Genomic DNA, 140,300 nt, shown 5'->3' with positions numbered 1-140,300 from the left:
TCTTCTTCAAGATCCGAGGCTGGGTAAGTTGTTCAAATCTGTCTCCTGGAATGCCTTTCTACCATGTCTGATGCCAAGTATATTCCAAAAGAAGAGTCTTTAGAATTGTAGCTCAAGGGGTTTTCCCATTATCTTCCCTTCTCACCACTAGAAAACTCCTTTACAAGAAGTATGTTTATGTTCTTCCAAGGCTGCACTCCCAGTGCAATTTCATTTGCAGGATACTTGCCTCATTGGCAATCCAGGGCAGGGCTTCAGACTGGCACTGCACACAGGCTATTGAAAAGAAAGCCCCAGTGTCCCATGCACTGAAGAATCACAGTTATCATTTCTTGGAAGACAGACTCTGTGTTAAGCAGTATTTTACATGTATCATCTCATTGTTTGAAAGGAACATACCTGAAACAAGAACTCGGAAATCAGATCTTCTTGTAGGAGGCCCATTCCTCCCACCACGGGGCCACCCACCCCGACCTCCATAAGTCCTGGGGAACTCCACACGAAGCCGACACTGGCCATAATCATAACCATTTCTTCCATAAATAGCATCCTCTGCATCTCTGCAAAAAAAAAAAAAAAAAAAAAGTAAAGTTTGGAGTTAGTGCTGTTCAGGAGGCCAAGTGACTTTCCAATGAGGGGCATGAATAGTAAGCATAAAAGGGAAACTGAGAGTGAAGAAAAAAACACACAAATCAGGATCTTGATGCACTTCTGCTTCAGTCTGGAGACGTTTCATGATACTGGAATTAACCTTTACAGTTGTCACACACAGTTTTAGAGGTATGAAATTATAATGAATGAGCAAACAGATTACTTCTAAGAGGGCTAATTCAGAGAAAAAAAAAAAGAATCAACTGCTGACAGATTATTGATTTTGCCAATAAACCACCAGTGTTTTTCTAACCTTGGTGAGCATTTTCTCAAAAAGCACACCACACACTAACACCTTAATATTTTTCTACAAGGCCTAGTGCCATAAAGTCTATGGAAATAAAAAGTTGGCCGGGCGCGGTGGCTCAAGCCTGTAATCCCAGCACTTTGGGAGGCCGAGACGGACGGATCACGAGGTCAGGAGATCGAGACCACCCTGGCTAACACGGTGAAACCCCGTCTCTACTAAAAATACAAAAAACTAGCCGGGCGAGGTGGCGGCGCCTGTAGTCCCAGCTACTCGGGAGGCTGAGGCAGGAGAATGGCGTGAACCCGGGAGGCGGAGCTTGCAGTGAGCTGAAATCTGGCCACTGCACTCCAGCCTGGGTGACAGAGCGAGACTCCGTCTCGAGAAAAAAAAAAAAAAAAAAAGTAGCCAGTTAGCCAGGCATGGTGTTGTACGCCTGTAGTCCCAGCTACTTGAGAGGCTGAGATGGGAGTACAGAGCTGAGATCACACTACTGTACTCCAGCCTGGGTGACAGAGACCCTATCTCAAAAAAAAGAGAAAGTAGCCAGTTGGATAGCAGAGTATTTGAGAGTAAATAAAGTAGCTGGGCATGATGTTTGAGCCCAGGTCAAGGCCAGCCTGGGTAATACAGTGAGACCCTGTCTTTAAAAAAAATAAGGCTCGGCCGGGCGCGGTGGCTCAAGCCTGTAATCCCAGCACTTTGGGAGGCCGAGACGGGCGGATCACGAGGTCAGGAGATCGAGACCATCCTGGCTAACACGGTGAAACCCCGTCTCTACTAAAAACTACAAAAAACCAGCCGGGCGACGTGGCGGCGCCTGTAGTCCCAGCTACTCGGGAGGCTGAGACAGGAGAATGGCGTGAACCCGGGAGGCGGAGCTTGCAGTGAGCTGAGATCCGGCCACAGCACTCCAGCCTGGGTGACAGAGCGAGACTCCTTCTCAAAAAAAAAAAAAAAAAAAAAAAAAAAAAAAAAAAAAAAAAAAAGGCTCAAAGGACAAAAGACAAATGCAAATGAGTGTTTTGTGATGAATGTGGAACTCTTTTTTTTTTTTTTTGAAACAGGGTCTTTTTTTTTGAAACAGAGTAGTCACCAAGGCTGAGTGCAGTGGCTGGAGCATAACTCACTGCAGCTTCTAGCTCTTGGGCTCAAGCAATCCTCCCACCTCAGCCTCCTGAATAGCTAGGGCCACAGGCGTGTACCACTGCACCCAGCTAATTTTTGGATTTTTTTGTATAAAGAGGTCTCCCTATGTTGGCCAGCCTGGTCTTGAACTCATGGACTCAGGCGATCCTTCCCCTCAGTCTCCCAAAGCGCTAGGATTACAGGCATAAGCCACTGCACCTGGCCTTGGAACTCTAAAGTGTACCTTTTCAGCATGGTTTGGAGAACTATTTTGTCAAAAAACTCTCTGGATACAATTTTGCCAAAAGAGATAAATATTCAATAAAATTACTTTAAGTCTTTCCTAGGACTCTAGGAGAGTCAGGAATCCCACACTGATTCTCCAGTATTGGATGGTAGAAAGTATGACCTTGGAGCTTGGGCGGACAAGAGGAACTGAATGTGCTAATGAAGGCACTGTTCAGTGTCACAGGCACATAATCACTTGTAAGATTTTGGGACTAAAAGCAACAAGGACCACATCCAGTGCAACCTTGACTACATAAAATGCAGACTGGGAGAAGCAGAACTGCTAGGATGTCAGAACAGACTCTGAATAAAAATTGGCCTGCATTCAGGTTGGGCGTGGTGGCTCATGCCTGTAATCCCAGCACTTTGGGAGGTTGAGGCAGGCGGATCACTTGAGGTTAGGAGCTTGAGACCAGTCTGGGCAACATGGTGAAACCCCTTGTCTCTACTAAAAAGATAAAAATTAGCTGGGCATGGAGGTGCGCAGTTGTAATCCCAGCTACTCAGGAAGCTGAGGCAGGAGAATCACTTGAACCCAGGAGGCAAAGGTTGCAGTGAGCTGAGACTGTGCCACTACACTCCAGCCTGCGCCACAGAGCAAGACTCCATCTCAATAAATACAATAAATAAATAAAATTAGCCTGCATTCAAATCATTATTCTGCAAATTACTAGTAGTCATCTCTGGGTAAGGGTTTAATCAAGTTTTTACATCTCTAATGTGAATAGTATGCCTATCTCACAGGATTATTATAATGGTTAAATAAGATACTACATGAAATGCTTTGCTTGAATCTTCACATCCAGTGACACCAAAAGATAGTTTTTCTACTATGAAAGGAATGAGGGAAGATGACAATGTAGCATATCATGTAGTAAGTCTGCATTCAAAGAACAGAAAAGGGAGTTCAAGTCCATTGATCCCGGCCTGGCATGGTGGCTGAGGCCTGTAATCTCAGCACTTTGGGAGCCCAAAGCAGGTGGATCACTTGAGGTTAGGAGTTCAAGACAAACCTGGTCAACATGGAGAAACCCCATCTCTGCTGAACATACAAAAATCAGCCAGGCATGATGGAGGGCGCCTGTAATCCCAGCTACTGGGAAGCTGAGGCAGAAGAATCGCTTGAACCTGGGAGGTGGAGGATGCGGTGAGCTGAGATAGCAATATCGCACTCCAGCCTGGGCGACAAGAGCAAAATTCCGTCTCAAAAAAATAAAAAGAAAAAAATCCCTTGATCCCTTACTAGCTTTCTCTCTCTTTTTCTTTTTTTTGAGATGAGTCTTGCTCTGTCACCAGGCTGGAATGCAGTGGCGCCATCTCAGCTCACTGCAACCTCCGACTCCCCGGTTCAAGCGATTCTCCTGCTTCAGCCTCCCAAGTAGCTGGGACTACAGGTGCGCGCCATCACGCCCAGCTCATTTTTGTATTTTTAATAGAAACGGGGTTTCACCATGTTGGCTAGGGTGGTCTCGATCTCTTGACCTTGTGATCCGCCTGCCTCGGCCTCCCAATGCTGGGATTGCCACTAGCTTTCTCTTTTATCAGTAACTCTAAATCCTCGATATCCTGATCTGTAAAATCTGGTTAACCACACAGGACGGGTGAGGTGGCTCACGCCTGTAACCCCAGCACTCTGGGAGGCCGAGGCGGGCGGATCACCTGATGTCGTTCTGTCGTTCGAAACCAGCCTGACCAACATAGAGAAATCCCGTCTCTACTAAAAATACAAAAAAATTAGCCAGACGTGGTGGCGCATGCCTATAATCCCAGCTACTCGGGAGGCTGAGGCAGGAGAATCGCTTGAACCCAGGAGGCGGAGATTGCGGTGGGCAGAGATCGCACCACTGCATTTCAGCCCAGGGAACAAGAGTGAAACCCCATCTCAAAAAGAAAAGAAAAAAAAAGAAAAAACAAAAACAAAAACAAAAGAAACAGTACCTGCACCTCATGAATTGTTAAAAACACTAAATACAGGCTGGGCGGGTTGCTCACGCCTGTAATCCTAACACTTTGATTCGCTGAGATGGGTGGATCACCTGAGCTCAGGAGTTCGAGACCAGCCTGGGAAACAGGGTGAAACCCCCTATTTTATCAATCTAAAAAAAAATAAGGAAATAAAAAAAGTTAAATACACACCATGGCACTCCACCCATAGCAACTGTTGAAAAACCACAATTGCACGGTTACCAAATAAGCGAGGCATAGCCTTCTCCGGCTTAGGGGTTAAAATGCCCAGTTCCGGTTTTGAGGCAAATGAGGAGATACTAGGGACGAGCTGTCAGAGTCGACCCTTCAGCCATCAAAGCCTCGCGGTGCTTCCTGCCTGCCCTTCCTCAGGTGCTCTCCTTGCCCTATCAGTAAGTCCACCCCAGGTAGGCCGGACACCCTACGAACATTTCGTGTTCCCTGGGAGCAAATGATGCTAGGAAAACAGGGTGCGGGCTCTTATTTGGCCGGAGTGGAGTGACCAGGTCAGCGCCACAGCTGCTAACCACCACCAACCACAGTTTTGAAAGTTCCTCGGCTTTTTCCGGCCCTCACGCTGTTTGCAAAATCACAAACACTCCTTAGAGCCGGGTTAGGAATCTAGAGTTTCCAAATCCCTGGAACCTTCAGCATCTCGCCAAACCTCCCTCATTAAAGGAGGGAAGTGAAATCAGAGCCCCACTCCGGCTGTTTTAGAAGTTTTCCCAAATCCCTGATCCCTTGACAAAGTCCGGGCCCCGGCCTGGCGGGGCGGGGCGCGCGAACGGCGAGCTGTTCCACCAGAGACCCCTCCACGACCTCCAGCGGCATCCGCGACCCTGCAGCTTGCTCTCCAGTCACGGCGAGCTCCGGCCAGGGAAGGGGCGGCGGGAAGGGCGAACGGCGACCCCCGCGCTGCCCCGGGGCCGCTTCCCCCCACGGTGCCGCCCCAGGTGGGAGGCGGACAGGGCTCATTTGGACCCCCCGAGGCCGGTGCAGGGGGGCCTGGGCCCTCCAAAGGCTCAGCTTTTGGATTTCTAAATAAAATATTGGAATAATAAAAATAAAGGAAGTGACGACGGCGCGAAGGACGGCCCGGGCCTGCGAGGAGAGGCTGCCTCATCCTCCACCCGTGAGGGGGCGCCGTGGGGGTCTGCGCGGAGGCGGGGGGAGGGGAGCCCTGGGGGAGGGGACAGCAGGGAAGGCGGGGGCCTCAGGCACCGAGGGGGAGAGGGCGGGGGCCTCACCGGGGGTCTTCGAAGCGCACGAAAGCAAAGGGCACGAGGCCGTGCCGGTTCTTGAGCTCGATCTCGCGGATGCGGCCGTACTTGTAGAACAGGTCCTCGAGGTCCTTCTCGCGCACGTCGGTCGGAAGGTTCCCCACGTAGATGCGCCCGTCGCCCTCGCCGCCGCGCTCGTCCGCCCAGCCCGACATCCGCACCGCCCGACGCCGCGGGCCCGCCGCAGCCCACGTCGCCGCCGCCGCCGCCGCCTCAGCACGGGTCCCCCCGCAGCGTCCCCGCGGGCTCCGAGGCGCTCAGCCGCACTGCATTGTGGGAACGCGGAGCGGAAGCGAAGGGGTCGGCGGAGGCAAAAGGAGTTCTCTTAAAGGGGACGCGGCTGCGACCATTGCGCATGCGCGCAGGCCGGCGCCCCCTGGTGCGAAGGGCCTTCGGGCGCTGACAAGGAGAGCGTGGGGCCGGGCCATGTGGATACCATCCCCAAGCGCAGTTCACGCTCGGCTGAGGAGCTGGACAGGTGACTTGGGCTCCCGCGCCTCAGTTTCTCTCTGTGGCGCCGCCTACCTCACAGACCTGTGAGCACTCACTGACGTGGGTAGCGCCCAGGACCTGCGGGGCGCAGGAGAGCTAGAGTCAGGCGGAGACCGCAGGCTAACCCCGCAGCAGCCACAAGGAGCCCCAGCGGCTGGGCTGTCGCAGACCCCAGCCTCAGGTCAGTAGGCCCCTGGGCCACCCTGTCCCCATTTTACAGTTGCTCAGAACTGACGGTGTCAGCATGAGATGAACTCCATAGCTTGGCCTTGAGTTTGTCGGAATCGAGGAAGTAAGACTCATAATGACTATCACAGCGATCACTATAGAGTGCATCCGACTTGTGCTTTTCATCCTCTCCCGGGAGGAGACTGAGGCCACAGAGGGTCAGGAATGGAACCCAAAGCCATGCTCGCATCCTAAGTACCGAGTCCTTACGGAGCTCAGGTAGACACCCACCTTGGCACTTACTTTTCCACATTCACATCCCAGAACGCGGAGCATTGAACCCAGGGACCTTCCAGTGAGGCCTTGCACCAGAAGACTTTTTGTTTGTTTGTTTGTTTGTTTTTGATACAGGGTCTTACTCTGTTGCTCAGGCTGGAGTGCAGTGGCGCGAACACTGCAGTCTCAATCTCGCTGGACTCAGGTGATCCTCCCACCTTGGGGCACCGTGAGAGGTCTGCGTTGCCTCAGGCTAGTTTATTTTCTATTTTTTGTAGAGAGGCTGGTCTCGAACTCCTGGGCTCAAGCGATCCACCAGCCTTGGCCTCCCAAAGTGTTGGATTACCGGCTTGAGCCCTGTGTCCAGCTGGAATACTCCTAATCTAAAGACTTTTCAGGCTGGGTGCGATGGCTCACGCCTGTAATCCCAACACTTTGAGAGGCCAAGGTGGGCAGATCACTTGAGGTCAGGAGTTCGAGACTAGCCTGAGCAACATGGGGAAACCCCATCTCTACTAAAAATACAAAAATTAGCTGGGCGTGGTGGCGTGTTGCTATAATCCCCAGTTACGCGGGAGGCTGAGGCAGGAGAATTGCTTGAATCCGGGAGGCAGAGGTTGCAGTGAGCCGAGATCACGCCACTGCACTGCAGCCTGGGCGACGGAGTGATACTGTCTCAAAAATAAAGATTTTTCATATGAAAAATGAAACCTGGCCAGGCGTGGTGGCTCATGCCTGTAATCCCAGCACTTTAGGAGGCTGAGGTGGGTGGATCACTAGAGACCAGGAGTTCGAGACCAGCCTGGCCAACATGGCAAGACCCTCCTATCTCTACTAAAAATAAAATAAAATTAAAAAAAATTAGCCAGGCTTGGTGGCACACCTGTAGTCCCAGCTGCTTGGGAGGATGAGGCATGAGAATTGCTTGAATCTAGGAGGCAGAGGTTGCAGTGAGCCAAGGTTGTGCCACTGCACTCCAGCCTGGGTGACAGAAGGAGACTCAAAAACAAGACAAAACAAAGGGACTAAAACCAAACATTTAATTAGAAGGTAGTTCATTTCTCATTATATCATCTGAGCGTTTTAAAATCAAAACAAACCAAAAATTAGACACCCACATATACTATGGAGTGTATATAGTTTTTGGAATACAAGTTGATAGTATACATCAGGCTTTCATAATATACATATACCCTTTGATCTTGTAATTCTGCTTGTAGGATTTTTTGTTTCTTTGTTTTGAGACAGTCTTGCTCTGTCACCCAGGCTGGAGTGCAGTGGCGTGATCTCGGCTCACTGTAAGCTCTGCCTCCCGGGTTCACGCCATTCTCCTGCCTCAGCCTCCCAAGCAGCTGGGACTACAGGTGCCCGCCACCACGCCCGGTTAATTTATATATATATATATATATTTTTTTTTTTTTTGAGACGGAGTCTCGCTCTGTCACCCAGGCTGGAGTGCTGTGGCCGGATCTCAGCTCACTGCAAGCTCCGCCTCCCGGGTTCACGGCATTCTCCTGCCTCAGCCTCGCGAGTAGCTGGGACTACAGGCACCGCCACCTCGCCCGGCTAGTTTTTTGTATTTTTTAGTAGAGACGGGGTTTCACCGTGTCAGCCAGGATGGTCTCGATCTCCTGACCTCGTGACCCGCCCGTCTTGGCCTCCCAAAGTGCTGGGATTACAGGCTTGAGCCACCGCGCCCGGCGCCAATTTTTTTATATTTTTAATAGAGACAGGGTTTCACCGTGTTAGCCAGGATGATCTCGATCTCCTGACCTCGTGATCCGCCCACCTCAGCCTCCCAAAGTGCTGGGATTACAGGCATGAGCCACCACGCCCGGCTGCTTGTAGGATTTTTATCAAACGGAAATAAGCAAGAGATTCTCATAATAAATTACATGTGTATATTTATCATTACATTCTGTGCAATTAAAAAAATTAAACTTGATAATAAGGGAGTGGATCAACACATTAACAACTTTGAATGTTACACAATTATTAAGTCATATTTTTAATATGACAGGGATATTAAAGTCACACTAATTTACAGTTAAAGTGAATTGAAAGTGGTGTTTAATATATACACATAGATAGTATATTTGCTGCTTATAACAAAAAGAAAAGACTTTCCAAATGTTGTGAAGATACCTCTTGATGGCAGTGATTTCTATGTTTTTATTTATGCTTTTCTGTATTTCTCAAATTGTAATTAGCATGCACTACTTTTATAACTAGAATAAAACACAATAAATGATTCCTAAAATAAAACTATTATAACTGTCTGTTGTATTCTGGATTTTGTAAAGCGTCTAGCTGTTCTCTAGGCAAGCAGGAAAGAGCCCTAGCCAAATACGATCTTGAGTCTGAGTATACAGCCTTATAGGAGCTTACATATCCTAAAGGCATCCAAAAGTCCAGAAGCCTCCTCATTTTGGGTGGTGTGCTTAGGTGTATTAATACCATTCTCTGAGTCCTACCACTCCTACGTGATTGTTGCCTGGAAAGCCAAAAAAAAAAAAAAAAAAGTGCTGTTGCAGACAATTGGGCAGTCTCCTAGGGAGAGAGAAATAGAGTCAGCTAAGTGACTCAATAGGACTGTAGGTGGAAAACTGCTTGCAAATAATAGTAATTCAGCTTTAATTGTGCAAAGTCCTGCAGCATGCAATCTCCAAAGGAGTTCAGTTACCCAGCAGAAAATATAGGGATGTGGTTAGTACAGGCTTCTTGGATTAGACAGAGCACAGCTAAATCATTAGGAGGTATTTATGATCATCCATGAAACTGCCTTTATTCCTGTACTGACCTTTGCAGGTTAGAACACAAATGAGGCCACAATTATGACTTCATGCTCAAAGGGTTCATAGGTTCCATTCTCTGCTAAGGCCAGTGACTCTAGGCAGGGACACCTTTTAAACTTTTTGTTCATCTAGATATTCAACATTATTTATGATTTAGGTCCTGTATGAGGCCCAGGGCATGCAATAATACAGCTCCGTCCTTGAGTTGTGTATATAAGTTGCTATTCGGTCATGTAGAGTACAGTTGTAATAAGGATAAGCTGCTTGAAACTACATTGGAGGGCCACCCACCACAGTCTTAGAGATTCTAAGGAAGGCTTCTGGGAGGAGATGTTTAGATAGAGTCTTGAAGAACCTGTAGGAGTTAACTAGGGGGAAGAGGGAAGGGCATTTCAGACAAAAAGGAAGGCATGACTGCTGGGTGCAGTGGCAGTAATCCCAGCACTTTGGGAGGCTGAGGCAGGAGGATGGCTTGAGTCCAGGAGTTTGAGACCAGCCTAGGCAATGTAGTGAGACCCTTATCTCTACAAAAAATTTAAAAACTGCTAGACCTGGTGGCTCATGCCTGTAATCCCAGCACTTTGGGGAGGCCAAGGTGGGTGGATCACTTGAGGTCAGGAGTTTGAGACCAGCCTGGTCAACATGGCAAAACCTTGTCTCTACTAAAAACACAAAAATTAGTCGGGGGTGGCGGCGCACGCCTATAATCCCAGATACTTGGGAAACTGAGGCAGGAGAATTGCTTGAACCTGAGGGGCAGAGGTTGCAGTGAGCCGAGATTGCGCCACTGAACTCCAGCCTGGTCAACACTGAGACTCTGTCTCAAAAAAAAAGAAAAAAATTAAAAATTATCTAGGCGTGGTAACGTGCACCTGTGGTCCCAGCTACTTGATCTCGAACTCTTGAGCTCAAGTGGTCTGCCCATCTCGGCCTCCCAAAGTGCTGGGATTACAGGCATAAGCCACTGCACCCAACAGTCCCAGCTACTTAAGAGGCTGAGGTGGAATGATTGCTTGAGCCTGGGAGGTTGAAGCTGTAGTGAGCCGTGATTGCACCACTGCACTCCAGCCTGGGCAACGGAGTGAGACTGTCTCAAAACATAAAAAAAGGACACCATGAGAAATCACCCAAATAGGAGAGAATGTGGAGACCAGGGAAAATCCCTACTAGTGTGACTAGGGCAGGGAGTTCAAGTAGGGAAGAAGAGAGGAGCTGAGGCTTGGGCGAGTAAGGCATAGTGGACCATATTATGGAATTTGGACACTACTGAGGGCAGTGAGCAGCTGTTGAAGGGTTTTAGGAGTTATGATTCGAGAAGACCCTCTCAGCTGGAAATAGCAGAGGAGGTTGGAGAAATGGAGTAGGAGAGGAGACAGAGCTAATTTGACTAGAGGGCAGCTGCAGGATAAGGGAAGGAACTGGAGTAAGGGAGAGATATGGCAAAAGTTGCTATTATTGGGGGAACTTGGGGAAAGGGGTGCCTTAACTAAAGGGACAGTGTAAGAAATATCGCACGTAAAACATCACAGTGTAGTTGCCATGTAAGTGTCCTTCTGTGACTTCACAGATCCTTGTATTAAAATTTTACATTATCCATGAATGATTTTGGAGTTGGATTCTTACTGTTTCGAGGGAATGTGCCTGTGTGCTCAGATTAGTCTAAAAATGAGTATTGGCTGGGCACGGTGGCTCAAGCCTGTAATCCCAGAAGAATGGACCTGCAGGGGGATGGACGATGATGAGTTCAGATGCCTGTGGACATAAGAAGGAAGGATAAGATGTATGATGACCCTAGCTCTATGTGCCCTCTTCACTGAAAACAGAACTCCAGGTGCATGACCTGATGAGGCAGATGGGCACTGGAGTCCTCAGCTCCTTAGGACAGGCCTGCCTTGGCTACAAGGGGAAGCTTTCACTTAAAATATATAGAAGCTCAATAATATTCTTAATTCCTTATATGATTATAAGAAAGGCACCACCAAGCTGGGCAACATGTCAAAACCCCGTCTCTACAAAAAATACAAAAATTAGCTGGGTGTGGTGGCACACACCCGTAGTCCCAGCTACTCGGGAGGCTGAGGTGGGAGAATCACTTAAGCCTGGGAGGCAGAGGTTGCAGTGAGCCGATAATTACACCACTGAACTCCAGCCTGGGCTAAAGAATGAGATCCTGTCACAGAAATGGACTTGTCCTTCTTTTCACCAAACTGAAAAGAAGACTTTGATGTTGGCAGACTATTAAGAACTAATGCAGTTCCCAGGCCGGGCGCAGTGGCTCAAGCCTGTAATCCCAGCACTTTGGGAGGCCGAGACGGGCAGATCACGAGGTCAGGAGATCGAGACCATCCTGGCTAACACGGTGAAACCCCGTCTCTACTAAAAATACAAAAACTAGCCGGGCGAGGTGGCGGGTGCCTGTAGTCCCAGCTACTCGGGAGGCTGAGGCAGGAGAATGGCGTAAACCCGGGAGGCGGAGCTTGCAGTGAGCTGAGATCCGGCCACTGCACTCCAGTCCGCGCGACAGAGCGAGACTCCGCCTGAAAAAAAAAAAAAAAAAACTAATGCAGTTCCCACAGCAAGCCATTTATTCTCCATCAGAGTGTAGGGCAGTGCCCAACTGAAAAAAAACAATACCAAAAAAAATCCCAAAACCAACAACAGCTCGGGTGATGAGTGCACGAAAATCTCACAAATCACCACTAAAGAACTTAAAGAACTTATCCATATAACCAAACACCACCTGTTCCCCAAAAACCTATTGAAATAAAAATTTAAAACAAACAAAAAACCAACAACGCCAGGCATAAAACATGCTGCAAACCTGCCCATCTAGTTTTCTCCTTTTCTCTGTGACATCAGCAACCTCTGGCATCCCAGCAAAATATTTTCCTCTCTGTCAGGTTCAGTCATGAACTCCTCCCAGACCTTGGCCCTAGGTATCAGTGGGCAGAGAGGAAGTGATGGGGGAGTAGACCATCCGTGAGAAAATGAGGAACTGGTCCCGCCTGGCAGGAGAGCTGTAGAATGAGTCACTGGGAAACGTGTTCCTGGTCACAGCACCCTGGGAGCTTTCTCTGTCATTCTCTACCACTGTACTTGTGTGATGGAGTAAAATAAAACATATTCTGGAAAGCTACATAATAAAGAACTGAGCCATGCAGGGGAGGAAGGAGAGAAACAGCAGCAGAACTAGGATGTTTGGAAGAGAGTTTGGAATGGGGGTGAGCTTTAGGAAAGCAAGTGTCAAGTGTGGGAGGATTGGAAGAGAAAAATGGGAAAGATAATTCAAGATTTGCAGTATATTGTGAATATAATTCCCCTCTGGTGTTTTTTTCAGAGATTGCAAAAAATCTTTAACATTATTTTTCAATTATTTTTAGATAATGAACTGGTGTTTTCTTTGAATATAGCCAAACAGGTGGGAACACAAGGGCCTGCTTTTATATGAAGTCACTTAGAGTGAACATACTGTATTTGTAGCAGCTCGGTTGCTTTATATTTACTAACTTGTTCAATTCTGAGATGGAGTCCTCAAACAGCTTTTCATATCAGGGCTTCCTTTTCTTGGATTAATGGGCTTCTGGGATCAGTGAACTCCTGCCTCCCTGCACCCTCAACTTCCACCTCCTGACCCTGATCCTGCAAGTCATAAGAGTTGTATGCAAAATATTGTATATGGGCAGAAAAGTGTTTTTATTCTGGGGAGACTCTCCATGCAGCACTGTCCCACAGAACTTTCTAGGATGATGAAAACATTCTATATTTGAGTTATATATGGTAGCCATTGGTTACATGTAGCTATTGAGCAGTTAAAATGTGGTTATTACAACTGAGAAACCAACTTTTAAAATTATATTTAATAATAATTAATTTTAATTGTAATAGCCAAATGTGGCTAGTGGCTACCATACAGGACAGCGTAGGAGTCTATCATTCTCAAAGGTCTGTAAGCTGTACCCCCACCTTCCCCCCAAAAAGGCCAAGAATCACTGAGACCAATCACTTCCCTTTACAGCCCTACGGTACTGGCACATAGTACTTAGTAAACACCTGTTGATTTTATTAAGTAGTATATAAAGAAGAGTTACTCTAGCTCCAGAAAAGTGGAGCTGAGGTACGAAATGGCAAAGGAGCTCATCAGGTTCACCAGATTTCATTTCCTAGGCCCTAAATTCCTTACCCTCAACCCAGACCTTTTTCCCAATCATTTTCCACTGTAACAAACCTTGAAAACTTTCTTTACAGCAGAGTAAATCAGAAACACAAGCAAAGGGTAGGGGTGTGTGAAAAGATTCATAACAGTGCTAAGAATGCTTTTCAGTGCAACAGAAAAGGATGCATTTATTTAGTAGAATCCTAAATTTGTAGACCCAAGTCAGTTTTATATTAAGCAGATTTTTAATGAACTGTGCCAATATAATTCAGGAATGACATCTCCAAGGCAAATACATTCCTTAAAGGTAGAAAACAAGTATGGGAATTATCTGGAGTTTTTTTTTTTCTTTTTTAAGTTAAAAAAAAAAATTAACTGAAAGCCAGGAAGCTTCTAGGCTCCACATCCCCCCATGCTAACACACGTGCAGCGGCTGAACTTCCTTCTGTCTGCCTGAGGCTGACTCTCCCCCTCAGCCAGCACATGTGCAGGGCTTCTGTGAATGTCACATTGACAGACATTCCTTGCTAGGCAGCTGGGGACCAGTTTCTTTTGTAATTCCATCCTTCTCATGGGCTGCCAGTTTGTCTTGTTGTGGCACACTCCTTGAAGGTGCTATAAAGATAGCAGGTTTTGGGGGGGTTTTTTGTTTGGTTGGTTTTTGAGACAGAGTTTCGCTCTTGTCACCCAGGCTGCAGTGCAGTGGTGCAATCTCAGTTCACTGCAACCTCCACCTCCTGGGTTCAAGCGATTATCCTGCCTCCACCTCCCGAGTAGCTGGGACTACAGGCATGCACCACCACACCCAGCTAATTCTGTGTTTTTTAGTAGAGACAGGATTTCTCCATATTGGTCAGGCTGGTCTCGAACTCCCAACCTCAGGTGGTCCACCCGCCTTGGCCTCCCAAAGTGCTGGGATTACAGGCGTGAGCCACCGCACCCAGCCTTTGGGGTTTTTTTTTAAATGGAGCCTCGCTATGTTGCCCAGGCTGAAGTGCAGTGGCATGATCTTGGCTCACTGCAACCTCTGCCTCCCAGGTTCAAACCATTCTCCTGCCTCAACCTCCCAAGTAGCTGAGATTACAGGTGCCTGCCACCACACTCCAGTAATTTTGTATTTTTAGTAGAGATGGGGTTTCACCATGTTCGCCAGGCTGGTCTCAAATACCTGACCTCAAGAGATCCACCTGTCTTGGCTTCCCAAAGTGCTGGGATTACAGGTGTGAGTTACCACACCTGGTCAAGAGCAGGTTTTTTTTTTTTAATCTGGTGCTATGCTTGGACCCCAGCCTTAAGAGCCCAGGGTTATGTACATGGCATCTGGGACTTTAGTGGCTTCTTCACTCGTGTCTGCTCAACATTTGTTCATTTATTCAACCCACATTTATTGAGCCATAGAACATTGAGCCTGGCTCTGTGCTGGGGACTGGTGCTAGGGATACAACAGTAAGACTCGACCCTGCCCTCACACCATTCACAGACAACTAAAAAGGCAATTACAGCCAGGCATGGTGGCTCATGCCCGTAATCCCAGCATTTTGGGAGGCTCACTTGAGCCCAGGAGTTCCAAACCAGCCTAGGAAACCTAGTAGACCCCATCTCTACCAAAAAAAAAAAAAAAAAAAAAATAGCCAGGCATGATCATGTGCACCTGCAGTCCCAGCTACTCTGGAGGTGGAAGTGGGAGGATGACTTGAGCCCAGGAGTTGGAGGCTGCTCTGAGCTAGGATCTCGCCACTGTACTCCAACCTGGGTGACAGAGCAAGACCCTATCTCTGAAAAATAAAGTAAAAAAAAAAAATTTTTTTTTCTGAGACAGAGTTTTGCTCTTGTTGCCCAGGCTGGAGTGCAATAGTTCGATCTCAGCTTACTGCAGCCTCTGCCTCCTGGGTTCAAGTGATTCTCCTGCCTCAGTAGCTGGGATTACAGGCATGCGCCACCATGCCTGGCTAATTTTTTTTGTATTTTTAGTAGGGACAAGGTTAAGCCATGTTGGCTAAGCTGGTCTCAAACTCCTAGCCTCAGGTGATCTGCCTGTGTCAGCCTCCCAAAGTGCTGGGATTATAGGCTTGAGCCACTGCACCCGGCCAAAAGTTTTTTTTTTTTTTTTTTTTGAGAAGGAGTTTCGCTCTTGTTGCCCAGGCTGGAGTGCAATGGCATGATCTTGGCTCACGGCAATCTCCACCTCCCAGGTTCAAGCGATTCTCCTGCCTCAGCCTCCTGAGTAGCTGGGATTACAGGCATGTGCCACCACGCCCGGCTTATTTTGTATTTTTAGTAGAGATGAGATTTCTCCATGTTGGTCAGGCTGGTCTCGAACTCCCTACCTCAGGCGATCCACCTGCCTCCACCTCCCAAAGTGCTGGGATTACAGGCATGAGCTACCATGCCTGGCCCCCAATGCTTTTTTTTTTTTTTTTAATAGAAACAGGGTCTCACTACATTGCCCAGGCTGGTCTCAAACTCCTGCACTCAAGTGATCCTCCCACCTCAGCCTCCCAAAGTGCTAGTATTACAGGTATTAAGCCACCATGCCTGGCCTAAAAAATAAAAAGGCAATTACAGGCTGCAAACAGTGGCTCATGCCTGTAATCCCAGCACTTAGGGAGACTGAGGCGGGCAGATCACTTGAGGTGAGGAGTTCAAGACCAGCCTGGCCAACATGGTGAAACCGTGTTTGTTTTCTTTTCTTTTTTTTTTGAGACGGAGTCTCAATCTGTCATCCAGGCTGGAGCGCAATGGCACGATCTCGCTCACTGCAACCTCCACCTCCTGGGTTCAAGCAATTCTTCTGCCCCAGCCTCCTGAGTAGCTGGGATTACAGGCGCCTGCCACCATGCCCAGCTAATTTTTGTATTTTTAGTAAAGACAGGGTTTTGCCATGTTGGCCAGGCTGGTCTTGAACTCCTGACCCACCTCGGCCTCCCAAAGTGCTGGGATTACAGGTGTAAGCCACTGCGCCGGGCTGTGAAACGGTGTCTCTACTAAAAATACAAAAAGTAGCTGGGCATGGTGGCGGGCGCCTGTAATCCCAGCTACTCGGGAGGCTGAGACAGGAGAATCGCTTGAACCCGGGAGGCAGAGGTTGCACTGAGTCGAGATCACACCACTGCACAGCAGCCTGGGTGACAGAGCAAGACTCCGTCTAAAAAATAATAGTAATAGGCCGGGCGCAGTGGCTCACGCCTGTAATCCCAGCACTTTGGGAGGCTGAGGCAGGTGGATCACCTGAGGTCAGGAGTTTGAGACCAACATGGAGAAACCCCATCTCTACTAAAAATACAAAAAGTTAAACGGGCATGGTGGCACATGCCTATAATCCCAGCTACTTGGGAGGCTGAGGCAGGAGAATCGCTTGAACCAGGGAGGCAGAGGTTGTGATGAGCTGAGATCTCACCATCCAGCCTTGGCAACAAGAGTGAAACTCCGTCTCCAAAAATAATAATAATAAAATAAAATAAATTTAAAAAGGCAATTATAACAAAATGAGACATGTGCTACAAGAAATTCAGGGCACTCCTGCAGCTCTTAACCCAGGCTGAAGGGGAGTGTTCAGGGAAGACTTCCTGGAGGGAGTGGCTTCTAAACTGAGACCTGAAGAACCAGATGGTGCTAGGCAGGTAAATGAAAGGAGAGAAAAAGCATTCCAGACAGAAGGAAAGCACTGCAAAGAACGCTAGGAGGACAGAGGCAAGCTTGGGGCTTTTGGGAAGCTAAATAGTTCAGCACAGTTAGAGCACAGGGTGGAGGTGAGGGCTGTTCTTCCTTGCACTAGAGCCACAAGCTACTTACAGTGAGATGCCCTAATGTAAATCAGAGCCTGGCTGGGTTAGATTACACATGCCAGTCCTAAGTATTTCAGATGTTCACTGGCAATCAGTATGAGTTGCCTTTACCATACAAATGTTTATTGTATATCCCTGAATAGGATGATTGTAAAGGGGTGGCATGATCTGTCTGGGGGCAGGGGCCCTGAGGGGAGTATGGTCTCACAGTGTCCAAAGGAGAGCTGTGAATAGCAAAAGGATGTTTGTTTGGAAGGCAGAAGGACAGCAGAGTGGGACAAAGCAAAAATCCAATCATCCCTCCTCATGTGCGGAAGATGGGGCTCAGGGGGAGCAGAATTCAAAATGTGAGGATGTTTATTAAAACCTGTGATTTCCCCCCAAAATTAGAGGGTACCTCAATCTGCATCCAGAGGGGGCTGGTTAAGCAGGAAATATACAGTTCTAGTTCTGAATACTATGCAGACATTAAAAATACCACATTCATATGTGTGGATATGAAAAGATCTCCAAGATACTGACATCTACAGTGTGTACTGTGCTAGATGCTAGGGACACAGCAGAGGGGAGAAAGTATCTGCCCCCTGCAGACAACACCATCTCCACAACCTCACCTTGGCCTTCAGGATGTGCCTGTAGCAGCTTCTCCTCCTCTTCTGTTACTCCTAGCAGCTTCTCTGGGATCTGCTGTCTGGAAGCCTGTGTCCCTTTCCTTCCTCCAGGTCTTCGCATGGCCTGCCTCCTCTCCCTGGACAGTTTCGCTCCCTCCACCTCTGCCTCCCGAGTCTTTGCCTGGCCAAGCCCTCCTCAGCCTTCAGGTTCTAATAAGGGGCCCAGACCTGTGTGACCCAATCTAGAACTTTCCTTTGAGTTTATACCTCTGAAAGGCCTTGTTGTCTGCCATTACTCCTTTTGTTCCGCCTCAAAGCATTCAAAGCATTTTTTCTTTTTCTTTTTTGAGACGGAGTCTCGCTCTGTTGCCCAGGCTGGCGTCTAGTGGCTCCATCTCGGCTCACTGCAAGCTCCGCCTCCCGGGTTCATGCCGTTCTCCTGCCTCAGCCTCCCAAGTAGCTGAGACTAGAGGCGCCGCCACCTCACCTGGCTAATTTTTTTGCATTTTTAGTAGAGACGGGGTTTCACTGTGTTAGCCAGGATGGTCTCCATCTCCTGACTTCATGATCCGCCTGCCTCGGCCTCCCAAAGTGCTGGGATTACAGGCGTGAGCCACCGCGCCTGGTCGCATCTTTCTGTATTTCTCTAGAAACATTCTAGAATCATTTTATCAAGTCCTGTGCGGCGTCCTGTGGTGTTTTAATTGGAAGAGTGTCGCATCTCTAAATCTACGTGGGAAAAATTTTAAAAATCTTTTTTGCTATGTTTGGCCTTCCAATCCAGAAGCATGTCAGTTTCCATCTATTCACATATTTCTTAATTTATTTTTTCCTATTTGTAGTTTATGATTCTTATATTTATTGAAGTCTGTATAACACTGTGCTAATACCAGTGACTTCCTGTGATGTCTTATCTTTGACACTATTTATGACACCAAATGTGTGGTGTGGTCTTTATCTCTGGCACCAGATACATGTCATTTTTCCACATCAATTTTAGTCAATTATCTGAGCTCAATTGGACCTCTGAAAATTCCATTCAGTTCTGACACTAACTACCCAGAGTTAGCACAGACCCTGAACAAAGGTTAAGGGCTGAGTCCCGCAAGACCACCCCCACTTCAGATGCCTGCACAAATGAGGTACCCCAGCTACCCACATTTTTGTTGGGCCTACTACAAATTCAGAGGTTCCCACTCAACCCCTTCAGGTTCAATAATTTACTAGAGTGACTCACAGAACTCAGGACAGCACCTTATTTACATTTTCCAGTTTATTATAAAGGATACAACTAGGATCAGCCAAATGGAAGCGATGCATAGGGCAAGGCATGGGGCAGGGCACAGTGGGAGAAGGCAGGCACAGAGCTTCCATGTCCTCTCTAGGTGCACCACCCTCCCAGCACATCAGTGTGTTCATCATTCCAGACTCTTGGAACCTCCTGTTCAAGAGTGTTTGGAGCCCAGTCACTAGCCCCACTCACCTCCCTGGAGGTTGGCAGATGGAGCTGAAAGTTCCCATCTCTAATAATGTGGATGGTCTTTCTGGTGAACTCCCATATGTATGTTAATAAAATAAATGATTAAATTTTGTCTTCTTTTTGTTTGTTTTAGAGACAGGGGTCTTGCTCTGTTGCCCATGGGGCAGTGCAGTGTCATGATGCTAGCCCACTGCAGCCTCGACCTTCTGGACTCAAGTGATCCTCCTGCCTCAGGCTCCCGAAATGTTGGGATTATGGGTGTAAGCCACCATGCCTGGCCTTCTCTTGTAATATATCTTTCATCTGTTTAATTCACAGGCCCCCAAAAACTAAACCTGAGGGTGGATAAAAAGTTTTCCCTCCCAGGCCGGGCGCGGTGGCTCAAGCCTGTAATCCCAGCACTTTGGGAGGCCGAGACGGGTGGATCACGAGGTCAGGAGATCGAGACTATCCTGGCTAACATGGTGAAACCCCGTCTCTACTAAAAAAAATACAAAAAACTAGCCGGGCGAGGTGGCGGGCGCCTGTAGTCCCAGCTACTCCGGAGGCTGAGGCAGGAGAATGGCGTGAACCCGGGAGGCGGAGCTTGCAGTGAGCTGAAGTGAGCTGAGATCCGGCCACTGCACTCCAGCCCGGGCAGCAGAGCGAGACTCCATCTCAAAAAAAAAAAAAAAAAAGTTTTCCCTCCCAGACACTGTCTACAAACTGATTCTAAAATTTACACAGAAGCCAGGGCACTGTGTTCTGCACCTGTAGTCTCAGTTGCACACTTGGGAGCTACTTGGGAAGCTGAGACAGGAAGATCACAGGAGGCCAGGAGTTTGAGGCTATAATACACCACGATCATGCCTGTGAGTAGCCAATGCACTCCAGCCTGGGCAACATAGAAAGGCAAAGGTACTAGTTACGCCAAAATAATTTTTTTTTTTTGAGATGGAGTCTCGCTCTGTCACCCAGGCTGGAGTGCAGTGGCGCGATCTCGGCTCACTGCAAGCTCCACCTCCCAGGTTCACACCATTCTCCTGCCTCAGCTTCCTTAGTAGCTGGGACTACAGGCGCCTGCCACCATGCCCGGCTAATTTTTTGTATTTTTAGTGGAGATGGGGTTTCACTGTGTTAGCCAGGATGGTCTCAATCTCCTGACCTTGTGATCTGCCCGCCTCGGCCTCCCAAAGTGCTGGGATTACAGGCATGAGCCATCGTGCCCAGCCTCGCCAAAACAAATTTTTTACAGAGAAAGGCAAAGGTACTAGATTAGCCAAAACAATTCTGAAAAAAAATAGAGGACTCACATACTCACATTACCCAACTTCAAGACTCACTATAAAAGTTACAGTATTCAAAGTAGGGTGGGATCAGCAAAAAGATAAACACATAAAGCAATGGGACAGAATAGATAGCCCAGGCTGGACACGGTGGCTCACACCTGTAATCCCAGCACTTTGGGAAGCCGAGGCAGGAGGACTGCTTGAGTCCATGAATTTGAGACCAGCCTGGGCAAGATGGCGAGACCTCTATCTCTACAAAAAAAAAAAATTTAGCCAGGCATGGTGGCTCATGCCTGTGGTCCCAGCTACTCAAGAGGCTGAGGCAGCAGGATCCCTTAAGCCCAGGATCCAGCCTGGAAAACAGAGCAAGACCTCATCTCTTAAAGAAAAAAAAAAAAAGAATAGACAGCAGAGAGCCCAGCAATATATGATATATGCACAAAAATAGTCAATTCATTTTTTTTTTTTTGGAGATGGGGTCTTGCTTTGTTGTCCAGGCTGGAGTACAGTGTGTGATCATGGCTCCCTGCAGCCTCAACCTCCCAGGCTCAAGTGATTCACCTGCCTCAGCCTCCCAAGTAGCTAGGACCACAGTAGCTGAACCACAGGTGCACGCCACCATGCCTGGCTAATTTTTAAAATTTTTGTAGAGATGAGGTTTCCCTATGTTGCCCATGCAGGTCTTGAATTCCTGGGCTCAAGCAATCTACCTGCCTCGGCCTCCCAAACTGCTGAGATTACCATAAGCCACGTCTCCCAGCCTGATTTTTGACAGAGTTGCAAACAAAATTCAATGGAGAAAGGACAATCTTTTTAGGACCTGAATTGGGAACCAATTCAAAAGTTTTGAATAGAGAAGAGTCATATTATTCCTTGTTTTTTTGTTTTGTTTTGAGACAGTCTCGCTCTGTTGCACAGGCTGGAATGCAGTGGCACGATATCGGCTGACTGGAACTTCCACCTCCTGGGTTCAAGCGATTCTCGTGCCTCAGCCTCCCGGGTAGCTGGGATTATAGGCGCCTGCACCATGCTTAGCTAATGTTTTTTGTATTTTCAGTAGAGATGGGGTTTCACTATGTTGGCCAGGCTGGTCTCGAACTCCTGGCTTCTGGTGATCCACCCACCACGGCCTCCCAAAGTCCTGGGATTACAGGTGTGAGCCACCGCACCTGGCCTTGACTGGACTTTTAAAAGGCTCACTGTGGCCACTTGGAGAAGAATAGTCTGTGGCACAGCAAAGGTGGGCAGAGAAAGACCCACTGGATGCTACTGTAATTGTCTATATGGAAAATGACAATAGCTTGGACTAAAATCAGAAGAGTGTGGACTAAAATTAGAAGAGTGGCCAGGCGCAGTGACTCACGCCTGTAATCCCAACGCTTTGGGAGTCCAAAGCAGGTGGATCACTTGAGGTCAGGAGTTCGAGAACAGCCTGGTCAACATGGCAAAACCCTGTCTCTACTAAAAATACAAAAATTAGCTGGGTATGGTGGTGCACGCCTGTCACCCCAGCTACAAGGCAGGAGAATTGCTTGAACTTGGGAGATGGAGGCTGCAGTGAGCTGAGATTGTGCCACTGTACTCCAGCCTGGACGAGAGAGCAAAGCTCTGTTTCAAAAAACAAAGGTCAGAAGAGCGAAGGTGGTGAGATATATTTTCAAGATTGAGCTTAAAGAATTTGTTGATGGATTAGATATGAGGTGTGAGAAATATACACAAGTCAAGGAAAACATCTAGATCTCTCTCCTGAGAAGAATGCAGTGGCTATTTACAGTGATGAGGAACCCTTTAGGATAAGCAGGCAGGTTTGGGAGTAAAGCAGGTCTGTTGTGGATGTGTTAGGTTTGAGACAGATGCCTGTTATACATCCTAGAGCTATTTTAAATAGGACTTGAAGATATAGGATGGGCATTCAGGGGCAAAGTTTGGGGTGAAAATACAAATTTGAGAGTAGTGAGCCATGAAATTTAAAGCCATGAACATGGAGACTCCCAAGGGAGAGAGTTTAAATAGAGGTAGCCCAATAGAGAAGACCTAGGTCACTCCTTCCTTCAGATATCAGGAAGAAAAGGGGAAACAAACAAAGGAGCCTGAGGTGGCGCAGCCAGTGAGATGGGAGGACAGCTGAGAGAGTGTGGGGTCCTGGAAGCCAGGGGAGGACCCAGAGGAAGAGAGCAACTGTGACAAGTATGGCCATGAAGGGCACTGAGAATTGGCCACTGTGTTTAGCAGCATGGTGGTCACCGGTGACCACCACATTTGAGCTGTCTCGGTGCAGTGGATTAAAGAGAGAATGGGAGGCGAGGAATCGGGGACAGGGAGTACAGACAACTCTTGGAGGAGAGCCGAGATGGGGTGGTAGCTACAGGAGAATGTGTAGGCAAGGGAAGCATTTTTAAAAGAATATGACAGCATGTTTGCATGCTGGTGGGAATAATCCAGAAGACAGGGGAAACTGATGATGCAGGAGAGGGAGAAGAGACAATCACAGGAATGAGAGGAGATGGACCCAGCGCCAGGGAGATGGCCTTAGATAGGAGCATGAACAGTTCACGCAGGGTAACGGCAAGGGAGGCAGAATGTGTGTATACAGATGTGGGTGGGCGGGTGGGGACAGGTGGTGGAAACGTATGGAAGTTTATGAAAGGAATAAAGTAGATTTATATATCGTGACAGGGAACTCAGAATCATCCCATTTTGGTAAAAACTAAAAAAGCCTGTTATATGCAGGGAAAAAAAATCAAATTTTAACATTATCTTTGAGTTGTAAGATTACAAATCTTACAAAGGAACTTTCTGTTTCAGATTCTAAACTTCTACAGTGTTTCACTTTTATACAATGAGTATCTATTACTTCTGAAAGTAGAATTAAAAAGATTATTTTTGGCTGGGCATGGTGGCTCAAGCCTGTAATCCCAGCACTTTGGGAGGCCGAGACGGGCGGATCACGAGGTCAGGAGATCGAGACCATCCTGGCTAACACGGTGAAACCCCATCTCTACTGAAAGTACAAAAAACTAGCCGGGCGAGGTGGCGGGCGCCTGTGGTCCCAGCTACTCGGGAGGCTGAGGCAGGAGAATGGCGTAAACCCGGGAGGCGGAGCTTGCAGTGAGCTGAGATCCGGCCACTGCACTCCAGCCTGAGCGACAGAGCAAGACTCCGTCTCAAAAAAAAAAAAAGATTATTTTTATCTTTGAAAGATATTCATCAGAACACAGCACTGTAACAATACTGAAAAACTGGAAGCAACTTAAGTGTCCATTGATAAGTGACTGTTTCAAAAAGTTATGCATGGGCTATTTTTTTTTTTTTTTTTTTTTTTGAGACGGAGTCTCACTGTGACACCCAGGGTGGAGTGCAATAGCGCAATCTTGGCTCACTGCAACCTCTGCTTCGCTTCCTGGGTTCAAGCAATTCTCCTGCCTCAGCCTCCCAAGTAGCTGGGACTATAGGCACACACCACTATGCCTGGCTAATTTTTTATATTTTTAGTAGAGATGGGATTTCACCATATTGGCCAGACTGGTCTCGAACTTCTGACTACAAGTGATCCAACCACCTCGGCCTCCCAAAGTTCTGGGAGTACAGGCATGAGCCACCACCCCTGGCCACATGGACTATTAAGAAGCTATTAAAGGCCGGGCGCGGTGGCTCAAGCCTGTAATCCCAGCACTTTGGGAGGCCGAGACGGGCGGATCACGAGGTCAGGAGATCGAGACCATCCTGGCTAACACGGTGAAACCCCGTTTCTACTAAAAAATACAAAAAAAAAAAAAAACTAGCCGGGCGAGGTGGCGGGCGCTTGTGGTCCCAGCTTCTCGGGGGGCTGAGGCAGGAGAATGGCGTGAACCCGGGAGGCGGAGCTTGTAGTGAGCTGAGATCCGGCCACTGCACTCCAGCCTGGGCGACAGAGCGAGACTCCGTCTCAAAAAAAAATAAAAAAAGAAGCTATTAAAATTGGGCTGGGTGCAGTAGCTCACGCTTGTAATCCCAGCACTTTGGGAGGCCAAGGCAGGACGACTGCTTGAGCCCAGGAGTTTGAGGCTGCAGTGAGCTAGGATAGCTAGGATTGTACCATTGTACTCCAGCCTGGGTGACAGAGTGGGACCCCATCTTTAAAAATACATAAGTAGCCGGGCGCGGTGGCTCAAGCCTGTAATCCCAGCACTTTGGGAGGCCGAGACGGGCGGATCACGAGGTCAGGAGATCGAGACCATCCTGGCTAACACGGTGAAACCCCATCTCTACTAAAAAATACAAAAAAGTAGCCGGGCGACGCGGCAGGCGCCTGTAGTCCCAGCTACTCGGGAGACTGAGGCAGGAGAATGGCGTCAACCCGGGAGGCGGAGCTTGCAGTGAGCTGAGATCCGGCCACTGCACTCCAGCCTGGGCGACAGAGCGAGACTCCGTCTCAAAAAAAAATAAAAAATAAAAAAAATAAGTAAATAGTAATGTTGTCGAAGGTTTTGTTTTTTGTTTTTTTGTTTTGTTTTGTTTTTTGAGACGGAGTCTTGCTCTGTCGCCCAGACTGGAGTGCAGTGGCACAATCTCAGCTCACTGCAACCTCCGCCTCCTGGGTTCAAGCAATTCTCTGCCTCACCCTCCCAAGTAGCTGAGATTACAGGCGCCCACCACCACGCCTGACCAATTTTTGTATTTTTAGTAGAGACAGGGTTTTAACATCTTGGCCAGACTGGTCTTGAACTCCTGACCTCGTGATTCACCTGCCTTGGCCTCCCAAAGTGCTGAGATTACAAAAAGCAGGTAACAAAAATGATACATTGGCGAGGTTCAGTGGCTCATGCCTACAATAGCAGCACTTTCGGAGGCCAAGGTGGGAGGACTGCTTGAACCCAGGAGTTCGAGATAAGCCTGGGCAACATAGTGATATCTCATCTCTATTAAAAATCAAAAAAATAGCTGGGCGCGGTGGCTCAAGCCTGTAATCCCAGCACTTTGGGAGGCCGAGACGGGCGGATCACGAGGTCAGGAGATCGAGACCATCCTGGCTAACACGGTGAAACCCCATCTCTACTAAAAAATACAAAAAAGTAGCCGGGCGACGCGGCAGGCGCCTGTAGTCCCAGCTACTCGGGAGACTGAGGCAGGAGAATGGCGTCAACCCGGGAGGCGGAGCTTGCAGTGAGCTGAGATCCGGCCACTGCACTCCAGCCTGGGCGACAGAGCGAGACTCCGTCTCAAAAAAAAATAAAAAATAAAAAAAATAAGTAAATAGTAATGTTGTCGAAGGTTTTGTTTTTTGTTTTTTTGTTTTGTTTTGTTTTTTGAGACGGAGTCTTGCTCTGTCGCCCAGACTGGAGTGCAGTGGCACAATCTCAGCTCACTGCAACCTCCGCCTCCTGGGTTCAAGCAATTCTCTGCCTCACCCTCCCAAGTAGCTGAGATTACAGGCGCCCACCACCACGCCTGACCAATTTTTGTATTTTTAGTAGAGACAGGGTTTTAACATCTTGGCCAGACTGGTCTTGAACTCCTGACCTCGTGATTCACCTGCCTTGGCCTCCCAAAGTGCTGAGATTACAAAAAGCAGGTAACAAAAATGATACATTGGCGAGGTTCAGTGGCTCATGCCTACAATAGCAGCACTTTCGGAGGCCAAGGTGGGAGGACTGCTTGAACCCAGGAGTTCGAGATAAGCCTGGGCAACATAGTGATATCTCATCTCTATTAAAAATCAAAAAAATAGCTGGGCGCGGTGGCTCAAGCCTGTAATCCCAGCACTTTGGGAGGCCGAGACGGGCGGATCACGAGGTCAGGAGATCGAGACCATCCTGGCTAACATGGTGAAACCCCGTCTCTACTAAAAAAATACAAAAAACTAGCCGGGCGAGGTGGCGGGTGCCTGTAGTCCCAGCTACTCGGGAGGCTGAGGCAGGAGAATGGCGTAAACCCAGGAGGCGGAGCTTGCAGTGAGCTGAGATCCGGCCACTGCACTCCAGCCTGGGTGACAGAGCAAGACTCCGTCTCCAAAAAAAAAAAAATTAAAAAAATTAGCCAGGTGTGGTGGTGTGCACCTGTGATCCCAGCTACTTAGGAGGGAGGGGCAGTCAGATCCCTTGAGCCTGGGAGTTTGAGGCTGTAGTTTCAAACTCAGCCTATTTGATAGAGCAAGACCCTGTCTCAAAAAAAAAAATATATATATATATATATATATACACACACACACACACACACAGTGTGATAGGTAGTATATGATATGAATATGTATTTATGTGTAGACTAGATGTATTTAAGACAAAATATTGACAATGGTTATCTCTGTACAGTTAACATGTATAATTTATTCCTTGTGTTCTTCTGTATCTTCTACCATGTGCATTTATTATTTTTGTAATTTTTAATAAAAAATGAGTGTCAGGAAAGAAAATTGATTAAAACTCCTGTAAACATTTCCCATGTGTACTGGCCGTGACACTGAGTTTGAGGACAGCTGCAGCTGGCTGCACTAATTACATTATTTTACTTTATAGCTTTGCAGTAAAGGACCCATACATTCAGGCAGGTTGATTTATATGAGCTGAAATGGTAAATGGTCACAGAGAAGAGTCGCAGAGGCTCTGGCCAAAACCACTTGGCACCCTGCTAATGAAAGAATACTTTTGGAGCTTCTTGGGGGAAGTGGCTCCTAGAAGAATCAGATTTTTATATACAGCTTTAAGCTCTGACTTTGTGATCCTCAGATGATAAGTTTGGGGGTACCAAGGGTTCTGCTCTTACTGAGAGAAAAACAACTTCTTTGCATTCCCCTTTCTGTCCCCTGAGAGACCCAGGGCTTTGCAAACAGATGTTTCTGTTTTTGTTTTTGAGACAGGGTCTCGCTCTGTTGCCCAGGCTGGAGTGCAGTGGTGCAATCATATCTCACTGCAGCCTTGAACTCTTGCTCAAGCAATCCTCCCACCTTAGTCTCCTGAGTAGCTGGAACTACAGGCAAATCCCACTATACTAGCTAATTTTTTATTTTATTTTTTTGTAGAGATGGGGTCTTGCTATATTGCCCAGGCTGGTCTCCATCTCCTGGATAAGCCATCCTCCTGCCTTAGCCTCCCAAAGCACTGGGATTATAGGCATGAGCCATTGCACCTGGCATGCAAACAGATGTTTAAAATGGAGAAACCAAGAGCTTGAAGCAAAGACACAACAATCAATAACTTCCTCACTGGTGTCTTGGCTGCCCCACTAACCTGCCCTCCTCAGTGGCCGTCTGATCATATGAGTCCCTACCCACTACCTTTCAGTGGATTCAGGAGGATGAGAGAGAAACCTCAGGTTAAAACAGGAGAATCCTTGTTTTTTTGAGACGGAGTCTTGCTCTGTCGCCCAGGCTGGAGTGCAGTGGTGTGATCTCGGCTCACTGCAACCTCCGCCTCCTGGGTTCACACCATTCTCTTGCCTCAGCCTCCTGAGTAGCTGGGACTACAGGCGCCCGCCACCAAGCCTGGCTAAATTTTTTTGTATTTTTAGTAGAGACAGGGTTTCACCATGTTAGCCAGGATGGTCTTGATCTCCCGACCTCGTGATCTGTGCGCCTCAGACTCCCAAAGTGCTGGGATTACAGGCACTTGCCACCATGCCCGGCTAATTTTGTTTTTGTATTTTTAGTAGAGATGGGGTTTCACCATGTTAGCCAGGATGGTCTCAATCTAAAACAGAATCATTTATTGAGTGCACTCAGGCCCAACTGACTCAACGTCCAAAAGATTGGGCCTGGAAGAAAGACAGCACTTGACTTTTATATACACTTCACAAAAGGGGGTGGGCTAGCTTGAAGCAAGCTTACAGTGGTGTGAAAGCAGGGATACAGAGGCAGGACAAACTCAGGATTGCACATGACCGTTGCCAAGCAACCCAGATGTCCCTTATCTAGGTTTGCCTAGGCACAGGCTTATCCCATAACCTTCACTATGGCGCCCAGGTGGCTGTAACTCAGGCCAGCTCAGAGGCTCATGACCTTCACTCTACTGCTTAGATAAAACAATACTTGAAGTCACTAGTCACAGAGAACAGGAATCTATAAACTCATTCCATAAAACAAAAGAAAATTTGCTTTTCTTCTCCCTATGTTGAGGGAGTGCTGGGAAAGTCTCCAGAGCACATTAGATAATATTATCAAGAATTTTCCTGGGTCTGGGTTGTGCCTATTGCTGCCTCTGGTACAAGTCAGCCTAATACAGGAAAACTTATTTCTCTTTTTAATTTTTTTTTTTAATTTCCCGCCTCAACAGAGCCACTGGTGACCGCAGAATACAGTCCACGTGTCTTAACCAGGCTTATAAGACTGCAAAGGTCTGGCTGCTCCCCACCCCTACTCCCTGCCTTGTCTCTCCCACACTCCCCCAACAGCTTCTCTGGAGCCAAGTCAGCCTCCTTCCAGCTTTAGGCCTTTGAACATGCTGTTCTTTCCACCTAAAAAGCTCCCTGCACTTCCCCCAGCCTAGCTCCCTGCTTGGATAGATTGTTTCTCTAATGTGACTCCTGGAAAAGCCTTCCTTGCCTCCCAGGCTAGAGCAGAGCCCCCATTAACAGCTCTCACACCAGCCTATCTTTCTCCTCCACTGCATCTGTCACATCCTGTGATCCTATGTGCATCCTGCTCAATGTCTGTCTCCACACATAAAATGTAAACTCCAAGAGGATAGGAACTGTGTCTGACTTGCTTCCTTTCATGTCCCTTGTGCCTAGATGGGGGCCTTGTATCAAGCAGGTGCTCAACAAATGTCTGTTGAAAAAATGAGGCAAGGTGCGGTGGCTCATGCCTGTAATCCCAGCACTTTGGGGGGCCAAGGCAGGTGGATCATCTGAGGTCGGGAGTTCAAGACCAGCCTGACCAACATGGAGAAACCCCATCTCTACTAAAAATACAAAAAATTAGCCCGGTATGGTGGTGCATGCCTGTAATCCCACCTACTCAGGAGGCTGAGGCAGGAGAATCGCTTGAACCCAGGAGGCGGAGGTTGCGGTGAGCCAAGATCATGTCATTGCACTCCAGCTTAGGCAACAAGAATGAAACACTGTCTCAAAAAAAAAAAAAAAAAAAAAGACTAAGTGACTAAGAGGCAGGGTAGGAACTCAAGGCTCATCCCGTACATGGCCAAAGCACTTAGGCAGGAAAATTAAGTAAGCAATAGAGCTTCTCTGGGGCAGGTGCCAAGGGAAGTCCATCTCTGTACCTAGCACCTAGCTCTGGGCCTGGCCCATAGTAAAAGCTCAGAGAATATTGCTAGCTGAATAAGCATTACTTCCATCTACACGTACTCCGCTCTCAGTGGTGATCTCATCCAGTCCCGTGGCTTTAAATGTCACCTATAAGCTGATGACTCTCCAAATTATAGCTCAAGGCTGGCCCTCTTCCCGGAACTCATATATCCAACTGCATATTTGACATCTCCACTTGGAATATCTAGTAGGCATCTCAGACTTAACATGGCCAAAACAGAACTTTTTGTTTCCTCTGCCAGACTTCCCCATCTCAATCTATTCTTCTCATTGTTCAGCTCACAAGTCTGGAGTCATCCTTGACTGCCTCTGGTTCCCTCCTATTCTGCATCCAATTCCTCAGCAAATCTGTCAGCTCTACCTTCAGAATACATCTGGAATCTGGCCATCTCTGCCCCATCTCTGCCACCACCTCCTTGTCCAAGCCAGCATTCCTTCTTACCTGGATTGCTGCAATAGCCTCTAACTGCTCCCACCTCTCTCACTGCTCCCATCAGCTTCCCCATACTCTGTCCTCATGCAGGAGCCAGGTCATCAAGTCTTGGCTCAAATGGTACCTTCTCAGAGAAGTCTTCCTAGAAAACTCTTTAAAACAAGACCCCTCACCCAGCGACGCTTGGTTCTCTTATTCTACTTATTTTATTTGATTGTTTTTGAGGTGGAGTCTTACTCTGTCGCCTGGGCTGAAGTGCAGTGGCACAATCTCAGCTCACTGAAACCTCCGCCTCCCGGGTTCAAGCAATTCTCCTGCCTCAGCCTCCTGCGTAGCTGGACTACAGGTGCATGCTGCCACACTCAGCTAATTTTTTGTATTTTAGTAGAGACGGTATTTCACCGTGTTGCCCAGGCTAGTCTCGAACTCCTGAGCTCAGCCAGTCTGCCCACCTTGGCCTCCCAAAGAGCTAGGATTACAGGCGTGAGCCACCGTGCCTGGCCTATTCTACTTTATTTTTATCCATTGCCCTTATCAGGGATAAATATTTTTGCTTGATTTTATCTTTATTCTCCTGCTATAAGTTCCATGAAGAAGGAACTTTGCCTGTTTTGTTCTCTTGTGCATCTCCAGCACCTGGAACACGGCCTGACTCAGGCCCTGACAGTTCTTGCTCAGAAATCTCCCCAGAGTCATAAATGAAGGGCTAAATGAACTCCGAAAGAGTTTTGGAGAGTCAGATTTTCTCCCAGTCAGTGAATCAGAATCTAGATGCCAGAAATCAGATACCAACTACCTATTTTCTTGTTTTTTTTTTTTTTTTTTTTTTTTTTTTGAGACGGAGTCTTGCTCTGTCGCCCGGGCTGGAGTGCAGTGGCCGGATCTCAGCTCACTGCAAGCTCCGCCTCCCGGGTTCACGCCATTCTCCTGCCTCAGCCTCCCGAGTAGCTGGGACTACAGGCGCCCGCCAGGTCGCCCGGCTAGTTTTTTGTATTTTTAGTAGAGACGGGGTTTCACCATGTTAGCCAGGATGGTCTCGATCTCCTGACCTCGTGATCCGCCCGTCTCGGCCTCCCAAAGTGCTGAGATTACAGGCTTGAGCCCACCGCCCGGCCTATTTTCTTGTTTAGAGCCCTAGAATAATTAAAAGTTAACTCAAGACCACTTTGCATATAATTAAAGAGTGACCAAAAAAAAAAAAAAAGAGTAACACTGAGGTCGCCTACTGAGTCACAGAGGCCTTGTTAGCTCCTAGAGCAGACTACAGATCCTGCCTCTTAGTGTACATGGGAGCTAGCCAGCTCGATCTGTAATTGTTGCTCTTTCCGTTCCTTCATCTGTAAGTAGGCCTGCCTGCCTTGTGGCCTTTACATGGAGCTGTGAGCTTGGGATCTGTGACATTCAAACTCAGTCCAGATTGTTTAGGATGGTGGTTTTCAACGGCTGGGGAGTGATTTCACCCTCCAGAAGACATTCGGCACCATCTGCAGACATTTTTGGTTGTTGAAACTGGGGGTGTGGTGTGACTGGCATCTAGTGGGTAGAGGCCAGGGGTGCTGTTAAACATCCTCAAATGCATAGGACAGCTCCCCACAACAAAAAAACTTTCTGGCCCAAAAGGTGAATAGTGCTAAGGTTGAGAAGTCCTGGTCTACAGGAACACTAATGATAAATGGTAACCAGCATCACTGATGTTTGCCACATGCCCAGTAGTGCACTACATTCTCATGTGTACCATCTCACTTAATCCTCACATTGTCCCTGAGAAACAAGGACTCTTATAATCCCCATTTTACAGATGAGGAACCTGAGGCTCAGAGAGGTGGACTCACTTGCCTAATGTCACATGGCTTAGTAGGGACAGATGAACACCCAAGGCTGCCTGGCCTCAAAGTCTGTTCCTTTAACGTCTGTTCTGGGTTTCTCTGCCCTCTGACTGGGAGGTGAGGGGGCCTGTTAGTCCTCTCTGAATGTGTCTTCGTCTGCTGCCCCTGTGGACAGCAGAGTGTCGGTCTACGCAGGTGATGCTTGGCTATTAGCCAGAAAGGAGGTTTTCTTTCCCTGAGTTGTCTCAGCCTTTCTGGCCTTACTCTCCCGGCACTGCAGTACAGTCCTTGGCTCCAAAGCTCAGCTCCTCTGCCAGCCCCCGGCTGGTGCCAGCCCTTCTCCATGGGGTGGAAGCTTCCGGATTCAGACCTAGGCCTTACATTCTCTCCCACATGGTGCCTCCTTTCTGGACGGGGTCTTCAATCCACTCTGGGGCCTGCAAGGTCACTTCACACTTCCTTTCAGGTAAGGGAGGGTTAGAGCTGCTAGGGTGGTCACAGGACTCATGGTCCAAGAAAGTACTCAGGTCCCAGAAAGCTAGACAAGTGATTGCTGGACTGGGCTGGGAACAGAGTGATCCTGGGGCAGTGAGGCACAGGCCATGGTCCTACTTGTGGATGAGGTGAGGAGAGCTGCAGATCCCCAAAGAATCCCTCAGCCTGCCTGTGAGTAACAACTCTGAAGGGCTTTCTGAGGGCCCTGGGAAAGTCTGATGACTGGAGTTGAAAGGTGATTCTGTCCAAGGAAGATCACGACAGCCAAGGACCAATGTAGGGTCAAGTTTGAGGTGTTTGTTGCTGAGGAATCAAGGCTGAAGTAGTCTGAACTATCCATGCTTTCTTCCATCCATCCATCCATCCATTCATCCATCCATCCATCCATGCACCCACATGTATTTAGGGAGCTCTCACCAGGCACCGAGGATGCTTAGTGTCTCCAGGGACATCACTCTGTTCTGAGGCATCAGCTCTCTTTGTTTAGGTGTAGCTCAGAGGTTCCACCTACCATGTGGGACTGTGGAGTCAGATCAGGATTCAAATCCCAGCTCTGTCACTTTCTATCACTGTGACTTTAGGTAAGGGACTTCATCTCTTTGAACCTCATTTTCTTCATCTGTGTAATAAAGAGACAAACAGTTCTTACTTTGTAGAATTGTTATGAGAAGCCAATGAGATAATGTGTCTAAAATGTCTGGCATATGGTAAGGTCTCAATACATAGTGGCAGTAGCTACCATTTATTATACCATGGCTAGGTCTCTACATGCATTATTTAATATAATCCCTGCCACCAACCTATAACAAAGATGTGATCTCCATTTAAAAATCAGGAACCTACGAGGTGGGTGGATCACCTGAAGTCTGGAGTTCGAGACCAGTCTGGCCAACATGGTGAAACCCTGTCTCTACTAAAAATACAAAAATTAGCCAGGTGTAGTGACTAATGCATGTAATCCCAGCAACTTGGGAGGCTGAGGCAAGGGAATCGCTTGAACCCGGGAGGGGGAGGTTGCAGTGAGCTGAGATCGCACTACTGCACTTCAGCCTGGGTGACAGAGCAAAAGTCTGTCACAAAAATAAATAAATAAATAAAAATAAAAAATAACAATCAGGGTCGGGCGCGGTGGCTCATGCCTGTAATCCCAGCACTTTGGGAGGCTGAGGTGGGCAGATCACCAGGTCAGGAGATTGAGACCATCCTGGCTAACAGGGTGAAACCCCGTCTCTACTGAAAATATAAAAAATTGCCGGGCGCAGTGGCTCAAGCCTGTAATCCCAGCACTTTGGGAGGCTGAGACGGGCGGATCACAAGGTCAGGAGATCGAGACCATCCTGGCTAACACAGTGAAACCCCGTCTCTACTAAAAAAATACAAAAAACTAGCCGGGTGAGGTGGTGGGCGCCTGTAGTCCCAGCTACTCAGGAGGCTGAGGCAGGAGAATGGCGTGAACCCAGGAGGCGGAGCTTGCAGTGAGCTGAGATCCAGCCACTGCACTCCAGCCTGGGCGACAGAGCGAGACTCCGTCTCAAAAAAAAAAAAAAAAAAAAAAAATTAGCTGGGCGTGGTGGCAGGCACCTGTAGTCCCAGCTACTCGGGAGGCTGAGGCAGGAGAATGCTGTGAACCTGGGAGGCGGAGCTTGCAGTGAGCGGAGATAGTGCCACTACACTCCAGCCTGAGCAACACAGCAAGACTCTGTCTCAAAAAATAAAAAAATAACAACCAGGAACCTGTACCTTGGAGAGGTTAACTAACTTGAAGGAGCTCATAGCTTAGGTTGATTCCAAAGCCTGTGCTCTCAGAAACGTTAACAACTCCTAGTTATAATTTCCTGTGGCAAGAATGAAAACTGCAGGTTTTCAGGTGTAGAAGGATTTTTAAGCAAGTTTATCAGGCAGGAATAGATATAGTAAGTTGCCAAAATGTGTGATGCTATAGAACCCCCTATGGGCCACTTCAGGGGGACCTAGTGAAGGAATCTCACATTTATTCTAGGAGTTTGGGTTATTATAGAACAGTTTTTCTTTTTTTTTTTTTAATCCTCCTTAGGTTCTGAATCCCTTTGTGAGTCTGATGGAAGCTAAGGATCCTCTCTTTGGAAAAATGCCTGTAAGCACTACATACATTTTTGTGCACAATTCCAGAGGGCTTGGGAAACCTTTGCAATCTGGCTGTGGACCCCATTTAAGAACCCTCCTCAAGGGTAGCATTTTTCAAGTGTAGGACACATATCACTTATAGTGTCCGAGATCAGTTTAACAATGCAAAAATAAATGTTTTATACTCTAATATTTATATTTTATAGTTACCTTCTATTTATGGCCAGTGAGACTGGCTTTCCATTTACGGTAATGATAGGAATTTGTCTTTTAAAAGCATACTTATTAGGCCGGGTGTGGTAGCTCACTCCTGTAATCCCAAAACTTAGGGAGGAGGCCAAGGCAGGCGGATCACTTGAGCTCAGGAGTTCGAGACCAGCCTGGCCAACATGGAAACACCCTGTCTCTACAAAAATAGAAAAATTAGCCAGGCATGGTGGTGTGCACCTGTATCCCATCTACTCAGGAGGCCAAGGCAGAAGAATCACTTGAACCCAGATCACGCCATTGCACTCCAGTCTGGGCAACAGAGTGAGACTCCATCTCAAAAAAATAAAATAAAACTAAAAGTGGCCGGGCGCGGTGGCTCAAGCCTGTAATCCCAGCACTTTGGGAGGCCTAGACGGGCGGATCACAAGGTCAGGAGATTGAGACCATCCTGGCTAACACGGTGAAACCCCGTCTCTACTAAAAGATACAAAAAACTAGCCGGGCGAGGTGGCGGGCGCCTGTAGTCCCAGCTACTCGGGAGGCTGAGGCAGGAGAATGGCGTAAACCCGGAAGGCGGAGCTTGCAGTGAGCTGAGATCCGGCCACTGCACTCCAGCCTGGGAGACAGAGCCAGACTCCGTCTCAAAAAAAAAAAAAAAAAGTATACTTATTTAAAAAATAAAGGGAGTTCAAAGAAAATTATTAAATATTATATAAAGCATTACTTTTTATTATTATTATTTTTTTTTTTTTGAGACAGAGTCTTGCTCTGTCTCCCAGATTGGAGTGCAGTGGCACGATCTTGGCTCACTGCAAGCTCAGCCTCCGGGTTCACGCCATTCTCCTGCCTCAGCCTCCCAACTAGCTGGGACTATAGGCGCTCACCACCACGCCCAGCTAATTTATTTATTTTTCCTGTATTTTTAGTAGAGACGGGATTTCACCATGTTAGCCAGGATGGTCTTGATCTCCTGACCTTGTGATCTGCCCTCCTCGGCCTCCCAAAGTGCTGGGATTACAGGCGTGAGTCACCACGCCCGGCCATATAAGGTATTATTGATGAACAATTACATTATTATATTATAATGATAGTATTATTATAGTAAAAATTAAATAAATAATAATAGAGGTAGTGTAGACATGGAAAAAAATCATGAGGATGATTTAGGAAATTTCCCTGGGGTTTCTGCTTAGTGGAGTCACTGTGGCTTTACTTTAGTGTCATCTGCATTTCCAGGGTCCTCACTTGTCAACCTATTTCTTCCTCAAGAAATATTCCTATTACTATATAGGAATATTATAACTTCTCAAACCCTGAATCTCACCATTAGAAACATGGAACTGGAAAAAGCTGTTGATTTAATTGATATGCATATGTTGAACCTGAAGAGGTTCTAATTATTCCCTTTTTTTTCCTTTTTTTTTTTTTTTGAGACGGACTTTCGCTCTTGTTGCCCAGGCTGAGTGCAATGGCACAATCTTGGCTCACTACAGACTCTGCCTCCCAGGTTCAAGTGATTCTCCTGCCTCAGCCTCCTGAGTATCTGGGATTACAGGCATGCACCACCATGCCCGGCTAATTTTGTATTTTTAGTAGAGATAGGGTTTCTCCACGTTGGTCAGGCTGGTCTCGAAATCCTTACCTCAGGTGATCCACCCGCCTCGGCCTCCCAAGGTGCTGGGATTATAGGCATGAGCCACTGCACTTGGCCTATTCCCATCTTTTTCTTTCTGCAGTTGTGTGTCTCTGCTCAAATTGTTTTATTTTTATTTTTTGAGATGGGGTTTGGCCATATTGCCCAGGCTGGTCTCCAACTCTGAGCTCAAGCGATCCCCTCCACTCGGCTTCTCAAAGTGCTGGGATTACAGGTGCGAGCTACCATGCCCAGCCACAAACTGTTTTAAGTAGAGAGTAGGTGGTCAAGAGAAAAATGTAGAAATGTAAATAGGAGGCTTCCAGATACATGATTAACCTGATAACTTATTTATGGAGGTTCAAAAATACATTATAGGTATTTCAGAGCTGGTTGTTCAAAACCTTGCTGTGGCCTTTGGGATAGTTCTATAAACTGACAATTATTGATAAGATTCATTGATCATTTACTATGTGCCTCACATTGTGCTGAGAGAACTTCAAATGTTTTATACTGCTAACAAGCGTATGAACTGGTTTCCTTTTACACTTAGTCCTCCTTTACTTAAAGAAAACATTCAAATAGCTAGTAAATGACAGTGCTGGGATTTAAATCCAGAACTGACTTGTCCCTCAACTCCCCCAAGATCTTGCTTTTTTAACCACTTCGTGTCTCCTCCCTCAGCTAGAGGGGACGTCATCTCTCTAAGGGCCACTTTTTCGTCCATTAGGATACCTCCTCCTCAGAGATAAATCCCAACCAAGAATCTCTCCCACACAGGAAAGACTGCCTCACCTGAGCAAGAAGCCTCACCCCGGACAAAAACCCCGGGACTCAACACTCCCAAATCCACCCGGATCCCCATCCCCACCCCTTTAAAGATGTCCGCATTGCTTGGCAGAGACCCCACTCTTGGGGATAATCCCTTACTCGTAAGGAAACACCCTCCCTCCTTGAAGCCCTCCCTCAATCCTGAGGATGCCCTCTCCTAAATATATCAGAGCAGAACCACTACAAATGGGGCCCAGTGCAAAATGAAAACGTAAGGGCCCCTCCTGTGAGACTGCACTGCTGGTTTGCCCACGAAGCCGGCCCTGCTTCAGAGATACCTTTTCAGTAAAGGGAGAGGCCACTTCTGTCATAATCCTGCTAACCTGGGGTCGGAGATCCTGCGACCTGTCGTGGTGGGGGGGTGGGGGCAGGGATGGCCACCAACTTCTAGAGACTGTTGTTCGAGAACACACCCTGGGACAACCTCCGTGAATTTGGAATCACTTCCCTTGGCCCAGGCAGAAGCTGCCTTCCTACCTCTCCAGACAGCTGGGTGGTCCTCGCAACCGGGCCGGGGCTCCACCTTCTGGGTGTGTGTGTGTGGGCCTCGCCGCGTGGGGCCCATTGCCGGGGCAACCGACGCCGCGAGCGGTGCATTGTGGTCTGCAACAAAATGCAGGAGAAAGATCCTGAGGGAACCATGGAGTCCCTGGACCAATGGAAGAATGCCGTGGGCTGCGTCAAGCCAATAGCGTCGCGCAGAGGGGGGCGGGGCCGGCGGGAGCAGGGCGGGGCCTGAGCACTAGGCGGCGGCGGCTGGCGTGGGGCTGCTTAGATGCGCCACGGCTTCGGTAGCGACGGCAGCTCTACGAGGGCCTGAGCTGTGCAAGCACCTCCCCCAGGAGACCGTTGCAGTCGGCCAGCCCCCTTCTCCACGGTGAGAAACTCGGGGGGCCAGGGGGTGTCCTCGCTGCCTTATTTCGCCCCACTCTGGATTTAGCCCGCCGCGTAGCCCGCGCTTGCTGAGAAGTGGGGTGGGGGGTGTCGTCCCGTTGTGGCGCCGGCCGGGGTGGGGGCAGTTAGTGCCTGGGGGGCGCGGCCCAACTCAAACCCTTACCCCAGGCCTTGCCCACTAGGTAACCATGTGCGACCGAAAGGCCGTGATCAAAAATGCGGACATGTCGGAAGAGATGCAACAGGACTCGGTGGAGTGCGCTACTCAGGCGCTGGAGAAATACAACATAGAGAAGGACATTGCGGCTCATATCAAGAAGGTGAGGATGGGCGCGGGGGCCGAGGCGCAGCCGGGAGCAGGGAGTTCCTTCCTCCCGATCCTGCTTTCCCAGGGCGCCTGACAGGTTCCGGGAACACCCCTGGCGGCTCGGGGTGTAGAAGCTTCCAGAAAGGACGCAGATGCATTTTTGCACTCCGCTGGAGAAGACCAGACCCCCGGCGTCCGAAGTTTTTTTTTTTTTAAATTATCCAGCTCCGCGGGGGGAAAGCGCCACCTAGCAACGGTATCTAAGACCTGGGAGCAGCGGTTCCCCCTTCTGTGTGGTTCCTGCGCCGAGGATCCATCTGGGTGTTCCGGAGGGGGGAGCTGCGTGGGTGTTTCCAGCCGGGCCGGGAGGAGATCTTGCCAGCCTTCCAGTGGGGAGTTGAGGGAAAGTGGGTGGTGGCGGGGCTGGGGGCTGGGGTGGGGGCTTGGCAAATGGCAGTCTAGAAAGCCGGCAGGACTGCCAACTTCTCGAGCAGTGTTTGCTGGAAGGGAAGAAAGCTGGCAGCCTAAGCCGTGGGAGGGTTCCAGTCGAGAATGGGAAGATGAAAGACTTCAGATGGAACAGAAATAAATGCCTTTTTTGACAAACGCAGCAGTGCGTGCGTCTAGCTTGCAAGAACGTTACTCCTCTTCATAGCTTTAAAAGAAGTTTTCACACTGCGTGCTGTTAGAGTAGCTAAATCTTGTGTGACTCTCCACAAACACTTGTAAGAATTTTGTAGAGAAAGATTACCGTTGCCACCCAGTGCCCCCCACAGGCATTCTACTCCCCAGTACCTCTTGGGGTGGGATAAATGGCGATGAGTTGTTCCTACAACTTGCTAACCTAGTGGACAGGGTAGTAGATCAGCATCATCCGGACAGATGTGGAGAGGACGGCTGTTTGGATAATAATTAAGGATAAAACTTGGCCAGTTGACAGATTCTGTTTACAGCATTTTTTACGGCAACAGTGGAGTGCTTCAGTATTGTGTCCCTGTAAATTTAATTTTGATCCGCAATCATTTGGTATACAATGCTGTTTGAAGTTTTATCCTTTTGGAAAAGTCTTGTGTTGCAGAGATGCAGTTAAGATCTTTGTGATGAGGAATGGGATGGGCTAATTTTTTACCATTTTCTTGGAATTGGGGGCATGGCAAATACAGTAGCATGGTTCTCTACACAGAACATAAACCACACCTGTTAATGTCATCATCTGTCAATGAATAAGAATATTATAGAAGGTATGAAGGTGTAATTACCATAACAACAAAGCACTCTGTCTTTAAGGCTGACCTTTTGTCCTTTGACCTCTTCAGCCTCCATTCCCATCTTAGCTCAGACTGCAAGTATGTTTGTATTAATGCACTATGTAGGCGGCTTGGAGCTGGGGAACATTCTTTCATTCTAAGAATTTGCAGATGCTGACGTTCCTCCTTTCTGCCCCTACAGGCTCTGGCTTATCCAGGAGGCAAACACTGACCTCTGGTAATTAAAAGTCTAGTTCTTTTCTTTTGTCTTTCCCAGGAATTTGACAAGAAGTATAATCCCACCTGGCATTGCATCGTGGGGAGGAACTTCGGCAGTTATGTGACACATGAAACCAAACACTTCATCTACTTCTACCTGGGCCAAGTGGCCATTCTTCTGTTCAAATCTGGTTAAAAGCATGGACTGTGCCACACACCCAGTGATCCATCCAAAAACAAGGACTGCAGCCTAAATTCCAAATACCAGAGACTGAAATTTTCAGCCTTGCTAAGGGAACACCTCGATGTTTGAACCTTTGTTGTGTTTTGTACAGGTCATTCTCTGTACTAATTTGTTGTGGTTATAAAACAATTAGCAGAATAGCCTACATTTGTATTTATTTTCTATTCCATACTTCTGCCCATGTTGTTTTCTCTCAGTCCATTCCTTTAAAAAATAAATCCGTTGCAGATGTGTATGTGTGTGAATTACAATTTGTTCAAATAACAGCATTGAAGATTGTCACTTGATCAGATGTCCAGGTTGGTGGGGATGAGTCCATCCTTACAGAAGTAAGTTTATGTGGGGCATTTCAGTACTCTTTAGTCACATTCTCACCCATCCTGCAGCTGTTGTGCATCGCATAGAAACATTTAAATTAAATCTTAGTCCTAATTTGAAAATCAGTATTTAAGGATATTTGTTAAGACATTGCTATATAATGTTCTGGGCCTTTGGCCTCAGGTTGTGGTGATGGATGTGTGGTAGTACTTGAAGCTTTCTATGGCTATAAAATGGAAATGAGCTCAAAACAAAGTTGGGATAATGAAATGGATTCCCTTGTCTAGCCCCTTCCCCTGCCTAGAAAGAAGGTGGCCTTAGGGGAAAGTAAATGTTTCTGAGCAGCAGTCTTAATGCTCTTCTAATAAAATCTTTGCAGGAATTTACATTATCAGCCTGCTGTGCTGTGCTTTGCTGTGGTCAGGAACAAGTGTGAATTGATGCCTTTTCCTGAAAAGACCCAATTAAAGCTGGGGACAAGTAGCCATCAAAGGTTTCCTGCTATCAATTTTAAGAGGACTGCAGTCTTAGAAAAGCAAATATGGCAGACTTGTAGGTGGAAAGGAAATAAGACAGGCTGAAACAACCCACACCCATCTTGGGAAACTGCAAGAAGCGTCCTGACTGTAGTTTCCCTGTGTTTTCCCATGGATCTCTAAGATGCCATTGGGATTTCTAAGCAGCCAGGCGACTGCTACACAGAAGAGGGCGATAGATTGGAATTGATGGGTGAAAACTCCCATTTTAAGAGTAGAATTAGGTCAGTAACATATTTGGAAGTTTACTTTTCTTCAGAATGTGTGGTTTTAAGAATCCTAGCAAAGTTGTGCTACTTTGGGACTGGAAGGGTTTCAGGGTAGAGATGCAAAATTTAGACTTTTTTTTTTTTTTTTTTTGAGACGGAGTTTCGCTCTTGTTGCCCAGGTTGGAGTGCAATGGCGCGATCTCGGCTCACTGCAACCTCTGCCTCCCAGGTTCAAGCGATTCTCCTGCCTCAGCCTCTCAAGTAGCTGGGATTACAGGCATGTGCCACCATGCCTGGCTAATTCTTAGTAGAGATGGGGTTTCACTATATTAGTCAAGCTAGTCTCGAACTCCTGACCTCAGATAATCTGCCCACCTCCGCCTCACGAAGTGCTGTGATTACAGGCGGAAGCCACCAAGCCGGGCAATTTTGACTATTGTGCCAGTTTTTTCCCTGCTGTCTGCAAAAAATGATGAGGTAGTGTGGAATAAACAAGAGACTGCAATTGGGGTAATTTTATGTTTGTATTTATATAAACAGACCGAAAATGTTCCCACAATTCCATCTTTTTTCTTTCATTTTTTTTTTGAGACAAGGTCTCCTGCTGCCCAGGCTGCAGTGCAGTGGTGTGATCACAGCCCACTGCAGCTTCGACCTCCTGGGCTCAAGTGATCCTACCACCTCAGCCTCCAAAGTAACTGGGACCACAAATACATGCCACCACACCCAGCTAACTTTTGAATTTTTTGTAGAGCTGGAGTCTGTGTTGCCCAGGCTGGTCTTGAATTCTTGGGCTCAAGTGATCCTCCCAAGGTGTTGGGATTACAGGTATGAGCCACCACACCTGGTTTAATTCATACTTTTTCTTTTTTTGAGACGGAGTCTCTCTGTCACCCAGGTTGGAGTGCAGTGGCTTGATCTAGGCTCACTGCAAGCTCCGCCTCCCGGGTTCACGCCATTCTCCTGCCTCAGCCTCCCAAGTAGCTGGGACTACAGGTGCCCACCACCACGCCCAGCTAATTTTTTATATGTTTAGTAGAGACAGGGTTTCACCATGTTAGCCAGGATGGTCTTGATCTCTTGACCTCATGATCTGCCCACCTCAGCCTCCCAAAGTGCTGGGATTACAGGCATGAGCCACCTCACCTGGCCTAATTTATATTTTTTCTATCCCTTTTCCCTCTTTAGTGACCTGGCTATATTTCTATTTGAAGCCCACAAGGAATTTTGCCTCCAAAGCTTTAGTTTGTCCAGTTAAGCCTACTCCAAACAAATGATCTGTCTCTAGCTACAGACCCAAAAGCTGATTCAAAACTGATAGCTAGACACTGGGAGTTTTAGTTGAATTTGATCTGTCCCATATTTACTGTCAAGAAGTTGGCAGCTTTTTTGTTTTTTTATTCAGATGTGAGAAAACCACGTTGCTATGGAGATAAGACTGGGTTGATGGTTTATGAAGCTCCTTCCAGTGCCTGTTCCTTCCTGTTAATTTCAAAAGCCAATAGGCTCCAGCTGGCTGAAAAGAAAATGTAAGCTAAGTTTTTCTAAGCATTTATCAAATGCTCCTAGCTGCTGTTCTTTGAGAGAGTTGTATATAGCTAGCTCTATCTGGAAGCTTTTCAGTGACAGGGCAAGATCTTGTAAGTGAAGGCACGTAATGATCCTTACTGTGCTGGGCCAGGAAGCAGTATATCTGAAGCCCTTTCACATACCTTTGAACTACGTTATCCACAAACTGTTAGCCAAGTCACAGACTGATTTCTGCAATTTATTTCTGAGACAGGTTCTCATTCTGTCACCAAAGCTAGAGTGCAGTGGCATGATCTCAACTCACTGCAACCTCCACCTCCCAGGCTCAGATGATCCTCCCACCTCAGCCTTCCAAATAGCTGGGAACACAGGTGTGTACCATACACCTGGCTATTTTTTTAATATTTTGTAGAGATGGGGTTTTGCCATGTTGCTCAGGCTGGTCTCGAACTCCTGGATTCAAGCAATCTGCCCTCCTTGGCCTCCCAAAGTGCTGGGATTACAGGCATAGGCCACTGTGCCAGACTGATTTCTGCAATTTCTAAGCAAAGCCTCTTTAAAACCTTAAGATTCATCCACACTCAAAATATTTATGGCTGGGTGCAGTGCCTCATGTCTGTAGTCCCAGCACTTTGGGAGGCCAAAGTGGGAGCCCAGGAGTATGAGAGCAGCCTGGGCAACACAGGGAGACCCTGTCTCTATTAAGAAAAAACAAAAATTATGGCAGCCAGGTATGGTGGCTCACACCTGTAATCCCAACACTTTCGGAGGTTGAGGTGGGCGGATCACCTGATGTCAGGATATCAACACCAGCCTGGCCAACATGGTGAAACCTCGTTTCTACTAAAAATACAAAAATTAGCTGGGCATGGTGGCAGGTACCTGTAATCCCAGCTACTTGGAAGGCTGATGCAGGAGAATCGCTTGAACATGGGAGGTGGAGCTTGCAGTGAGCCGAGATCACACCACTGCACTCCAGCCTAGGTGACTGAGGGAGACTCGGTCTCAAAAAAAAAAAAAAAAAAAAAAAAAAATTAACCAGGCACTATGGTGTATGCCTGTAGACCCAGCTATTTAAGGGGCTGAGGTCGGAGGACTGCTTGAGCCCAGGAGTTTAGGCTGCAGTGGGCTATGATCAGGTCACTGCACTCCAGCTTGAGCGAGACAGTGAGACCCTGTCTCTTAAAATAATTTATGGCCTCATTTTAACATCAAACAGTGGACTGTATTCAGGGAAATGTTTAGAAAATGAAGAAAAATGAAAAAGAAAGACAACAGAAGACTATAACAAGGAGACAAGAAGTCTGCCTGGCTCCATCTCTGAGTACTGAAGGTTAGCTTACATCGTTTTCAAACTTTTTTTACTAGAAAACAAGTGTACTCTTACAAAAAAGCTCCCTATATAAGACATGAAAGCAGGATTTTGTTGGTACATTTATTTTCCAACAAGGACTTAGTGAAAAGTTTTCTTTTTTTTTTTTTTTGTTTTTGAGACAGTCTCCCTCTACCACCCAGGATGGAGTGCAGTGGCACGATCTCGGCTCACTGCAGTCTCCGCCTCCTGGGTTCAAGTGATTTGCCTGCCTCAGCCTCCTGAGTAGCTGGGATTATAGGCGTGCATCATCATGCCCAGCTAATTTTTTGTATTTTTAGTAGAGACAGGATGTCACTATACAGGCCAGGCTGGTTTCAAACTCCTGACCTTGTGATCCACCCACCTCAGCCTATGAAAGTGCTGGGATTACAGGCGTGAGCCACTGCACCCAACCCACACAGTAGCTTTTTATGGAAGAGGACTGAAAGAATGATGAAAAATATATTTTCTGGCCGGGCACGGCCAACATGGTGAAACCACATCTCTACTAAAAATACAAAAAAATGTAGTTGGGTGTGGTGGCACGCACCTGTAATCCCAGCTACTTGGGAGGCTGAGGCAGGAGAATTGCTTGAACCCGCAAGGCGGAGGTTGCAGTGAGCAGAGACTGCACCACTGCACTCCAGCCTGGGTGACAGAGGAAGGCTCCGTCTCGGAAAAAAAAAAAAAAAGAAAAATATATTTTCCTTACCCCCTTCAAGAAAAAATGACAAGTGCCATCAAAAGGTAAACTCGTTTACTGGTTCAGCACACAATTCTCGTGATCATTAGTACTCTGACTTGGGCCTAGACTTAGTCCTAGGCTGAAAGATTGATTCAGGTACAATTAAGTTTTCTGGTGAAAAATCGTCATTGGGTTCAAATGATCTATTATCCCTCTGGAAGGCAGCACCAGCAGGGAAGCTATGAATACACTCACTTCAAAACTGAGCTTTAGTGCTGGCTGTACCTTAACCACACACCCTACAGCCAAGAGAAATTAGCAGTCGAGCAAAAATACAGACCAAATGCCTCTGGGAGACGGACTGAAGCAGCTCCAAAGAAAGCTGTAAAAAAGTGACAAGAATTTGTTCTTCCACTTTAAGACTGTTCGATTCAAACATGAGTCCAAGGCATGTATCCTCAAGAGGAGATGCTCTCCTGCTGTCTCATTTGCCAGATTATCCTTCAGTTCCAGGCTTTCAACAGGATGTGACTGGTTCATGCTCCATGATAGGAAAGGAATTAAAGTTTGAAGCCAGAATGAATGGCCACAATGCCTGATGTTAGACTTTCATAGGTCACCTTGTGAAAGCGTGCATCTTCTATCATCTCTTTGAACTCTTCCTAAAACACAAGGAAAGATGATACAGCCAGGGTAGCCTGGATTTCACTGTAGGGCTTTTGTTTAAAGCTATAGAAGTTTCATACCTGAGACGGAAACCTTCGGATACTCTCTACAAGGTACTGATAGGACTTCCAGTCTCCAGCGATGACCTCTCCCAGGACAGGGATGACCTGGAAGCTATATAGATCATAAAGCCTAAGCAAACAAAAAGGTAAAAGATGAAGATTAGAACATGCCCCTCACTTCTTCCCTAGATAAGAAGAAAGAAGGACTAAACCTGGGGTCACAAACTCAAATGCCTACAGGGTTCAAGCAAGAACCTGAATTAAGTGGGTCAGGTACAAGACCAGTAGAAGTGCTGACAGGTACAGTTAGGAAGTATGATAAAGTGGAGAAGGGACAGTTACTACTCAGCCCTCCCTGTGGCGTGTGGGGATATGGGCCTACCCAGGGCTGCCATGTATCTGATTTCTTAAGTGAAGCTGGAAATTCAGATTTTTATGTAAAATTTCCTGATTTAAATTTTTTTTTTTTTTTTTAGAGATAGGGTCTCACTGTGTTGCCCAGGCTGGTCTTGAAATCCTGGCCTCAAGTGATCCTCCCGCCTCAGTCTGCCAAAGTGCTGGGATTACAAGCATGAGCCACTGCACTTGGCCCAAATTTCCTGATTTCTTTTTAAGTCAGTCAAATTTAGCAGCAGGGCGTTGAAGAGCAACATTAGTGCCACTAATAAGTTCTGATAACCCACTACCAGTGGACCAGCCATTTCCTGATTTTTAAATAGGGGCTTCTAAGTCAATTTCTTAATATACATAGGTAAGCCAACTTGGATCTGGTTTGAGACTCTTGTGGCCAAGGTACTATAATTCAGAACTGGTTGACCTCTGGTACTCTGAACTACAAAGTTCATGCTTATAGCTTACTGGCTATTCTCAGTCCATTTCAAGTTAGGAAACCTTGGCTATACAATGAAGATAAAGCCCTATTAACAATGCCAACCTGGATATGAGGGGATTGTTCACTTGGCTAAATTCCAGACAGAGAAACCGTCCTCCTGGTTTCAGCACCCGATGGGCTTCCTGGAGTGCCTGAGCAAGACAAGGAACAACAGGACACACTCCTCAGTAGACCTCACTCAATTCTATGAGGCTAAGATAGCTTTAGCTTCTGTAGGCATTACAAAAGTTATCATGGCCCACAAACCTCTTGTTCATTTTCACTTGGGAAGCTGTAGCAGCAGCAATAACCCTACGTATCCCAAATGCTATAGGCATTCTGCTGTCAGTGACTAGACAAAGTTAGTTGGGGTAATCTAAACTGACTACAGATTGGTACAACTGCATGAAGGGTAAGTTTAGAGTTACCTATCAAAATCACAATGGATATCCTCTCTGATAAAGCAATTTTACTTCAAGGAATCTATCTTACAGAAATGCTTCTACTATGGAAATAACATGTATGTGGGTTATTCACTTTTATTTATTTTATTTTTTTGTGATGGAGTCTTGCTCTGTTGCCCAGACTGGAGTGCAGTGGTGTGATTTCAGCTCACTGCAACCTCTGCCTCCCAGGTTCAAGTGACTCTCCAGCCTCAGCTTCCCAAGTAGCTGAACTACAGGTGCCTGCCACCACGCCCCACTAATTTTTTGTTTGTTTGTTTTTGAGATGGAGTTTTGCTCTTGTTGCCCAGGCTGGAGGGCAATGGCACAATCTCGGCTCACCACAACCTCCACCTCCTGGGTCAAAGTGATTTTCCTGCCTCAGCCTCCCAAGTAGCTAGGATTACAGGTGTGCGCCACCATGCCTGGCTAATTTTGTATTTTTAGTAGAGATAGGGTTTCTCCATGTTGGTCAGGCTGGTCTTGAACTCCCGACCTCAGGTGGCCCTCCCGCCTTAGCATCCCAAAGTGCTGGGATTACAGGCGTGAGCCACCGCGCCCAGCCTATTTGTTTGTTTTTCTGAGATGGAGTTTTGCTCTTGTTGCCCAGGCTGCAGTGCAACGGCACAATCTCAGCTCACTGCAACCTCCACCTCCCAGGTTCAAGCGATTCTCTTGCCTCAGACTCTCAAGTAGCTGGGATTACAGGCATGCACCACCATGCCCAACTAATTTTGAATTTTTAGTAGAGACAGGGTTTCACCATGTTGGCCAGGCCAGTCTCAAACTCCTGGCCTGAAGTGATCCACCCACCTCAGCCTCACGAGGTGCTAAGATTACAGGTGTGCGCCACTGTGCCTGACCGGTTATTCACTTTTAAATAAAAAGTATAGGAAGCCATTGTTTTGGACTGCTTCTGCACTAGGTTCCAACAGACCAGACTAAGCATCAAGATGGAGTCACCCAACTTGTGACTCCATAGTTCCACGTCACCAAACCCAAACTAAGTTGTCAGCTAACCTAAGAGATCAGGAAAAAGAGATACAGTCAATTTCTCTAACACTCCTGTTTAAATTTTTTTTTTGAGACGGAGTCTTGCTCTGTTGCCCAGGCTGGAGTGCAGTGGCACAATCTCGGGTCATTGCAACCTCCACCTCCTTTGTTCAAGCGATTCTCCTGCCTCAGCCTCCCGGATAGCTGGGACTACAGGCACGTGCCACCACGCCTGGCAAATTTTTTTGTATTTTTAGTAGAAACGGTGTTTCACCATGTTAGCCAGGATGGTCTTGATCTCCTGACCTCGTGATCTGCCCACCTCGGCCTCCCAAAGTGCTGGGATTGCAGATGTGAGCCACCGCGCCAGGGCTCCTGTTTAAATGTATAAATCACATGATAATGAAGCTCCTTCTGCTTTAATCCTTACACAAAAAAGGTAGCCTGAAGTAGCCTGATATAAACTAATTTGTTTTTTATTTTTATTTTTTAGAGACAGGGTCTCACTGTTATATTGCCCAGCTTGGAGTGCAGTGGCTATTCTCAGGTGTGATCATAGTATACTACGGCCTTGAACTCCTGGGCTCAAGCAGTCCTACTGCATCAGCCTCCCATGTAGCTGGAACTACAGGCATGTGCCACTGAACCTGGTCAATCTGTTATTGATTGATTGATTGATTGAAATGGGGTCTCACTACGAAGCCCAGGCTGGTCTCTGACTCCTGGGCTCAGGTAATCCTCTTACCTCAGCCTCCCAAAGTGCTGGGATTATAGGCAAGAGCCATCACAAGTGGCCGTATCAGTTATTTATTTATTTATTTATTTAGAGACAAAGTCTCACTCTGCCATCCAGGCTGGAGTGCAGTGGCGTGATCTCAGCTCACTGCAACCTGCACTCTTTGTTCTTTGCTTTTCAGCTTTCTTCAGTCTTTCTGTGTCTATAAAGCCAATGTCTTCTGCTCAATTCATTGGGATGCATGCTTTTTTTTTTTTTTTTTTTGAGACTGAGTCTTGCTCTGTCGCCCAGGCTGGAATGCAGTGGCACAATCTCGGATCACTGCAACCTCTGCCTCCCAGGTTCAAGTGATTCTCCTCCCTCAGCCTCCCAAGTATCTGGGACTATAGGCACGCACCACCACACCTGGCTAATTTTTGTATTTTTGGTAGAGATGGGGTTTCACCATGTTGGTCAGGCTGGTCTCGAACCCCTGACCTCATGATCCGCCCGCCTTGGCCTCCCAAAGTGCTGGGATTACAAGGTGAGCCACCACGCCTGGCCTCTATTCAACTATTTTTAAAAGAGCCAGTGCTCTTTATGTACTTACAAGCAAAAATCTCCAAGAAATACTTTTTTACTTTTATTCTATCTATCTATCTATCTATCTATCTATCTATCTATCTATCTATTTATTTTTGAGATAGAGTCTCACTCTGTCACCCAGGCTGGAGTGCAGTGGTGTGATCTCAGCTCACTGCAGCCTTCGCCTCCTGGGTTCAAGGGATTTTCCTGCCTCAGCCTCCCAAGTAGCTGGGACTACAGGTTCATGCCGCCACATCCAGCTAATTTTTGTATTTTTAGTAGAGACGGGGTTCACCATGTTGGCCAGGATGGTCTTGATCTCCTGACCTCGTGATCCGCCCACCTCAGCCTCACAAAGAGTTGGGAGGCCAGCCTGGAGGCCTCCAAAGAATTCAAGACCAGTTGAGGTTAACCTCACCTGGCTGCAGTGAGCCGAGATCGCACTATCGCACTCCAGCCTGCGTGAGAGAGTAAGAGTCCGTTTCAAAACAAAAAGAAAAAAGAAAGAAAATAGTACACCTTGGCACAAAACATCACAAAAACTTGTCTAAGGTCACTCAGTAAACAAATCAACAAATCCATGCAAAAAATCACAAATAAGGATGTTACAAAGTTGTGCTATATGAAAAACGTAGGAAAAAAAGAAATGTCAATTAGTTATTGGTCATGTGAATCATAATCAATTCACAAAACATCTTGGCAAAGATACACAAGAAGCTGGTGACTGTCTGAAGGGAGAAGCACTGAATGCGAGAGGAGGCAAGGATGGGAGGGAGATTGTCACATATACCCTTTTGTACCTTTTGAACTTTGAACCTATTGAAAAAATTTATTTCCCCAGGCGCAGTGGCTTATGCCTGTAATCCCAGCACTTTGGAGGCTGAGGTGGGAGGATCACGAGGTCAAGAGATGGAGACCATCCTGGCCAACACAGTGAAACTCCCTCTCTACTAAAAAATACAAAAATCAGCTGGGCGTGGTGGCACACGCCTGTAGTCCTAGCTACTCGGGAGGCTGAGGCAGGAGAATTGCTTGAACCCCGGAGACAGAGGTTGCAGTGAGCCAAGATCACGTCACTGCACTCCAGTCTGGCAACAGAGCAAGACTCTGTCTCAAAAAATAAATAAATAAAATGTTTTAATTCAACAAAATAATAAACTGGCTACTGACATAGGAAAGGTGATGCAAACCAAGCTGATAAAACTCCATAAAGAACTTACCACTTAACCAGAGGACCCACGCAACCAGAGACTATGTTACCAAAATGAAACTCTTTGCCTTGCACATGGTCTTCAAGTGTTTTGAACACAATGTTAAAGTAGGAATAAAGGCCAGGCATGGCGGCTCAAGCCTGTAATCCCAGCATTTTGGAAGGCTGAGATGAGAGGATCACTTGAGCTCAGGAGTTCGAGATCAACCTGGGCAACATGGTGAAACCCCATCTCTACAAAAAATAAAAATAAAAAATAAAGTAGGAACAAAGAGGAGCTCCATCAGATTAAGAACTGAATGTTCCCCTCTTCCTGCAGAAAAGCCATGAATCCAGCTATCTTTTGTCAAAACAGTGTTTGAGGGCCTTTGTCTTTGTCAGCCTCTGACATGTCTCTGATCTTCTGCAAATTCACAGGGTCAGGCAGCTTCACAAGTATGAGGAAACACACAAAAGGCCAGAGCAAGACTAAATCCCAAAGATGTGAATACCAATCCAAGTAAAACAGACTTCTATGGAGATCAGTTCTGTGGTTTCAGTCTTTTTCAATTTTGTGACTAGAAAATTTGTCAACTTAAAGGATTGAGGACCCTAAACTTCAAACAGGCATTCCACTCAAGCGCCGAGCCCTTAAACATTATTTTTTTTAAGATCAAAAAAAAAAAAAAAAAAATCTCTCGCTGGGTGTGGTGGTGGGTGCCTGTAATCCCAGCTACTTGGGAGGCAGATGTGGAAGGACTGCTTGAGCCCAGGAGTTTGAGACCAGCCTGGGCAAAATAGCAAGACCCCATCTCAAAAAATAAAACTCGGCTGGGCGCAGTGGCTCAAGCCTGTAATCCCAGCACTTTGGGAGGCCGAGACGGCGGATCACGAGGTCAGGAGATCGAGACCATCCTGGCTAACCCAGTGAAACCCCGTCTCTACTAAAAAATACAAAAAACTAGCCAGGCGAGGTGGCGGGTGCCTGTAGTCCCAGCTACTCGGGAGGCTGAGGCAGGAGAATGGCGTAAACCCGGGAGGCGGAGCTTGCAGTGAGCTGAGATCTGGCCACTGCACTCCAGCCTGGGCGACAGAGTGAGACTCTGTCTCAAAAAGAAGAAAAAAAAAACAAAAAATAAAACTCTTCTTTCCTCACTCACTGTAGCTCTACAACTGAGGTAATTTCCTGAGAGTCATACAAGTTGAGGATGCAGCCATTCATACCTGATCAATGTGTGTGACATTCCGGATCCCAAAGGCAATGGTGTAAATATCAAACTTGTCATCATCAAAGGGCAGCTCTTCAGCATCTCCTAATACCCACGCAAGTCCTGAAAGAGAAAATGAGTTCCAGGTCTCGGGCTGGGTAGCTGTTTTTCCCACACCCAGTGAATTCATTTCATGTAGAGCACTGTGCTTGAAAGCCCAGGTCCTGGGGGTTAGGCTGCCTGGATTCTAATACCAGCTTCACCATATTCCTTATATATTCATATTTTTCCTTTTGTATTTTTATTTTTATTTTTATTTTATTTTATTTTATTTTTTGAGACGGAGTCTTGCTCTGTCGCCCGGGCTGGAGTGCAGTGGCCGGATCTCAGCTCACTGCAAGCTCTGCCTCCCGGGTTCACGCCATTCTCCTGCCTCAGCCTCCCGAGTAGCTGGGACTACAGGCGCCCGCCAGGTCGCCCGGCTAGTTTTTTGTATTTTTAGTAGAGACGGGGTTTCACCATGTTAGCCAGGATGGTCTTGATCTCCTGACCTCGTGATCTGCCCGTCTCGGCCTCCCAAAGTGCTGGGATTACAGGCTTGAGCCACCGCGCCCGGCCTCCTTTTGTATTTTTAATCAGTTATTATTAATTTTTTTAGACATGGGAGGTCCTGCTTTCTCACCCAGGTTGGAGCAGCTCACTGCATCCTCAAACTCCTGGGCTCAAGCAATCCTCCCACCTCGGCCTCCCAAAGTGCTGGAATAACAGATGTGAGCCACTGTGCCTGGCCTGTGTATTCTTGAATAAACGACTTTGTCTCAGTTTCCTCATCTGTAAAATGGAGATAAAAACTAGTGCCTACTTTATAGGGTTACTAAAAGTATTAACTGAGTTACTCTAATTACAGAATTTAGCCTAGTTTTACTGGTTTTATTGGAATCACAGAGCATCACCATGTCCAGCTCTGAGGCCAGGTCATGAATTCAGAGATCACCAGAGGCCCCTATTAGGGTGGCTGTGTCCTCCAAGAATCTTGATTGGACTTTAACATTATACAACCTACAGCAAATTAGATGTAAAATACAAAAAGAAGACTCTATAGAGGAAGGCAAATGAAAATAACCTTTCTGGAAAGCAAATTAGCAGCATCTAACAAGGGCCTTAAAAATAAGTAAGGGCTGGCCGTGGTGGCTCACGCTTGTAATTCCAGCACTTTGGGAGGCCGAGACGGGTGGACTGCAAGGTCAGGAGTTCGAGACCAGCCTGGCCAATATGGTGAAACCCCCGTGTCTACTAAAAATACAAAAAAATTATCTGGGCTTGGTGGCGCATGCCTGTAATCCCAGCTAATCGGGAGGCTGAGGCAGGAGAACTGCTTGAACCCAGGAGGTGGAGGATGCAGTAAGCTGAGAGTATGCCACTACACTCCAACCTAGGTGACACAGTGAGACTCCATCTCAAAAAAAGAAAAAATAAATAAATAAATAAGTGTATCTGGCCAGGCGCGGTGGCTCATGACTGTAATCCCAGCACTTTGGGAAGCCGAGGTGGCCGGATCACGAGGTCAGGAGATCAAAACGGTGAATAGGGTTACTAAACGGGGGGGTGAAACCCCGTCTCTACTAAAAATACAAAAAATTAGCTGGACGTGGTGGCACACACCTATAGTCCCAGCTACTGGGGAGGCTGAGGCAGGAGAATTGCTTGAATCTCGGAGGTGGAGGTTGCAGTGAGCTGAGATTGTGCCACTGTACTCCAGCCTGGGTGACAGAGTGAGACTCCATCTCAAAAAAAAAAAAAGTATACCTTTAGACCCAGTGATTTCATTTTTAGGGAAAGGACATTGACATCATCATCACAACTACTGCTTAGAGGGCCCTTATCAAGTGGCAGGGTCTGTGTTATTTTACGTACATCTTTAGATAGATTATCTTAGTGCATCCTCATACCAACTCTGTGAGAGAGTTACTACCATTATCCTCATATTTCAGGTCAGCAAAGTGAACATCAGAAAGGTTAAAGTCTGAGCTGAGCATGGTGGCATGCACCTGTAATCCCAGAGACTCAGGAGGCTGAGGCAGGAGGAGAGCTTGAGCTTAGGAGTTCAATACCAGCCTGGGTAACACAGCAAGACCATATCTCGAAAAAATAAAAAGCAAAAAGAGGAAGGTTGCTTGCCCAAGGTCAAACAGATGGACTGGAATCCAGAGCCTATGTTTTCAACAGCTGCGGTATATCACCTTGTAGTATGAAGTAGTTATTAGAGTTTAAACACTTGACTAAGGTTATATAGTCAGTAAACGAATAAATCCATGCAAAAAGTACAAATAAGAACGTCACAAAGTTGTGATACATGCAAAACACTGGGGAAAAAAAGAATTACCAATTGGTTATTGGTTATGTGAATTGGTTATGTGAATCATGAAACATCCATATGGAAGAATAGCATAAAAAATAATGATTTCAAGGAATTTCTAATGACATGGAAAAATCTTTTGACATAATAGTAAATTAAAGCAGGATTACTAATTTGTAGGCCAGGTGCGGTGGCTCAGGCCTGTAATCCCAGCACTTTGGGAGGTCGAGGCAGGTGGATCACGAGGTCAGGAGTTCAAAACCAGCCTTGCCAAGATGGTGAAACCCCTCTCCACTGAAAATACAAAAATTATCTGGGTATGGTGGAGGGTGCCTGTAATCCAAGCTACTTGGGAGGCTGAGGCGGGGAATCGCTTGAACCGGGAGGCGGAGGTTGCAGTGAGCCAAGATCGCACCACTGCCCTCTAGCCTGGGCGACATAGCAGGACTCTGTCTCAAAAAAAAAATAAATAAATAAAATAAAATAAAATAAAATAAAATAAAATAAAATAAATGGTATATATAGGATGTTTTCAACTTTATAAAAAGGGAATGATTAGGAAAGAGGAAGGAAACATTACCATATTGAGGGGCATCTCTGAATGTTTGAATTACAGTTAATATTTGCTTTCTTCTTAACACTTTTTCAAGCCAGGCGCGATAACCCACGCCTGTAATCCCAGCACTTTGGGAGGCCAAGGAGGGCAGACCACTTGAGGCCAAGAGTTTGAGAGTAGCCTGGCCAACATGGCTAAACCCTATCTCTACTAAAAATACAAAAATTAGCCAGGTGTGGTGGCATACATCTATAATCCTAGCTACTCACCTGCCTAATTTTTTTTTTTTCTAGTAGAGACAGGGTTTCACCATGTTGGCCAGGCTGTTCTCGAACTCCTGACCTCACGTGATCCATCCACCTCGGCCTCCCAAAGTGCTGGGATAACAGGTGTGAGCCACGGCCCCCAGCCAAATACATATATATTTTAAAGCTCCTGACCCTAAGATCTTCCATGTGGGAAGGAAAGTGCTACATAAAAAATATAAATAAAACATATAACCATGCTATACATTAAAAAAAAGTAGTTAAGTGACACATTAACTTTTTTTTTTTGAGACAGAGCCTTGCTCTGTCACTCAGTCTGGAGTGCAGTGGTGTGATCTTAGCTCACTGCAACGTCTACCTCCTGGGTTCAAGAGATTCTCATGCCTCAGCCTCCTGAGTAGCTGGGATTACAGGAGTGCACCACCACGCCTGGCTAATTTTTGTATTTTTAGTAGAGACGGGGTTTCACCACTTTGGCCAGGCTGGTCTCGAACTTTTGACCTCAGGTGATCTCCCTGCCTCCGCCTCCCAAAGTGTTGGGATTACAGGCGTAAGCCACCGCGCCCGACCACACATTAACTTTCACATTTATTAAATAATTTCTAGGGTCCTCCTACTTAGTTTATACTTTTCATGATGTTTTTGCAAAGGTATGATTATTGGAGATTGATAAAACAAGGAGGAAAGACAAAACTGTACTTGGGGCACTTAATAATTCCTACACAGACGCATTTGTCTTGGTGCTTAGGAGAGCTCGAAGGGCAGGCTATGCAATGGAAGAGATGATTCCAGAAATGGAACACTGCCTATCATTTCAATATCTTTGTTTTCCATTCTTTATGGCTGAGTACCAGAGAGCAGGGAAACATGTTTGTCAGTAGGAGTAAGGAAACATAGTGCCTTTGTCTGAAAACACTAGTGACTGTCTGCCTTCTGACCAGTACTGATGGTTAACAAAGGAGCCCTTCAGCTTGGGGGCCAAGTGGGCTGCAGTTCGTCTAGGCAGCTCCTTCTCAGGGTGGGAGGAGGAAGAGGAGGAAGATTTGAGCTAAAAAATAACCATAGACACTCATGGTGGGGGAGGAGAAGGAGAGAAATGCTGATGCTGACCTGAGGGACGTTCTTTGTTGTATACCACTGCCCCTCACAGTGGCCATCTGTGGTCCCTGGCCAGCATGGAAGAGGGCAGAGCAGCGGCTCTGAAAAGCTGGGCCGGGTGTGGTGGCTCACGCCTGCAATCCCAACACTTTGGGAGGCAGGGGTGGGCGGATCACATGAAGCCAAGAGTTCGAGACCAGCCTGGCCAACATAGTGAAACCCCGTCTACTTAAAATACAAAAAAATTGCTGGCTGTGGTGATGTACAGCTGTAATCTCAGCTACTCGGGAGGCTGAGGCACAAGAATTGCTTAAACCCAGGAAGCAGAGGTTATAGTGACCCGAGATCATGCCACTGTATGCCATCCTGGGCAACAGGGCGAGACTCTGGTCTCACAAAAAACAAACAAACAAACAAACAAAAAACTGGGCCAACAGGGTGCAGTTGCCAGGATGGAGTTTCTCTCTTGTTGCCCAGGCTGGAGTACAATGGCACGATCTCGCTCACCACAACCTCTGCCTTCCAGGTTCAAGCGATTCTCCTGCCTCAGCTTCCCAAATTGCTGGAATTACAGGCAAGTGCCACCACACCCAGCTAATTTTGTATTTTTAGTAGAGACAGGGTTTCTCCATATTGGTCAGGCTGGTCTCGAACTCTGGATCTCAGGTGATCCGACCCCCTCAGCCTCCCAAAGTGCTGGGATTATAGGCGTGAGCCACCACGCCTGGCCAAATTTGCTTTCTTTGAGACAGGGTCTCACTCTGTTGCCCAGGCTGGAGTGCAGTGGCATGATCAAGGCTCACTGCCGTGTCGACCTCCTGGGCTCAAGTGATCCTCCTGCTTCAGCCTCTCAAGTAGCTGCTACTACAGGTGCATACCATCACACTTGGCTAACTTAAATTTTTTGTAGAGACAGTCTCACTATGTCGCCTAGGCTGGTCTTGAACTCCTGGCTTCAAGCGATCCTTCAGCCTCAGCCTTCCAAAGCGCTAGGATTACAGGCACGAGCCACCTTGCTGCCAAAATTTACATTTTTAAGCTAGGACACAAATCATCCATTTTGAGCTTGCAGTAGTCTCGCAGAGATATGCACGCAATCATTTGCCTATCTGTTGTTCGTATTTACCATGGTAGGGAAGTTTCAGGAGCACTGTTCACAAGTGTTTCTTTCGGTGTATCATTTGGGTCCTCTGAGAAACAGATGCTGAGATGGACCAACGAGTGTAATAGTTTTTTTGTGTGTGTGGCAGGGGAAACACAGGGAAGACAAAGGGAGAGGAAGAAAGACTGAGCAAGAAAAGCCTTTAGATCAGGCCGGGCGCGGTGGCTCAAGCCTGTAATCCCAGCACTTTGGGAGGCCGAGACGGGCGGATCACGAGGTCAGGAGATCGAGACCATCCTGGCTAACATGGTGAAACCCCGTCTCTACTAAAAAATACAAAAAAACTAGCCGGGCGACGTGGCGGGCGCCTGTAGTCCCAGCTACTCGGGAGGCTGAGGCAGGAGAATGGCGTAAACCCGGGAGGCGGAGCTTGCAGTGAGCTGAGATCCGGCCACTGCACTCCAGACCGGGCGACACAGCGAGACTCCGTCTCAAAAAAAAAAAAAAAAAAAAAAAAGAAAAGCCTTTAGACCTTAATGCAGATCCGACAAAGCCTCAGCCTACCCAATAGGGACCTCTGGAACAAAGGCTGGCTGTTAAAGAGTCCTGCCTGGAAAATATCCAGGCCCTACTAGTCCCAGTGTTCAGTCATTGGCTGGGGGCTGCCACAAAAGAGCCTGGCCTCCCTTGGAAGCTGAAGCAGAGGCTGATGGTGCTAACAGGTGGAGGCTGCTAGCTAACTGCACTCCTTGTGGCTGAAGGGCAAGTTATTTCTTTTTTTATTTTTAAAATTTCTTTAGAGACAGGGTCTCGCTCTGTCACTCAGACTGGGGTACAGAGGTGCAATCACAGCTCACTGTGGCCTGGAACTCTTGGGCTCAAGTCATCCTCCCATCTTGGCCTCCCAAAGTTCTGAGATTATAGGCATGAGCCATGGGCCCAGCCAAAAGTTCTTTCTTTACAGGAGATGAGAGGTCTGGTTGCACAGCAATCAAACTATCCTAGCATAGACAGGAGAATGGAATGGTTCAAGAATGGGAATGATACACCGAGGTCACCCTGAAGCTGCTGGGAAATTACAGCAAAACTTCTGTCTCAGGGTCTGAGAGCTGAGATCTGAAGATTCAACTCCAATTTGGGATGTGCCACTGAGAAGTTGTGTGACTTGGGTAAGATTCTTGACTTATTCGGGATCTAGTGATCCTAGTCACATAGGGCTGGGTAAGCTCACTCAATGGGCTGCTATGCATGAATAATGCATATAACAGCACACAAACTAGATTCAGCCAGGCAAATCATCTTCAACCTGCCCATCTATAAGTTTCTGAAAGCCAAAAGATAAAGCATTTCAGTATTTTACACACTCCACCTTATTCTATAAAGATACAAACATTTCCCGTGTCTGCCTTCTGCAGGACTCACCAGCTCTGTATCCTTGAGCCAAGGCTTTCTGCTTTCCAACCTTTAGCATCTCCTTGTTGATGTCACACACCACGACACGAGACCCGCCCAAGGAATCTTCTTCATTCTGGTACTTTTTGGCAATTTCTTCCCAGGATAAATTTTGCTGGGCCCTTAACTGCCTCTTCTGTTTATTCTGATGGTGGGACTGAACATAATTAAGGAACCGGAATGCAATGTCACCTGTGGGAAGCCAACAGGAGGAAAGATGCAGACTAAATCAAAAATAAAAAAGGAAGAAACAGCATTTCCTAAAACCCAAAGGGGTAACAGAGGCACAGGAGTACCTGTGTTAGCTAATTGGACTCAGTGTGGTTGAAAGCCAAGTCCTTTCTTCTTTTTGTTAGAGACAGGGTCTCACTCCATCACCCTGGCTGGAGTGCAGAGGCACAATCATAGCTGAGTGTGTGAACTCATTTCAACACTAACTTTTTTTTTTTATTGAAAAAATTGGGCCAGGCTTATGCCTGCAATCTCAGCACTTTGGGAGGCTGAGACTGGTGGATCACCTGAGGTCAGGAGCCTGAGACCAGCCTGGCCAACATGGCGAAACCCCGTCTCTACTAAAAATACAAAAATTAGCCAGGCGTGATGGCAGGCGCCTGTAATCCCAGCTACTTGGGAGGCTGGAGCAGGAGAATCGCTTGAACCTCGGAAACGGAGGTTGCAGTGAGTTGAGATAGCGCCACTGCACTCCAGCCTGGGTGACAAAAGCAAAACTCCATCTCAAAAAAAAAAAAAAAATTAAGTAAAATAAAAACTGAAAATCAGGTGTTTATAATACCGTGACCTAGTAAATATTGTTCAGGACAAATCCTGTGCTTTATTTTTTTTTTTTTTGAGATGGAGTCTCACTCTGTCACCCAGGCTGGAGTGCAGTGGCCGGATCTCAGTTCACTGCAAGCTCCGCCTCCCGGGTTCACGCCATTCTCCTGCCTCAGCCTCCCGAGTAGCTGGGACTACAGGCGCCCGCCACCTCGCCCGGCTAGTTTTTTGTATTTTTTTAGTAGAGACGGGGTTTCACTGTGTCAGCCAGGATGGTCTCGATCTCCTGACCTCGTGATCCGCCTGCCTCGGCCTCCCAAAGTGCTGCGATTACAAGTGTGAGCCACTGCGCCCGGCTATTGTCCGATGAATTTTTGTATTTTTAGTAGAGACAGTGTTTCATCATGTTGGCCAGACTGGTCTTGAACTCCTAACCTCAGGTGATCTGCCTGCCTTGGCCTCCCAAAGTGCTAGGATTATAGGTGTGAGCCACCACATCCAGTCTCTAATGTAATTTAACATGTACAATGACATCACCAAGATGCATTGTATAAAATCATGACATTTTTCTCTCCAAATGCTCAGTGTACAAGAAGTAACAAAGGACCGTGCACAAACTTTTGATATCCGATGTGATAGCAAATCAAGCAGAAAAGGCAGCCTCGAAAACTTATATAAAGTAATACAAGGCTTCCCCTATCCCCTAAAAAAGAGGAAAAGGGGAAAAGAGAGGAAAAGCCAATCTGTGTATTTTAGAAATGTGACAGGCAGCTAGGCACAGTTGCTCACACCTTTAATCCCAGCACTTTGAGAGGTCAAGGCACATGTATCACGAGGTCAGGAGTTCAAGACCAGTCTGACCAAGATGGTGGAACCCTGTCTCTACTAACAATACAAAAATTATCCAGGCGTGGTGGCGCATGTCTGTAATCCCAGCTACTCAGGAGGCTGAAGCAGAGAATTGCTTGAACTCGGGAGGCAGAGGTTGCAGTGAGCCGAGAATACAAAAACATGACAGGCACAAAACTGTCATTCTACGTTTTTGAATGATATTCAGTCAAAAAGATAAGTGCATGCCTTTCTTAGAAGCTATAAGTATGCTGATTTTCAATTACCATCTTCAGCCTAGTGTTAGGTGAGCTAGCTCACTACAGGAAGCTGAGGCACAGAATTGCTTGAACTTGGGAGGCAGAGGTTGCAGTGAGCCGAGATTACAAATTTCTGTAAAACATGCTTAATGGTAGTGAAGGATACCAAACTCGACATTACCTGTGCCTCCAGCAACATCAAGCAGCTGGGTCCCAGGAAGCGGGCGCATCTTCCAGAGCAGCAAATCCTTCCAAACACGATGGATACCAAGACTCATCATATCATTCATCACATCATACTTCTTAGCCACACTTTCAAACACCTGATAGACTGACATGGGAGAAACACACACAATAGTGCTATTAACAGTATTCACTTAGAAAAATCCTTAACAAAAAAGGAGGAAGCTTTTTTCCCCTGAAATGACCTGTCTTTGCAAGGTGAAACTAAGTCGTAATGCTTGATGCCCAAATCTACACGTTAACATTACCTCTTTATTGATTTATTTATTTTCCTGCCTCAGATTTATTTGTACAAATAGCACAGGAGGACCCCAGCCCCATGCAGATGGCAGTCCAGGGGGGTCGCACCAGTCCTTCTGTCCTCAAGTTGGCAGACGGAGATACCTATTCTGAAGCCTTCGTAGGGGTCTGGGCACCTTTGGGAGCCTCATCTGGAACTGAGGTTGGAGCTGCAGCCTGGGCCTTGGTTTGATCTTTGGCCTTGGCCTTTGACCGACACAGCCTGACCCCCTTGGCAATGCAGGCACAAGCACGCTTCCCAAGCCAGGGGTGGGCAATGTAAGCAAGTGGATCAAGCTTGCGGCTGACACCCTTTGGGATCTTGGGCTTAACCTCCTTGAGCTTTACAAGGGCCTTGATAGCCTCGGCACGTGCACTCATGGCCTCGGCACCGTTGGCCTGCATCTTTTTTAGGTCCTTCTTGTCGTGCTTCTTGGCAAAGCGCATGTTCCTCAGCAACTTGGGGTCCACCTCCTTAAGAGATTCTTATCTGGCCGGGTGCGGTGGCTCACGCCTGTAATCCCAGCACTTTGGGAGGGTGAGGTGGGCACATCATGAAGTCAATGGTTCAAGACCAGACTGGCCAACATGGTGAAATCTCGTCTCTACTAAAAATACAAAAATTAGCCGGGCGTGGTGGTGGGCACCTATAATCCCAGCTACTAGGGAGGCTGAGGCAGGAGAATTGGTTGAAGCCGGGAAGCGAAGGTTGCAGTGAGCCAAGACCGCACCATTGCACTCCAGCCTGGGCAACAGAGCGAGACTCCACCTCAAAAAAAAAAAAAAAAAGGGATTCCTATCTTTGTGATCGGGGTTTCTTGATATCATTTCTGTGCCATTTTCGGGACTGGTTGTGTGTGGTGTGGTTCTTCGACTTGCGCATGTCTGCCCTGGTCCTCTCTGCAGCCTGCTCCCTGCTGCTGCTCCTAAGTCATGGATGGCATCACATTACCTCTTTAATAAGAGGCTTAAATGTATTTCATGGGAGAAATCAACCTCTTTTCTGCTGTCTTAATTATCATTACTTAGGACTACTACTTTGTAATAATGCCATACATGTACCTGGTACTAAATAAGATGTTTCTGTTTCTTAAAGGATAGGGTGGGAGAAATCGGAATTTTTCTCATGGTTATTATAATAAAAGACAAGATCCATTAGAAAGATGCATACAGAGCATGGTGGCTCTTGCCTGGAATCCCAGCACTTTGGGAGGCCGAGGGGGGCGATTCACTTGAGGACAGGAGTTCAAGACCAGCCTGGCCAACATGGCAAAACCCCGTCTCTAGTAAAAACACAAAAATTAGCTAGGCATGGTGGCGCACACCTGTAATCCCAGCTACTCGGGTGGCTGTGGCAGGAGAATCACTTGAACCTGGGAGGTAGAGGTTACAGTGAGCTGAAATTGGACCACTGCATTCCAGCCTGGGCGACAGAGAGAGACTCTGTTTCAAAATAAAGATGAAAGATGCGTAATTAACAGATGGAAAGACCTTGGCTCATGTCTGCCTTATCACTGAGAAGAACCTCAGGTACAATTTGGTGGGTACGTAGCCAGATGCCAAGCTGTGAATCAGGGCTAAGTCACAATTTAGAGGGCTCTCATGAGTCTTCTCCATAGGATCAACACAGACTGTGGAATCTGGGATAGCTAAAGAGGGAAAGAGTCTACTATCCAAGACTCTCAGAAGCATTTCCCTTTAATTTTTTTTTTTTTTATTTGAGACTGAGTCTCGCTCTGTCGCCCAGGCTGGAGTGCAGTGGTGCTATCTCGGCTCACTGCAAGCTCCGCCTTCCGGGTTCATGCCATTCTCCTGCCTCAGCCTCCTGAGTAGCTGGGACTACAGGCACCTGCCACCACGCCCAGCTAATTTTTTGTATTTTTAGTAGAGACGGGTTTTCACCGTGTTAGCCAGGATGGTCTCAATCTCCTGACCCCGTGATCTGCCCGCCTCGGACTCCCAAAGTGCTGGGATTACAGGCGTGAGCCACCGCGCCTGGCCTTAAAGTTACCTGTTTTTCATCTCAGTTTCTCTGCCTGTAAGATGACTATATCAGTGCCAGCTCCCTACCTCCCTGCCAGAAGGCTGAATTGGATAATGAAGAGGAGATGCTTTGAGTTCCTCAGATGAAACGTGCTGCACAGGATCCAAAACATGACACTCTTCTGCTGAATCAGACTACAGAACCCGCCTTTAACTCAATCTTCAACGTCTATTCTCAACCTTCAGATTTCCAAGTGCACTCTTTCCTTTTTTTTTTAATTTTTTGGGGGGACTAAGTCTTGCTCTGTCGCCCAGGATGGAGTATAGTGGCACAATCTCAGCTCACTGCAACCTCCTTCTCCCAGGTTCAAGTGATTCTCCTGCCTCAGCCTCCCGAGTAGCTACGATTACAGGCCCTTGCCCCCATGCCCATCTAATTTTTTATTTTTAGTGCAGATGGGGTTTCGCCGTGTTGGCCAGCTGGTCTCAAACTCCTGACCTCATGATCCGCCCACCTCAGTCTCCCAAAGTGCTGGGATTACAGGAGTGAGCCACCACGCCCAGGCTGCTCTTTACTTTTGGGTGTCTTTGGGGTATCTGGGGGACACTAAGGCTAACCTCACTCAGTATAAATAGTCCTTGCTGGCATGGTGGCACACACCTGGAGTGCCAGCTACTCGGGGAGCTAATGAGAGAGGACTGTTTGAACCCAGGAGTTCAAGGCTACAGTGTGCTATGATTGTGCCTGTGAATAGCCATTGCACTCCAGCCTGGGCAGCATAGTGAGACCTTGTCTCAAAAATAAATTTAAAAAATAGTCCTGGCTTTGCATGTTCCAATATGCATGAATTTCAGTTACTGTGGTTTAGCTAAACAACACCAGTCCCCCAACACCAAGATTCAAGTACAATGGTATATTAAATGTGAGTAATTACAGAAAGTACATTCTTTAGTCTACAAATCACTATGTAAATAACAGATATACATCTGATCAGCAACCAATCATGCACTTCTTTCACAGACTTTAGGTGACTGGTTACTGCACCAGTTACTCAGTTCACAGACAGCAAAGCATGTACTTGTATTGCCTCCTTATCTTTCAGTGAAAAAACCCACGTGGCATAACTGGATAAATGAAAGAGGGAGGCCGGGCACGGTGGCTCAAGCCTGTAATCCCAGCACTTTGGGAGGCCGAGACAGGCGGATCATGAGGTCAGGAGATTGACACCATCCTGGCTAACACGGTGAAACCCCATCTCTACTAAAAAATACAAAAAACTAGCCGGGCGAGGTGGCGGGCGCCTGTAGTCCCAGCTACTAGGGAGGCTGAGGCAGGAGAATGGTGTAAACCCAGGAGGCAGAGCTTGCAGTGAGCTGAGATCTGGCCACCGCACTCCAGCCTGGGCAACAGAGCCAGACTCCGTCTCAAAAAAAAAAAAAAAAGAGGGAATTGAGCAACAAAAATGAAAATGCTGATAATGCTGGAAGTGAAATTCAAATTGAGTGTCAGTGGAGTTATAGGAGAAATAGATGACTGTGGGAATTTTGACACTGCTGCCACTGGAGACTCTAGACATAAAGTCAGAGGAACTGCAGGAAAATGAACTTACCAACATATACAAGAAATGGAGCTGTGACAGAAAAAGTTGAAGATGTCTCAGAAGAAGTGATGCCAGCAAAAACTTTCACATTAAAGGAGTTCTTGGAGGTATTTCATAACATTGAAAGCACAAAGGATAAAATATTAGAAGTAGATAAAAACTTAGAAAGAAATATGGCAATTTGCCAAGGCATAAAAAAAGCTATTTCATATGACAAGAAGGTGGCAAACAGTGCTCAAACTACTCTTGGGAAATTTTTTACAAGGAAATAAAAAGAATTTAATTCTCACGGTTTCTAATTTTTTATTAGAATTTTTTTTCTTTTTTTTGAGACAGTCTCACTCTATCGCCCAGGCTAGAGTGCAGTGGCACAATCTCGGCTCACTACAACCTCCACCTCCCCGGTTCAAGCAATTCGCCTGCCTCAACCTCCCAATTAGCTGTGATTACAGGTGTGCGCCACCACATTTGGCTAATTTTTTTTTTGTATTTTTAGTAGAGATGAGGTTTCACCATGCTGGCCAGGCTGGTCTCGAACTCTTGACTTCAAGTGATCTGCCTACCTCGGCCTCTCAGAGTGCTGGAATTACAGGTGTGAAAGATCGCACCTGGCCATAAATAAGTATCAACTTTGGTATATATTTTTTCATTTCACTATACATTTATAACTGACAGGGTTTTTGATGGTTGGTAATTTTTAAAGGTCATAGAACAATTGTAATTTTTCCCATTGATTAAGGTCATTGTGTATGACTTCAGCTTGTACATTTTCAGTCATGCATTACTGTGCAAAGCGAGGACTGTCTGTACTGCAATCTCAGTCCCCAATCTGGAATTCATATTTAGTTTAGCAGTTAACTTCTTCCCTGCTTGCCACTGTACGAAATGTTGATTATACATTGTAAAGCACAAAACAGAAGTTAGGCATTATTATTATCGTTACTAATTACTGGGTAAGAGCATATACTTTGGAAGTAACCCGCCTGAATTCAAATCTCAGCTCTGCCACTTATCAGCAGAATCTTGGGCAAGTGATTTAATGTATTTGTTTCACATTTTCTTTTTCTTTATTTCTTTCTTTTTTCTTTGAGAGGAGTTTCGCTGTTGTTGCCCAGGCTGGAGTGCAATGGCACAATGTGGGCTCACCAAAACCTCCCCTTCCCAGGTTCAAGAGATTCTCCTACTCCAGCCTCCCGAGTAGCTGGGAATACAGGCATGCACCACCATGCCAGGCTAATTTTGTATTTTCAGTAGAGATGGGGATTTCTCCATGTTGGTTGGGCTGGTCTGGAACTCCCGACCTCAGATGATCCACCTGCCTCGGCCTTCCAAAGTGCTGGGATTACAGGCGTGAGTCACCGTGCCCGGCCTCACATTTTATTTACTTATAAAATTGGGCTATGGCGGGCGCGGTGGCTCACGCCTATAATCCCAGCACTTTGGAAGGCCGAGGCGGGTGGATCATGAGGTCAGGAGATCGAGACCATCCTGGCTAACATGGTGAAACCCTGTCTCTACTAAAAAAAAAAAAATACAAAAAAGTAGCTAGGCGTGGTGGCGGGCGCCTGTAGCCCCAGCTACTCGGGAGGCTGAGGCAGGAGAATGGCGTGAAGCCTGGAGTCGGAGCTTGCAGTGAGCCGAGATGGCGCCACTGCACTCCAGCCTGGGCGACAGAGCAAGACTCCATCTCAAAAAAAAAAAAAAAGAAAGAAACCCCGTCTCTACTAAAAATACAAAAATTAGCAGGGCCCAGTGGCAGATGCCTATAATCCCAGCTACTTAAGAGGCTGAGACAGGAGAATCACTTGAACCTGGGAGGTGGAGGTTGCAGTGAGCCAAGATCAAACCACTGGACTCCAGCCTGGGCAACAGAGTGAGACTCCATCTTGAAAAAAAAACTGGGCTAATAGTTCTTCTACAGTTTTATTTATAGGAATTAATGTGAAGTATTTTAGAAAGTTTCAGGACCTTAATAAGTGCTTGCTACTGCACTTGACTAGTCTTAAAAGTAAAAAATAAAATAAAATGAAATGGTTGGTATTATTGTACTTGGCTCCACTTATTTCATTCCATAAGCAGTTATCAAGCTCCTAATGTGCATCAAGCACTGAGGAAACAGGAATGAATGAACCACTGTCCTGGTTTTCTGGGCATTCAGTCCTGTGAAACAAATAATAATTTGAATTTGACATTCAAAGTGTTAAAGTAGAGCTATGTATTAGCAAGGTTGAGGTGGATAGACTTTAAGGGGATGGGAAATTCCACTGTGGGCACTTTCTCTTATTTCCTGGGTGACTCAGTAAAGAAACCTCTCAGAGCCTCACCTTGTATCTCTGTAAAATGGGCCAATTCCTTCATCATTATAAATAGTACTAGTAGAGTTTAAAAACACTCCTTTTCCTTTCCTATGCCTGTGGCATAGTGCTGACAAAAAGAAACTGCTCAACATTATTGAACAATTACTAAGTGCCAGGGACTGTTTAAAGTGCTTTCATATATCAAGTATTCTGATACTCACAAGAACTTGGGGAAGAAGGGTTACTATTAGTCCTACTTGGCAAATTTGGAAGCTGAGGCACACAGAAGATAGTTTCTCTCCTTCCTTCCTTCTTTTCTTTCTTTCTTAACAGGCTGGGGGTGGTGGCTCATGCCTGTAATCCCAGCACTTTGGTAGGCCAAGGCGGCTGGATCACCTGAGCTCGGGAGTTCGAGACCAGCCTGACCAACATGGAGAAACCCCGTCTCTACTAAAAATACATGGTGGCGCATGCCTGTAATCCCAGCTACTTGGGAGGCTGAGGCAGGAGAATCACTTGAACCCAGGAGGCTGAGGTGCAGTGAGCCAAGACAGTGCCATTGCACTCCAGCCTGGGCAACAAGAGAGAAACTCCGTCTCAAAATAAATAAATATATAAATAAATAAATACAAAAACAAAACAAAACAAAAAAAACCTATTTTTCTCTAGAGGAACCTATTTTTCTCTAGAGGTAAAGAACGTGGACTTCAGACTCAGATTAAACTGGGTTTGAATACTGGTTCCGCCACTTACTAGATATGTTCCAACCGGGCAACTTCTTTTTTTTTTTTTTTTTGAGGCGGAGTCTTGCTCTGTCGCCCAGGCTGGAGTGCAGTGGCCGGATCTCCGCTCACTGCAAGCTCCGCCTCCTGGGTTCACGCCATTCTCCTGCCTCAGCCTCCCGAGTAGCTGGGACTACAGGCGCCCACCACCTCGCCCGGCTAATTTTTTGTATTTTTAGTAGAGACGGGGTTTCACTGTGTTCACCAGGATGGTCTCGATCTCCTGACCTTGTGATCCGCCCGTCTCGGCCTCCCAAAGTGCTGGGATTACAGGCTTGAGCCACCGCGCCCGGCCCAACCGGGCAACTTCTTGATTAACCTTTAAGTCTCAATTTCCTTACGTGTAATATGGTAATAACAATACCCACTACTGGAATGTTGAAAATGAGAATTGAAAATAATGTCTGTACGTTGCCTGGCACATCACAAACGCTCAGTTGATGGGATTTAGTCATCATTATTCTGCTTTTAAAAAGGGGGCGTCTGGCTGGGCCCGGTGGCTCTCGCCTGTAATCCCAGCATTTTGGGAGGCCGAGGTCGGTGAATCACCTGAGGTCAGGGGTTCGAGACCAGCCTGGTGAAATCCCATCTCTAGTAAGAATACAAAAAAGTTAGCCGGGCGTGGTGGCGAGCGCCTGTAATCCCAGCTACTCGGGAGGCTGAGGCAGGAGAATCGCTTGAACCCGGGAGGCGGAGGTTGCAGTGAGCCAAAATCGCGCCATTGCACTCGAGCCTCGGCAACAAGAGCGAAATTCCGTCTCAAAAAAAAAAAAAAATCAGAACTGCACCGACAATAACACTGGAACTAATTGGATGTCAAATCAACCCTAACTGGCCAGAAGAAACCAGACCGTGGACGGTCAGATCCCTCCATCCGCCCTCTCGCCCCTTTCACCTTTGCCCCCCTTCTCCTCTTCCGGCACAGTCTCAAACCCGAAGTGCGTTTCCGTTGCCCGCTTCTCTTGGGACAAGAGCCGAGCATTTAGTGGGGCCCCGGACCAAGAGCTACGAAGCCCGAGGAGCTGGCCGCCCCGCATCGCCCGCGACCACCCACGGCCGCAATAGCTCCATAGAACGCAGCTCTTGGGGGCAGCCATCTTGGTAGTCGAGTGCCAAGGGCCAGAGAGTACGCCTTGTTGCGTCACTAGACGAACGACGGCGGCTGGCCGGAAACATTATTAGCCGAACGCGCCCTGAAATCTGATACACAGTTGTACAGGCAAAATCTCTAGGATCCAGAGGGTAGTCTTTAAGTATCGGAAATCTCTTCCTCTCTCTCTTCTCTGATTGAATTTACAATGCACCAGGAATGAGGGGAGCTCAGGGGAGCCCCGAGTCACCTCGTAGCGGCGATGTCTCTGAATCCGGCTAGGCAGAGGAGTACTAACTCGCAAGATATCCGGGAACTCTTTTTTTTTTTTTTTTGAGAGGGAGTCTGGCTGTCGCCCAGGCTGGAGTGCAGTGGCCGGATCTCAGCTCACTGCAAGCTCCGCCTCCCGGGTTTACGCCATTCTCCTGCCTCAGCCTCCCAAGTAGCTGGGACTACAGGCGCCAGCCACCTCGCCCGGCTAGGGAACTCTTGTTTTCTTGTGCAGAAGGGAGAAATTGAGGCATGGTGTGATTAAAAAAGCCAAGATCACGGGGCCAATTCCTGCACACTTTGTTGAGCATAAGAACCACTTGGTTTAAGTTTTAAAATGAAGATTCCTGGGTTCCCAACTACCAGAGATTTTGAATCAGTAAATCTGACATATATCCCTTTAATCTCTATTTAAGCAAATTTCTCTGATGATTCTGATGCAAGAGATTTGCAGACCATTCTTGAGAAACATATGTTAGACTACTCTGAAAAATAAGCATACTATGGGCAGACTTCTTTGGTCCGTCCTTTTTATGAACCTAGGAAGCTCATAAATGGGAACGAAAGCTCAAGTATCCACTTAGCAAGCCAGAACCGCCACTCACACTTGGTCTCCTGCTGACACAAAGCTACATTCCTAGCTCCAACTGGCATGTCATGGGTGTTTTACTTCAGCCCCAGATTTTCAGTCTTTTTTAATGGAAAGGGTAATGTAGACCGTCTTGTGCAAAATAAAGAACGGACATTGTTGAGTTTTGCTTGGATTACTGTATGTTTCTGCTTTCATTCCGTTTTAAATGTATGTTTCCTGTAAATATTTCACGAGGAGAAAGCGCCAATAGAAGAAACTATTTTGAAGCGAAAATTCTCTTCTTGGTTTAATATAGCCTGACAGATGGACACCTACCGCTTTCGTTTGGGAAGTACTGCGCTGGGATTTCTGTTTCTTTTTTATTTTAAGAATGATAGAAGGTCCTCGTTAGTATAGTGATGAGAAAAAAAAGGAATGATACAAGGGCGAAATGATTCATCCATGTATTCATAATTCTCATGTCTTTGTTAAAAGAAATTAAGTGGCCGGGTGTGGTGGCCTGTAATCCCAACACTTTGGGAGCCCGAGGCAGGCGGATTGCATAAGGTCAGGAGTTCGAGACCAGCCTGGTTAATATGGTGAAACCCTGTCTCTACTAAAATACAAAAATCAGCCAGACATGGTGATGCACACCTGTAGTCCCAGCTATTCAGGAGGCTGAAGCAGGAGAATCACTTCAACCCAGGAGTCAGAGGTTGCAGTGAGCTGAGATTGCACCACTGCACTCAAGCCTGGGCGACAGAGCAAGACTCCATCTCAAAAATAAATAAATAAATAAATAAATAAGTCTCATCAAAGAATCTTATATCTTCCATATCTAGTTATATAAAAGAATGGATCTCAGGATTTGGGGCTGTTCCTTCTGCACATCAGATTAAGTGTCCAGACCAACAGTATTTCGCTGTTCTCTTATTTCATATGATTTGTAGGGCAAAACCTGTAAAAAGTGAAGCAGGACAAGGACTGTTGGAAGGCATTTTTTTTTGAGGTGGCGTCTTGTTCTGTTGCCGAGGCTGGAGTGCAGTGGCACGACCTCGGCTCACTGCAACCTCTGCCTCCTGGGTTCAAGCAATCCTCCTGCCTCAGCCTCCCTAGTACCTGGGATTACAGGCACACATCACCATGCCAGGCTAATTTTTGCATTTTTAGTAGAGATAGGGTTTCACCATGTTGGCCAGGCTGGTCTTGAACTCCTGACTTCAGATGATCTACCCGTCTCAGCCTCCCAAAGTGCTGAGCCACCACTCCCGGCGCTAATTTTTGCATTTGTAGTAGAGATGGGGTTTCACCATTTTGACCAGACTGATTTTATTTACTTATTTATTCATTCATTCTTTATTTTGAAACAAGATCTCACTTTGTCACCCAGGGTGGAGTGCAGTGGCACAATCATAGCTCATCCTTACCCTCCCAGGCTCAAGCCGTCCTCCCACTTCAGCCTTCTGAGTAGCTGGGACTACAGGTGTGCACTACCACACTGGGCTGATTTTTGTATTTTTTGTCAAGACGGTTTTGCCATGTTGCCCTGGCTGGTCTTGAACTTCTGGGCTTGGGCAATCCGCCCACCTCAGTCTCCCAGAGTGCTGGGATTATAGGTGTGAGCCCCGGCACCTGGCCCTGGTCATTTCCTTAATAGCATGTCTATGTGATCTTTTGAATCTCAAACTACTGTGGTTGGAAGGGAATCGTCTGTAATTTTCCAAAGTACAAATAGGTGTGGTATGATTCCCAAAGTCTTAGTGTCTGTATCTGTAAACCATATATTTTTTGTTTTTTAATATTTAGTAAAGAATGGGTTTCACTATGTTGCTCAGGCTGTTCTCAAACTCCTATCAGCAAGTGATCCTCCTGCCTCAGCCTCCCAGAATGTTGGGATTACAAACTTGAGTCACCTTGCCTGGCCACATACATGATTTTCCTTTCTTTTTCTTTTTCTTTTTCTTTTTTTTTTTTTTTTTTTTTTTGAGACAGAGTCTCACTCTGTCGCCCAGGCTGGAGTGTAGTGGCATGATCTTGGCTCACTGCAACCTCCACCTCCCTGGTTCAAGCGATTGTTCTTCCTCAACCTCCCAAGTAGCTGGGACTGCAGGTGTGTGCCACCACGCCCGGCTAATTGTTGTATTTTTTTTTTTTTTTTGGAGACAGAGTCTCGCTCTGTTGCCCAGGCTGGAGTGCAGTGGCCAGATCTCAGCTCACCGCAAGCTCCGCTTCCCGGGCTCACGCCATTCTCCTGCCTCAGCCTGCCGAGTAGCTGGGACTACAGGCGCCTGCCACCTCGCCCGGCTAGTTTTTTGTAGTTTTTAGTAGAGACAGGGTTTCACTGTGTTAGTCAGGATGGTCTTGATCTCCTGACCTTGTGATCCGCCCGTCTCGGCCTCCCAAAGTGCTGGGATTACAGGCTTGAGCCACCGCACCCGGCCTAATTGTTGTATTTTTAGAAGAGACTGAGTTTCACCATATTGGTCAGGCTGGTCTTGAACTCCTGACTTCGTGATCTGCCTGCCTCGGCCTCCGAACATGCTGGGATTACAGGCGTGAGCCACTGCACCTGACCCACATACATGATTTTCTTTTTTTTTTTCTTTTGAGACGGAGTCTTGCACTGTTGCCCAGGTTGGAGTGCAGTGGCCCAATCTCAGCTCACTGCAATCTCTGCCTCCCAGGTTCAAGTAATTCTCCTGCCTCAGCCTCCTGAGTAGCTGGGATTGCAGGGGCCCCCCACTACACCCGGCTACTTTTTTGTATTTTTAGTAGAGACAGTGTTTCACTATGTTGGCCAGGCTGGTCTGGAACACCTGACCACAGGTGATCCACTGGCTTTGGCCTCCAAAAGTTCTGGGATTACAGGCATGAGCCACCGCGCCCGGCTCCACATACATTATTTTCTTTCTTTCTTTCTTTTTTTTTTTGAGATGGAGTCTCGCTCTATTGCCCAGGCTGGAATATAGTGGCGCAGTCTTGGCTCACTGCAACCTGTGCCTCCTGGGTTCAAGTGATTCTCCTGTCTCTGCCTCCTCAGTAGCTGGGATTACAGGTGTGCACTGCCATGCCCAGCTAATTTTTTTTGTATTTTTAATAGAGACGAGGTTTCACCATGTTGGTAAGGCTGGTCTTGAACTCCTGACCTGTTGATCCACCCGGCTCGGCCTCCCAAAGTGCTGGGATTACAGGTGTGAGCCACCGCGCCCGGCCATGATTTTCTAAACCTCACTGTTTGTATCTGTAAAATGAGGACCTGCTTGTCTCATAGGTAAGAACATCACTTTTTAGCTATGTGATCACAGGCAAATTATCTAAACTTTTGGAGTTCATTTTCTCATCTTTAACTTTTGTTTATTTAGGGACAGAGTCTTGTTGTGTTACCCAGGCTGGATTCATACTCTTGGGCTCAAGTGATCATCCCTCCTCAGCCTCCTAAGTAGCTGGGACTATATAAAGGGGTGGCATGCCCCTCCACACCTGTGGGCATTTAGCGTTAGGTGGAACGAGAGACTTGAGAAAAGAAATGAGACACAGAGACAAAGTATAGAGAAAGAAAAAGTGGGCCCAGGGGACCGGCGCTCAGCATACAGAGGACCCACGCCTGCACCGGTCTCTGAGTTCCCTTAGTATTTATTGATAATTATCTTTACCATCTTAGAAAAAGAGAAGTGGCAGGATAATCAGATCATTGTAGGGAGGTCAGCAGTGAGACATATGAATAAAGATCTCTGTGACATAAGTTTAAGGAAAAGTGCTGTGCTTTGATATGCATATGCAAACATCTTCATAAACCTTTTTAGTGCATAAAGAGCAGCAATTCCCACCTTTCGCCCTAAGGCGGTTTTCTCCTTTCTCAGTAAACAGAACATACAATCGGGTTTTACACCGAGATGTTCCACTGCCCAGGGACGGGCAGGAGACAGATACTTTTCTCTATCTCAACTGCCAACAACCACCAAGAGGCCTTCTTTCCTCTTGTACTAGTCCTCCTCAGCACAGACCCTTCATGGGTGTCAGGCTGGGGGATGATCAGGTCTTTCCCATCCCACGAGGCCATATTTCAGACTATCACATAGGGAGAAACCTTGGACAATACCTAGCTTTCCTAGGCAGACGTCCCTGCGATCTTTGGCAGTGTCCCTGGGTTCTTGAGATTAAGAGAATGGTGATGATAACCAGCAAGCTACCTTCAGGCACTTGTTTAACAAAGCACACCCTGCACAGCCCAAAATCCTTTAAAGTGACCTTGAGTCACCACAGCACATGTCTCTTGCAAGGACAAGGTTGGGGGTAGGGTCACAGATTAACAGCATCTCAAATACAGAACAAAATGGAGTCTCTTAACCTCTACTTCTTTCCATATAGACACAGTAACAGGCTGATCTCTCTTTCTTTTCCCCACACTATAGGCACAGTTAGTCTAAAATTTAGTTATTGTGAAGATTAAATGTGATAGTCAATGTTAACAGCTGTTAAATACAATTTATAGGAGCCCACTGGTTTGCACTGAGCTTCGGTACAGTAGACCAAACCAAAATAGAGTCACTCAAGGTGAAGTTCTACCCAACCACGCCTAAACTAAGTTTTTTTTTTTTTTTTTTTTTTTTTTTGAGACTGAGTCTCGCTTTGTTGCCCAGGCTGGAGTGCAGTGGTGCGATCTCGGCTCACTGCAAGCTTTGCCTCCCGGGTTCACGCCATTCTCCTGCCTCAGCCTTCTGAGTAGCTGGGACTACAGGTGTCTGCCACCACTCCCGGCTAATTTTTTGTATTTTTAGTAGAGACGGGGTTTCACCGTGTTAGCCAGGATGGTCTCGATCTCCTGACCTCGTGATCTGCCCGCCTCGGCCTCCCAAAGTGCTGGGATTACAGGCATGAGCCACAACGCCCGGCTAACTAATTTTTTAAAAAATATTTTTATTCTTTAGAGTCAGGGGTCTCGCTATATTCCCCAGGCTGGTCTGGAATTCCTGGCCTTCAAAGGATCCTTCCACCTCTGCCTCCCAAAGTGTTGGGATTACACGCATGAACCACTGCCTGCCGTCTGTTTCCGCCTCAGTCTCCTGAGTAATGGGGACCACAGATGTGCACCGCCACGCCAGGCTAAAGAAATAAAGTGATGTACTGTATGAAGAAGTGCTGTAAAGTGATATTAAATGTAAGGTATTGTCATTATTAACGCTATTATTATTATTCCTAATGTGAGATAGACTAAGGGCCATGAATCAATTGTTATTAACGCTAGAATAAGAACCGTAAATTGGCCAGGTGCGGTGGCTCAGGCCTGTAATTCCAGCACTTTGGGAGGCCAAGGTGGGGGGATCCAGAGATCAGGAGATCGGGATCATCCTGGCTAACACGGTGAAACCCCGTCTCTACTAAAAATACAAAAAATTAGCCCGGCGTGGTGGCGGGCGCCTGTAGTCTCAGCTACTCAGGAGGCTGAGGCAGGAGAATCGCGTGAACCTGGGAGGCAAGAGCTTGCAGTGAGCCGAGATCGCGCCACTGCACTCCAGCCTGGGGGGCAGAGGGAGACTCCGTCTCAAAAAAAAAAAAAAAAAAAAAAAAGAACCATAATTCAAACGAGTCTATAAAGGAGTTCCACAAGTATTCCAATGTTTCGCTACATTATTATTAAGGTATATTATTATTGTTACTGTATTTTTAGTGTATTAAGTGGAAAAACCTGGACTTGGAGCAAATGCAAGTCCTATTATTCTGAAAGCCCTCACAGTGGGGTTGGGACGGAGGTGGGGGAGGAAATGTTAAAAAACCCCACGAGACCCGGATGTAGGCAAAAACTACATTTCCCAGAATACCTCACCCCTCTCCACTATATATAGAGTCCATCCGGGTTCTTCAGGATGCTGTTTGGCGACTCGTCGCCATTCCCGGAGAAGCTCGGCCTCGGCCCAGGGGCGAGTATCCGTCGCTGTGTCGGAGACGCCTGTCCCCGACACCAAGACAGCCAGCCCTCTCCCCTGCCTCGCGGCGGGAGAGCGTGTCCGGCCGGCCGGCGGGGCTCGCGCACCCTCCCTCGCCTCCCCTTCCCCCGCAGCCTCCGCCCCGCCAGGCCCGGCCCGGACTCCCGAGCCCCGGCCTCCTCCTCCTCCTCGGTCGCCGCTGCCGCCGGGCTTAACAGCCCCGTCCGCCGCTTCTCTTCCTAGTTTGAGAAGCCAAGGAAGGAAACAGGGAAAAATGTCGCCATGAAGGCCGAGAACCGCTGCCGCCGCCGACCCCCGCCGGCCCTGAACGCCATGAGCCTGGGTCCCCGCCGCTCCCGCTCCGCTCCGACCGCTGTCGCCTCCGAGGCCCCCGTTGATGCCGCTGAGCTCCCCCAACGCCGCCGCCACCGCCTCCGACATGGACAAGAACAGCGGCTCCAACAGCTCCTCCGCCTCTTCGGGCAGCAGCAAAGGGCAACAGCAGCCCCGCTCCGCCTCGGCGGGGCCAGCCGGCGAGTCTAAACCCAAGAGCGGTAAGGGCGGGCCTGCGGCAGTGGGCGGGGGCGAGTGCCCCTACTGCTGGGGAGAGTCGCTGCTCTCGTCTGCTGGGTTACTCGGGGACAGGCTCCACTTTCTATTATAGCCCCTACCTGCCCTTTGCCATGGCTCTCATTATTTACAGTTATGTTAATGAGCGCTGTTTTGCGTGGTTTACGTGGATCATTTAATACTCAAAACTGCTCGATTAAGCAGGTGCTGTTCTTATCCCCATTTTACATATAATGAGAAAGGGTAAAGGTCACCTAGCTAGTATTTGGCCCACAGCAGGCCTTAAGACCTGGTTTGCGTGACTCATCAGTCCACGCTCCTAAAACTCCCAAGTTGTTGTACCCTTTAATGTTGAATTAACATTGGATAGTGTTCAAGTTTAGACGGGTGGGTGGAGCCCACGGACCTTTCAAACTCAGATCTCTTATTTAATAACCTGGTCCCAGATCCATTCCTCTGTCGAAGAGGAACTCATCCTTCAGTGGCTATTCATTGTGGGGTTAAGAGCGCAGACTATGAATTCAGTCTTTTTGGGTCCCAGTTTGCCAGACCTTGAGTGAGTGCCCCGAATTTACTTGTAAAGGTAGGTGGAGGTAATATAATTAAATAAAAAACAAAACAAATGAACTAAGGTCTTAGGGTATCTGACATCTGTTTTGCACCAAATACCCATAACGTCTATTTTTGTATGTTGGACTGTAGGATTGTCCTTTAACAGGGAAGGTTTTATTTCTGTAATCAAGTCTCTCAATATTATGACCATGATGATGATAATAGCTACCTTTAATTGAGGGCTTACCATGTGCCAAGGACTAGGTGAAGTTTTTGCCTGTGTTTTCACTGTGTTAGTCACTGACTTGTCTAACAGGGTGAAATTGTTCATATTTAAAGAAGGAATAAACTGAGCAGGTAGGATGTTAGGAGTTGGCAGAGGCTGGAGTGCAGTGTTCTTCATTTTATTTCAAAGTTTGTACTAATCTCTGCTCTGTTTTGTATTTCAGTTACATTAGCAGTAAGAGGAAGGTGTTTTCAGCGACAGTGGAGATGTTGTGGCAGAGAGGGAAATATTTGGAGTCCCTAAATGTGGAGGTCCAGTTTAAAACCTGTCAAGATTAAAAAACCGTAAGAGTGAGACCAGGCGTGGTGGCTCATGCCTGTAATCCAGATACTTTGGGAGGCTGAGGTGGGAGGATAGCTTGAGCCCGGGAGTTTCACACCAGCTTGTGCAAGATAGTAAGACCCCGTCTCCATAAGGGGAAAAAAAAATAGCCAAGTATGGTGACACACACCTGTAACCCTAGCTACTCAGAAGGGTGAGATGGGAGGATTGCTTAAGCTCAAGGAAGTTGAGGCTGCAGTGAGCTTTATCACGACACTGCGTACCATCCAGCCTGGGTAACAGAGAGAGACCCCATCTCTAAAAAGTAAAAACAAAGCTAAGGCTGACTTAAACCAAACAAAAAACCAAAAAATTGTAAGGTTTACTAACTCACTCAGAGTTCACCTGCTGGATATGGCAAACTCGTTTACCTGATGTGAGACCATTAGCAGTATGGGTTCTCAGGCCATGTCAGGAAGTGGTATGTATGCAGACTGATTTTGCAGTTCTGCACATGTGTAGCTTTGCCATAGATCCCTCAAAAGATAGAAGGTAGCCAGTCCTTTTGGTCAGTGTTGGAACTGGTTTAGAGTGGTCTGTTCAAAGCAATTGATAAGTTTATTTTTGCACTCTATTCCCAGATGTGTGTTAAGGATTTGGTTCTCCAACTGTCTGAATTCTCAATTAATTTTTCTGGGGCTCCTCTTTTTTTTTTTTTTTTTTTTGAGACGGAGTCTTGCTCTGCCGCCCAGGCTGGAGTGCAGTGGCCGGCTCTCAGCTCACTGCAAGCTCCGCCTCCCGGGTTCACGCCATTCTCCTGTCTCAGCCTCCCGAGTAGCTGGGACTACAGGCGCGCGCCTCGTCGCCCGGCTAGTTTTTTGTATTTTTTTAGTAGAGACGGGGTTTCACCGTATTAGCCAGGATGGTCTCGATCTCCTGACCTTGTGATCCACCCGTCTCGGCCTCCCAAAGTGCTGGGATTACAGGCTTGAGCCACCGCACCGGGGGCTCCTCTTTAAGCCACTAACATACATTCATTAGTCAGTTGCAATAAATGCCTTAAGTTTATTTCTTAGCAGTAGGTGAAAGCTTGTGACAACTCAAAATAAAACAATAAACAGGTATTTAAGGAATTTTACTGCTATGTCCTTCACTTTGAATATGTTGATTAGTGGAATTAACTCTGATTACCCAACCGGGTGATACAGAATTCTATAGTAGTTTGACCAAGCAAATATTTGTCATTGTTAACATTTCAAATGGGCTGGGTGGCTATAATCCCAGCACTTTGGGAGGCTGAGGCAGGCCGATTGCTTGAGCCCAAGAGTTTGAGACCCTGTCCTACAAAAAAATAAATGAGCTGGGCGTGGTGGCACACACCTGTAGTCCTGGTTATGAAGAGGCTGAGGTGGGAGGAGGAGGAAGAGCACTTGAACCCAGAAGTTCAAGGTTGCAGTGAGCCATGATCACTTTACTGCACTCTAGCCTGGGTGGCAGAGCGAGACCCCATCTCAAAACAACAAGAAAACTTCTGTAAAATCTCATGTAGGCCGGGTACGTTGGCTCACGCCTATAATCCTAGCACTTTGGGAGGCCAAGGCGGGTGGATCATCTGAGGTCAGGAGTTTGAGACCAGCCTGGCCAACATGGTGAAGCCCCGTCTGTACTAAAAATACAAAATATTAGCCCAGCCTGGTGGCATGCACCTGTAATCCCAGCTACTCGGGGGGCTGAGGCAGGAGAATCCCTTGAAACCGGGAGGTGGAGGTAGCAGTGAGCCAAGATCGCACCAGTGCACTCCAGTCCATCTCAAATAAAAAACTCTCGTAAAGGACCTTTGTTAGATTTTATGAATACACATGTGTGCCTTGCGGCAGCGTTCATTTTTTTGTTTAATGTGTGTGTTAGAAAGCTTGACCATGTTTGCCACTGCCAGTGTCTGCTCTTCTGGCTTCTCCTGTGCGTGTTCCCGTAGCAAGGAAGGATGAGCTTTGTAGCCAAATCCATGCTTCTTCACTAGCCATAACCCACTGCTTGCATTTAGGAACAAAGTAAAAGGCAGAATATGTGGAGATTAAAAGATTAGGAAACTCTGGATATTGGCTGATTTTTAAAGTTGAATCTAAGCTGTCTTAAGAACGTAACAGCTAAGACCAGTGCTACTACAACAGATACTGAGGAACTCTGATGCAGTGACTTCACGATGAGATGGTTGCTCAAACAAAAGGGTACACTCAAGCTCTGCATAATTCCATACAAAGATTTCTGCAATACTCATAAGCTGAACACTTCGTATACTGGATTCTGCTAGAAATCATTGAAAGGACCTCTTGAATTTACAGAGTACTGAGTTGAAGGGAAAGCAAGAAGGGTAAGGTGAAAAGATAGTTTATCTTTTGTCAAGGTGAAAAGAGCAAGAGTTTTCCGTATTCAAATATTTAAGTCACTTTTTTTCTCCCCCTTTTCTGCCTCGTGGAAAAAAGGCCTTTAATTTCTATTCTGTAAACTGTCATTAATGGTCATTTGCTTCCTAGCTGCATGATTAATTTCCTTGAGATTTTGTTCCAGTGGCTGGCTTAAATTTGCCCTTCGTTTGTGCACAGGAAATAGGTAAATTTGGCTACCAGGATTTTCTTGATCTTTCCGGCTAGAGTCGCATACCACAGTTTCTTTGCCTGGGCTAATTGCCCGAACATTTATATAACTTTCTTTTGCTTGATTATATTCCTACAGCTTCATTCCAATAGTGTTAATAGGTATTTCTGAGAACATTCAACAGTAAATATCCCGTGAATATAGCTCAGAGGAGAGACGGTAGGTTAGGAAGTGGGGAAACTCATTTAGAGGGAGCAAAGAAAGTAAAGAGAGGCAAGAGAGAAGGTAGGCCGTTTTTGGACAGTGGACCCTGGCCAGGAACCAGGCTCTTGTCCCATCCCCCTGGGCGGATAGAACTGCCAGGGAGGTTAAGGGAAGGTCAGGTATTATGAGGCAGTTATTTTGAGGTTGGTGGTATGAAGCACTGCCCTGGCATTCTTCCTGTTATTCCGGTACCAGAAACCAGGTTACTAGTGGTAATCTGCCTTGAAAAATGCCTCTGACCTGTAAATGGACTTGGAGATTTTAATGGCTTTGAAAATTGAGGTGATTTGAAGCCTTCAGTAAAACCACTTAGAGAAATTAAAAGAATTTCAGGGCCTGTTGGCTGGATTCCTTGGTTTATGTGGCTTTGTTGGAAGTCTGGTGGGTGCTCTTGACAGGAATGATTTGGATTTATTAATGATAGGCTTTCAAATCATAGTAAAACTATGTGTCAGCCACTATGGTAGGCATTTTACAGAAGTTTTCTTTTTTTTTTTGAGACGGAGTCTCGCTCTGTCGCCCAGGCTGGAGTGCAGTGGCCAGATCTCAGCTCACTGCAAGCTCCGCCTCCCGGGTTTACACCATTCTCCTGCCTCAGCCTCCCGAGTAGCTGGGACTACAGGCGCCCGCCACCTCGCCCGGCTAGTTTTTTGTAATTTTTAGTAGAGACGGGGTTTCACCGTGTTAGCCAGGATGGTCTCGATCTCCTGACCTAGTGATCCGCCCGTCTTGGCCTCCCAAAGTGTTGGGATTACAGGCTTGAGCCACCGCGCCCGGCCACAGAAGTTTTCTTTTTTAATCCTCATGATTCTATGAGGAAGTATGGTAGAATATTTGTCCTATTTTACAGATAAGAAAATAGAGGCTTAGCAGTGTTAAGAGTGATTTGTCCAAGTAAATTTTTATGAAGTCCTGGGCGGTATTTTTCAATAAGCTTTGTATAACCACACTTAGCAAGCAGATAACTTACTGGCACATGCATCATTCCTGATACCACCTCTCTCTTCCTTTCATTCAGAATTACTAATTTCAGCTGGATTCAATTTGTTGTCAGTTGATTCTGTAGTAAGGCCATATGTTGCCCCTCTGGAGGTGCTTGTCAACTACTCTGGACAATGGGTAAGCAACTTGCTTGTGATTACAGCATGAATCAGCAGCAGAAACTTGCTGGCTGGTATTCTGACCTCTAGGCTGAGCCACCTGTTAGAACTAGAGCTAGAAATGAGGATGCCAAGTAATTTAACTGTGAAAAACTTGTGGCCCTTAATTTGGTAATGGGAGGAGGCTGACATACACCTACTACTACTTGGTGGAGACCTTTCCATTAGGGAAATGTGAAACAACTGAAAAGCTGGGTTAAGTTTTTAAGTGATTTATTTGTTGACTCTGGATCCTGAGTTTAGTGGTCTTGTCTATTTTGGAATGTGTCTTGACAGTAGTTCTTGGCAGTTGTTCTCAGTGGTGGCTATGCATCAGAATCTCCTCAGGAACTTTTTTTTTCCCCTCAGGACAGTCTTGCTCTGTCACCCAGGCTGGAGTTCAGTGGCGTGATCTCAGCTACCTTTAACCTCTGCCTCCCGGGTTTAAGCAATTCTTCTGCCTCAGTCTCCTGAGTAGTGGGATTACAGGTGTCCACCACCACACCGGCCTAATATTTGTATTTTTAGTAGAGATAGGGTTTCACCATGTTGGCCAGGCTAATCTCAAACTCCTGACCTCGTGAGGAACTTTAAAAAAAAATTATGGGTGTGTGGGGCTGCTTCCTAGGAATTTTTTCTTTCTTTTTTTTTTTTTTGTAGAGATGGGGGTCTCACTATGTTGCCCAGTCTGGTCTCAAACTCCTGGCTTCAAGTGATCCTCTTACCTCAGCCTCCCAAAGTGCTGGGGTTACAGGCATGAGCCACTGTGCCTGGCTTTTTTCTGATTCTTTAAGCCTAGATTGGACCCGTGGGTCCTGGGCATTCGTAATTTCAAAAGTCTGTGCAGGTGATTCTGGTGTGCAGCCAGGATTGAGAACCACCACTCTGAGATTTAAAACTTCACCCATAGTTCCTTCTCCCAGGGACTTGATGTTTTTTCTGTTTTCCAAAATCTAAAGTGGATCATGTTATCACTCTTGTTCTACCCTCGAGTTTTTCCCATGTATATCCTGGCAAGTTGTCCACAAAACATTTCAAAAATAATACTCTCAATTTTATCTCTGGGTCACAGGCCTGACAGTACGTTTAATCTTTAGCTGCCTGTTGCCTGGGTCTGGAGATAAGAGACAGTCTCTCACTTGACGTGTCTGTCTTCATACCCTTAGGTAAGTGGAAGCCAAGAGAAACGAGTTGATTTTGGCAACTAAAATCATTAGTGATGATGTGGTCAGTTGTTAGGTGTTTTGGAAATGAGCAGTTTACTATCAGAGAGCATTTCTGTAAGCATTGTGAAACTTTCCTTGCCAGTGTGGTAATAAGTGAAGAAATGAAGACAAGCTTCTTGCTCAGTGCCAGTTTACTTTCTTTTTTTCTTTCTTTCTTTCTTTTTTTTTTTTTGAGACAGAGTTTTGCTCTTGTTGCCCAGGCTGGAGTGCAGTGGTACAATCTCAGCCTCACCGCAACCTCCGTCTCCCGGGTTCGAGTGATTCTCCTGCCTCAGCCTCCCAAGTAGCTGGGATTACAGGCATGCACCACCACGCCCAGCTAATTTTTTGTATTTTTAGTAGAGACGGGGTTTCTCCATGTTGGTCAGGCTGGTCTCGAACTCCCGAGCTCAGGCGATCTGCCCGCCTTGGCCTCCCAAAGCGTTGGGATTATAGGCATGAGCCACTACGCCCGGCCAGTTTACTTTCTTAATAAGCCCTTGCCATGTAGAATCTGGCTTTACCTAAATCTCTGCAAACCGTGAGGTGCATCTTGAAAGCAGCAGTTAGGGTCAAACAGGTAGGGTCCAGGATCATCTGAAAGAGTCTTAGATAATGAGGTTGGGGGATATGTGTTTTTTTTATATACCTATCCTCGTAGAATCTCCTTTGCGGTGATGTGAAATGGAGTTAAGGAAAGCAAAGCAAGAGAATGTGGCTGAGTTAGCTGGGGTTTTGCATCCCCTGAGTTTTCCTTTATTTTATTTTTATGTGTGTGAGACAGAGTTCTGCTCTGTCTCCCAGGCTGGAATACAGTAGCCTGATCTCCGCTCACTGCAAGCTCCTTCTGGGTTCATGCCATTCTCCTGCCTCAGCCTCCAGAGCAGCTGGGACTACAGTTGCGCACCACCACGCCCGGCTAATTTTTTGTATTTTTAATAGAGACGGGGTTTCACTGTGTTAGCTAGGATGGTCTCTATCTCCTGATCTCATGATCCGCCCACCTCGGCCTCCCAAAGTGCTGGGATTACAGGCATGAGCCATCGCGCCTGGCCTTTTTTTTTAAGAGACAAGCACTCACTCTGTTACTTAGGCTGGTATGCAGTGATGCAAACATAATTGACAAACCTTGAACTCCTTGGCTTAAGAGATCCTTGAACTCTTGAACCACTGTGCCTGGTTTATATTTTTCTTTTTTTTTGAGACAGAGGCTCACTCTGTAGCCCAGGGTGGAGAGCAGTGGTGCCATCATAGCACATTGCAGTCTCAACCTTGGCTTAAGCAATCCACCCAACTCAGCCTCTCAGCTAGGACTGCAGTTGTGTGCCAGCACACTGAGCTAATTTTTTAATTTTTTGTAGAGATGGGGTCTTGCTATGTTGCCCAGGCTGGTCTCAAACTCATGGGCTCAAGTGATCCTCTGGCTTTGGCTTCCCAAAGTGTTGAGATAACAGGCATGAGCCACCAAGTCCAGCACTGAAACTTTGCTTTCTAATTGTTACTATTAGTGCCATATTTGACACTAACTGTTGCTAACTGAAATAATAGGTAAAAGTTTAGTTTTAAGTTCTAACTTTATTTATTTATTTTTTGAGACAGAGTTTCACTCTGTTGCCCAGGCTGGGGTGCAGTGGCATGATTTCAGCTCACTGCAACCTCTGCCTCCCGGGTTCAAATGATTCTCATGCCTTAGCCTCCCAAGTAGCTGGGATTACAGGCGTGTGGCACCACACCCGGCTAATTTTTGTATTTTTAGTAAAGATGGGGTTTCACCATGTTGGCCAGGCTGGTCTTGAACTCCTGGCCTGATGTGATCTGCCTGCCTTGGCCTCCCAAAGTGCTGGGATTACAGGCATGAGCCACCACGCCTGGCCTTAAATTGTAACTAAGGTAAGGGTCACTGTCCGTAAGCAGGATTTAAGGGTAACTGGTAGGAGTGAACCTAGCCTGTTTCTGTGACTGTTCTGTTTACATTGCTGCCATTTCACATGGTTTAGATTGACTCCCAGGTTTTAGGTGGTCAGGTTTGGAGAGAATGATATCTCATTTATTCAATGAAGTTGACAGGCCGGGCGTGGTGGCTCAAGCCTATAATCCCAGCACTTTGGGAGGCCAAGATGGGTGGATCACAAGGGCGGATCACAAGGTCGGGAGATCCAGACCATCCTGGCTAACACGGTGAAACCCCATCTCTACTAAAAAAATACAAAACACTAGCCGGGCGAGGTGGCGGGCGCCTGTAGTCCCAGCTACTCCGGAGGCTGAGGCAGGAGAATGGCGTAAACCCGGGAGGCGGAGCTTGCAGTGAGCTGAGATCCGGCCACCACACCCCAGCCTGGGCGGCAGAGCGAGACTCCGTCTCAAAAAAAAAAAAATGAGGTTGACAGACTATGGTCATGAAGTGATTGCTTTCAAAATTTGGCCTCTGATTATTAACTTACATTTTCTTCTTTCTGAGGCATTGTTTAACCTTGAATTTATTTAGCCTGCTATAAAAAAACTGGTGATTATACTTATCAAGAAATAATTTTTTTCTAAGTTTAAAAAATTATTCAGATACTATTACAAGTCTGCAGACAGGTACTTTTGTATATTTATATCAGAATCTTAGAGGGTGAGGCCTGAGCATAGGAATTCCTGAGCACAGTGAAAGCTCATCTGTGTGATTCCTGTGAACTGGGAAGATTGAGAATCATTGTAATAAGATGAAAGTGGGGCCAGACCCCATGGCTCTTGCTTATAATCCCAGCACTTTGGGAGGCTGAGGTGGGAAGATCACCTGAGCCTAGGAGTTTGAGACCAGCCTGGGCAACATAGTGAGAACCCTGTCTCTACAAAAAAAAATTTAAAAATTAGGCAAGGCGTGGTGGCTCATGCCTGTAATCTCAGGACCTTGTGAGGCTGAGGCTGGTGGATCGCTTGAGCTCAGGAGTTTGAGACCAACCTGGGCAACATGACAAAACCCCATCTCTGTCAAAAATACAAAAATAGGCCAGGCTCGGTGGCTCAAGCCTCTTATCCCAGCACTTTGGGAGGCTGAGACGGGCAGATCACGAGGTCAGGAGATCGAGACCATCCTGGCTAACACGGTGAAACCCTGTCGCTACTAAAAAATACAAAAAACTAGCTGGGCGAGGTGGCAGGCGCCTGTAGTCCCAGCTGCTCGGGAGGCTGAGGCAGGAGAATGGTGTAAACCCGGGAGGCGGAGCTTGCAGTAAGCTGAGATCTGGCCACTGCACTCCAGCCTGGGCGACAGAGCAAGACTCCATCTCAAAAAAAAAAAAAAAAGGCCAGGTGCGGTGCCTCAAGCCTGTAATCCCAGCACTTTGGGAGGCCGAGACGGGCGGATCACGAGGTCAGGAGATCGAGACCATCCTGGCTAACACGGTGAAACCTCGTCTCTACTAAAAATACAAAAACTAGCTGGGCGAGGTGGTGGGCGCCTGTAGTCCCAGCTAATCGGGAGGCTGAGGCAGGAGAATGTCATAAACCCGGGAGGCGGAGCTTGCAGTGAGCTGAGATCCGGCCACTGCACTCCAGCCTGGGCTATAGAGCGAGACTCCGCCTAAAAACAAAAACAAGCCAAGAGTGTTGTGTGTGCCTGGAGTTCCAGCTACTTGGGGGGCTGAGGCAGGAGGATTGCTTGAACCCAGGAGGTTGAGGCTGCAGTAAGCCGAGATCGTGCCACTGCACTCCAACCTGGGTGACAAAACTAAGACCCTGTCTCAAAATAAATTTAAAAATTAGCTGGGTGTAGTGGTGCATACCTGCAGTCTTCGCTGGAAAGCTGAATTGGAAAGATGCTAAACTGAGGTTGAGGCTGCAGTGTGCTATGATGGCACCACTGCTCTCCACCCTGGGGGGTAAAAAATGCTGGGCACGGTGGCTCACACCTGTAATCCCAGTATTTTGGGAGGCCGAGGTGGGTGGATCACCTGAGGTCAGGAGGTTGAGACTAGCCTGGCCAGTGTGGCGAAACCCCATCTCTACTGAAAATACAGAATTAGCCAGGTGTGGTGGCTCATCCCTGTAATCCTAGCTACTTGGGAGGCCAAGGCAGGAGAATTGCTGGAACCCAGGAGGTAGAGGTTTCAGTGAGCCGAGATTGTGCCACTGCACTCCAGCCTGGGCAATAGAGTGAGACTCTGTTTAAAACAAAAAAAAAAGGATAAACCAGGCATGGTGGTTCATGCCTATAATCCTAACAGTTTGGAAGGCCAAGGCAGGATTGCTTGAGTCCAGGAGTTGGAAACCAAGCAGGGTAACAAAGTGAGACCCCATCTCTACCAAAAAAAAAAAAAAGTATTTTTTGTTTTGTGGTTTTTTTTTTTTTTTTGGTGAGACAGAGTTCTGCTCAGTCACCCAAGCTGGAATACAGTGGCCTGATCTCCGCTCACTGCAAACTCCTTCTGGGTTCGTGCCCTTCTCCTGCCTCAGCCTCTCGAGCAGCTGGGACTACAGTTGCGCACCACCACACCACCACTCCCGGCTGGGAGTAGTGGCTGATGCCTGTAATACCAGCCAGCACTTTGGGAGGCCGAGGAGTTGGATCACTTGAGCTCTGGAGTTTGAGACCAGCCTGGGCAACAAAGGCAAACCCCGTCTCTACAAAAAACACAAAAATTAGCTGGACATGGTGGGGAGTGCCTGTAGTCTCAGCGGCTCAGGAGTCTGAAGTGGGAGGGTAGCTTGAGCCTGGGACGTAGAGGTTGCAGTAAGCCAAGATTGTGCCACTGCACTCTAGTCTGGGTAACAGAGTAAAACCCTGTCTCTAAATAAATAAAGTGCATAAATAGTTATTATGTTGTTAGAGTATAAATTGGTGTAACAGTTCTAGAAAGCAACCTAGGAATGTATAAATGGCTTTAATGACCATATTTTATCTGTCAGTTCCCCTTTTTGAGAATTTGACATAATCAATCACATAAACCTCTGTATAAAGAGACTACCAGTGGTATTATGTTAAACTAGCAAAAAACTAGAAGCCACCGAAATGTACAACGAGGGATTGATTACGTTATTCTTTAAGTATGTGGCCAAGAAGGGTACAGCAATTAATCATGCTTTTGAAGACTAGGGATGCATAAAAATGCTCAGAGAGTAGTAAGCAGAAAGCAATAATATCTTCTATGCTTGTTATTTTGTATAAGATTTGTGGTGGGTATGTAAAAAGGAGATTAAAAGGAAAATGATGTTAATGGGTTAGTGCTCTGTGGGTACTGGCAAGTTTAAATTATTCTACCCTATTTTCAGAACTGAGCATGTATTGTAATTGGAGAGAAAAACAAGAAACATTTTTAAAAAGGGTATAACTCAAGCTGATCCAATATGCTTTTTATTTATTTATTGAATTAATTTTTTTTTTTTGAGATAATCTCACTCTTTTGCCCAGGCTGGAGTGCAGTGGCATGATCTCGGCTCACTGCAACCTCTGCCTCCTGGGTTCAAGCAGTTCACCTGCCTCAGCCTCCCAAGTATCTGAGATTACAGATGCCCACAACCATGCCCCACTAATTTTTTGTGTTTTTAATAGAGATGGGGTTTCACCATATTGGCCAGGCTGGTCTCAAACTCCTGACCTCAAGTGATCCACCCACCTGAGCCTCACAAAGTGCTGGGATTACAGGTGTGAACCATTGCGCCCAGCCCCCAATATGCTTTTAGAACTCAACTTCTTTTGTTCTGTAAATTTGACACCTTCTGGATTTGACCTCTAGAGCATATGTAAACACAGTTTTGCTTTTATGCCTTTTGAATATATTTGCTAAGGCCTAGGACAACCCCTTGTAGTATAGAATCTGGTTATGTTATAGTAATTTAAAAGGGAATGTCTTCTGTTCTAATACCAGGTAAAATACTTTTCCTTAATACAGAATGGCTGTTTCATTTCCTGTAACTTTATCTGACTGAACTTTTACAAGGGCAGTGGTAAAGCTGTGTAAAATAGAGACATTATGAATTGAGAATCCATGTGGTTTGATCTACACTTGTTTGTTTTGAGGGAGGGGACCCGTTAGGCTTCATTATTGCAAGAAAAAATACTCGACTATGTGTTGCCTTGCTCAAAGTACTCATGCCGTGGCCCAAACCCAGATTCTTGGAGCTGGTCAAAGGGCCTATTTACCTTTATTTAAACACAGTTTTGCTGGGAGGTGGAGGGCAGTTGGCTAAGTGAATGTATCACTTCTTAAGTGGTTCTTTTGTGTTTCTTGCTTTCAGATGGAAAGAACTCAAGTGGATCCAAGCGTTATAATCGCAAACGTGAACTTTCCTACCCCAAAAATGAAAGTTTTAGCAACCAGTCCCGTCGCTCCAGTTCACAGAAAAGCAAGACTTTTAACAAGATGCCTCCTCAAAGGGGCGGCGGCAGCAGCAAACTCTTTAGCTCTTCTTTTAATGGTGGAAGACGAGATGAGGTATGGAATTTGAGAATGTCCTTTCTAGAGCAATAAGCATGAGATTTGATCTCATGCTTTATCAGTAGTTTATCAGTAGTTGAGGAGGGGAACAAGAGGTAGAAGAATAGATAATCAAAGGAGTGTTGAGTAGTTGAGAGGGTTAACCAGATTTGAAACCTTGCCTCCTTTTTTCCTCTGAAGGTTATGAAAATTTCCTTGGAGGAAGGAAAATTTCCTTTATGACAAATTTGGGGTTCCTTAATTTGTATGTTCTTTTTATTATCACTCTTGAATTATAGGTACCTTTTGGAATATTTAGGTAATAAAATGACATTAATGACATTTGCCTTTGTAATAATCCAGCAAAATGTAAAATGCATATATCTGTAGTCTCATTTTTTTAGGAGTTTCTTAGCTATGTTTCTGTAAGCGCATAAGACATTTATGTACAAGGGTGTTCACTCTTGTGTTTGTAGTTGCAAAATTTGGGAAATAACCTTTAAATGCCTATCCACAAGATACTGATAGAGTAAATTTTGTTTCATACTATGTAATTATGGTAGAAGACAGATTTTAAAAATGTAGACTGAGGGAAGTAAAGGGATAGAGAGTAACAAGGAAAACAGTTTAAGAAGGTGGTTTAAGGACACCTCTGAAGACGTAGATTTTGAGAGAGACCTGAAAGAAGCAAGGGAGCACACTATATGGTTGTTTTAAGATGGTCTTGCTCTGTTTTAAGATGGTCTTGCTCTTGAGTACATTGACATGATCATGGCTCACTGCACCCTTGATCTCCTGGGCTCAAGTGATCCTCCCACCTCAGCTTTGAGTAGCTGGAAGTACAGGTGCATGCCACCATGCTCGGCTAATTTTTTTCTTTTTATTTTGTAGAGACTGGATCTCACTATGTTATCTAGGCTGCTCTTGAACTCCTGGCCTCGAGCGATCCTCTCATCTTGGCCTCCCAAAGTGCTGGGATTACAGGTGTGAGCCTGAAGGAACAGCATATGCAAAGGACAGGAGGTGGTAGTGCTTTTGTTGGTTTGAGGTAAAGCAAGTAGGCTACCATGAGTGGAGGAGGAGAGGTAGGAAATGTACGTAAAGACTAGGAAAGGGATCAGATCATGTGGGGCTTTGAAGGACTTTGGCTTTTGTTCAGAGAGATGAGAAGCCATTGAAAGGTTTAAGGAGAAAAGTAAGGTAACCTGATTTGGAGTTTTAAAGGGGAAGAGTGGAAGCAGGAAGACTAGTTAAGAGACTACAAAGATATTCTTGGTGAGAGTGATGGAAGCTTTGAAATTGGGTGAGTGATGGAGGTGGTGAGAGACGTTAAGATTTGAGACATTACTTGCAGATAGAGCCAAGACTTTTTGTTAGATGTGGGATCTGAGCAGAGAAAAGGTTGAGTAATGTTTTTGGCATATGCCCAATTGAGGTACCTTTTGCTGGAATGGAGAACATTCTTTCAAGAAGAGCACAAAGGTTTTTTGGGAGAGGGGAATAGGGTTGAGATAAAGAACAGTTTGGAGATGTTATATGTACATTAAAATTCCTATTTGATAAATGTAAGCAGGATATTAGTAGAGGTAGGTAGTTAACTGAATCAGCAGTCAAGGAAGAGACCCAGGTTAGAAATCTGTTGGCATACAGTTGGTGCTTAAAGCTGTGGAACTAAGTGAGATAAATTAAGGAGTGAGTGTTCCAAAAACAGGTTAGGTTCAAGAACTGAACTCCTGAGTCTGGATAAGAAACCAGCAAAAGAGCACAGTTGGGGCGGGAGGAAGAGAGCTGGAAAGTGTTGCAGAAGGTGATCAGTTTTGTCAAGTGCTGCTGATAAGCTAAGAATAGGACTGAAAGTTGACCATTCGATTTGAAAATGGCATGTAGATTGGAGAGAATAGGAGGGTGGGAAGAAGAAACAGCAAGTTTACACAGTACTTTTCAGTGGCTTTGCTCTAAAGGGGAGCAGAGATAGGAGGCGGTGCTTGAAGGGAATATGAGCTTGAGGGATTTTAAGATTAGGGAAATGATAGCATGTCAATGCTCATGGGATGGTTCTGGTGAGAGGCAAAGTGATGCAGGGAAAAGGGAAAGAATTGCTGAGCAATGTCCTTGAGTCCTTGAGATCTAGTGAGAAGTGGAGCAGTTGGCTTAGAGAGCAACTCTGCCAGTTCATCCCTAGTAACAAAAGGAGGGCCTGGTGGTAGAGGTGGGGTCGGAGGTAGTTGGAATTCTTTTCTGATTGTTCTGATTTTCTCAGTAGAATACATAAGGTGAGCCAAAAGGAGGTTTGGAAGCCTGAGGAGTGAAGGAGTTGTCTCAGAAAGTGAGGGAAAGAATAGACTGCAGAAGCGTACTAGGATTGCAGTATTTTCAGGCACATGAGGGTCTACTGTGGTGAGGCTGTTTGCTGTGGTTGTGTTTGTTAGCCCTGTTTGTCTGCTCCAGGGCTGATGTGGAATAGGAAAAGAGTTGAATTAGGAGGTTTTGCCAGGTGAATACAGAAGATATATGAAGAAGTGGGTGATGGGGCCGGACACAGTGACTCACAGCTGTAATCCCAGCACTTTGGGAGGCCAAGGAGGGTGGATCTCCTGAGGCCAGGAGTTGGAGACCGGCCTGGCTAACATGGCAAAACTCCGTCTCTACTGAAAATACAAAAATTAGCTGGGCATGATGGCAGGCACCTGTAATTCCAGTTACTTGGGAGGCTGAGGCAGGAGAATTGCTTGAACCCAGGAGGCGGAGGGTGCAGTGACCCAAGGTCGCACCACTGCATTCTGGCTTGGGCGACAGAGTGAGACTCCATCTCTAAATAAATAAGCAAGTAAGTAAAATTTGAAAAAGGAAGTGGGCAGTGGACCACAGGATCTAAGCCAAATCTGAGGGATTGGATCATTGATTTGGAGGTCCTAGTGAGGGTAAAGAATTGTTGGAGTCAGGACTAAACCTGGGGAAGGAGTATATTCCTGGCTGGACAATAGAATGCTCAAAGTTAAGATGGTGGAAGAGGTTGTGGTTGTTGATCTAGACTGTAGAACACTCCTGTCTAATAGGATATCAAGCCATGTGTGTAATCTTACATTTTCTAGCTGCCTGCACTACAGAAGTAAAAAGTCAATTTTTATATATTTAATTCAATATATCTAAAATGTAAGTCTACCACATGGTACAGCCACATTTCAAGTGCTTAGTAGCTACATCTAGCTAGTGGCTGCTGTATTGTACATTACAGCTGTAGAAGGGAAACCTGTAGGTGTGGGTGGCTGAGATGGGAGGGGCAAGCTAAATGGAAGCGAGGAGGTCAAGGACCTGGAGTTCAGGGTATTGCGAGGATAATCAGGAAGTACAAGTGGTGTCGGAGAAAGTGACAGTGGGCCAGCTAGGACAAGCTGAAGATGATAGAAGGTTGAGAATGTGGAGGATTTTGTTGACTGAGCACAAGCTCTTTGATCTAAGTTTGGGGCATTGAGGGTGGAAGACTGAAGAGATCAGAGCCATGTGGAGATGAAAAATAAGGGATGACCTGGAAGTCTTGGGCTTCTGTGTTGCGCAAACAAACAGAATGTGGCTTTTTTTTTTTTTTTTTTTTTTTGATGAAGTCTTGCTCTGTCGCCCAGGCTGGAGTGCAGTGGCGCTGTCATGGCTCACTGTAAGCTCTGCCTCCTGAGTTCACGCCATTCTCCTGCCTCAGCCTCCCGAGTAGCTGGGACTATGGGCGCCTGTCACTACGCCTGGCTAATTTTTTGTTTTTTTAGTGGAGACGGAGTTTCACCACGTTAGCCAGGATGGTCTTGATCTCCTGACCTTGTGATCCGACTGCCTCGGCCTCCCAAAGTGCTGCGATTACAGGCGTGAGCCACCGCGCCTGGCCAATTTTTTGTATTTTTAGTAGAGATGGGATTTCACCGTGTTAGGATGATCTCGATCTCCTGACCTTGTGACCCACCCGCCTCAGCCTCCCAAAGTGCTGGGATTACAGGCGTGAGCCACTGTGCCCGGCCTAGAAAGTGGTGTTATCTTTAAGCTTGGTTGTTAATATAAAAAAGGAAGTTATCTGACTGGTATACCCCCAGTTGTATTTCATTATTTTTAATTTATTATTTTTGAGACAGAGTCTTGCTGTGTCGCCCAGGCTGGAGTGCAGTGGCATGATCGTGGCCCACTGCAGCCTTGACCTACTGGGCTCAAATCATCCTCCCAACTCTGCCTTCCAAGTAGATGGGACTACAGGCGTGCATCACTAAGCCTGGCTAATTTTTAAATTTTTGTAGAGACATTGCATCCCTGTGTTGTCCAGGCTGGTCTCAAACTCCTGGCCTCAGATGATCCTTCCTCCTTGGCCTCCTAAAGCCCTGGATTGTAGATGTGAGCCACTGCACCCATCCTAGTTTTTTTTTTTTTTTTTTTTTGAAGTCGAGTTTTGCTCTTGATGCCAAGAATGGAGTGCAATGGTGTGATCTTGGCTCACTGCACCCTCTGCCTGCCGGGTTCAAGCGATTCTCCTGCCTCAGCCTCCCGAGCCTGACCTTGGGTGATCCGCCTACCTCAGCCTCCCAAAGTGCTGGGATTACAGGCATGAGCCACCACTCCCAGTTGCCCATCCTGATTTTATTTTTAAATTTTAGATTTTATTTTTTAGACACAGAGTCTCACCGTGTTGCCCAGGCTGGAGTGCAGTGGCTATTCACAGGTGTGATCATAGTCCACTGCAGCCTTGAATTCCTGGGCTCACGTGACCCTTTTCAGCCTCCTGAGTGGCTGAGAGTGCAGGTGTGCATCACCGTGTCTAGCTTTGTGTTTATTTTTAAAGGTTGTATTAGTCCATTTTCTCGTTACTATTAAGAACTACCTCAGACTGGGTAATTTATGAAGAAGAGAGGTTTAATTGACTCACAGTTCTGCAGGCTGTACAGGAAACATGGCTGGGGAGGCCTCAGGAAACTTACGGCAGAAGGTGAAGGGGAGGCAGACACAGGAGGAAGACTACGTAAGAGGAAGTGCTACGTAGTTTTTGTTTGTTCGTTTTGTTTTTTTTTGAGACGGAATCTCGCTCTGTCACCCAGGCTGGAGTGCAGTGGCACTATCTCGGTTTACTGCAACCTCTGCCTCCTGGGTTCACATCATTCTTCTGCTTTAGCTTCCCGAGTAGCTGGGACTGCAGGTGCCCGCCACCACGCCTGGCTAATTTTTTGTGTTTTTAGTAGAGACAGGGTTTCACTGTGTTAGCCAGGATGGTCTTGATCTCCTGACCTTGTGATCCACCCGCCTCAGCCTCCCAAAGTGCTGGCATTACAGGCGTGAGCCTCCGCGTCCAACCAGTGCTACATACTTTTAAACAACCAGATCTCCTGAGAACTCACTGTCATGAGAACAGCAAGCGGGGAGTCTGCCCGCATGACCTAATCACCTTTCACCAGACCCCTCCACCAATATTGGGGATTACACATGAGATTTGGGAAGGGACAAAATCCACACCATATCAAAGGTCATATACCATGTGTGTATGTATAGAATATCTCAGAGTATGTTCATTGCCTCTGGAAGAGAAATTGCCTTTCATCATACCTCTTTTTGTATGTGCAAGTGCTGCTTAGCAAAAATCTTCAAATTTGACTAAACAGCAAAAGCCTGAAGTTTGCCTTTCCTTTGACCCAATAATTCCTCCTGTACATTCAAAAGAAGTAATTGTAGGTGCTCAAGTATTTGTGCATAAATGTATCAAAAAATGTGTTTCTCACAGCATTATCTTGAAACAATGGAAAAGCTCTCGAAAAATCTGTGCCATACAATAGGGCGTTAAGCTCTGGTATACCCATGCAACATCATGAATGGTATGCAGCTATTTGAGGTGACTAGCGAAGTGTTTATAACATTAAATGGGAAAGGGGAGTTGGGAAATGCCTTAGCTGACTTCCATTCACTTTACTGCTATTTGGGAATGTTAAGAGGACTGAAATACACGTTGATGTGATTTCTTCTATCTTTGCTTGCAGTGGTGTTTCTCGTATGGTTTCTTGGCCAGTCTTATAAACTGTTGCTGAATCTGCTGATTGGGTTTATTTCTGGACACAGAGCTAGTCTGCCTACATGTTCCAGTTCTGTCAGTTTTAATTAAGAACGAATAACTGTGTCTTAGATGGGAGGTCTGGTGGGATCCAGAACCTAGAGCAGTTAGCAGCTCTGCCTGCAGGCCACCTCCACAGTGTGGCTACACAGGCTCACTTTGCCAGAAGCAGACCAAAGAACAAGTAGTTAACAAGAGTGAAGGTATAGGAGTCCTATGGGACTGTTGAAATGGGACTGTTGAAAATATTAATCCAGTTAAGTAAATCTTTGTGATTCAAGATAGCTAGACGCATTCATGCTGGGTTTTGTCCTTGAGCGGTTAACTGTCAGCAGGGCAGATGAAACAGTTTAGTCCTGTTGTAAAGGCTCTTTTCTCCTCTTCACTTCCATTCACTCTTGGGGTAGGCTTTTGTATTACCGCCTCCTGGGAAGGTCTTTTGCTTTAAGCCTGTTTTAATTGTTTTGTTTTGAGACAGTTTCACTCTTGTTGCGCAGGCTGGAGTGCAGTGGCATGATCTCAGCTCACTGCAACCTCCCACTCCTAGGTTCAAGCGATTCTCCTGCCTCAGCCTCCCGAGTAGCTGGGATTACAGGCGCCTGCCACCACGCCCGGCTAATTTTTTTGTATTTTTAGTGATCGCCCACCTTGGCCTCCCAAAGTGGTGGGATTACAGGCGTGAGCCACAGTGCCCAGTCTTATTTAATTTTTTGAAAAAGGAATAAAAGAATGGCTACTCCATATAAAAAGCAGCCTTTTGGCCGGGCGCGGTGGCTCAAGCCTGTAATCCCAGCACTTTGGGAGGCCGAGACGGGCGGATCACGAGGTCAGGAGATCGAGACCATCCTGGCTAACACGGTGAAACCCCGTCTCTACTAAAAAATACAGAAAACTAGCCGGGCGAGGTGGCGGCGCCTGTAGTCCCAGCTACACGGGAGGCTGAGGCAGGAGAATGGTGTGAACCCGGGAGGCGGAGCTTGCAGTGAGCTGAGATCCGGCCACTGCACTCCAGCCTGGGCGACAGAGCGAGACTCCGTCTCAAAACAAAACAAAACAAAACAAAAAGCAGCCTTTTTAGTTAATACTTTTTTTAAATTTTTTATTTTTTTCTTAAATAGGGTCTCTGTCGCCCAGGCTGGAATGCAGTGGTGCGATCTCGGCTCACTACAACCTCTGTCTGTCTCCTGGGTTCAAGCGATTGTCCCACCTCAGCCTCCTGAGTAGATGGGATTACAGGCGCCCGCCACTGCCCCCGACTAATTTTTGTATTTTCAGTAGAGACAGGGTTTCGCCATGTTGGCCAGGCTAATCTCGATCTCCTGAACTCAAGTGATCCGCCTGCCTTGGCCTCCCAAAGTCCTGGGATTACAGGCGTGAGCCACCGTGCCAGGCCTTTAGTTAATACTTTAAGCTATGTAGGCTGGCGAGGTGGCTCACGCCTATAATCCCAGTACTTTGGGAGGCTGAGGTGAGCGGATCTCCTGAGGTCAAGAGTTTGAGACCAGCCTGGCCAACATGGCGAAACCCTGTCTCCGCTAAAAATACAAAAACTAACTGGGCATGGTTTAATCCCACACGCCTGTAATCCCAGCCACTCAGGAGGCTGAGGCAGGGGAATCACTTGAACCTGGGAGGCAGAGGTTGCAGTGAGCCAAGATTGTACCATTGCACTCCAGCCTGGGTGACAGAGTGAGACTGTGTCTTGGGGGGAAAAAAAAAAAAGATTTGTGTAGAAGGAGGGTTTTTTTTTTTTGGGTTTCTGCTGTAAATCAGTAAGTGTCATCCTAATCTGAAATACTGATTCATTCTCATTCTCCCTAGGTAGCAGAGGCTCAACGGGCAGAGTTTAGCCCTGCCCAGTTCGCTGGTCCTAAGAAGATCAACCTGAACCACTTGTTGAATTTCACTTTTGAACCCCGTGGCCAGACGGGTCACTTTGAAGGCAGTGGACATGGTAGCTGGGGAAAAAGGAACAAGTGGGGACATAAGCCTTTTAACAAAGAACTCTTTTTACAAGCCAAGTAAGTATTGGCCCCTCAGAGAAAAGGGAAAGTGGGACTCTCCGGAGAACTGTGGTGCTGCTGTGAAGAGGCTTTTTTAAAGCTATTGTGGGAAAGAAGCAGAAAGGGAATTGGTCTTGTTCTTTTTCTGTTTACCACTGCCCCACCCTTCCTTCCTTTTACCCACTTTCCAGGTGGATGTTTTTGGTACTTAATGCTTAAATAACTGTGTTAGTATCATGATGAGGTAGAAAGCATGTTTGGAATTGGACCCAGATTTGAATCTTGTTTTGGCCTTTGACCTTAGGTAACTTACTTAACTGCTTTGAGATTCAGCTTCTCCTTTATAAGGAAGAGGAAATTTTTTTTTTTTTTTTGAGACAGAGTCTCGCTTTGTCATCTAAGCTAGAGTGCTGTGGCGTGATCTCGGCTCACTGCAACCTCCGCCTTCTGGGTTTAAGCCATTTTTTTGCCTCAGCCTCCGAAATAGCTGAGACTACAGGTGTGCACCACCACACCTGTCTAATTTTTGTATTTTTTTTTTTTTTTGATAGAGACGCAATGGTTCATGCCTGTAATCCCAGCACTTTGGGAGACCAAGGCAGGGGGATCACCATATTGGCCAGGCTGGTCTTGAACTCCTGACCTCGTGATCCATCTGCCTCGGCCTCCAAAGTGCTGGGATTACAGGTGTGAGCCACTGCGCTGGGCCACCATTTCTTTATTCTTTATTGTTGGTTTTACTGGTTGGTTTGAGCTTTGCTTTTTCTTTTTCTTTCTTTTTTTTTTTTTTTTTTTTTTTTTGAGACGGAGTCTCGCTCTGTCGCCCGGGCTGGAGTGCAGTGGCTGGATCTCAGCTCACTGCAAGCTCCGCCTCCTGGGTTTACGCCATTCTCCTGCCTCAGCCTCCGCAGTAGCTGGGACTACAGGCGCCCGCCACCTCGCCCGGCTAGATTTTTGTATTTTTTTAGTAGAGACGGGGTTTCATCGTGTTAGCCAGGATGGTCTCGATCTCCTGACCTCGTGATCCGCCCGTCTTGGCCTCCCAAAGTGCTGGGATTACAGGCTTGAGCCACCGCGCCCGGCCGAGAAAATTTCTTAAGAGACAATTGAATGACAAGTTGAAGTGCTTGGCATGTATTTACTCAAATATGATCCCCTTTTGTTTCCTTTTGTGTGGCCTTAGTCATAATTTAAGATTTGACCTAGGATCTAGACTGAAGTAACCTTTTTTTACTTTATATGAACTGGTTTCAAATAGTGATGACAGTGTTTTTTTTTTTTTTTTTTTTTTTTTTTGGTGACAGAGTCTCCCTCTGTCACCTAGGCTGGAGTGTAGTGGCGTGATCTCGCCTCACTGCAACCTCTGCCTCTCGGGTTCAAGTGATTCTCCTGCCTTAGCCTCCTGAGTAGCTGGGACTACAGGCACGTGCCACCACGCCCAGCTAATATTTTTTGTGTTTTTAGTAGAGACGGGGTTTCACTATGTTAACCAGGATGGTCTTGATCTTCTAGACCTTGTGATTCGCCCGTCTTGGCCTCCCAAAGTGCTGGGATTACAGGCGTGAGCTACCGCGCCTGGCCTAAGTTTTCTATTTTTAGTAGAGATGTTGTTTCACCCTGTTGGTCAGGCTGGTCTCTAACTCCTGACCTCAAGTGATCCACCCGCCTTGGCCTCCCAAAGTGCTGGGATTACACGTTTGAGCCACGGTGCCTGGCCGAGAACAATCTTTTCAACTGTCTTGAAGACTAGCTATTTTCTGGGGTTCTAAGGGGTGAGGGGAAATCTGGCTTACTGCTGTTTGATGGAGTCACAGTCTAGGTTAATTTTAGTTCAAGGGATGCCTTCAGGGAATTTGGTTGGACTTGGAAGCAGAAGAAAACAGTTCGTGGATTTAGACTTCTGCCTGCTGAGTCTTTGGGTTCTTTCCAGAGCTGGAATTCAGAACTGAGGCTGAGGTCCTAGTGCAGTGCCTCATGAACCAGGGCTGCTAATGACCTGCATTTGATTTCTAAGTGAATAGATGACAATTTCTGCCAAGGGCTTATTGGTAGATTCTAACAGTCTAGCTTTTTCCTGTCTTCTTTCCTATTTCTAGCTGCCAATTTGTGGTGTGTGAAGACCAAGACTACACAGCTCATTTTGCTGATCCTGATACATTAGTTAACTGGGACTTTGTGGAACAAGTGGTGAGTAGCTCAGCCAAGCCCATAAGCTATGAATGGGAGACAGCACTAAATAAAGGCACTGTGGTGACGCAGCAGCTGTTGGCTGTGTTCACTGCTTGATAGCCTTTTCTGCCTGGCCTTTCTTTAGATGTTTCCCAGAGGTCAGTTCCTGGTTCTTCCTGGAGTCCATTTTGTGACTAACTGTCTCTGACCTGTAGGAATGGTGTATGAAAGGCTCTGATCTGAAGATGTGTAAGCAGGGAAGTAGTAACCCCTTACCCTCCTGACCCGGGTTGGGCTCATTACGGGGCCATTGCTTCAGTGGCAACCATTCATAGCAATCACTATCAAAGTAGGCCTCATCTTTGTGGCAGGTGAGCACATGAATGAGCCACACAGTTGTACTTATTTTTGAGACGGACTCTCGCTCTGTCGCCCAGGCTGGAGTGCAGTGGCATGATCTCAGCTCACTGCAAGCTCCGCCTCCCGGGTTCACGCCATTCTCCTGCCTCAGCCTCCCGAGTAGCTGGGACTACAGGCGCCCGCTACCACGCCTGGCTAATTTTTTTTTGTATTTTTTTATTTATTTATTTATTTATTTATTTATTTATTTATTTATTTATTTATTTATTTTTTGAGGCAGAGTCTCGCTCTGTCGCCCGGACTGGAGTGCAGTGGCCAGATCTCAGCTCACTGCAAGCTCCGCCTCCCGGGTTTACGCCATTCTCCTGCCTCAGCCTCCCGAGTAGCTGGGACTACAGGCGCCCGCCACCTCGCCCAGCTAGTTTTTGTATTTTTAGTAGAGACGGGGTTTCAGTGTGTTAGCCAGGATGGTCTCGATCTCCTGACCTCGTGATCCGCCCGTCTCAGCCTCCCGAAGTGCTAGGATTACAGGCTTGAGCCACCGCGCCCGGCCTTTTTGTATTTTTTTAATAGAGATGGGGTTTCACCGTGTTAACCAGGATGGTCTCGATCTCCTGACCTCGTGATCCCCCACCTCGGCCTCCCAAAGTGCTGGGATTACAGGCGTGAGCCTCCGCGCCCGGCTGTACTTTTCTTTTCTTGAGACAGAGTCTCACTCTGTTGCCTAGGCCAGAGTACAGTGGCGTGATCTTGGCTCACTGCAACCTCTGCCTCCAGGGTTCAAGCAATTCTCGTGCCTCAGCTTCCTAAGTAGCTGGGATTACAAGCGCCAGCCACCACGCCTGACTAATTTTTGTATTTTTAGTAGAGAAGGGGTTTCACCTTGTTGGCCAGGCTGGTTTTGAACTCCTGACTGCAAGTGATCCACCCACCTTAGTCTTCCAAAGTGTTGGGGTTACAGACGTGAGTCACTGTGCCTGGCCCAGTTGTACTTTTTTTTTTTTTTTAAAAGGAGTTTCGCTCTTGTTGCCTAGACTGGAGTACAGTGGTGCGATCTCAGCTCACTGCAACCTCCACCTCCCAGGTTCAAGAGATTCTCCTGCCTCAGCCTCCTAAGTATCTGGGACTATAGGCATAATACCACCATTCCCGGCTAATTTTTTTTTAGTAGAGATGGGGTTTCTCCGTGTTGGTCAGGCTGGTCTTGAATTCCTGACCTCAGGTGATCCTCCTGCCTCGGCTTCCCAAAGTGGTGGGATTATAGGCATGAGCCGTTGTGCCTGGCGTTTTTTTTTTTTTTTTTTTTTTTGAGACAGTCTTGTTGTATCGGCCCAGCTGGAGTGCAGTGGCGCGATGTCGGCTCACTGTAACCTCCATCTCTTGGGTTCAAGCAATTCTCGTGCCTCAGCCTCCTGAGTAGCTGGGATTACAGGTGCGCACCACTATGCCTGGCTAATTTTTGTATTTTTATTAGAGATGGGGTTCCACTGTGTTGTCTAGGCTTGTCTCAAACTCCCAGCCTCAAGTGATCGACCTGTCTCGGCCTCCTAAAGTGTTGGGATTACAGGTGCGCACCACTATGCCTGGCTAATTTTTGTATTTTTATTAGAGATGGGGTTCCACTGTGTTGTCTAGGCTTGTCTCAAACTCCCAGCCTCAAGTGATCGACCTGTCTCGGCCTCCTAAAGTGTTGGGATTACAGGTGTGAGCCACCACACCCAGCTTCAGTTGCACTTTCAAAGCCACTGGTGTATTTTCTTTTTTTTTTTTTTTGAGACGGAGTCTTGCTCTGTTGCCCAGGCTGGAGTGCAGTGGCGCAATCTCAGCTCACTGCAAGCTCCGCCTCCTGGGTTCACGCCATTCTCTCGCCTCAGCCTCCCGAGCAGCTGGGATTATAGGCGCCCACCACACGCCCGGCTAGTTTTCTATTTTTAGTAGAGATGGAATTTCACCGTGTTAGCCAGGATGGTCTCGATCTCCTGACCCCATGATCTCCCCGTCTCAGCTTCCCAAAGTGCTGGGATTACAGGCGTGAGCCACCGCGCCTGGCCGCCACTGATGTATTTTCTACTGAAGTTACAAACTCTTGGTATCCCCTTGTTGGTCCTAATAGAGTATCTGTTGAAGAACAATAATTTCAAATTGATGGGCCCTTTTTTTTTGGTATGAGCAGGGGCTTTTGACCTTAAAGCTTGGACTCTCACTACTGTCAAAGTGTATAAAATCATCTGAGAATGGCATAGAAGGCATAAAAACTTGTTTTATTAAAAAAAAAATTAGTCACATGAAGTGAAGTCTTTTTAATGTGTTCTCTGTTGGAAATTACTGGTAGATTACTTCTAGACCCTTTTTAGGCCTTTATGCATACAAATTAAGTTTTTTTATAAATGGGAATATAGTGATTTGTAATTTTTTTCTATGTAAAGTAGAACCCCCCAGATACCTGTCGTGTATTAGTTTTATTATATTAAACCGTTATTATGGTTTCCTTAGTGATTTGCTTAAAAAGCTGTCATACAAAGCCGGGCGTGGTGGCTCACGCCTGTAATCCCAGCACTTTGGGAGGCTGAGGCAGGTGGATCACAAGGTCAGGAGATTGAGACCATCCTGGTTAACAGGGTGAAACCCCGTCTCTACTAAAAACAGAAAAAAATTAGGTGGGCATGGTGGCGGATGCCCGTAGTCCCAGCTACTCGGAGGCTGAGGCAGGAGAATGGTGTGAACCCAGGAGGCGGAGCTTGTTGCAGTGAGCCGAGATTGCGCCACTGCACTCCAGCCTGGGCGACAGAGCGAGACTCCATCTCAAAAAAAAAAAAAAAAAAAAGCTATCATACATGTATCTACACTGTTAAACAGTTTTAGGAAGATATGTTGAGTGTAAGGATGTACAGGGATAGAGATGAGAGAGATGAGAGATGGGGATGAAAGAGTAGAGAGGCCTGTCACTTTAATAGTCCGTAATCAATTCTGCAAGCAGTGAACCTTCTGGTGGCATTTTGTTTCAGCGCATTTGTAGCCATGAAGTGCCATCTTGCCCAATATGCCTCTATCCACCTACTGCAGCCAAGATAACTCGTTGTGGACACATCTTCTGCTGGGCATGCATCCTGCACTATCTTTCACTGAGTGAGAAGATGTGGAGTAAATGTCCCATCTGTTACAGTTCTGTGCATAAGAAGGATCTCAAGAGGTGAGATTGAGACATTTACTCAGTTAGATCCCAGTCTGTTCACTCCTTGCCCTGCTACATATAAATGTCCATGTTTCAGTGTTGTTGCCACAGAGTCACGTCAGTATGTTGTTGGTGATACCATTACGATGCAGCTGATGAAGAGGGAGAAAGGGGTGTTGGTGGCTTTGCCCAAATCCAAATGGATGAATGTAGACCATCCCATTCATCTAGGAGGTGAGTTCTTTAAATTTTGGGGACAAGTAATCCTGGGTACATCCTTTAAGGTGATTGAATAGATACATAGTGTCGGAAAGTTAAGTCTTTGGGCAAGGCAGATCTAGCATGTTCACATTAGTCATAGGATTCCAGTAGGTTAGCGTGGAGTTTGTACAGAGTAGATTAATTATTTGTTTCAAGTTTGTTTAATATATACATCCTAATTTTTCATTTCACAAAGTTTTATTGCATAGCGTCTTTCACTGTGCCCAGTCTTAGGGATTCTGTAGTCAGCCAGTCTTGGTGCCTGTTGTCGAGAAACTCAGTAGTCTGATAAAAGAGACAGACTGGTAGACTGGCCATTAGGATAAAGAGTGTGATAAGTGCTCACAATGAATGCCAGAGATGTATTCCCTGTGTTTCATACAGAAGTGAGCATTTGATTAAAATAGCATTTCAGTCTCTGAGGAAAAGATAGATTTCTCAATAAATGATATTGCAACAATTGATTCTTCCTAAGGAAAAAATAAAATTAGATTCCTATTTCATACCATTCATGAAATTAATTCCAGATAGATTGAAGAAGTAAATGTAAAAAATCTGAAAGTTTTAACCCTTTTATTTAAAAGAAAATATAATTTTTTTGTAAATCCTCAGATGTGCAACTGTCTGAAGGATTGTGTGTTCTCATTTGGGTGGTAAATATGTGTGTGTAATATTTTTTTCCTAGTGATTTTGACTGTTTAAATGTTTAACAACTTAAAACATTAAAAATGTGTATTAATTTTAAAAAAATTTCTCAAGATATGGGTGGATTTTTGAGCCAGGCTGAAATGATAGACGCTATAAAATATAAATTTTATTTTTATTTTATTTTTTTTGAGACGGAGTCTGGCTCTGTCACACAGGCTGGAGTGCAGTGGCACAATCTTGGCTCACTGCAACCTCCGCCTCCCGGGTTCAGGCGATTCACATGCGTCAGCCTCCCGAGTAGCTGGGACTACAGGTGCACACCACCACACCTGCCTAAGTTTGTATTTTTAGTTGAGATGGGATTTCACCATGTTGGCAGGCTATTTTTGAACTCCCGAGCTTAGGTGATCCGCCCGCCTTGCCTCCCAAAGTGCTGGGATTACAAGCACTAGCCACCGTGCCCGGCCAGTTTGATTTTATGAGAATGAAACTTGTATCTGAGATTTTCTTTTTTTTTTTGAGACTGAAATGAAAAATAAGCTGCAGAACAAGATGTTATTGTTTGTTATTTATGATGAAACTTTTATTTCTTTTTCTTTTTCTTTTTTTTTTTTTGAGACTGAGTCTCGTTCTATCACCGAGGCTGGAGTGCGGTGGCGTGATCTTGGCTTACTGCAAGCTCCGCCTCCCGGGTTCACGCCATTCTTCTGCCTCAGCCTCCCATGTAGCTGGGACTGCAGGTGCCCACTACCACACCCGGCTAATTTTTTGTATTTCTAGTAGAGACGGGGTTTTGCCATGTTAGCCAGGATGGTCTCGATCTCCTGACCTCATGATCTGCCCACCTTGGCTTCCCACAGTGCTGGGATTACAGGCGTGAGCCACTGCACCCCGCCAAAACCTTTATTTCTTTATAAACATGGGTATATAATTATATAGAAAAAGGTTTGAAGGATACATAATCAAATTTGCAAATGTTATCTCTGGGCAGATACTAGGATATTTGAGGGTAGGAAAACGGCATATCAAGGAGGTCTGAAGATAACATTGTTTTAAGCTACTTAGAAAGTACAGAAAATGTGGGCCGGGCACAGTGGCTCACGCCTGTAATCCTAGCACTTTGGGAGGCCAAAGCGGGTGGATTACCTGAGCTCAGGAGTTCCAAACCAGCCTGGGCAACATGGTGAAACCTGTCTCCACTAAAATACAAAAAATTAGCTGGGTGTGGCGGCGTGCGCCTCTAGTTCCAGCTACTCAGCAGCTGAGGCAGGAGAATTGCTAGAACCAGCCTGGGCGACACAAGTGAGACTCTGTCTCTCAAAAAATAAATAAATTAAATAAATAAATAAATAAATAAAAGTACAGAAAATGTGGAGGAGGGAAGTAAAACAAATAAGTCATCCATGATCTCTTTATTCAAAGGCGCCCCAGAAACTTATCTATATATATTTTTTCTATGCGTGTATATTTTTGTGAGATTGGGATTTGATTTGCAAGTCACCATCTGTATTTCTCCATGTCCCTAATTGACCACTTAGAAAAACACTTCTAGGCCGGGTACGGTGGCTCACGCCTGTAATCTCAGCACTTTGGGAGACCGACGCGGGTGGATCACTTGAGGTCAGGAGTTGGAGAACAGCCTGGCCAACATGGTGAAAATCCATCTCTACTTAAAAAAAAAAAAATTTTTGGTGTGGTGGCACGTGCCTAAATCCCAGTTACTCAGGAGGCTAAGCAGAAGAATTGCATGAACACAGGATGGTGGAGGTTGTGGTGAACTGAGATTGCACCACTGCACTCCAGCCTGGGTGACAGAGGGAGACTCCATCTCAAAATAAATAAGAAAACCATTTTCAGTGTCCACAGAATTTTGGTTAATGAACATACTATTATGTCATTAACTCTTCTTTTTGTCGCCCAGGCTGGAGTGCAGTGGCATGGTCACGGTTCACTGCAGCCTCGACCTCCTAGGCTCAAATGCTCCTGCCTCAGCCTCCCATTAATTAATTACAATTAAATTTAAATTTAATTTAAAAATTAAAATTTTAATTTAAAAATGTTAACTGGGTATGGTGGTGTAGTTAATTTTTTATTTTTGGCAGAGATGAGGTCTTGCTGTGTTGCTAAGCTGGTCTTGAACTTCTTTTTTTTTTTTTGAGACAGAGTCTCGCTCTGTTGCCCATTCTGGAGTGCAATGGTGTGATCTCGGCTCACTGCAACCTCCACCTCCCAGTTTCAAGAGATTCTCCTGCCTCAGCCTCCTGAGTAGCTGAGATTACAGGCACCCACCATCACGCCTGGCTAATTTTTGTGTTTTTAGTAGAGATGGAGTTTCACCATGTTGGCCAGGATGGTCTCGATCTCTTGATCTTGTGATCCGCCCACCTCAGCCAAAGTGCTGGGATTACAGGCGTGAGCCACTGTGCTCTGCCTGGTCTTATTTTTATTAATTTTATTTTTTGAGACAGAGTTTTGCACTTGTTGCCCAGGCTGGAGTGCAATGGCGTGATCTCAGCTTACCTCCGCCTCCTGGGTGCAAGTGATTCTCTTACCCCAGCCTCCCTAGTAGCTGGGATTGCAGGCGCCTGTCACCATGCCCAGCTAATTTTTTGTATTTTTAGTAGAGATGGGATTTCTCCATGTTGGCCAGGCTGGTCTCGAACTCCCAACTTCAGGCAATCCACCTGCCTCAGCCTCCCAAAGTGCTGGGATTAAAGGTGTGAGCCACTGCGCTGGGCCACCATTTCTTTATTTATTGTTGGTTTTACTGGTTGGTTTGAGCTTTGCTTTTTCTTTTTCTTTTTTTTTTGAGACAGAGTTTTGCTTTTGTTGCTCAAGCTGGAGTGCAGTGGCATGATCTTGGCTCACTGCGACCCCTGGCTCCCGGGTTCAAGCAGTTTTCCTGCCTCATCCTTCCAAGTAGCTGGGATTACAGGCATGCACCACCACGCCCAACTAATTTTTTGTGTCTGTAATAGAGACGGGGTTTCACCATGTTGGTCAGGCTAGTCTCGAACTCCTGACCTCAAGTGATCCACCCGCCTCGACCTCCCAAAGTGCTGGGATTACAGGTGTGAGCCACGGTGCCTGGCTGGTTTGAGTTTCTCTGATATTACATACAATGCTGTAATAATAAACATTGTGTGACTAAAGTTTTGACTGCATCTCTGGGTTTCTTAGATTTCTTGTGTCAAGGCTGGGCGCGGTGGCTTAAGCCTGTAATCCCAGCACTTTGGGATGCGAGACCGGCGGATCACGAGGTCAGGAGATCAAGACCATCCTGGCTAACATGGTGAAACCCCGTCTCTACTAAAAAAGACAAAAAACTAGCCGGGCAAGGTGGCAGACGCCTGTAGTCCCAGCTACTTGGAGGCTAAGGCAGGAGAATGGCATAACCCGGGAGGTGGAGCTTGCAGTGATCTGAGATCCGGTCACTGCACTCCAGCCTGGGCGACAGAGCGAGACTCCGTCTCAGAAAAAAAAAAAAGATTTCTTGTATCAAGAACAGAGCTACAGAACTTATTTTAAGACAGTTGTTAAATTATTTTCTAGGGAATTATCCCATTTTCACCCCAGAGAAAAGGCTGTATTTGAAAATTTTTATTTAGCTACACCATCATGAGCTTTGAGTGTTGCATTTCTTTGGTCTTGCTGGCCTTCTTACAGATGAACAACACAGCCAGTACTCCAAGTTGCTGCTGGCCTCTAAGGAGCAGGTGCTGCACCGGGTAGTTCTGGAGGAGAAAGTAGCACTAGAGCAGCAGCTGGCAGAGGAGAAGCACACTCCCGAGTCCTGCTTTATTGAGGCAGCTATCCAGGAGCTCAAGGTGAGAGGATGCATTGAAGACGCTAAAACCTTTTCACTCTCTCGGCGGTCTCTGGTGAAAACCAGAAATGCTAAACCTTTTCACTGTGTTGGGGGTGAGTTGATGGACACTGGGGTTAAATTAGTTCCATTCCACATTTAAGACAATAAGCAGAAAATGGCTAAAAAAGTCCATTTGTTTTGGGCTTTGTTTGATGACAGCAGAGAAGGTTTAACCTAGGGCTTTTAAAGCTCTTTCTAGAGCTGAAAGGAACAAGTCAAAATGGTTTTATAACTAATTGTGACAATGGAGTTTTTTAGATTAGCTATGTTCTTAAAGCAAGGGAGAGTGTTTTGTTTTCCGGGAAAATACTTAATGTTCTATTCTAGAGGTGTTTTGAGAGAGATTGTGGAGAAAGTATTATGGCCTGCCCAGTATGCCTTAGGAGTACCTGAAACGGCAAGAATTACACAAGGATAGAATTCCCTGGGTCTTGTATCTTCCACAACAGGAAATTTTGAAGCATCACAACCACTGGTTGTTAGGCTCTGCCTTGAGATACTGATTGCATAGGTTAAGCTCAGTAGGCTCAGTAATTTGCATTATAACAAGTTCTAGGGTGATTCTGATGGCTGCTCATCCCCAGACCACACTACTGGAACCACTGATCTAGCTTAGAGCAGTAGAAGCCCATATTTATTGAGTAATTAGCATTTGATAGGACCGGTGCTATGCACATTTATCTCACTTAAACTTCTAGTGTGGTAGATAGCACTGTCCCCTTTCATGGATGAGGAAACAGAATCATGGGTTGGGTAATTTGCTAGTAAGGGATGCAGCTGGTATTTGAATTCCCTTCTCCCTGACTCCCAAGGGCTCCTTGGTTAGAGTCCTGTATATTTAACTTTTGCTTTCTTTCTCTAATACATTGCAGCCATATTTGTTCAAATGCCATTACAGGCATAAGAAAGGCTACATAGAATTAGAACTGTCCAGGCTGAGGTGGGGTTAGCTAAACCCTTCCTACTACTATGGGCCTCTGTCTGAGCATAGTTTGTAAAAACTAGGTTAGTTTCATGTTCTTAGATTTCTGTTCTGGAAGTTTTTTGTAGTGTTGTCAGTGTCAGATTCTCTCTTTTTTTTTTTTTTTTTTTTTTAACTTTTAAGTTCAGGGGTACAAATGCAGGTTATGTCATAGGGGTTTGTTATACAGATTCTCACCCAGGTATTAAGCTTAGTACCCATTAGTTATTTTTCCTTATCCTCTCCCTCCTCCCACTCTGCACCCTCTGATAGGCCTCAGTTTTTGTTTGTTCCCCTCTATGTGTCCGTGTTTTTCGTCATTTAGCTCCCACTTGGAAGTGAGAACATGCATGCGATATTTGGTTTTCCTTTTTTTTTTTTTTTTTTTTTTTTTTTGAGACGGAGTTTCACTCTTGTTGCCCAGGCTGGAGTGCAGTGGTGTGATGTTGGCTCATCACAACCTCTGCCTCCCAGGTTCAAGTGATTCTCCTGCCTCAGCCTCCCGAGTAGCAGGAATTACAGGCATGCCCCACCATGCCTGGGTTATTTTGTATTTTTAGTAGAGATGGGGTTTCTCCATGTTGGTCAGTGTGGTCTTGAACTCCCAACCTCAGGTGATCTGCCCACCTCAGGCTCCCAAAGTGCTGGGATTACAGGCATGAGCCACCACACCTGGCCGTATGTGTCTTCATAGTAGAATGATTTATATTCCTTTGGCTATATACCCAGTAATGGGATTGCTGGGTGAAATGGTATTTCTGTCTTTAGGTCTTTGAGGAATCACCACAGTGGCTGAACTAATTTACATTCCACAGTGTCAGATTCTAAGCAGATTCCAATTCTTAGTGGGTATTGCATGCTTTTTGCTTCCTGTTTCCCTCCAAGTTGAGATATTTAAGCACCTAACCTCCTTCCCATTGGGTCTCATTGCCTTTTAACTTTCGGTCCTGTTGAGAGGCCATTCTAAGCCCTTGCCCTTCAAGCTAAGTGTGTTTCTGGAAACTTAACTTTCTCTGGTGTTTTCTCTGGCCACGTTAGACTCGGGAAGAGGCTCTGTCGGGATTGGCTGGAAGCAGAGGGGAGGTCACTGGTGTTGTGGCTGCTTTGGAACAACTGGTGCTGATGGCTCCCTTGGCGAAGGCGTCTGTTTTTCAACCCAGGAAGGTTAGTGTGTTCCTGTTACTAAGTGGCTGCCATTCCTCAAATACTGTCATTGAGCTGGTAGGCATTACTGTGAGATCTAAACCTTCTCAAGAGAAGAGGGGACAATGAGTATTTTCTGTATGCTTGTTATTAGTTCTTTCCCCAGGGGTGTTAAATCAGTGAACACGACAGCTAAGATAAACATCTAGGGAGCTTGGTTCTTAGGCCTACATTTGCCACATTGCTTTCGGAAAGCAGGAGATATACTTTCTGTTGATCTAGAGTTTGCTGCAACAGGGTGTGCTGGAGTATCTGTCTGCCTTCGATGAAGAAACTACGGAAGTTTGTTCTCTGGACACTCCTAGACCTCTTGCTCTCCCTCTGGTAGAGGAGGAGGAAACAGTGTCTGAACCAGAGCCTGAGGGGTTGCCAGAGGCCTGTGATGACTTGGAGTTAGCAGATGACAATCTTAAAGAGGGAACCATTTGCACTGAGTCCAGCCAGCAGGAACCCATCACCAAGCCAGGCTTCACACGCCTCAGCAGCTCTCCTTGTTACTACTTTTACCAAGGTGAGGGTGCCTGAGGAGAGGGCTGGGTTGCCACAGAGGTGTTTCAGATGTGACCCTGTGCTCTAAGCAGAGGAGCGCCACTAGATCCAGGGGCTTGGGTGGCTTGAGCCCTTGGGCATGGGGAGGGGTGAGGGGCGTTCTGGGGACTGGCCAAGACTGGTGTGTGATAGAGCCTCTTGTCCTCAGCGGAAGATGGGCAGCACATGTTCCTGCACCCCGTGAATGTGCGCTGCCTTGTGCGGGAGTACGGCAGCCTGGAGAGGAGCCCTGAGAAGATCTCAGCAACTGTGGTGGAGATTGCTGGCTACTCCATGTCTGAGGTGAGGCCTTCCTCTAGAAATGGAGGGTCAGGCAGCAATATTAACCTAATCTCTTTGAGGTAGGCTTAGCCATCCTAAGTTCACAAACCTTCAAGGCCTTTAGTTTTTGTATTTTTAGTCTTTCTGTCAGTGATGGTGCTGTGAATTCTTTGTAAGTGAGGTGCCCCCTCAGCATGAGTGCTGCTCCCTGCTTCATTGATTGTAGTTTGGGGATGTAGATATTTCTTTTTTACTCAAGATGGAGTTTATTTTTGTTTCTTTTCCTCCTCATTGCTTGGGAGAAGTGTCACAAATTTGTTGTAAGATTTAAAATTAGACTCTTTGAGTACTATAAATTTTTCATCAAACATGCAGGAAAAGAATAGAAACGAAAATAAATGGGCTGGGTGTGGTAGCTCACACCTGTAATCCCAGCACTTTTGGGAGGCTTAGGCAGGCAGATTGCTTGAGGCTAGGAGTTTCAGACCAGCCAGGGCATTTCTACAAAAGATACAAAAAAAATTAGCTGGGTGTGATGGTGTGCACCTGTAGTCCCAGCTACTCAGAAGGCTGAGGCAGAAGGATCACCTTAGCCCGGGAGATCAAGTCTGCAGTGAGCTGGCCTGGGTGACAGAGCAAGACCATGTCTCAAAAAAAAGAAAAAATTGGGCTTCATTTTCTACTATTTCAGGCCAAGTGTCTTTCAGTAGGGAGATCTGCTTTACCTTCCTTCCCAGTTACTCTGTCAGTGGTTCCCACTTTTTTCAGTTCTGTTTTTCCACCAACAAATAACTTTTTATCTTCGCTGTTCATCCCCCTCAGTTGTGGGCCCTTAAAAATCAGAAACGGCTGATTGGTTTTAGATTATTTGTTGCTGGACTCAATTAACTCCTTTGCAGCACAAACCAAAAATAACTGGATTTGGTTGCTTATTCCACTTTGCTGTAGGTTGACAGTTTCTCTTTGACTTTTCAAAATGAGGATAATTGAGCACTACTGTTTTCAGCCCCAGTGCTGGCTGTGTTATGTATATATTGTTGGATATCTGGGTTAGGACCCCCTGCTTTCAGAGTTAGGTTTGCTTTAGTTGAGTATCGGTCCTTTTTCCAATGTAGGATGTTCGACAGCGTCATAGATATCTCTCTCACTTGCCACTCACCTGTGAGTTCAGCATCTGTGAACTGGCTTTGCAACCTCCTGTGGTCTCTAAGGAAACCCTAGAGATGTTCTCAGGTGAGAATGCCCCTGCTCTGCTTCTCTTTATAGTAGGGTTCAGGGATGCTTGTGGCTAGAAACACAGTGTGGGAGGAAACTTATGGAACTGTATCATGAGTCCTAGTACCTCCTAAACACTTCATCTGTTCATCTAGTCCAGCTGGGCCTACTGGTGTGGGCTTAGCTGCTAATACTGGGAGGAGGTAATGGCTAGGTTGTCCTGGGTCTACCTCTTTACAACCTGACCAATCCGCAGATGACATTGAGAAGAGGAAACGTCAGCGCCAAAAGAAGGCTCGGGAGGAACGCCGCCGAGAGCGCAGGATTGAAATAGAGGAGAACAAGAAACAGGGCAAGTGTAAGTTCAGGAACTCTTATCTTTGACTAGTACTGCTGTACATCATTGTATGGAACTCTGTCTGAGACCCGGGAGCCAGACCTTAGCGACTTGTTTTCTTCAACTTTTAAATGAATCATGAGAGCACCTCCTTAATAGTCTTGCTTGCAAATGTAATGAGTTAATATGGGTCAAAGTGCCTAGCACATAGTAAAGATGAAGATTAAATTCAGCCTTGGTAATAGTGGGTGATATAAACCTGTTCAAGAGATGGGAATTGGGGCTTTGCTAAGAATGCTGGGGGCCATTGTTCCCCATGCTTTCTGGATCACTGACCTTACCTCTGACTCTGTATTAAAGGGGATAGCTGTACACAGCAAGTCTGCCAGGAGGGTCTGATAAGATGGAAACCTTGATAGACTAGGAAGTGCAGGAAGTTGGATTTAAGAGATCTTTCATAGCAGTAAGCACAGCCTTTTGATCTGGTTCTTCAAAATAAGCTTCATTTAATCCAGGGGATTAGTGGGATATGAGGTCCCATTATCCACCAGAAAACAAGGAATTGAGTCCTTGGTGTTTTGACTCCATATGGCATGGAAACATACATTTTATATCTCAAGTGGGGTAAGTGTATACTTGGGGTCCCAACGCTGTGTAGGTGTTTGGCACATGTCCTGAACTTTGAGAAAACTGATATTTCAGGAATAGGATTTTTTGTTTTAACCTTTTTATTATGGAAATATCAAGACAAGTAGAACAGTGTAATTAACCCCCATGTTTGTCACCCAGCCTCAATTATTAATAGTTAGAACAAGGTTAACTATATTAAAGACATTATAGAAGGACAGTATTGTAATTTGGGTTTTAGCTTGTCTGCATCCTCTAGATCTTTTGGGGGTATGCATGTATGGTGTCTTCAACTGTTGGAAACTATTTGAAAAATTCAGGCCAGGCGTGGTGGCTCACATCTATAATCCCAACACTTTGGGAGGCCAAGATGGGCAGATCATTTGAGCTCAGGAGTTCAAGACCAAGCTGGGCAACATGGTGAAACCTCATCTCTTTAAAAATTCAAAAAATTAGCTGGGCATGGTGGCACGTGCCTGTGGTCCCAGCTACTCAGGAGGCTGAGGTAGGAGGATCGCTTGAGCCTGGGAGGCAGAGAATGCAGTGAACAGAGATCGTATCACTACACTCCAGCTTGGGTGACAGAGTGAGACCCTGTCTCAAAAAAGAAAAAGAAAAAATTGAAGAATTCTGTGAATGCGTTTACAAGGGTTATCTTTCCTTTGCAGATCCAGAAGTCCACATTCCCCTCGAGAATCTACAGCAGTTTCCTGCCTTCAATTCTTATACCTGCTCCTCCGATTCTGCTTTGGGTCCCACCAGCACCGAGGGCCACGGGGCCCTCTCCCTTTCTCCTCTCAGCAGAAGTCCAGGTTCTCATGCAGGTAAACAGGTGAAATTTAATAAATTCACCCATCCGATAGACCTTATGCAAAGCTTTGGTGTCTGAATTTACAATCCCGGCCCACTCAGCATGGTGTGGACTTCAGGGGCATAACCTTACTTTGGTAGTCCTGAGGTACATCAAATTCTTAATGTTTATTCATCCTTCCCACTTGCTATGCTGACTGCTTTACCCTGCCAGCTTCTAAGCATCTCAAGGAGCTCTTTAGGCAGGATAGTTGAACCTGGATTCTTCCCTTTAACCCAGCTGTTTTTGTTTCTAGTTTTTATGTTTGAGATACTCCCCTGTATGCCTAAACCTCTTTGTACATGTCTCTTTATTGTAGCATTGTTTATAACAGCTCCAAAAAAAGAAAAAGGTTGGAAAGCCTACCAATAAGAAAATGACTGAATTATAGTATTTATACTATAAAATGTTCCACACCAAAAGGCCGGACGTGGTGACTCATGCCTGTAATCCTAGCACTTTGGGAAGCTGAGGTGGGTGGATCACGAGGTCAGGAGTTCAAGACCAGCCTCACCAACACCATGAAACCCTGTCTCTACTGAAAATACAAAACTTAGCTGGGCATGGTGGCAGGCGCCTGTAGTCCTAGCTACTCAGGAAGCTGAGGCAAGACTTGCTTGAACCTGGGAGGCAGAGGTCGCAGTGAGACAAGGTTACACCACTGCACTCCAGCCTGGGCAACAAAGAGACTTTGTCTCAAAAAAAAAAATTCACACCTGTTGAAGAAGGGAATAGTTCTATTCATGTACTAATGGGAAGATAATTTGTAGAACAAGAATAAATATTTGTGGGTTTTTAAAAACACCACCAACACAAAACTAAAGCATTTCATTATGGGTTTATATATATATATATATATATATATATATATATATATATATATGTAAATGCATGGAAAAACTTCTGCTAGAAGGCAGTGGAGGAAATAAAAAAATATGAAATGTATAGAAGAGAATTGAAGGCCAGGCACGGTGGCTCACACCTGTAATCTTAGCAGTTTGGGAGGCCGAGGTGGGCAGATCCCCTTGAGCTCAGGCATTCAAGACCAACCAAATTTTGTCTCTACAAAAAATATGAAATTTAGCCGGGTGTGGTAGTGTGCACCTGTAGTCCCAGCTACTCGGGAGGCTGAGATGGGGGTGTGACTTGACTGAGCCTAGGAGGCAAAGGTTGCAGTGAGCCCAGATTGGGCCACTGCACTCCAGCCTGGGCAACACGGCCAGACCCTGTGGAGAAAAAAAAAAATACTGAGACAGATGTGTTCCAAATTGGTGGTAGTGTTACATTCTAAGGAATGAGACTGGATTGAAATGTTCAAATGGGCCTTTAGTCTTAAAAAAGTTTGTCTTATATATAAAGAATGTTTAAAGTGTTATGAAATTAAACACTTAAAGAGATACTATAATTTCAGAGAATTCTCTTTTGTGATCTTCATCTGATAAGCCTGACAGACGGCTTATTTTTTTTTTTTTTTTGAGATGGAGTCTAGCTCTGTCACCCAGGCTGGAGTGCACTGGTGCAGTCTCAGCTAACTGCAACCTCTGCCTCCTGGGTTCAAGCAATTCTCCTGCCTCAGCCTCCTGATTAGCTGGGATTACAGGTGTGCGTCACCAAGCCTGGCTAATTTTTGTATTTTTAGTAGAAACAGTCTCTCCATGTTGGCCAGGCTGGTCTCGAACTCCTGGCCTCAAGTGATCTGCCTACCTCAACCTCCCAAAGTGCTGGGATTGCAGGTGGGAGCTGTTGCACCCAGCCTGTTTGCTTTTAAGAGATAGGGTCTTGCTCAGTGCTGTGGTGCAATCATAGCTCACTGCAATCTTGAACTCCTGGGCTCAAGTGATCCTCCTGCCTGAGCCTCCCAGAGTGCTGGGATTACAGGTGTGAGCCACTGCACCTGGCCAAGAGAGATACTTTTTGTTGCGTGTGACTGATTTCTCAGGCATTCTTGTTTTGTTTTGTTTTAGATGGAGTTTCGCTTTTGTTGCCCAGGCTGGAGTGCAATGGTGCAATCTCGGCTTACTGCAACCTCCGCCTCCTGGGTTCAAGCGATTCTCCTGCCTCAGCCTCCCAGTAGCTGGGATTACAGGCATGCGCCATCACACCTGGCTAATTTTGTATTTTTAGTAGACACAGGGTTTCTCCATGTTGGTCAGGCTAGTCTCGAACTCCCGACCTCAGGGGATCCGCCAGCCAACCTCAGGCAATCCACTTGCCTTGGCCTCCCAAACTGCTGGAATTACAGGCGTGAGCCACTGCGCCTGGCCTCTGTAGGGCTTAAAAAAGTGTCCATCATTGGAATATTTAAAACTTTTGGTGATCATTGTATTCATATGCATATCATTTTGCAGATTAGGAACTTGTGGCTGAGGCAGGTACTTAGTGGCAAGAACTGGGATTAGAACCTGGTTCTTGAGGACTGCACTACTGTGATGCTCTTCTGCTTAACTGAGAAAGGAGCATATGAAGGACTGTGGCACATCATTAAATACATTATTTGTGATATGCATTTTTTTTTTTTTTTTCTCTTTTCTTGAGATAGGGTCTCGTTCTGTAGCCCAAGCTGGAGTACAGTGGTATAATCTCAGCTCACTGCAATCTCTGCGTCCCATGTTGAAGCAATTCTCGTGCCTCAGCCTCCCTAGTAGCTGGATTACAGGCATGCACCACCATACTCTGCTAAGTTTTGTATTTTTAGTAGAGGTGGGGTTTCGCCATGTTGGCCAGGCTGGTCTCAAACTCATGGCCTCAAGTGATCTGCCTGCCTTGGCCTCCCAATGTGCTGGGATTACAGGCTTGAGCCACTGTGCCCAGCATATCTGTGATACCAAGATTGTGTTTTCACATACTATCCTTCCTGAAAGCTGTTTTTTGTTTTGTTTTGTTTTGTTTTGTTTTGTTTTGTTTTGAGACGGAGTCTCGCTCTGTGGCCCAGGCTGGAGTGCAGTGGCCGGATCTCAGCTCACTGCAAGCTCCGCCTCCCAGGTTCCCGCCATTCTCCTGCCTCAGCCTCCCAAGTAGCTGGGACTACAGGCGCCCGCCACCTTGCCCGGCTAGTTTTTTGTATTGTTAGTAGAGACGGGGTTTCACCGTGTTAGCCAGGATGGTCTCGATCTCCTGACCTCGTGATCCGCCCGTCTCGGCCTCCCAAAGTGCTGGGATTACAGGCTTGAGCCACCGTGCCCGGCCTTGTTTTGTTTTTTGATGGAGTCTCACTCTGTCATCCAGGCTAGAGTGCAGTGGTGCGATTTTGGCTCAATGCAACCTCCCCCTCGTGGGTTCAAGCGATTCTCCTGCCCCAGCCACCCGAGTAGCTGGGACTATAGGCGTGTGCCACCATGCCTGGCTAATTTTTTGTATTTTTAGTAGAGATAGGGTTTCACCGTGTTAGCCAGGATGGTCTCGATCTCCTGACCTTGTGATCTTCCCGCCTCAGCCTCCCAAAGTGCTGGGATTACAGGCATGAGCCACCGCGCCCAGCCGTTTTTTGTTTGTTCGTTTGTTTTTTATGATGGAGTTTTGCTCTATCACCCAGGCTGAAGCACAATGGCACGATCTTGGTTCACTGCAACCTCCACTTCCCAGGTTCAGGTGATTCTCCTGTCTCAGCCTCTCAAGTACTCAAGTAGCTGGGATTACAGGTGTCCACCACCATGCCCAACTAATTTTGTATTTTTAGTAGGGATGGGGTTTCACCACCTTGGCCAGGCTTGTCTTGAACTCCTGACCTCAGGTGATCTGCCCGTTTCAGCCTCCCAAAGTGCTGGGATTACAGGCGTGAGCCACTACACCCAGCTTTTCTGAAAGTTTAAGCTCTTAATGTATTTAAGCAAGAGCAATTGGTTGGTCCTAGTAATAAGAGTACTGACCATGGGAGGGCCTGCTGCTGGGGAGAGAACAGGGCCCCTCTTGTCCAACACTGTTCAGGGTAGTGGATAGACTCATCTGTGGGAAGTTGTTCAGCTGTAGTCAGAAAGGATAGAGAAGTGTATTACCTCGGGAGTATGGGGGGAATGTTTGCACCCTCATGCTGGATCTTGTTGATGTGTCTTGGATTCTAATTGAATATTCCCAGGTCATAGTGTCTACTATCGGGAATGTAAAGGCTGAGCTGATTAAAATTTTATCTTTTTCTTGGAGCTATTTCATCCGTGTAAAACCAGTCCCTGACAGTACCTAGCCTTGAGAGCCAGCCTTTGTGAAAAGTATAATATTTCAAAAGCAGAGACTTTTTCTTATGGTAGGAGTAGATTCTACCATGACTCCTAGTGTTACTGTAACCATGAAGCTTTTCCCTCTTCCTATACCAGTGACTGATTTCACAGGTGATATTGTTGGCTTTTTAAGAACATGGGAGAGTTGAAAGTTGGATCAATGTTTGCTTTTTTTTTTTTTTTTGAGGGGATGATTTGTAATTTTCCAGACCTGACTCAGGGCTCACTCATCTTTCTTGTTAAGGACACTCCTTGGAACGTGACGAATATAATCAGGTCTCTGGTTCCCTTTCAGACTTTCTGCTGACCCCTCTGTCACCCACTGCCAGTCAGGGCAGTCCCTCATTCTGCGTTGGGAGTCTGGAAGAAGACTCTCCCTTCCCTTCCTTTGCCCAGGTAAATCCTTTGCTTGTGAAGCAGCCCAAGGGTATTTAACATGAACTCTGCTGCTCATTATTATGGGAACCTCCTCCAGGGAATGTTACCTCTCATTCTAATATGGCTGGACAAATTGAGTCATCTGATGGGTAGGAGGGAAGTTCACTGCCTGTCGGAGCTTTAGGCAGTGTGGAGTTGGCTGAGGGCAGATTATGTCATGGACGTCCCCTCTGTTGGAAAAGGAGAGACTTAACAGGCTAATGTTGCACTGACTCTAATAACCATGGGAGGCTTTCTTAAGAGGAAAGCTCATGGATTTAGTCATCAGATGTTACTGTAGACGTACCCAGGAAAGAGGCCAAGAATAGCTGAGGCAGAATCAGAGTTCAGAATATTTTAAAAATCATTTGATACTTGTGTACTGGATACTATTGTAGGGGCTGGGGATACACCATCAATTTTAACTGTTCTGTGGTTCTAGGACCTCTGATTCAGGTGGTATTTATCTGTTACGTAAAATAAGCCATTTCTCTTTACTTTGAGAGGGGAAGATTGTCTTGGTTATACTGCAACTAGCCAAAGCAGCTTCCTTGGAGCTGGGTGGGGGAATGATAGGCTAGTGAGGGTTGCTGTGAAACCGCTTTATTAATCTCTAAGATAACAAGCAATACTCAGCATTCCTGCATTCAGATAAGTGAGGAAGTTGGATGGACAGCTTGACATGTGCCCTTGTAAGAAGTCCGTATTAACTTCTTTGGGGCTAGTGTAGAATCATTATCTTGACAATTCTTTAGACAGTTGATATGGATGTTTCTTATGTGATTAAAGCAGTTTGTACTGAGAAATAAGCAAGAATTGAGCTTTGGTAAGAAGGGTTCTAAAGTCAAGGAACATGAAATAATTGTGCGGGTGAGGTGGGAAGGGAGGGGATCCTGAAAATGAACTGCTGGACTTGAACTGCTGGACTTAAGAGGTGATTAGCAAGCGGCTCCCAGGAGTTATGCCAAATCCCCGCCCCCCCTTTTTTTTTTTTGAGATGAAGTCTTGCTCCTGATCCCCAGGCTGGAGTGCAATGACGCGATCTCGGCTCACTGCACCCTCCACCTCCCGGGTTCAAGCGATTCTCCTGCCTCAGCCCCCCAAGTAGCTGGGGTTGGGTTACAGGTGCCTGCCACCATGCCGGGCTAATTTTTGTATTTTTAGTAGAGACAGGGTTTTGGCCAGGCTGGTCTTTTTTTTTTTTTTTTTTTTAAACTAGGCTTTATTGTTATTGCTTTTTTCCTTTCCTTTCAACTTTATTTTGAAAAACTTCACACTTAGAGTTGAAAGAATATTATTATGAACACTTATACTTTTGACCTAGATTCACTAATTGTTGTTATTTTGCTGTTATATATTTGCTTTCTCTTTTTTCTGTGTTGAAAAGAAGTTGCACATATCATGAATGATACTTTACCACTAAGTACTTAGGAGATACATGCCAAAGTAAGTGGGATATTCGCCTATAGAACCACAGTGATCACATTAGAGAAATTCCACTGCCATAATAATATCTAATTTGGTGCATATTTCTGTCTCCCCATTTGTCTCAGTGTCCTTTATTTTCAACTCAGGGTAGAATCCCATTACTCACTGCATTTAGTTGTCAAGTCTCTTTAGTCTCCTTTGATCTATTTATTCCTTTGCCCATATCCCCCTATTTTTTCCCCCTTCCCATGGCCAGTTTTATAGAATATCCTACAGTTTGGACTTGTATGATTTCTAATGAATGGATTCAAACATTTTGGTAAGAATAAAGGTGACATTTTGATTACCTTTTAAGAGTAAAACAATTCACATGTCAAACTATTTGGATGCTGTCTCAGTCCATTTGTGTGGCTATAAAAGATTACTCCAGGCCGAGTCATTTATCAAAAAAAAAAAAAAAAAGTTTATTTGGCTCATGACTCTGCTGGCTGGAGAACTGGGCATCTGGTGAGTGCTTCAGACTGCTTCCACTCATGGTACACAAAGTGAAGGGGTCCCTGCTTGTGAAGAGATCACATGGCAAGAGAGGAAGCAAGGAGGGGAGGAGGTGGCAGGCTGTTTTAAAACAACCGTGTTCCTGTGCCCAGTTTCAAAATAACCTTTAGCCAAGCTATTGAAGCAGACTTCATGAAATTGGACACACCAGCTACTTCAGATCCCTTCTGTGGTAAGGGCAGAGGCTGGAGTGCTCAGGGCTATCAAACACACCCAAACGTACTGCCATTCCCACTTGGATCCAGTGGCAGACATCACTGTCAGCTCTTTCAGGAATGAATGTGAGAGTAGTTCTCCCATTCCCCAGGGAGGGCATTAATCAGTTCATGAGGGGTCCACCCCCCTGACCCGAACACCTCCCATTAGGTCCCCACTTCCAATATTGGGGATCAGATTTTAACATGAGGCTTGGGAAGGTCAAATGTGTAAGCCATAGGAGACCCAAACTCCTAGAGACAAAGGGAGAAGTGGAACATAATGAAGAAAAGTTATTTAATGAAATCAGCATCTGCCAGCACAAACTCATCTTGAGTAATAGGCATTCCTCACTTTGGATTATATGATTTCAGGACAAGGCACCCCTTCTTGAACCCCATGGGGTTTGTCTCTTGATATTTTTCCAGGAATAAAATGTTCCCTGCCTTTAAAGTGGCATATTTGCAGTTATGGCTCATAGTGGCCTTCAACAGTTACAAAGCTGGCCTTGGCCAAGTGGAATGAAAATTCCTCAGGGGCATGAGGATTGTTCTGATTTTATTGTCCTTGCAGGAATTTTACTGGCCTGTGGTTGGATCTGAAAGTTAATGATTAAGGAGCTATTGGGGCCAGGCGCGGTGGCTCAAGCCTGTAATCCCAGCACTTTGGGAGGCCGAGACGGGCGGATCACGAGGTCAGGAGATCGAGACCATCCTGGCTAACACGGTGAAACCCCGACTCTTCTAAAAAAAAAAAAAAATACAAAAAACTAGCCAGGCGAGGTGGCGGGCGCCTGTAGTCCCGGCTACTCGGGAGGCTGAGGCAGGAGAATGGCGTGAACCCGGGAGGCGGAGCTTGCAGTGAGCTGAGATCCAGCCACTGCACTCCAGCCTGGGCGGCAGAGCGAGACTCCTTCTCAAAAAAGGAGCTATTGGAAAAGCAGACTAAAAGGTAGTGAGGGCTGTTGAAGCAGTGTCAGGAGAGAGTTTAGTTTTCATGGCTTTAGGTACCTGAAGTTTAGTAGCCATGTGGTTTAAAACTGGAGGGTACTCAGCTGGGCGCAGTGTCTCATGGCTGTAATCCCAGCACTTTGGGAGGCCAAGGTGGGTGGATCACCTGAGTTCAGGAGTTCAAGACCAGCCTGACCAACATGGAGAAATCCCGTCTTTACTAAAAATACAAAAATTAGCCGGGCATGGTGGTGCAGGCCTATAATCCCAGCTACTCAGGGGGGTGAGGCAGGAGAATCGCTTGAACCTGGGAGGTGGAGGTTGCAGTGAATCAAGATTTGTGCCATTGCACTCCAGCCTGGGTAACAAGAGCGAAACTCTATCTCAAAACCAAAAAAAACTGGAGGGTACTAGGCCGGGCACAGTGGCTGACGCCTGTAATCCCAGCACTTTAGGAGGCTGAGGTGGGTGGATTAACTGAGGTCAGGAGTTCAGGACCAGCCTGGCCAACAGGGTGAAACCCCATCTCTACTAAAAAAATCCAAAAATTAGCCAGGTGGGTGCCTGTAATACAAGCTACTTGGGAATCTGAGACAGGAGAATTGCTTGAACCCTGGAGGCACAGGTCGCAGTGAGGTAAGATGGTGCCATTGCACGCCAGCCTGGGTGACGAGTGAAACCTTGTCTAAAAAACAAAAACCGGAGGGCACTACCCACTGCTTACTCCGACAGATCGATGTTTTTAGGGGTCCCAAGAAGGGCAGAAAAACTTACCAGAAAGTCAGAATTCCCAATTTGAGGGTCTCAGTAAGAATCTCTTGTGCCTTCTTCTGTGCAGTGTTCTTTACCCATTTCCTAAGGAACAAACAGCTTATGGTTTACTGCCTTGTGGGTTTCATTGCCATTTCCATTAGCGAGGATATAGAGGACGTGACTAGAACTGTGTTAAGGAGAGAAGTACTTGGAAAATCTTTTCAAAGGTGATAGTTGGTTCTGTGCTTCTCCAGTCAGTCAAGGTAGGTCTGGAAAAGAAGTTGGACTAGCTACTTAAATTCTCTCCCCACTTCTTTCCCACTTTGGCAGATGCTGAGGGTTGGAAAAGCAAAAGCAGATGTGTGGCCCAAAACTGCTCCAAAGAAAGGTGAGGATGGTCCACTGGTGAAGGGGGAATTTGGCTCCTTCCATAAAAAGCTGTTTCTAGAAAAAGAGTTGTTTCTATAGTTTTAACACTTATTTTTTAGATGAGAACAGCTTAGTTCCTCCTGCCCCTGTGGAGAGCGATGGGGAGAGTGATAATTCAGACCGTGTTCCTGTGCCCAGTTTTCAAAATTCCTTCAGCCAAGCTATTGAAGCAGCCTTCATGAAACTGGACACACCAGCTACTTCAGATCCCCTCTCTGGTAAGGGCAGAGGCTGGAGTGCCCCAGGTTGTCAAACATACTACACATACACTGCCATTCCCGCCTGGATTCAGTGGCAGACATCACTAATTAGGCTCTTTCCCTTCTGAACCCTTCAGCACACTCTATCTAGTGTCATTTAAGTAATACTCCATTTGGTATGTCAGATAGGACCTATTTGCCACTTGAGTAATTCATGGCGCCTGAAAGTGAAATTCTGAGGAACTCTTCCAAGATACAGTGGGGTGTACAACCTGTTTTCTTTAGAATCTTGAGTTGGTACAGGGTGGCTAATTAGATGGAGGTCAGTCTCAAAGCCGGTTGCACTCTGTTCGTGACTAGACAAGAATCACACATGTATGGCGTGCTATGTGCCTAGCACTGTGCTAATTTTTTCTCCCAACAACCACATTAAATGGGTGTACCTCACATTACAGATGGGGAAACTGAGGTCTAAGGAGGTAAAAGTGACTTGCCTAAAGACACCCACTTAGTTATACCAAGACTGGTATTGGAATCTAGGCAGTCTTAATTCCAGAGCCTCCACTCTTAGCTCCCGCTCTGTGACTTTCGGTCATAAAAACTGGCCAAGGGACAAGGGATGGCATTTTAAGTTAAGCTCTCTTTCTCTGTCTCCCTTTAGAAGAAAAAGGAGGAAAGAAAAGAAAAAAGCAGAAACAGAAGCTCCTGTTCAGCACCTCAGTCGTCCACACCAAGTGACACCACTGGCCCAGGCTACCTTCTCCATCTGGTTTTTGTTTTTTGTTTTTTTCCCCCATGCTTTTGTTTGGCTGCTGTAATTTTTAAGTATTTGAGTTTGAACAGATTAGCTCTGGGGGGAGGGTGTTTCCACAATGTGAGGGGGAACCAAGAAAATTTTAAATACAGTGTATTTTCCAGCTTCCTGTCTTTACACCAAAATAAAGTATTGACACAAGAGATCTCTTCCTGCCAAGGTTTTTTAGTTCGTTGCCAGTTTAGTCTTTTTGACCCATGTGTAATTAATTTTTCTCAACCCAAAATAAGATTTGAGTCCCTTCGAGATGCATTAGAGCAGTCCAACCCAGAATGGCGCACACACTGCTCTGCTGTAGCATCATGTCAGGTCTTCCTGGACTCAGCATACCTCTGTCTTTTAAAAAACAGCTGAATCTTTACTACCTATTTAGTTCTCCTTGTTAAAGAAAAGGGTGGGAATAAAATGGATTTAGGACACCCAGTTTGAATTGCAGTTTATTTTTCTTCTGACACATGGCCAGGCTGTGGTGCCAGCTTAATGGAGTAGGCTGTCCCTGGCACTTGCATGTGTGAAAGGAGGGTTTTGCCTCTTCTTGAGCATGGCTTGCGTTGGTAAGGAAAGCTGTAACTCACGAAGCCCTGAGACTTGCTACCCCTAAGATCGAGCTTGTTTTAGGTGACTGGCTTGAGTCATAGGAACAGGAGTCTGGTACAGCTGCAGGAGAGCAGGGCCATCTGAAGCAGTAGCATTGCCACCATCTCCCTCTAATCTAGAGCAGTCTTCTTATGCCTTGGTTTGAGCTGAATTTGATGTAAATTCTTTTTCTGCTTAATAAAGTGACCTCTAGGTGTGTTAGAATGCGAAGGCAAATAGTCACAATAAATCACCTGCACAAGCAATGTGAGCTTTTTGTTTTGTTAAGTTCATTACAGGTGAGCTAGACAAGTTATTTCTTGAATAGGTTAACGTGACAGCTACTGTGATATTGTGGGCTGTCTTTTCTGGTGTCAGGTTTAAATGGTTCTAGAGCTGGGTTTAGCTTTAACCTGCCATTTTAAAAGAAATCCTATCAGGAAATTTCCTGGATGGATGAGGGTGTTCTGGTCTCAAGATGAGGGGGCATGTTGAAGCCAAAATCACCAGTATTTCTGTTAAATGTGTATGGTACTTTCAGTCTCATCCATTGTATTACGGAGAAAAACAGATCCCAGAAATGTCAGTAGGTAGTAGACCAAACCTGGATCACAAGTCTCTTCCCGTTCCTACTTTCTGTGAGTATGGCAGTCTGACTTGTCTTCAGGGTAAGGCGCAATAAGGAAGAACAGAACTACAAAAAACTACCTTAAGTTTAAGTGGGCAGCTGCTACACGACCATGCAATAATGATGTCAGGTGAGGCCAGCCTCCCAACCCCAACTGCAAAGGTAGCATTTTTTGTTTGAGATGGAGTCTCGCTCTGTCGCCCAGGCTGGAGTGCAGTGGCACAATCTCAGCTCACTGCAAGCTCCGTCTCCTGGGTTCATGCCATTCTCCTGCCTCAGCCTCCTGAGTAGCTGGGATTACAGGTACCTGCCACCATGCCCGGCTAATTTTTTGTATTTGTAGTGGAGACAGGGTGTCACCGTGTTAGGAAGGATGGTCTTGATCTCCTGACCTCGTGATCTGCCCGCCTTAGCCTCCCCAAAGTGCTGGGATTACAGGCATGAGCCACCGCGTCCGGCCCAAAGTTGCATTTTTGCAATTACCTTATTAACTGTTGGCAAGGAATCTGGTATCTATAAGACCCTGTGGTTCAATCCTGAGACAGGCTGTAGATCTCTGCCAGTTCATTTGCTGTGTCTCAACTAATATTTCTATTCCAAATGACTGGTCTTGCTTCGGGCTCATCTTGGGGCCGGGGGTACAGAGCTTCAGGTAGAAGGCTAAGTATTGAAAATTTAGGCCAGGCACAGTGGTTCACACCTTTAATCCCAGCACTTTGAGAGGCCAAGGCAGGCCGATCACTTGAGGCCAGGAGTTCAACAGCAGCCTGGCCAACATGGCAAAACCCTGTCTCTACTAAAAATACAAAAATTAGCCAGGCGTGGTGGTGCACGTCTGTAATCCCAGCTACTTGGAAGGCTGAGGTGGGAGAAGTGCTTGAACCCAGGAGGTGGAGGTTGCAGTGAGCCGAGATTGGGCCAGTACACTCCAGCCTGGGTGATAGAGTGAGACTGTCTCAATAAAAAAGTTTAGTATTGCCGGGCGCGGTGGCTCAAGCCTGTAATCCCAGCACTTTGGGAGGCCGAGACGGGCGGATCACGAGGTCAGGAGATCGAGACCATCCTGGCTAACACTGTGAAACCCCGTCTCTACTAAAAATACAAAAAACTAGCCGGGCGAGGTGGCGGCGCCTGTAGTCCCAGCTACTCAGGAGGCTGAGGCAGGAGAATGGGGTGAACCCGGGAGGCAGAGCTTGTAGTGAGCTGAGATCCGGCCACTGCACTCCAGCCTGGGCGACAGAGCAAGACTCCGTCTCAAAAAAAAAAAAAAAAAAAAGTTTAGTACCACATAGGGAGTCAGTCTTCCCACCAAGGCTAGGGATAGAGAAGATACTTGGCCAAGCATGGACTCCATAAGCCCTTTTTGTAATATAAGTAAACTAAATGCCACGGAAACCAGATACATTTATTAAATCTACTCTTAGCCAAGCAATAAAGATGTCTACAGAGTTCATAACCTGCAACACTTAACCAGGGAATGCTAGGTAAAGGCAACTTCAGTTTAACTGAGTACTCTTTCAGGTGGGTAACATGTCTGCTGGTTGGCAGCTATCCAGTTTGGAAAACTGTAGAAGATGCTGTTGCTACCCAGATTGTTCTGTTCAGCAAGTGGGCCCGAAGCCTGAGCAGTGTAGCCTGCTGTGTGGTGAGCAGAGGTTCACTCCATTGCTTCTGCAGCCTCCTCACCTGACTCTTCCTCCTCCTCTAGTAAGCAGCTTCTTGTGACAGACTTCTGGATAGCTTCCCGCTCTCCTGGAGAAGGCAGATAGGGATGAAAGATGTCTTTGGGAGTGATTTCTTCAGTCACTGCTCAGTGGGCACTGGGCTAGTATTGCTTACCTTCATCAGTGCAGTTCTGCAACAAGATCAACAGCTGTCTCCTGTTGTACTGAATTAGGAACTTCTGACATGTTCTTATTGTACCTGGCATGTGAGTTACTGCGGTCAACAGCTTGTGAAAGGTCTCGACCTTACAGACTTTCAGAGGTAGGGGAAGTGTCTTGTTAGCGGGACAGCAGGAAGACCCACCCACCAGTCTAGACTGAACTCTGAACATGTCACCTATTGAAAATGAGTAGCCATATCACGTCACTCCTACCTCCCACATGTAACGTGTTGAAAAAGCATGGGTAACGGTGTCCTTTGTTCTCCAGGCATGTGATGAAGGGAAGAGCTGACCACACAAGCTGACAGAACTCCTTCCTGCATCGAAGTAGCACTATTCCAGTATAGGCATTGAGGTATCGAACTACAACAGGAAAAACATCATTTTGGAAAACTTTTGCTGTGTGTGGTGGCTCACACCTGTAATCCCAGCACTTTGGGAGGCTGAGGTGGGCGGATCACTTTAACTCAGGAGTTCAAGGCCAGCCTGGCCAACATGATGAAAACCTGTCTCTACTAAAAATACAAAAATTAGCCGGGCATGGTGGTGCACGCCTGTAATTCCAGCCACTCAGGAGGCTGAGTCATGAGAATCGCCTGAACCCAGGAGGTGGGGGCAGCAGTGACCTGTGATCTCCCTGCTGCACTCCAGCAGCCTGGGCAACAGCAAGACTGTCTCAAAAAAAAAAAAAAAAAAAAACTTTGGAGTAACAGAGCCTACTATGCGCCAAAAGTATGTTGTAGGCAAGTGGCACGTAGGATCTATCAGCAAGTAAAAGAGAAAAGCCAAAACACCCACTGTGTTGCACGCCACTCATAACTGGTGAATGAATTTAGAATTTAAAATGCTTTCTAATTCACTAACTAGTTAATTCAATAAATAGGAGCAGGTAGGAGGCGATCCATTTTAATTTGGGAAAAACCCTCACAAAAACCCTCGCCTGAAAAATAGGCTGTTTTACTGCAGTTGGGCTCTGTAATTCTTGTAGCAGTCAGCTGAGTCTCACCTGACTTAGGAGAGTTAGGAGAGTTAAGCCTATCTGCATTTAACTCTCCAGAAGTCAATCCTCAAGCAAGGTAAAAGAGGGAACTAATTTAAGTGGTGTGGAAGAAGGGCCCCGGGCCCCTCTTTGTCCCGGCTCATCCTGTTATCACATATATTGACAATCATGTGTTCTGTACTTCACCAACTAAGGGCTTTCCCAGGGATACTTTCGACAATTTTTTTCCATGTGATGTTAATGTAATCGGTCATATAATAGCTCTTACTAGGAACTATACACAGCTTCCCTCATTTAATTCTCTATCATATCAAATTCAATCACAACCAATTACAGAAATTACCTGTCAAGCAGGTAAAAAGAGGCCTCTAGCTCAAAGCCCCACTGCCTTCTGGCCCCTCCTTTTAGCTCTCTGCTAATTTCGGACTCGTGTGGATCTCTCGCTTGCGGTCCCCGGCGCTTAAAGAGATACCTTACAAAAAACGGTGCACGGGCTTGGCCACTCGTGCCCCTTCTTTCTTCCTCCGGCGCCTGCCCCCTCCACGTCCCGCCATCCTCCCGGGTTCCCCTCTTCCCCCAGCGCTCTCGCACCCGCGAAGCCGATGGAGCAGGCGGCTGCGCCGAAAGTCCCGTGCACCCTGGCGATAGTGTCCCGTACGAGGCTGCTCAGAACTCGGTCATCGAGGCTTAGGCGGCAGCGGGGGTCGTCAGACACCAATTCGCAGAGCAGGTACCTGCGGCAGACGAGAGGAAGGTGGGCGCTAGCGGCGCCGCGGGGACCTGGCAAGGCACTGGGTGGGTCTAGAAGGGAATGCTTACCGGTGCTTGAACCGCACCATGGCTGCCTCCGCGCCGTCGGTTCCGGTGTGCAAACCGGATGTGGGTTCCGTCAGCGGCCAGTGGGAAGCTTACTTCCGCAGCCTTTCAGCCATTCAGAGAAGTAGACAGGACACGCGGGCGGAGCTAGAAAGTTGAGAGGCCTAACTCTGTGTCAGTCTCCCTCAAGCCCCACCTAACTCTGCGTTTGTAAGCGCGCATGCGTCCTGCGGAGGGTCTCTGACTAGTTTGAGGGCTGAACCGCGGCTTGGAGCGGCTTGCAGCTGCGATGGGTGGTTTTGCTGCACACCGCAGTTTACAATACTGTGTAGGATGCAACCGCTGCCCTTGGGGCCCTGGGAACCTTGCAGCACAGGTATGTATGCGAGTATATTCTCTCCCCAAGGTGAACGGTGGAGCTTTTGAGGGCAAGACCCTGCACCTCACAGCCCAGGGATTGACAAACGGGAAATCGGACTCTTACTTTCAGGTTTGAGCTCAGTTTAATTCTTCGATGCAGCTAAATATGCTATTGCTGTTTGGGCCTTTCAACAATCTTAGGGAGGCGAGTGTGCTGTCTCGTTTTTTGTTCGCAGAAACAATACGTGGTCATTGTATTTTCCATTTCTGTTTTCCTTTTTTTTTTTTTTTTAACAGAAAAGCACAAAGAAGCAAATAAATTATCATCCCAGCACTGAGAGAGAATAACTGTTGTCGTGTAGTGTGTTTTCTTCTGTCATTTTCCCCCTGGGCCAGCGGTTCTCAAAGTGTCGTCTGGGGACCCCTGAGATTTCCTAAACTCACTCGGTTTAGGAGTCCCCGAAGCCAAAATTACTTTCATAATAATACTGAGATGTTACTTGTCTTTTTCATTCTCTCAGAGTGAACAGTCAAGTTTTCCAGAGGCTGCTTGACGTGATGACATCACTGCTCTAACAGCTAATGGAATTGTGTATTTTTTTTTAAACATTTCTCAACTTTAATGTCCATAGTAAATATAACCCACAAAACTAAAAGCTCTTGAGGATCCTCAGTGACTTGTGTAAAGGGGTCCTGAGACAGAGAAAAGTTTGAGAACTATGCCCTCTGTTAAATTATGTTTTTTCTTTTATTTTCTTTTTAAGTATTTTTTTAAAAAGTCTTATGGGGTATTACATAAAATACATATTATTAAGTGTACATCTCAATGAATTTTTACATATGGGTAGACTTCTGTAACCACCTCCAAGACTAAAGAGCACTTCCAGTATCCCAGAAGGTTCCCTGAGCCCTCTTCCAGTCAAATCCCTTACTGCCACTATTACCACTTCTACCCTGCTAGATTAGTTTTGCCGGTGCTTAAACTTTATATAAATGTCCTCCAGCATGTTTTCTTTTGTGTCTGCCTTCTTTTGCTCAACATGATTGTAAGATTGATTCCTGTTGTTTGGCTCTATTTTCTTTTTTTGTTTTTAAGACAGAGTCTTGCTCTTTTTGCCCAGGCTGGAGTGAAATGGCACGATTTCGGCTTGCTGCAATGTCCATCTCCTGAGTTCAAGTGATTCTCCTGCCTCAGCCTCCCGAGTAGCTGGGATTACAGGCACCCGCCACCACGACCAGCTAATTTTTGTATTTATTTATTTATTTATTTATTTATTTATTTTTGAGACGGAGTCTCACTCTATTGCCCAAGCTGGAGTGCAGGGGCACGATCTCAGTTCACTGCAACCTCTGCCTCCCGGGTTCAGGCGATTCTCCTGCCTCAGCTTCCCAAGTAGCTGGGACTACAGGCACGTACCACCACAACCGGCTAATTTTTGTATTTTTAGTAGGGACAGGGTTTCACCATGTTGGCCAGGCTGGTCTTGAACTCCTGACCTCAGGTAATCCGCCCACCTCGGCCTCCCAAAGTGCTGGGATTACAGGCGTGAGCCACCACGCCCGGCTGTTTCGCTATATTTTCATGTCAACTGTTCAGGTATGATATTGTTTTTTCAGCTGTGCAGTAATGCATTGTTTGGACGTACCACTGTGAAGTTGGTCAGTATCCCCTTGGTAGACGTTTACATTATTTCCAGGTGTTCTTGTTATACCCAGTACTTTGATGTATGGTTTTGTAGCTTAGTCTTTATGCCCATCCCTGATTATTTGTAGAAATGTTTTAGCCTTGGCTGGTCCTGTGAGGTCCGTAATGGAGGCAGCTTTCACAACTGATTTTTGCAAGATCTGGAATGAGTTCTGAATTTTCCCATCTCCCACTCTTCTTGGCCACCTTAAAGGAGGGATGTGGGGAAACGTAGGGAAGAGAAGAATAGGAAGAGGGAACGCCGTGGCCCTACCCAGGGACCAGTGACAACGACGGCACTCCCCACCCAAGAACAACCTTTCTCCAGAAAGTGTCTGCGGCATCCTCATTTGGCCAACAGGGGGCGCCAGAGGCTCTCAGTGCGCGGAGAGAGCAACACACCCCCAACCCCTGAGCGCTCCACCCCTCACAGAAATTTCACTCCTAACACTTCCCAGCCTTCATTTCAGCGGCAATGCTTCGTCCATTTTATAGATGCAGTTGGGACTCAGACCAAAGCGTCCTATCCAGTTACGAGCAGGATCAGAATTCGAACCCAAAGCCAGCTGACTCCAGGGTCCTTGTTCTGGTCAACACGGCTGGTGCTCTCCTGTGCAGGGTTTCACTCGTCCATTTAGCGTAATAAGATGGAGAGACGACAGATGGAGGTTCTGTTCACCACTCCAGTCATTTACCGGCCCGGCCAGGTGCTGTCGGAACGGTTAATTCATGTCTCAGACCTTAGTTTCCTCATCTGTGCAATAGGATAACAGTGGTTACTCCCTCGTGGGTGGATATGAAATTTAAGCGGGGTCACGTGGACAAAATGCCTGGCTCAGGGAGTGCATAGTAAGCCCTTTTTTTTGTTTTTGTTTTGTTTTTTGAGACTGAGTCTCTGTCGCCCAGGCTGGAGTGCAGTGACGCGATCTCGGCTCACTGCAACCACTGCCTCCCGGGTTCAAGCGATTCTTCTGCCTCAGCCTCCTGAGTAGCTGGGATTACAGGTGCCGGCCACCATGCCCGGCTAATTTTGTATTTTTGGTAGAGACGGGGTTTCACCATGTTGGCCAGGCTGGTCTCAAACTCCTGACCTCAAGTGATCCACCCGCCTCCGCCTCCCAAAGTGTTGGGATTACAGGCGTGCGCCACCGCCCCCGGCAAGTAAACGCTGTTCTGAACAAATGATTTACTTCTCCCCCACAGGCACAGCCCCGGGAGGAAGCACATTGGCGCGGCCCGCGGCCTCCCAGTCTTGGACCAGGCCCGGCGCCTTCTGGCCTCGGACGTTGCAGACGCCTGAGGTGGTCGGGCGGGCGGGCTGGAGAGTTGGCGGCGCGGCGGGCTCCTCGCGGTAATTAGCCCGCGCCGGCTCAGGCTGCGCCAGCCGCTAATTACAAGTCTCCTAATGAGGCCGGCGGCTGTTTGCAATCACCCGGGTCCCCGCTGCGCGGCGCGGGAGGCCGCGGGGGAATCCGCCCGCGGAGGCGTAGAGGAGGAGCAGCCGCCACCCTCTGGGCCGGGAGATGCGCTGGACAGCGACAGGGGTGTGCCCCGGCCGTGCCCGCCCCCGGAATGCTGGCCGCGAAGGGGCAGCGGCGGGGGCTCACACCCCAACCCCTCCTCGGTTCTCTCCCGAGCCGGGCGGCAGAGCCGTTATCCTCCCCGTCTCACGGGTGAGGAAGCCGATGAGGCTCTGAGAGGTGAGTTCACCCAGGTGCACAATAGAGCGCAATCCACGTCTGTCTGACCCCAACCTGTGCCCTTAGCCGAGTCAGGTACCCCCTGGATCAATGGGGTGGTCGCTGTTGTCCTTACTGTTAGTATTGTTACAGTCGTCTTGGGACTTCTCAGATTCTTTTTTTTTTTTTTTGAGATGGAGTCTTGCTCTGTGGCCCAGGCTGGAGTGCAGTGGTGTGGTCTTGGCTCCCTGCAAGCTCCGCCTTCCGGGTTCACGCCATTCTCCCGCCTCAGCCTCCCGAGTAGCTGGGACTACAGGTGCCTGCCACTATGTCCCGCTAATTTTTTGTATTTTTAGTAGAGACGGGGTTTCATCGTGTTAGCCAGGATGGTCTCGGACTCCTGACCTCGTGATCCGCCTGTCTCGGCCTCCCAAAGTGCTGGGATTACAGGCGTGAGCCACCGCGCCCGGCCAGGATAACTGTCTTTCTTCTCCATCCGTGTCTCCTGGGTGATCATTAATTGGGCTCTCACTGGGTGCCGGCCACTGTCCTTTCTGTGTTTGATTGATTGAGTCCTCACATCAGCCTCATGAAGGTAGGTCCCATTATCCTGTGAGACACAGGGAGGAACATGGCTTGCCCAAGTTGACACAGTAAATTTGGGTGAACATCTGTCTTACCCTAAAACCCATACTCTTAACCCCTTGCTCTCTACTTTGTATTCTGGGACCTAGAAGGATGCTGAGGAAGGAGAGCCCAACTAGGGTACCATTCTGAGGTGACTTTGGCATCCAAGGGGTTTCTATCAGAGCCCAGACGCTGCTGTTGTAGGTGGTGGCAAAGGGAACCTGTATCTGCTCCGGCATTTTATTAAGCAGCCACTGCTCATTAGAGGCTCCTGCTCCTCATATCTTTACCAGTTTTCTGTAAAACCTGTATGGGGACAATCTAGATGAAATTAAACCCTCCATCTGCTTAGCCAGGGGCTTGGGGAGCTGCCGCATCCTCCCGGTTGCTGGAACAGATGCAGCCCTCCCTGGACTTCAGACAAAACATTGCATCTTGCTCCTCCTTTGTCCTCGCTGCCCCGTGGACCTCTTTCCCTGTCTCTGCCTGCTGTGAGAATTCGCTCATCCAAAAATTAATTGAAATTACAAGGGCACTACGATTTGACCCAGCAATTTATCCACCAGCAATTTCTCCCACTGAGATTCTCGCACTTGTGCCAAATGACAGGTGAATGAGGATGTGTCTTGCTTGCAGCATCATTGGTTATAGCAAAAGGCCACCTCAGTGTTTACCAGAAAGGGTCCACTGTGTGTGTGTATTTATCAGACAACTATGGGCCAGGGAGTGTTCATTCTAAACACTGCCTAGGCTGGGCGCAGTAGCTCACGTCTGTAATCCCAGCACTTTGGGAGGCCGAGGTGGGCGGATCACTTGAGGTCAGGAGTTTGAGACCAACCTGGCCAACATGGTGAAACCCCATTTCTACTAAAAATACAAAAAATTAGCTGAGCATGGTGGCAGTCGCCTGTAATCCCAGCTACTGGGGAGGCTGAGGCAGGAGGATCGCTTGAACCCTGGAGGCAGAGGTTGCAGTGAGCCGAGACTATGCCACTGCACTCCAGCTGAGCAACAGAGCAAAAATCTGTCTCAAAAAAAATAAATAAAAAACCAAATAAACACTGCCTAGATTGACTCATTTAATTCTCACAACTACCCTATAAAGTAGGTACTTAGTTTTATTAACCCCATTTTACAGATGAGGAAACTGAGGCTCAGAAAAAACAAACTGGTGGCCTAAACTTCATGTGGCTTGTCCACAGCAGGGCCAGAATTTAGAGCAGGCAGTCCATGTTCTTAACCACCGTCCTGTATGACTTCTCTGCCTTAATTTGCATGGAAAATTTCCAAAGGGTGACCCAAGAAGCTGTTGATGGTGGTTACCTCTGGGGAGAGGAATTCAGGTGTGAAGTAGGAGGGCCTTAGTTTCTACCATGTCCTCTTTTATTCCATTTTATTCTGCCATATGTTTGTGTGCTGAATGTTTATGTTCCCCCAAATTCATATGCTGAAATCCTAACCTTTAAGATGATGGTATTAGGAGGTGGGGCCTTTGGGAGGCGATTAGGTCATAAGAGTTGAACCCTCATGAATAGTATTAGTGCCCTTATAAAAGGGACCCCAGGCTGGGGACTGTGGCCCATGCCTGTAATCCCAGCACTTTGGGAGGCCGAGGTGGGTGGATCACTTGATTCTAGGATTTTAAGACCAGCCTGGGCAACATGGTGAAACCCCGTCTCTCCTAAAAATACAAAAATTAGCTGGGTGTGGTGGTACATGCCTGTAATCCCAGTTACTTGGGAGGCTGAGGCAGGAGAATCACTTGAGCTTCAGCCTGGGAGGCAGAGGTTGCAGTGAGCTGAGATCACACTGCTGCACTGCAGCCTGGGTGACAGAGCAAGGTCCTGTCTCCAAAAAAAAAAAAAAAAAAAGGGGGGGGACCCCAGAAAGTACTCTTTCCCTCTCCTGCCACATGAGGACACAGAATCTCCTGGCACCTTAATCTTGGACTTCCCGGCCTCCAGAACTGTGAGCAATAAAAGCAATAAATATGTGTTGTTTAAGCCAACCAGTCTGTGGTATTTTTGTTGTAGTATCCTGAAAAGACAAATGGACATGTGCATATGTTAGTTTGATAATTTAAAGAAGTTACTGGCCAGGCACAGTGGCTCATGCCTATAATTCCAGCACTTTGAGAGGCTGAGGCAGGAGGATTGCTTGAGCCCAGGAGTTTAAGACCAGCTTGGGCAACAAAGTGAGACCCCGTCTCTACAAAAAAATAAAAATTAGCCAGGCATGGTGGCACGTGGCTGTAGTCCCAGCTATTTGGGAGTCTGAGGTGGGAGGATTGCTTGAGCCCAGGAGGTTGAGGCTGCAGTGAGCCATGATTGTACCACTGTACTCCAGCCTGGGTGACAGAATGAGGCTTTGTCTCAAAAAAAAAAAAAGTGAAAAGAACTTACTGAGCCCCAGTCCCCAAGGTATGTTAACACCAGTCCTTACCTTAGCGCTGGAAGTGGGTACTATCATTATTCCCATCTCGTAGATGAGAGAGCTGAGCTCACAGAGGTAGTCTGGCTGGCCCAATTACAAAGAGGGACTGACGGTTCAAGCCAGTGCTCTTTCTCCTAATTCATATTAGCTCCTGGGCTTGGAGGGTTCAGAGGGGAGAAAAGTGATTTAAAGCATGAACTGGAGCCAGCTGACCTGGATTCAAGTCTTGATTCAGCCATTACTGGCTGTGTGTCCTTGGGCAAGTCACTTTCCCTCTCTGAACTTGTTTCCCTTCTGTGAGGATTAAACAGTTTACCGTCATGTCACATGTTTAGAACAAGGCCTGTTTAATCGTGAGCACTCAAGAAATGTCAGGTATTTTTTAAAAATATACATTAAACTGTAATAGAGACAGGGTCTCACTATGTTGCCCAGGCTGGTCTCGAAGGCCTGGGCTCAAGTAATCCTCCCACTTTGGCTTTCCAAAGTGCTGGGATTACAGGCAAGAGCCACTGCGCCTGGCCAGGTATTTTTATAGTACTGTTCTCAACGTTGTCATCCCCAGTTTCAAGCTCAGAGTGGTTCCTTCTCCCAGCTAGTGGGTCTAGTCCTCCCCCGAAGGACAAAGCCCAGCCACCCTGTGCTCCCATCTCCAGCAGAAGCCCCTTGGATTCAGTTCTCCTGGGTTATCCCAGGGCAGTGGCTGTGATCAGAGTTGATCACATTGCCAGAGCTGATCTTAGGAGAAGAGGCAGAGCCACAGGACTGGTGTGGCCCGGATCCAAGGCAAGGCTGTGGCGGGCGGGCGGCCTCCCAGTTCGGGATGTTCCCAGCGCGTTCCCACCGCTCACACTTGGAGGGAGAAGGGCCTCAAAATAGCTGCTGCTTCCCCAGCACGGCGCTAGGCCAGGGACAGGAATAGACATCTGGGGGTGGCCGCTGCAGCCTCCCTCAAGGACCCTGGGGGGCTGGAAATAGGCAGAGGCCAGACCCCCACCAATGTGGAGGGGATAGTACAGTTGTCAGTGTGCAGTGACCTGCCTGTGACAGTCCAGCCCATGGAATGTGTTGCCCCAGCTGGAGTTAGCTGGTCAGTGGGTCACCAACTCCAGCCAGATGCTGGCCAAGGCCTGGATTGTTAAACCAATAGGGAGTGTCCTTCAGCACTGGCTCCTGTGATCCTCTCTGGGAAGGTGGGAAAACTGAGGCCCAGAGAGAGGTTCACATGCCTGAGATCATGCAGCTGATCTGTTTGGTGAACAGCAGCCAGATTTACAGGAAAGGCAGGCCTGGGGGCTCTGAGAGCAGTATAGGGCAGTGGCTAAAGGGTTGGAGGACTCAGACTGCCTGTTTAAATCCAGCCTTGGCTACTTATGTCCTGCATGCCCTCGGACCTCAGTTTCATCATCTATAAAATGGGCACAAGGAGAGTACCCACCTCCTTTAATGGTTGTAAAGACTGAGTGAATTATTCTTTGTACTAGTATGATTGTTATTGTGTTTTCCCCAGATTCCCTTTTTTGCTGAGACAGGGTCTTCATCTGTCTTGCAGGCTTCGGTGCAGTGGCATGATCATAGCTCACTGCAACCTTGAACTGCTGGGGCTCAAGTGATCCTCCCATCTTGGCCTCCCACGTAGCTGGGACTAAAGGTGCATGCCACCATGCCTGGCTAATTTTTATTTCTACTTTTAGTAGAGATGAGGTCTCACTCTGTTGCTCAGGCTGGTCTTGAACTCCTGGCCTCAAGTGATCTTCCCGCCTCGGCCTCCTAAAGTGTTGGGATTACAGGTGTGAGCCACTATGCTGGGCCCAGATTCATTATTCATTCATCCCTAAGGCATTGCTTGAGCCCCTTCTGTGTGCCAGGCACTGTGCAAGGCCCAGATCACAGTAGCTCACAGGGTGAAAAGAAGAAACCTAGTTAACATTTCAGGGAGCCTGCCATGTGCCAGCAACTGTGCTAAGTGATTTTTACATGTTATGTCATGTATTTCTCATGATAACCTACGAGGGACCACTATCATAACCAGTGTTTTGTTTCTTTTTTCTTTTTTTTTTTTTTGTTTGAGATGGAGTCTTGCTCACTCTGTTGCCCAGGCTAGAATACAGTGGCATGATCTTGACTCACTGCAACCTCCACCTCCTGGGTTCAAGTGATTATTCCTGCCTCAGCCTCCCAAGTAGCAGGGATTACAGGCGTGCACTACCACGCCCGGCTAATTTTGTACTTTTAGTAGAGACAGGGTTTCACCATGTTGGCCAGGCTGGTTTCAAACTCCTGACCTCAAGCAATCTGCCTGCCTCAGCCTCCCAAAGTGCTGGGATTACAGGCGTGAGCCACCATGTCTGGCCGTATTCTCAGTTTTACAGATGAGCAGAGTGAACATCAGAGAGGTGAAGTCACTCCTCCAGGGTCACATAGCTGGGGGGCAACAGAGCTAGGATTTGAAACCCAGTCTGCCTGCCTGCATAGCGCATGGAAGTAACTACTGCATGACATTCTTTATCGGGACAATTTTTTTAGACGGAGTCTCACACTGTTGCCCAGGCTAGAGTGCAGTGAGGCGATCCCTGCTCACTGCAGCCTCCGCCTCCCGTGTTCAAGCAACTCTTCTGCCTCCGCCTCTCGAGTAGCTGGGATTACAAGCCCCTGCCACCACACCCGGCTAATATTTTTATATTTTTAGTACAGATGGTGTTTCACCATGTTGGCCAGGCTGGTCTCGAACTCCTGACCTCGTGATCTGCCCACCTCAGCCTCCCAAAGTGTTGGGATTACAGGCGTGAGCCACTGCACCTGGCCAGGATATTTTTTTTTTTTTTGAGTCAGAATCTCACTCTGCTACCCAGACTGGAGTGCAGTGGTGCGATCATGGCTCACAGCAGCCTTTACTTCCCTGGGCTCAGATGATCCTCCCACCTCAGCCTCCCAAGTAGCTGGGACTACAGGCATGTACCACCACGCCTGGCTAATACATATATTTTTAATATATTTCGTGTAGAGATGGGGTTTTTCCATGCTTCCCAGGCTGATTTCAAACTTCTGAGCTTGGGTGATCTGCCTTCTCAGCCTCCCAAATGCTGGAATTGCAGGTGTGAGCCACTGCGCCTGGCCTGGGACACTCTACTGGGGAGACAGACATGTCGTTCACTTGTTACTGCCCAGGCATTGGGCACTTGGAGGAGGGCTCCACTCCCTCAGCCTGGACATTTATGACTTCAGTCCCCAGTGGTCCCTCCCTGACCTCTGCTCCAGGCCTCCCAAGTGGCCAGGGCCTTCTTGGGAGAAGAGAGGCTCGGGGAAGCCCACAGCCCTGCCTCACTCATGTACCAGTCTCATGAGATGTGAGGTCCCCAGCCTGCATTACACAATTCCCACCTCCCTTCCACTGGGTTTCCCTGAGTACCTACTGTGCCAGGCCTGCACTAGGCTCTGAGAACACAGGAGGACTTTGTCCCTGCCCTGATATTGCTCACTAGGTGGTGAGAGAGACAGGTTGTTAAAAAGGTGGGCTGGGAGCAGTGGCTCATGCCTGTAATCCCGGCACTTTGTGAGGCAGAAGTGGTTGGATCACCTGAGGTCAGGAGTTCAAGACCAGTCCAACCAACATGGTGAAACCCTGTCTCTACTAAATACAAAAAATCAGTCAGGCATGGTGGTGGGTGCCTGTAATCCCAGCTACTCAAGAGGCTGAGGCAGGAGAATCGCTGGAACCCAGGAGGCAAGGTTGCAGTAAGCTGAGATCGCGCCACTGCACTCCAGCCTGGGCAACAAGAATGAAACTCTATCTCAAAAAAAAGAAATAAAATAAAAATAAAAGGCAAGAGCAGCTACTGCTCTGGTAAGAACAGGGGTAAACGGGTGCCTGGAGGAGGCGCTTAACTCAGCCCGGGTGGTCAGGGAAGGCTTCCTGGAGCTGGTGGTGTCTGAGCTGAGGCCTGAAAGGAAAAGAGCCAGGGGAAGAGAGAGGAGATAGGAAAGAGTGTTGTAGGAAGAGGGAACTGCTTCTGCTAAGGAAGGGACGTGCTGAGTTCCAGGAAGTATGAGTTGTAGGGGATAGAGGTGTGGGTGAGGGGGACTGGGATTGTGGAGATGGGGAGAGACAGGTCCCTCAGGGCCTTGCTGGTCACACTGAAGCCTTGGATACTGAGTGGAGGGCTGAGAGAATGAGATCAGGAGCTGGAAGGTTCCCTTTGGCTGCAGGGAAGGATAGATCTCAGGTGGCTGGACTGGAGGTAGGGATGCTGGGGAGAAAGCTGCTGCCTGGAGGGAGAAGAGAGACTTGGATGAGGGTGGTGGGGATAGAGAGAAACAGAGAAACAGGCTTTGTAAAATGTTTACAGGTAGAACTGGTTACCTCTTGCTGCATAATAAATCACCCCAAAACTGTGTGGCTTAAAACAACAACACTTATTTCTCACGATTCTGTGGGGTGAGAGGGCAGTTCTGCATCACGTGGGGCTGCTGGGATGGCTGGAAGATCTCAAGTGGCCTCACCCACGTGGCTGGCAGTCGTTGTTGGCTGCCGGCTGGGTGCTCAGTTAGGGCTGTTGGTTGGGGGGAGCCTCAGCTTAGTGCATTCACAATGTTGAGCAACCACCACCTCTTCCTAGTTTCACACTTTCCTATCACTCCATACCCATATGGCAATCTCCCCCCATCTTCCCTCCCCCTAGCCGCTGACAACCATGAATCTGCTTTCTGTCTCTATGGGTTTACCTATTCCGGACATTTCAGACACATGGAATCATACAATATGTGCCCTTTGGTGTCTGGTTTCTTTCACTTAGCATGATGTTGTCAGGGTTCACCCATGTTGCAGCAGGCGCCAGCACTTCATTCCTTTTTATGGCTGAATAATATTCCATTGTATGGCTAGACCACGATTTGTTTATCCATTCATCTGATGATGAACATTTGGCTTATTTCCACCTTTCAGCTCTTGGGAATAATGCTGCTGTGAGCATTGGTGAACAAGGATCTGTTTGAGTCCCTGCTTTCAGTTCTTTAGGAATGGAATTTCTGTGTCATATGGTAACTCTATGTTTAACTTTTTGAGGAACTGCCAAACTGTTTCCCACAGCAGCTGCACCATTTTCCACTCCCAGCCGCAATGGATGAGTGCAATGGACTGAATGTTCATGTCCTCCCCAAATTCATATGTTGAGATCCTCACCCATGAAGTGATGGCATTAGGAGGTGGGGCCTTCGGGAAGCAAACAGGCCATGCCAGTGGAGCCATCATCAGTGGGATGAGTATGCTTAGAAAAGGGACCCCAGGCCGGGCGCGGTGGCTCAAGCCTGTAATCCCAGCACTTTGGGAGGCCGAGACGGGCGGATCACAAGGTCAGGAGATCGAGACCATCCTGGCGAACACAGTGAAACCCCGTCTCTACTAAAAAATACAAAAAACTAGCCGGGCGAGGTGGCGGGCGCTTGTAGTCCCAGCTACTTGGGAGGCTGAGGCAAGAGAATGG

The 140,300-nt window shown here is 46.8% G+C and overlaps 5 protein-coding genes and 1 long non-coding RNA gene across 12 annotated transcripts in view; 2 read left to right on the top strand and 4 right to left on the bottom strand.

Moving 5' to 3' along the window:
• The window catches only part of SRSF9 (serine and arginine rich splicing factor 9), a 9,437-nt gene extending 3,571 nt beyond the window's left edge, over positions 1-5,866 (bottom strand). The window contains exons 1-2 of the mRNA XM_030939273.1: positions 5,527-5,866; positions 400-560 (exon numbers count right to left, since the gene is read on the bottom strand). Coding sequence (XP_030795133.1) covers positions 400-560; positions 5,527-5,714 — 349 coding nt within the window. The 5' untranslated portion in view covers positions 5,715-5,866. The remainder of the gene's footprint in view (positions 1-399; positions 561-5,526) is intronic.
• A 26,207-nt stretch (positions 5,867-32,073) lies between these two features.
• On the bottom strand, positions 32,074-38,009 carry LOC115899988. Its single transcript, XR_004059649.1, has 2 exons — positions 37,830-38,009; positions 32,074-33,194 (listed from the first exon to the last, which is right to left on the bottom strand). It is a non-coding gene; the product is annotated as an uncharacterized LOC115899988 (long non-coding RNA).
• Positions 38,010-38,071: 62 nt separating this feature from the next.
• Positions 38,072-40,498, top strand: DYNLL1 (dynein light chain LC8-type 1). Of its 2 annotated transcripts, none has more exons than XM_010368292.2 (3): positions 38,072-38,229; positions 38,429-38,566; positions 40,078-40,498. In XM_010368292.2, the coding sequence occupies exons 2-3, from the start codon at positions 38,435-38,437 to the stop codon at positions 40,213-40,215; spliced, it is 270 nt and encodes an 89-aa protein (XP_010366594.1). In that variant the 5' UTR covers positions 38,072-38,229; positions 38,429-38,434; the 3' UTR covers positions 40,216-40,498. The 2 variants fall into 2 exon arrangements, with proteins under 2 accessions (XP_010366594.1, XP_030795131.1); XM_030939271.1 differs by having other exon boundaries at positions 38,098-38,229; positions 38,415-38,566.
• Positions 40,499-44,950: 4,452 nt separating this feature from the next.
• On the bottom strand, positions 44,951-68,637 carry COQ5 (coenzyme Q5, methyltransferase). The gene is made up of 7 exons (XM_010368294.2): positions 68,400-68,637; positions 60,501-60,650; positions 58,428-58,649; positions 51,644-51,750; positions 46,558-46,646; positions 45,642-45,753; positions 44,951-45,557 (listed from the first exon to the last, which is right to left on the bottom strand). The coding sequence occupies exons 1-7, from the start codon at positions 68,599-68,601 to the stop codon at positions 45,456-45,458; spliced, it is 984 nt and encodes a 327-aa protein (XP_010366596.1). The 5' UTR covers positions 68,602-68,637; the 3' UTR covers positions 44,951-45,455.
• Positions 68,638-75,255: 6,618 nt separating this feature from the next.
• RNF10 (ring finger protein 10) lies at positions 75,256-123,974 on the top strand. Of its 5 annotated transcripts, none has more exons than XM_010368297.1 (17): positions 75,256-75,913; positions 88,451-88,647; positions 96,518-96,717; positions 98,796-98,886; positions 102,234-102,418; positions 102,498-102,634; positions 106,976-107,136; positions 109,177-109,302; positions 109,579-109,852; positions 110,039-110,172; positions 111,267-111,384; positions 111,623-111,724; positions 112,999-113,154; positions 117,687-117,787; positions 122,020-122,077; positions 122,178-122,336; positions 122,980-123,974. In XM_010368297.1, the coding sequence occupies exons 1-17, from the start codon at positions 75,757-75,759 to the stop codon at positions 123,054-123,056; spliced, it is 2,433 nt and encodes an 810-aa protein (XP_010366599.1). In that variant the 5' UTR covers positions 75,256-75,756; the 3' UTR covers positions 123,057-123,974. The 5 variants fall into 5 exon arrangements, 4 of the variants coding, with proteins under 4 accessions (XP_010366599.1, XP_010366598.1, XP_010366601.1 ...); XM_010368296.1 differs by having other exon boundaries at positions 109,564-109,852; XM_030939373.1 differs by lacking the exon at positions 75,256-75,913 and adding an exon at positions 80,911-81,006 and having other exon boundaries at positions 109,564-109,852.
• A 1,746-nt stretch (positions 123,975-125,720) lies between these two features.
• POP5 (POP5 homolog, ribonuclease P/MRP subunit) lies at positions 125,721-128,124 on the bottom strand. 2 transcript variants are annotated; one of them, XM_010368300.2, is made up of 5 exons: positions 128,041-128,124; positions 127,813-127,955; positions 126,435-126,584; positions 126,176-126,313; positions 125,721-126,088 (listed from the first exon to the last, which is right to left on the bottom strand). In XM_010368300.2, the coding sequence occupies exons 1-5, from the start codon at positions 128,058-128,060 to the stop codon at positions 125,994-125,996; spliced, it is 546 nt and encodes a 181-aa protein (XP_010366602.1). In that variant the 5' UTR covers positions 128,061-128,124; the 3' UTR covers positions 125,721-125,993. The 2 variants fall into 2 exon arrangements, with proteins under 2 accessions (XP_010366602.1, XP_010366603.1); XM_010368301.2 differs by having other exon boundaries at positions 126,176-126,259; positions 128,041-128,123.
• Between the last annotated feature and the right edge of the window lie 12,176 nt (positions 128,125-140,300).

This window comes from Rhinopithecus roxellana, chromosome 10, assembly GCF_007565055.1.
Source record: "Rhinopithecus roxellana isolate Shanxi Qingling chromosome 10, ASM756505v1, whole genome shotgun sequence".
NCBI classification, from domain to species: domain Eukaryota; kingdom Metazoa; phylum Chordata; class Mammalia; order Primates; family Cercopithecidae; genus Rhinopithecus; species Rhinopithecus roxellana.
The sequence above is the reverse complement of the archived record's forward strand: the minus strand, read 5'-3'. Positions and strand labels throughout refer to the sequence as shown.

Excerpts from the sequence above, each read along its gene's own strand:
- DYNLL1 (XM_010368292.2), top strand. The coding sequence starts at position 38,435 with ATGTGCGACCGAAAGGCCGTGATCAAAAATGCGGACATGTCGGAAGAG. Across the intron at positions 38,567-40,077 it reads TTGCGGCTCATATCAAGAAG|GAATTTGACAAGAAGTATAA; the intron begins GTGAGGATGGGC and ends TGTCTTTCCCAG.
- COQ5 (XM_010368294.2), bottom strand. The coding sequence starts at position 68,601 with ATGGCTGCCCCCAAGAGCTGCGTTCTATGGAGCTATTGCGGCCGTGGG. Across the intron at positions 60,651-68,399 it reads AGAGGAGAAGGGGGGCAAAG|TCTATCAGGTGTTTGAAAGT; the intron begins GTGAAAGGGGCG and ends CTCCCATGTCAG. Across the intron at positions 51,751-58,427 it reads GGCTCAAGGATACAGAGCTG|GACTTGCGTGGGTATTAGGA; the intron begins GTGAGTCCTGCA and ends TTTCTCTTTCAG.
- RNF10 (XM_010368296.1), top strand. The coding sequence starts at position 75,757 with ATGCCGCTGAGCTCCCCCAACGCCGCCGCCACCGCCTCCGACATGGAC. Across the intron at positions 102,635-106,975 it reads CCATCCCATTCATCTAGGAG|ATGAACAACACAGCCAGTAC; the intron begins GTGAGTTCTTTA and ends GCCTTCTTACAG. Across the intron at positions 111,725-112,998 it reads GAACAAGAAACAGGGCAAGT|ATCCAGAAGTCCACATTCCC; the intron begins GTAAGTTCAGGA and ends TTTCCTTTGCAG.
- POP5 (XM_010368300.2), bottom strand. The coding sequence starts at position 128,060 with ATGGTGCGGTTCAAGCACCG. Across the intron at positions 126,585-127,812 it reads CTGCTCCATCGGCTTCGCGG|TTCGATACCTCAATGCCTAT; the intron begins GTGCGAGAGCGC and ends TTCCTGTTGTAG. Across the intron at positions 126,089-126,175 it reads GCAGAACTGCACTGATGAAG|GAGAGCGGGAAGCTATCCAG; the intron begins GTAAGCAATACT and ends TGCCTTCTCCAG.